At 42.8% G+C, this 143,435-nt stretch overlaps 5 protein-coding genes and 1 long non-coding RNA gene across 6 annotated transcripts in view; 4 read left to right on the top strand and 2 right to left on the bottom strand.

Moving 5' to 3' along the window:
- GHITM (growth hormone inducible transmembrane protein) overlaps positions 1–3,377 on the top strand; it is a 10,346-nt gene extending 6,969 nt beyond the window's left edge. Inside the window, exons 6-8 of the mRNA XM_010224797.2 lie at positions 485–673; positions 1,193–1,364; positions 2,120–3,377. Coding sequence (XP_010223099.1) covers positions 485–673; positions 1,193–1,364; positions 2,120–2,207 — 449 coding nt within the window. The 3' untranslated portion in view covers positions 2,208–3,377. The remainder of the gene's footprint in view (positions 1–484; positions 674–1,192; positions 1,365–2,119) is intronic.
- A 10,595-nt stretch (positions 3,378–13,972) lies between these two features.
- Positions 13,973–18,746, top strand: LOC148594442 (uncharacterized). Its single transcript, XR_015913494.1, has 3 exons — positions 13,973–14,061; positions 15,696–15,758; positions 18,692–18,746. It is a non-coding gene; the product is annotated as an uncharacterized LOC148594442 (long non-coding RNA).
- Positions 18,747–32,081: 13,335 nt separating this feature from the next.
- Positions 32,082–71,324, top strand: CDHR1 (cadherin related family member 1). The gene is made up of 16 exons (XM_088526366.1): positions 32,082–32,250; positions 39,675–39,820; positions 40,338–40,388; positions 41,697–41,786; positions 42,306–42,392; positions 43,873–43,989; positions 45,673–45,816; positions 48,309–48,387; positions 51,229–51,329; positions 52,801–53,004; positions 55,649–55,801; positions 58,369–58,533; positions 60,580–60,647; positions 63,715–63,943; positions 64,834–65,088; positions 70,766–71,324. Exons 1-16 carry the CDS (start codon positions 32,118–32,120, stop codon positions 71,297–71,299), a joined length of 2,556 nt encoding a protein of 851 aa, XP_088382492.1. The 5' UTR covers positions 32,082–32,117; the 3' UTR covers positions 71,300–71,324.
- Positions 71,325–75,450: 4,126 nt separating this feature from the next.
- Positions 75,451–84,853, bottom strand: LRIT2 (leucine rich repeat, Ig-like and transmembrane domains 2). The gene is made up of 3 exons (XM_088526462.1): positions 84,747–84,853; positions 83,610–84,391; positions 75,451–76,259 (listed from the first exon to the last, which is right to left on the bottom strand). The coding sequence occupies exons 1-3, from the start codon at positions 84,851–84,853 to the stop codon at positions 75,451–75,453; spliced, it is 1,698 nt and encodes a 565-aa protein (XP_088382588.1).
- A 6,727-nt stretch (positions 84,854–91,580) lies between these two features.
- On the bottom strand, positions 91,581–100,810 carry LRIT1 (leucine rich repeat, Ig-like and transmembrane domains 1). The gene is made up of 4 exons (XM_010213770.2): positions 100,668–100,810; positions 97,703–98,169; positions 94,829–95,134; positions 91,581–92,621 (listed from the first exon to the last, which is right to left on the bottom strand). The coding sequence occupies exons 1-4, from the start codon at positions 100,793–100,795 to the stop codon at positions 91,636–91,638; spliced, it is 1,887 nt and encodes a 628-aa protein (XP_010212072.2). The 5' UTR covers positions 100,796–100,810; the 3' UTR covers positions 91,581–91,635.
- An 11,479-nt stretch (positions 100,811–112,289) lies between these two features.
- On the top strand, positions 112,290–128,587 carry RGR (retinal G protein coupled receptor). Its single transcript, XM_010213771.2, has 7 exons — positions 112,290–112,776; positions 116,017–116,173; positions 118,184–118,305; positions 125,973–126,126; positions 126,315–126,432; positions 127,409–127,522; positions 128,443–128,587. Exons 1-7 carry the CDS (start codon positions 112,698–112,700, stop codon positions 128,584–128,586), a joined length of 888 nt encoding a protein of 295 aa, XP_010212073.1. The 5' UTR covers positions 112,290–112,697; the 3' UTR covers position 128,587.
- Positions 128,588–143,435: the final 14,848 nt, after the last annotated feature.

The following is a 143,435-nucleotide window of genomic DNA, read 5'->3' as shown; positions in this document are numbered from 1 at the left end:
GTTGTTGTTATCATATGTTATTATTACAATCTGACATTAAGAGAACAGATGGAGGCTTCATACAAGACTCCAGTGAGAAATCCAGCTTCACTTAACTATTTCTTGCAGCACAAATTTGTCCTGCCTTTCAGCTTTGAGTGTTCTTGTTGCTAGTAGGTAGTTGGCAGTTCTGTGCAAAGTATCTGCTGACCAGCTGTGTTTTGAATAGATCAATATGCTGGCTAGTCCTAAAGCTTTCTTCCACAACCACTTTTCCTGGAATATTCTTTAGAACTAGGTGAAAGTAGGTCACTTATTTTAAGATTGCCAGTCTGTCATGCTTTCATGCCTTCCAGATAGTTACATAGACAAGCACAACGGCATTTTTGTCCCGTAAATGGCATAGTTTGAGCTATACTGTCTGGCTGCAAAAACATGATTTTAGCAGGTGGAGTCTTGAGCAGATCTGTTGCTAACAGGCTTTGTTTTTGTTTTCTTTAACCAGGTGTGATGGGTGCAGTGGTGGCTCCTCTAACTTTCTTGGGAGGTCCCCTGCTGGTGAGAGCTGCCTGGTACACAGCTGGCATCGTTGGAGGGCTCTCCACTGTGGCCATGTGTGCGCCGAGCGAAAAATTCCTGAATATGGGAGGACCCCTTGGAATAGGCTTAGGCTTTGTTCTTGCTTCCTCAATTGGTAAAACACTGTTTACATACTGTCCCCAGTTAAGATTTGCCTTCACTAGTACAGCAGAAGATGCTATGTTTTGTGTTGGAAACAAAGTATATAGTGAAATTACAATTCTGGCCAGTGTTAATCTGACAAATGTCTGATAGTGATGGCTTCTGTTTCTGACTGCTGCCAGTGGATGACTAGGGAGGATCGTAAGCATCAGCAAACCTTCTCATCCGCTCCTTCTCCTTTCTTTGTTTCTGTACATTGCTATGTAAAAGCCACAGGGACAGAACCACTTTCACGTAAAGAAAAGTATGGGTTTCCCTAGCGTGCTTAAAATTCCCGTGGCAACTTGTATATGCATTATTTCCAGCTGTTGTATGCGGGTGTAGGAAAGTAGCTGGTATGCAAGTACACTACAAGCACATGACAATTTTTGAGTACTCCTTGAAAAATATTTGCTGTAGTAACTGAAATGTGAGTTTATCCAGAATAAGAAACTTGCAGTAGTTTTAACACTCTTGTATTGTTTCTTCCCAGGCTCCATGTTCTTGCCTCCTACATCTGCTTTTGGTGCTGGTTTGTATTCCGTAGCCGTTTATGGTGGGCTGGTGCTCTTTGGCATGTTCCTGCTCTATGATACCCAGCATGTTATCAAGCGTGCAGAGACCCTGCCCTACTACGGAGTAGTTAAATATGATCCGATCAATGCGTAAGTGTTCCGCGTTAGCAGTCTGTGTTACATTGCAGTGTCCACATCAGAATTTGCTTCAGATGGAAGTATGCTTTGAGGAAAAAAAAAAAAAGCCTTTTGTTTACTGTCAAAGTGTATTGCTCTAAAATGTGAAGAGCCATGGGGTTCTTGAGATAGAAGCTAGAGAATATTTTATGTGCTTCCAACAATATGAAAATGTTTTCTAAAAAAGTTAACTCAGAAGGGAAAGGTTTTTTTGTATCTGCTCTCTGAAAATATCAGTCAATATCACCTCAGACAAGGCATGTTAACTCTCTTGTAGTTACCTTATATTTGTTACTTTAAAAAAATAAAAAAAGCTTTATCAGCATAATAGGTAAAGAAAGAAGGATTAATTAACACTCATCAAGTACAAGTTTAATTAAGCAAGTAGCTTCCTTGCTACAAGGGTTGTCTTTCTGATCTTAGGTGAATTGCTTACTTCCTTCCTTGGATTCCTGATCATTAAAGTAAAATAATTGGTAAAGAGTACCAATCTTTAAAAATCCTTGGAGGTAAGCAAATAGAAGTTCAGCATAAAAACTGAGGACTGCTGTCCAGTGAGACCTACCAAGAAGGTATAGGTTTTATACATCACATTTTCAGAGGACACTATAGTTGATTTTTGTCACAGGCCCTTAGAAATTGTTTTTAAAAATGAATTATAATGGTATGAGACACAACCAAATACTACTTCTGTTCAACTAGATTTCCTTTGCTTTCCTGTTTCCTAGGTGCCTGGGCATCTACACGGATACACTGAACATCTTCATTCGGGTGGCCACCATGCTCGCCACTGGTGGGAGTGGCAGGAGGAAGTAAACCAAGGCTCCTCTGCAACTGTCTGGTGGATCAAACTTCTTGGTTGTCTGCCTAGTGCATATGCTCAATAAAAACTTGTGGCTGCAAGCAGTTTTGCTGCAGGAGTCAGGAAGTTTAAAGTATTTCAGCAAATTACTCTTGGTTCAGTGCAATGTTCAGACTTAATAGTTTTTCCTTGAACACTTTCTAGTTTTCTGTTTAAAATGGTGTGAACTGCTTCTAGTTGTACATTATTTGGGGAAAGTAAATTATTTTTAATATATTGAGTAAAATAATTTGTCATCTTCTTAATAGATTTGAAAGCAGTTCCTGTTTCCTTTTTACTGCAATTTCACAGTAAAAGGAAGTAATCTGTAAAGTGGTCTCCCTTAGGCAAATAGGGATAAAGCTACTTAAGGAAATGCTGTTGAGATAAAGAATTTTCAGTTAAGATGGTGTAAAATGATCTTTCAGTGATATGTGAAGAACTGTAGAAATTGGATACAGCACTAACTGCAGTAGAAACTTCAGAAATGCTTAAGTAACCATTAAAAATGTTGGCCTGGTTGGATGAGGTGACCAAAAACAGAAAGGGACAGGAAGACAAAGCTATGTAGCATCTATTCTATATGAAAACTTCAGTCTTTTTCTGGAGCACATATTAAGGCACTGGAAACTAAGACAAGAGTTTTCATATTAACTGAGTATAATAGTAACTAGGCTCTTATGATGAAAAAAAACTGTCAATTGCTGGAGAGCAATAGAGGTGTGTGGTTTTTTCCAGTGATGAAATGGCAGTATTGCAGGTAAAGGACAATCTTTGGGAAGAATTCCCAGTGCTCAGCTTCTCTTACCAACTTGGACAGTTGGCACTGACGGAGGCAGTTAAGGATGTTCTGGTGTAAACCCAAGTAGAAGATTACCATACTCTTGCATCTTTACCTCTTTCCTTAACTCTTCTCCACATTGCTATGATTAGCTCTGTCTAAAATGCTCCTTATCAGTGAGGTTGACTTGACATTAGCAAATGTAAACTTGCCAAGCTCTGTTGCTCTGTCTTGGAATAAGAGGTGTGAGTTCTTGGGCACAAGAAATTTTTAAGCAAACGTCAACAACTCGGACTTTCATTTTCTGATAAGCATGCTATGCTCATGTATTGACTTGTGGAACAATAAAATTCTAGCCTCACAAGCTTACTGTTCACTTCTGTGTTAATGGAAATATTTTGCTACCTTGCATTAATGTGGTTAAGTGCACTGTAAATATTTTGCTGACTAATTCTTCTATTGTGAGAACGCTAATGCATACATCCCTAAGGAATCCATGAAGATGGCTTCCAGTTTCAGTGGCTCTTAAGGATGTTTCCCAGAAAGAGATGCTGATCAACACTTGTGGTGGCCCAGTAAAGTGTCCCAGTAAGTGTGACTTGGCTCTTGACCACAGCCAGTGCTGCTTTGTGTCTGTAGCATGTTGCAATATTTGTCTGTAGTGTAGTCTTAATTTCCCACACTTTTACAGCTGAAGGAATTTCTGTAGTACTTTGGAGCAAGACGTTTCTGGATCATGTCAAGTGTAAGTGAACAATTTAAAGAGTTACCTCTAAGGAATTTCTTAGTAGTTAATCAGTTTCTGTATACTGTTGTGTTAACTTAATAAAACACCCTGCGCTTTCTCAAATCCTATCTTGGAACAAGATTTCTATAGCTGTGTAGATAAAAATGGGAAAGTGCTCTCTTCAGTGTTCCTCCCGACCACTGGTTACTTTCATAAGGAAATTGTATGTTTAAGATACTAAGCATCTGGTATGCTTTTTTTAAAAAAAAAAAAATCCTCTAATGTACTCCTATACATGAGAACTTTGGATATTTTCATGGCATCTTTTTTCAAGTAAGTAACTGTGGCTGTAACTAAAATGATTTTTATGTTTGAGATTTAAGCTTAGTATAGTTTAGGGAAGAAAGATTTAAAGTAAAATTTTGAAAGTGTAAGCTTAACTGTCAACAAATACAGGAAGAAAATGTATGTACTTTTGTATAAGAATAGCAAAAACATGATTTGGCAGAAGTAGCTTAATTAGATTCACAGTTAAACAGGGCAGAAACTGGGAGCCTTGCTTAGGGGGCATGGGACCCTCAACTGTTACATCTTAACAGGAAGAACATGAAGTACCTAAGACTCATTACTGGAAGTCTTTTAAGTCAAGTTTGGACCTCACAGTAAAGTGGCAGGTACAGTGGTTATGGGACGGTTTGTGGTGGTGGTGTTTTTTTGTTTCTTAATTTTCTTTCTTCAGGAGTTTGGTGTTTGGTTGTGGGTGTTGCCTGGCTGGACAGCAGGTTGCAGGTGTTGAGGAGCCTCTTCCTTGTGAGGTTCCATTTATGTTTGGGGAATTGGCGGGGATTGAAAGTCAATCATAAATCCCGTCTTAATATGAGAAAAGCAGAAAATGTCGAGCAAATGGAATGGAAGATTAGGTAGACCTGGCACCTCCAGACTCACTATGTAGGAAAAGTGTAACAGGGTCAAAACTCTAAAAATGCATCAGGAGAGAGGGATTGGAGGCAGGAGATTGAATGAAAACAGATTCCTATAAACCTGACTTCAGTCTGTTACCTAGAAGGTGTAGATGCAATATCCTTTTTGTTGAAACCTTTTATACAGAAGGAGTAGCAAATGCTTTATGACTCCTGTGCAGTTGCAGAGGTGGTTACTGTTTTCAAGGTATGTGCCTGGAAAGTACAAAGGGAGATACTACTCGGTCATCCAGGGAGATAAAGCAATCAGCAACATGAATTTATCCCTTTGGTTTAGAAGATAAATGTCTCGTGAAAAACCTTGAGCAGAGTTAAGGTGTGTTCAAGGTTGGTGGGTTTTTTTTGTGTGTGGGTATTTCTGGATATAATACACAAATATTACAAGATTATTGGACCTTGTATGGTGGCGTATTTCTAATGGTGTAAGCTCATGCCAGTATAAGGAAAACCTGTGCTTCGTGTGTGAGAACTCCCTCTAACCAGATTGAAGCCGCCAGAAGGAAAATAGTTGGAACAAAAGGTCTAATTTGACTTGGCAGTAAATGAAAACTCACTTTGGAGTGGTGGGAAGGAAGGAAGCATTGATAAGTTCCGGGATACAACTCCATTTAATTCAACTTTGATTAATTACAAATCTCTGTGGTTCTGTAGGAACATATGCTGGCCTTCCTCTTCAAAGAAGAGCTGAAATTGCTCAAGTTGTAGACTGTAGCTTTATTGCAGTTGTTTGCTCTTTCTATTAGAGGTAATAATGAAAGTGCTGGGTTATAATAACTAGCAAAAACAGGAATAAAGAGCAAAATTGAAGTAATTTCTCTTACAGTAAGTTGAGAATAATTTGGGAGACTGTCTTGGAGCAGGATGTAAAACCCTCTGTCTCTTTTCCAGAGCTTTTACAGTAAATCTCTAGTAATTCCTCCATTTGTGCCTTGCCAGTAATCCTGCTATAAAACTGTCATCCAGCCTGCCTGTGAGACTCGTATACTTTGTTTGTTCTTGCAAGTCATGTGTATTCACTCTTGTCATAGAGCTGGCCACTCTTTTGCATGGCTTTCAACTGTTAGGTGAGGTTTGTAGATGCATTTATTTTGCATATTTATAATTTTCCTCCTATGGACAAGCTGGGAAAAATATAGTAACAGCTTTGTCCTCACTGTCCCGTGTGTTTTGGTGTGTGATTGGTGTTACAGGGCCTTGAGTTTGTCGTGGTGGCTACTGGCCTCTGAGGAAATGAGGCAAAGCCTCTGTCCAGAAATACTGTTGTTGATGTGTTAATTTAAGAAAATGCCTCCCCCCTACTGCCCTTCAGAAAGATGGTCGGAGAATACAAGACTCTTCATCAGGTACAAAATAGTCTGGTTACCTAATACTTAATTCCAGAAAACTTATGAGAAAGTGAAGTGGTAGAAAGGCACATGTCCTGGCAGACATCACACTCTTCCTGAGCAGATAAGCTATTAAATCAGCTGGCAAGCCTCTAAAAGAGAAACTGCTGCACAGCTGTCAGCCTCCAGGGCTTCCCGGAAGATTTTGTGATTAATGTGCATATTGATCTTTTTCTTACAAACGTGGGTAAACTGTGCTGATCAGACGAGCTGGCAGCAGCGCCTTGAGGCAGGCTTGGCAGAGGCAGTTTGTCCTGAACTGACATAAATGCTGCTGCTCGCAGCTATGGGGCTCTTCCCGCTTCTGTAAGCGGTGGGTTTGCTGATCATTCCACACAGCCAAAACGCATTTGAACTAAGACCTTTAGAAGCAAAGGCTAAGGCTGTCTACACTTGTAGAGCGGTGTGAATTTTAACTCCTCCTCCACTTCCTCATGGCTCCTACAGCACAACAGTTGCCTGAGAGTAATGTTCTATCCTTTGATTTAGTGGTAATTAGCTGTGTTAGCTTGCGGGAGCTAAAAATGCAGTGATCCAGTTCACCGGGCACCATTTCAATGCGATGAACACAGTCTGTTCCCCAAAGCATTTATGGTCATCTCACTTGTATTTATGTGGCTGCATAGGAATAAAAGAACCTGCACAGTCATGAAAAATGGTCTTACTCTTAGCCAGAAATTTGATGGGCTAGCAAAACTGCAGCAAAGCTTTTATTGGGAGCTGAAATTTTCTCTGAATCAATCTCAATAAGAGACATAAGTCATGGGGTAGTGGGTTTTTGCATTTCTATTCAGCTTGTTTCTCATTCCTTTGGGGCACAAATAAAACTAGCTAACATACCTGGAATTTTGTTTCATTAAATTGTCTTGGGGGGTTGAAAAATGGTAAATTAACTTTTATTCAAAAATCCCGAAGGAAGCAGTGTTCTAAGAAATACGATTGTCCTTTTTTGTTTGTTGGTTGGTTATTTTACCACTTGTGGTTTTTATTTTAGGAAAAAAAAAATGGTGGTGGGAGAGGATGTGTTGTATTACCCAGGAGAGAAAGCAGGACATCATGGTGTCCGGCCCATCAGTGAAGTGAGGTGAATTAGTAGTGATGGCAGACTGGTGCCGTCCTGTGTCTGGTCGAAGCAGGGTGGTGGGGTGTTTTTTACGCTTACTGTATGAGGACCTACAATTCAGCAGCCATTAATTAATGCAAATAAATTATTATGCCTCTGCTGTCTCATCATTGCAGTGCTGATGAGTTAGCATCTAGGAAGGAATTCAGGACTTCTGCAGATACCTACAGCACTAAAATTTGCAAAATGAAGATGTAGTTTGTTTCATGTGGCTGAGTTCCATCTTAAAGATTTCACAGTTAAATATTTAGCTTTTTGTTGCAGGTAATGCTCATAAGCTCCAGTATTTTTTTGCTCCTGGCATATTCTCTTGCCCAGCTCTTCTTTCCAGGAAGACAGTGTTGTCATGCTATTTCTTTAAACAGTAGTCGGTATATTTGCAGTAACTTTTATTGGTGTCAGGACCACTATCGGGAAGTGGCAACACATAATAGATTAACAATTTGCTCTTTCATACAAAGCTTCTCTGTCTTTCAGTTGAAGTTAAATTCGTGTGTGAGACTTAATAAAGAAGAAATGATTTACAGTAAGCTGAAAGAATTGTTCAGAAACTTAACACAGGCATGCAACAGCTAGATTGCATTTGCTAGTGAAGTGCTACTAATGTTGACCGTCATGTTTACGTGAACAACAACAACAAAAGAGTAATTCATGCCTTTGTAAGCATTAGTAATACTGTTTCTGGGCTTAAAATCAAGGGATGAAGGGAATTGATGAAGACAGTGTGTCTTTTTGAACACATTTCCGCTCGTCTTTGGCTCTAGAAGCAGTGTGGCAAAAGATCTAAACGTCAGACATAGTGGGTGAGAACACATAAATCAGACGCCTGCTTTCCTGGAAAATGTCAGCTCTACGTTATAATCCGGCTCGGAGAGCGCGTTCCAAGTGCTGCAGGGGGTGGCGGTGGCCGGGGGCGCCGCGGGCCGCGCGCGGGCAGGTTGTTGGCCGCGGCCCCTGGCGCCGCTGTGCACGGGTCTGCGCGCCGCCTCCTGCGCTGTGGGAGCTGCTCCCCGTTGTGACGGCTCCCAGGTAGTGGAGCATTGAAATAAACCCCCGTTTCTCACTGAAATGAGTGGAAGAGATATTTGATTTTATTATTATTTTTTCTTCAAAGCAATGTCCTTTCAAAATTACAATCAAAGCCATGCAACTATTTTTAAATTCTCAGTTTGCTACAACTGAAGATGATTTATATATATAAAAAAACTGCTTATCAAACTCTTCAAATATTAGTTAATTTTCCTTTTTTAATGTAAGCAGAAGCAGGAAGGAACTGTCTTTGTCTTTTGTCTTTTTAGAGAGCAATTCGAGTTTTATAAAGGCAGCAGGTGTGCTAAGTATTATTGTTTTATAGATGGATTATTTTATAGGTTTGAAGGCCAGAGCATATTACCTCATGGCTTAAAGGTGCGTTTGGGGCAAAAGCCAAGTTGGATGAAAGGCACAGTGCTTATTACGCCGGACCTTACCTTACAAAAATGCTCAAATGTTAGACCTCTCTGCAGTGCAGACTGAAAATGTGTTTGAGGCAGGTCTGGCCTTCTTGCTTATGCCAGCCAGCTCTAAAGATCATTTGGTTATGAAAACTGCACATGGTTGCAGAAAAAGCAAAAATCAATTTTTAATAGTGTTTTCCAACTGCTTTTTTAGATCACGACTTAAAGTAGAATTATGTAAAACAACATGGGAATCCTTAGAAAAATCAATTGCAGTTAGTTGTTAAGTTCAGATCTTAATTTAGTTGTAAGGTAAGCATGTGCTCTGTTTGTTCTTTGGCATACCTGGCGAAATAAAAATTCCCCACCTTTTATAGGAATTTCTTAGTGGACTTCTGTATGTGTTTGAGTCATGCCTGGAGCAGCATATACTGCCCCCAAGCTTTAAGGCCAATACTGGGTGTGCCAGTTGGCCTATTTAATGCACGTATGTAACACTAACCAAGAACTGGATGAAGTGCTGTATTATCAGTTAAAAAGGAAAATTAGCAGGGTGGGAAATGAGCTGAACCTATGTTTTAAAAAATTATGAATTCAAAAGCCAGGAAATGGTGAGGCTTCTGGCTATAAAAGAAGGAATTAAAAGAACAGTCTGCAAAAATCATAAATGAAAGATTTAGTACATTAATTGGCATATTAAATGCAAACATAGAAAAGCCGAATAAGCATATACTAAGCTCAAATGTTAAAAATAATTGTTTGTACCTTTTCTGGTTTTGCAAAAAGTAGTGGGTTTTGGCCAGGCATGTTTTTGTGAAAAACGACTTGGCAATTATGGTTATATTCATCAATTGTGGTGAACCTTTCTCCAGAAAAATACCCGTGTACAGATCAAAGCAAGATACACGGCAGGTATTAACATGTGCTGTGGTTTTAACGTGCGTTTTTCACAGCGGCAGGGCAGCAGGGGTTTCCTGGGGGAAGGTGAGTGCTGTGCTGGAGAGCGGGTCCAGCCGGGTGGCAGGGCTATAGATGGTAAGAGCCAACATTTCGTACTCGCAGTGGGAAGTTTGTGCTTATAAAAATGCAAAAGCTGAGTTCAGCTCCAAGCCAGACATGTTCACCTAGTCTCAAGTTAGAAAATTGTCTCCCTTAGTTTGGGAACACCAGTGCTTTGCCCCATAGCGGCCTCCTTGCTGAGCTGTTACATGTATCAGTAGGGTTTTCAACCCTCGTGTATCGTGAGACAGTTTGGGGGCTTCCGTGCCGAAGTCCTTTGCACTCTTGGGGACTAAGTTTTAGACGGGTGTTTGACTGGCTTCTCTGAAGCCAGAACAAGAGATGCAAGAGCAGGCTTCAAGGACAGAAAAGGTGCAAACAGCTTAAAATCTGCCCTCCTGGGCTCAGTGTCCCCCCACTGTGGATGGGAAGCGTAAGGGAAGGAAGCAGGTTCAGTCCCTGTAGCTGGAAGGCCTTGATTGCTGCAGGAGAGGAGACCTAGCAGCAGCTCTGCCTTCTGCTCAGAAAGCCAAGGGGTCTCTCAGGTAGCCCTTGCTTCTTGCTCAAGGCCGGTGGTAAAGTTGTGGTCTAGTCATTTCTGTTTAGGAAAGCAAACCCATAAACACTCCAATGATCAATATTCTGTTGTAAATATTTCAGAAGAAAAATATTTCTTTGAGATAGATATTGGCAGCAGCTGTAATGCATTCAACATTCCAGCAGTCTTCCAATTCCATTAAATGAGCATAGCTGGAAATGTCAATCACCATCACGTGATGAGATTCTCTTCCGTAACTGGTAGCCAATGTTACCTGCTTAACCTCTTTTTATATACACACACACACACATATATATATGGTGGTAATTTTTTGTATGCAGGAAAAGGCTGTTCAGTGTTAAAGACCGGCGTTCTTTGGGATTAAGTTTTGGTAGGCTTGAGTTAATATGTGCCCTCTGTGAGATTTTTCACGTGTACTTCCCTTTCATGTTTGGGTGAGGCAGCCACTATTTTAAGAGGCAGAGCTGAGATGTGACTTGAATTTTCTCTTTTTTGGTTGTCATCTTGATGCAAACTAAATTCTTAAGGAAAAAGAATGATATTGCTTATCAGAAGAGTGAGGAGACTTGAGTGTCAGTGAGTTTCAGGAATAAATTGAAGTTATTTTTGAGAGTTTAAAAATGGTGAGGGCTTTAATATGATTGGAGTAAGTAGCAAGTTTTGATGGGAGAATATTGACCGTTTGTCACTGCAGAGGCTACAGTTTGATTTTCAGTAATACTTCTGTGAGTTAACCCTGCGAACAGAACGCTTTAACATTATTACCTACATATGGTTATGCTAAGTAACAGAGTTAACTTTTTTGCCAGTAAATGAGAAGTTTGCCTTTTACTTCTAGCAGACTAAAACAATACAGTTCCTGAAAAATACCTTCAGTCTTCAGCTCAGTGTACAGTTTTATCCCTAGCAGGTAAAGCGGAGATAATTGAGCAACAAGTATATCTAGTGATGTGTCATGAAAGACAGGAATCAACTATTGTTCCTTTTCTAGCTTTTAGGTTCCATGCGCTATCCCTGCTACTCATCTTTCCCAGACATTTTGGGAGGATCTCAGTTTCTTCAAAAAATATGAATATTTTCTTATATAATGTATGTATGCACACAATGGTATACAGAAAGAATTTGACCTGAGACCACTAATTAGGAAAGTCTTCAATGCCTTAAGAGAAAAATTTCACTAAGACATTGTGATTTCTTAAGTTTTTACAGGGATAAGAATTGCATATCGTAATTAAACACTTCCAAATTTATGAGATTTAATTCAAATTCACAGGGCAGTAGACTGAACCCTTCAGAAGTTGTGTGTGTGTGTGTGTTTTTTTTTTTTTTTTTGTGCTTTAGCTCTCAGATGTATTGAAAATGTCTTATTACTAACAACTACTCCCTTTGCAGTGTTAATCATCTCCTGTATTGTGCAGTGTTCTCATACGTTTGCCTTGAATTTTCCCAGTGAGATGGAGATAAAATATTGTAGTTTTAGGTACTTAACTGACACTTTTCAAGCAACCTCGCTGAGTATCGTGGGGAAATGACTCTCCCATCTACCTTTTCTCCTGCTTTTTTGATGTGTGCATGTGCTGCTGATGTTAACAAGTAGGCTGCGTAGCCCATGATGTTTCCCAGCGTTCTCTACGTGCTTAGTTTAGGTTGAAATTTTGTTTTCTCTTTTCCTGGAAAAAGATCATTTCTCGTTGTTCTGCTCTGTCTGTGCAGTTATCTTACCCAGCGAACAAACTTTTGCATGCTGGTGATTCTGAGGGAAAAGGAGAAACAAATCAAATGGGAGAGAAACCACCTGTCTCCATCCTCCCCTAGTCACTAGTGAGGAGATGAGTGCAAGGGCCATGGGCTGACCCAGCAGCACAGCTTGGCTACCTACCTGTGCTATCCTTGTGATCCTGGCGGCTTTGCTGGCAGTGAATACTGCCGAGCCTGCTCTTCCTTTCAATAAAGACTTGACCTGGAAGAATTTTTAAATGTTTTGGCGGGTGACATATCCTCTTTAAAGTTTGATGTTCTTTTCCTTACCCTCTCTACAGCTTTGCTATCAAGTGGTACAGGAGGAAGGAAAAGGGAGCTATCATTTAGCTTAGAAAACAGAATTTCAATCTTGATTTTGTGTGATAGTTTTCCACCTTGTTGAAATCAGGTGAGTCATTTGCTGAACAGGAATGGACAGTAAAAGGCACTCAAGGGTTTTTCTGATTTGAAGTGGGAAGGACTGTGCCACAACTTCTACAAATGCATGTTTGAAAGGCTTTAACCACAAATCAAGCTGTCTGCTAAAATAGAAGTTAAAGTTTCAACCAAAAAGATTATTCTAGGAAACCAATTTGGAAAATACTCAGCTGCTCACAGCTTAGATTTCATCCTATATTGTAAGTTTATGGCTCAAATATTATTCCCAGTTCAGAGTATACCTAAAGCAGTTTAATGTTTCTGTTAGTGCACTGATGTCCTAAATCTTATTTGATTAATAAAATGGATTGTGTGGATGTTTCCAGATCAAAAATACTTCTTAGAGTACTCCTAATTTACATATAGCTATTTATAGTTGTAAAATCTGCCCCCACATCCACCCCCCCAAAAATCAAATTTGGTTTTAGTAATAACTGTTCTTCTATTTCTGCATTTTGCAGATTGTTTCTCTATTAACTGGCAAAAAAGATGGCTGTTTGTTTTTAAGTTCACATGCTGTTACTGATTTTCATCTTGCAGACTTGGTAGTGTCAGCTCTTGGGGGAAAAAAAATATGGCCTTAGCAAATCTCATAATATTCAAAAATCATAATGTAGCAATGTAAAAATACAAGGGCGATTTCAGCTAAGACTGGTGGATAAAAGGGTGTCCTGTTTAGGAGGGTTGGCAATCCAGCACAAGAAGGAAGCAAAATGTAGAAGCTCAGATATGAAATCTCTGCATTTCAGTCGGTGTGCGGTGGGGATGTGTGTGCATGCCGGGTGCCAGAGTGAAGCTTCCTCTTCCTCTGCAGCATCAAGCCGATGCCACTTGTGCCTCTAAACCAGGCTGACCCTCACAGCATATCCTCCTGGTTGGGGACTGTGTCTTTTTCAGAATATGCAGGTGCTGCCAAACCTGAATATCTACCTGATGTCGGAGATGGCCAGATCTGTCGTTCACCTCTGTTTGAAAGAGTTTTCTTTTTTTTTAATACATTCTCTCTGAACCTTGGTACTGTGTTGAATTTGATGGACTTTATCTTGACTGTGAAAAGGACTCTCTAAGAGACTTAATTATCCAGGTATAATAGATAGTGAGAAGTTAATAATAAACTCAGATATGCTGCTTAGCCAGGTGTCTTGCTGATTGCATTAACACCACATTGAAATCTGCTCCAATGTAAACCCAATGGGTTTGTTTTACCTTTTCCAGTCGCCACGCAGCTTCGTTTTTAGTAGTGCTTTCCATCTTTGCCAGCACCCAGAGCACATGAGGTGGCCTCAGGAAGCTGTTGTAGAGCCGCAGGGCCCAGCTGCGAGGTGAGGCTGCGCCTCAGAGCATCCCTTTCCTCTGGTACGTGAAGCCAGGCTCCTCGCACCAACTGGAAGGACCCTCTCTGAAGTGAGTCAATTGCTGCTTGATTTCTGGTAGTGGAGAGGGCTGTTTCTGTCCTTTCCATCTCTTGAAGTACAATACAAAGGCCAAATCCCCACCCATCCCGAACGCAGCGTTCCTTCTGATCTACCTATAAAAAGGAAGGCTGTGCTGGAGGCAGACCAGAACGCTGCTCTCCTGACTAGCTGCAAGGATGAAGCTGCTGGCGCTGTGTGGCTTCTTGCTTATCTTGCTCCTGTGCTTCAACGCCTTCACAGGGGAAGGTACGAACATTCTGCTACCACAAGTGCCTTGTTTCTTTTCCTCTTCTTTCCTCTTGTAATATAAAAATGCTTATTCTCTACTTGTATGCTGATTTAACTCTAGAAAACAAAACCGAGCTTGGCGGTAGAGATAGAAGGGCAAAATGAAATCTAAAGCTGCTGAATGTGGTTGTGTATTAATGCTCATTTGCCTTTCACAGCAATGTTCCATCTGCCTTGCAGAGGTTTCTGTTACTACCTGTTGCATGTAGTTCAGCATGATTAATTTCCCTGAAGTTAATCTCTCCCCTGAAAAGAAACTATGCCATTTTTTGTTAGATATCCATCTGACAATATAATAGTCTGGCTGATCAGGAAACACAATCATGGATGAAGTTGATAGCTTGGTATTCCCTTGTTCCACACCGATAAGTCAGATACCCTGAACTGGAGTAAATAAGAAATTCCTTACTCAAGGGTGTGTGGGAATAGCTCTTCTGACTCCTTCAGAAAAACTGGGGTTTGTTCTCTCCCACCTGCACCCAAGCTACATATTTTAATTAGCGCATTACTTTGTTCTTCAATGTTTTGCAGTATTTCAAAGCACAGAGCTTCACAAAGCAGTTTAAATCTTAAAAATGGGGCTCTGTCTTTACCATAGCACATCTGAAAGTGCCATTTGGGATTTGCAGTGAGGCAGGATTTTTAATCTGAAAGGTATTTTAATTTCTTCAGCTATCTGTTCAGCTTTTTGATGTCTGGTGTTGTAAATCTCAGTATGATTATTCCCTGGTGTTTAACTTTTACATAGATGTAGAGAATGAATGAGATAAGGAAAGGCAAATAAACTAAATGTTCAAAGGTCATGGTTTCTAGAAAATATGAAGCACTGTAACTTTGTAGGAAGTATTTTAAGTTACGTTAAGCCTCAGTGAGGAGAAGCGTGTAGAGGCCGTCTTTAAGTCTGGGCAGATGAGCAGTCCAGAATTTCATCTTCCTCCCTGATAGAGCTATTGACTAGAGCTGTAGTGAGGATGAATGAACACCAGGAAATTTTAATATGTATATAAGTATTTCTGCCCCCTTTCTGTGTTTTACTTGGGCTTCTCTGGAGAAGGATCTCTAGATGAGTCTGTAGGAACACAGCAGGAAAGACGGGAGAAATAGACCTGATGATAAAAACCCATCAAAACAGGCAGGTTCCTGCATTCTTGTCTGTGTGCAAAGTCTCACTTAGGGAGTAGTAATCTTTTTTACATGTGGCTGCATACTCTCAATTTTATACTTTCATTGAATAATTAACTAAAAACAATGCCAAGTCTGTTTATTGTGTTAAGGCAATTGAAATTCACTGGCTGTATTCTCCGTCAATATGTGACATGTAAATGGGTGAAAAACCCTATTATGTGTTTAATGTACTGTATCCAGCAGCAGTGACTGGGAGGGGAGTCATTCTTGCTCCTTGTTTAGGGATAAGGCTATATGCACTGATGAAAAAATCAGTCATGATGATCCTTTGTTTTGCAGAACTCTGAAGGATTTCAAAGGTAAAGTAATAGCCAAAATGTCTAAGGATTCCAGCCTACTTGGTAAATGCACACACACAACTGTCCTCTGCCTCCACTGGTAATGTATTATTTTTTTTTTCTCCTTAGGTCGGAAGGTTAAAAAAATGTGCTGCTCAAAACTACCCAAACTCAACAAAAAATCGCAGAAAGGTAACGTCCACGTTTTTGATTCATCTATAATGATAACAATTTGATGTTACTTAGTTTTTTCATCTGTAAACGTCCCAATTTTTCACATTGGTGAGGATTACTTTCACTGTGCCAAAAAAAAAACTTTTTTATCAATTGTCTGATGCATCAGGGTTTGGATGGGGAAGAAATGAGAGTAGGGAAACAGTTTAATGCTCAGTGTGAAACAATTGGAGAAGGCAGATAGTCTAATGAAAACATACTGTTCCTATCAGTTTCTGTGTTGTGGAAGGTATTGCTTTTGTTCTGAGGGCAGGGAGAATAATATCATACCATGGTTCCTTATTGAAAAGAATAAAGAGGACCTGTAAAAGCAAAGAGCTTTATGATGGATTTCTTTGCTCCCTTATCTCAGAATCTATTTGTGATTGTGTCCATCTCCATATTTTATGAGAGACCAACCAAGGTATGATTCTGTAAATTCAAAAGAAAAAAGATTATTGTTTTTTTCTAGGTTCAAGAAGTGCCTGCTTAGGACAGACTAAGGACTACACAAATAAGAGTACACTTGCATTCAAGTACTTCAGAGCTATTTTTACTCAGAGTTCCCTGGCTTGAGTGAGTGGAAGGCAGGGGCTGTTCTGTAGTCTTTCAAGACGGCCTTAGTGGAAAATGTAGAAAAAGAATAATCTTTAAAGTGTGGGCAAACTATTTTGTTTTCCAAGTAACCTCACTCTTGGTAGGAACTTCAGGTGGTGCGTTTATACTTTTGTAAAACCTTGATCGTATTTCACTTTTTTCTCTTGTTCCCTAATTGACTGGTGCCTCACTGAGAGCCGGGATCTGATGTAAACACTTCCAGCCGCAAGCTCAGTCTTCACTCTGTGTACCTTGTTATTTACATTAAGCATGCATACCTGTACGAGCCTGCAAACATCCCCCTTTACTTGGCCCTGTTGAAAGCAAAAGCAAGGAATTGAGCAAGTCGGCTGGGACTTAGCTTGCTGCTCAGAGGAACAGCAAGCAAGAACTGCTAGATCTACTAGCCCAGTTTCTAGTTAGCAAAATAAATACTTCCTGAAGAAAATCACATACATTTTTAAATAGCTGTTAAACTCTTGTCATTACATCAGTGCTTCCACTGAACAGTTGACAACTGCTTCTCTTAGCAGTAGTGTTGAATCTGTATGTCCTTACTAAGGTCATTCAACATCTGCTGTAGCCTGAAAACTCCAATTGCTTCTTTCTGTGTGTTCATAGTTTCCCTGGCTTCAGTGAGACCCTAGCTTTGTTTTTTTTATTATTATTTAAAAAAGCTAATGAGTAAGCCTAATAAAATTTCTAATATTTAGATACCACTAAATATTGCTGTAGCATTTATACATGGATACCAGGTATGTTTTGCAGAGTAAAAATACTTTAAATTTTTGGAAAGCTTCTAATATAGTAAGTTAGCTGGTAACTTGCAGTATTCTTAAAAATATGATTGAAAATAGCTAATTTCCCATTGACTTCTTTACCCACTTTCTGTCCTTTAATCATGAAACTTAATTTTGAAACTTCTAGTGAAATTTCAACTGTTAAAATACCCTTAGCTCTTTATTCCTTTTTGTATTTGCCCAACTCGGGTGAAATCCACATTTTTTTTTTTTTTTTTACAGGAGAATCCCTTACATGTGTTCCTTAGCTGGAGACTGATCACTGCCTTGTGGCCTCCCAAGGCCCCCCTCTTTGGGCTTTGTTTTATGAAATACATTATCGGGGCAGTGAGCACCCCATGGGACTATGCCTGTGATCAGAGCTATATAGTTCTGGCCTCTTCATTTGGAGATGAAATTGAGAGCTTATTCAGCTATAAGTTAGGTCTTAAAGCAAGAGCAGTTTGTTTTCAACATGTTAAAACCTGTAAATTTGCCACAAAGATCTCTAAGAGGGAACTGTAAATGCTGTCCTTGGCTGCAGTAACACCTGATGGCCTCGGTACCTTGTTCGACTGTTCCCCAATTGCCTGTGAGCACCTGAGCCACCTCCTGCAGCTGTCTCTTGTCTCCAGCTGTAACCAGGTCCCCTCTAAACTGGGTATTATCTTTTTCTGCTTCTGTACAGTACTTAGTGGTCTGTTGCATGCTACTACTCATCCTTCAGTTATCTATCAGTTTCTATGAAAATGCTTGTTCTGAATCTATTTGATTACTACTGAAACAAACTTTTTTTAAAAAAAAAAAAAAAAAAGTCAAAAGCTGAACGCAGCAGTGTTTTGTTCCGTATTTGTTTCTGGATGGGAACTGAACACCATAGGCTTGCATTCATGTTGTTACTAGAATGCTGGGTGATGCTTATTTCCATGTTGCTTTTCTGGAGCAATGAGTGTTAGTTGCTTCCTATGCTCAGTGGGCAAGCACAGTGTTCAAGTGCTCCTCTGCTCTCTTCTTCCTGCTCGACCTATGCAGAAGTGCTTGTAAAGCTGCTTAAGGGTTATCTCAGTGTGGCTTTGAGAGGGATAATCAAATTGCACTGGCTACTGCTTTAGAAACAAAAGCCCATTTTTCCTCAGACGTAGTTCTTTCTCCAAAGCAAAATCAATTGCCACCCCAGAAGGCAAATGTTTGGTGGGGATGTCAGCCTGTGATTGCTTTTCAGGAAAGCTGGTGAGTGTGGTGATACGAAGAGGGATGATGTTGTGTAGTATAATACAATTAGCTGTGTAAAGCCTTGACTGTAGAACTTGAACTTAGGAGAGGGTAGTTCTGCTGCTGACCTGTCTGGACACCTCCAATGGCAGCAGCAAGTGCGGTGATTCCTTCAGTAACTGTGCGCCATATCCCTTGTGTTTTCAGTCATCAGCACCCAAGCCTGCCCATACAAATGACCGTATAGTGACATTTTGTGTCATTCTAAGCACTCCTCATTAAACATTTTTTGTTTTTTCTCTCCTTTCCACCCTTGTTTTCCAGGTACGAATCCCAAAATGACTCTGATGCAAAAAAGGAAATATTGCAAGCCTTGCCCTCAGGGAGCCCCTCCAGTGATTCCCGGACCTCTTCCACAACTGAAATGAACAGGCTCAGAGCAGGGTGAAGGGCATCTGCTGCCAGCGTGTCTCACAGTGCTTCACTTGGTTGAGGGTTCTCCTTTCACAGATTGGGCATGAGTGTATATTATTTTGCTTGGGAAAAGCTTCAGTTGGTGTAATATTTCCCCTTTCCCTCAGGCTCCTCCACATTGTTGACATCAGCCCTGGCAGCTAACGGGTCAGGCAACGCTGCCCCTGGACCATGGGTCTGTTGCACATGGTTCACTTGCTCTGCTCGGGTGTTTCCTTCCTCAAACAAGGGAGAGGAGAGCTGAAGAGCTTTCCTGAGAATATCTCTGTTCTGCACTTGCAGGTTGTTCAGTGGTTGGAAAGGACTGATGTTACTGTTTCCAGTTAGGTTAGGTACACATATATACTGTATATATTCATTTTTAATGTGTTTTCAACCTTTTTAATGATTTTATATTAACAAAAGGGTTATAGTTGTAGGTCGGTGCATGATGAGCTTGTTCCCAAATCTTTTACTCTCAGCACTTGGAATCCACTTGGAAGTGGATTTTTAGGAAGTGGGAAGGAACTCGTGCTTTAGAGAAAGAGCTGAAAAATTGGATTAGCAGGTAGGTAACTCTGGTGGTGGAGGGCCAAGATTCAAGTATGGCAGTGGTATTATTTTTATTTCATTTTTTCAGTATCTGCCCTGCAGTTTAAATCAAGCCCTGAAAAGCAAAGGTGTCTGTCCTTCTCAGAAGGATGTTATCAGGTGGTTATTAAACAGCCTTCTGAGAAGGTGTCAGGCCTTTATTAGATTCAATATTTTCTCTTCCTGAAGCCAGGGGGCAGCTGTTCTAAGGCTGCTAAATTACTATCATGTCACCTCAAAATAAACAAAGCTGAAGCTGGAGCATGAAATAAAACAAGTGCTAAGACTACGGTCTGAGTAAGAGCACCAGAAGATCCTTTTGCCAACCTCATAAGCAGTCACTGGTGTCCCAGTCGCATAAGCAGTCACATTTGTGTCCTGCCCTTTCCTCTGTACATGCGTGGGGTGAGTTCCTGAACCAGACTTGCTTGCCTGTCAATACCCCTGGCTTTCCTTTAGCGGCTGAGGTGTGTGCAAAGCCCTTTGCATGCCCAGTGCTTGAGTACTGCTGCTTCCACAAGAGAACTTCCTGTGTGACAGAAGTGGTCTCAGTGCCCCTCAGTAATTTCAGGAAGTTAAATGTGGAAAGCCACGTGCTTATTATAGCCCATGGGTAAATGCAATTCCCAGAACGAAAGTTAATGGACATTTATGCGAGATTATGCTTTTTTTATTAACAGTGTTTCTATTTTAGTGAGCAATTGCACCACTTTTCTGGCTCTGTTATTGCTTTGTTACTGTTTCTGTTGTTTTAGAAATTAGATCTGACCATCAGTTTCCTCATTTTGAAGAGCAGTCTTTGCACAGCATTTTTATATTAAAGAAAAAGGAGCTGCAAATCCTTGTAAGATTTGAGTCAGGAGGTTGGTAAGAGCAGTGTTTGCAAGCACATTTATTTTTGTTTTGGCTTATGTAGTTCACAGAAGAAATCTATAGAATATAGACGACAAATGACAAGAAAATGTAGAATGTATTTTTATAGTAAATGGATTTGGAGCAGGGTTTTACTTTATAAGATATGGACATGTGTGTTTACAGATTTGTGTAAAGAATTGCTAAGAGGTATGGGGTTTATTTTCTCTAATGTGAACTTAAGCACATTTGTTTTACATCTGAAAAATAAAACATGATTTGGTTCCTGCCCTACAAACACCAGTTTCTTTGGGCAAGATGTTTTTTGGGGGGCTTATGCTGTTGCTGAGAGAGAATATCAGTAATACTACAGAAATGCTCTGGGCCTCTGAGGTTTCGAGGACATCACTTGATGCAATTATTTACCCAGACATAAGGTAAGACAACATAAGGCAAAAGGGCCATTCAAATTAAAGTTTACTTGTGTGAGGCCATAGTTCTGACTGAACAAACTAAAACAGGAATTATCAAGCTATTTTAGCAGGGATGTGACTGCTGGTGAAACGGGGTTTTTGCCTGGCCTTGAGAAACCTGGAGCTTGTGTGTCAGCATGTGAAGGTGATTCCTCAACCACAGTTTGGCTGCCCTTCCTGAGACATTTTCCCCCTGTGGTAGAGCAGAGCTACAGTCTGATCATGGCCTCACTTGTTCTTCCTTTTGCTTTCATTTCACTTCTACGCGTATGTCTGGCACTATCTGAGAAGAAAGTATTATTTACTCTGTGACTTTTCCAAGAACAAAGCTGTATGCTTATATAAAGAAGTAAATCAAGCTTGTCCCAGCTGACAGATGCATTTTTCTGTATTTGGTGGTGTTGTGTGTGTGAGAACAGCATAGCTTTCAACTTCCAATAAAGATATTTTTGGAGCATCCTTGTGCCCAGCAGCATAGATGATGGATCCTGATCTGCCTTTTTCAACTGAGCTATGTGACTCTCATTGCACTAACTGGTATCAGTCTGTCTGATACAGCCTGATGACTGGGAGTTGTCAGGAGCCCAGGAAGAACAGTACAGGTATTTTTGAGACTTTTCATTTTTTCAAAGTCTATTTTAGAAATAACTGTCCATTCTTTTATACAAAATAAGCCCAATTATCTATTCAACTCTGCTGTTTAGCCCACAACTGCTGTTTAAGGGCTATTTTGAGTTGAAGAATGCGAGATTTTCTCTGGAGAGTTTCTGCCGAGTCCAACTGGGGACTTGATGACCATCTTTTTGTCAGTGTATTAGTTAAGGAAAACAAAATCGAATTTCAAATAGACTTGTTTATGTGAAACAAAAGGAAGGGCTAGCCCTATGCTTGTATTGTGGAAGTACTCTTAGAGGGTAACTTGTTCTCCAAGCTCCTCAAGACTTAAGTGGTTGGATCAAGTTTGGAGACCTCTTGTCGATACCATCCCATCTGTCATTATAGCAAATGGCCACTTCACAGTAAAGTATTGCCAGATGGTGAATGCAGATTACATTTCCTATCCACATTTGCATGAAGTTTATTCCAATAATTTGTTCAAAGCTTAGCAAAGACTTTCTCTCATCCCTTGCAGGTGAGGTGAAAATCCTATTAGGGGACAGTCTTTTGCTGTGAAGCACCCAGTTCTTCCTTTTATATCTAAGCAGTTGTCTCCACCACACCTCATTCATCTGCAAAGTTCCATGGTTTAAGTTCTAGTGAAAAGCAGAGAGCTCTACACAAGAAAGAGTATTAATTCTAATCCCCATGTCACTGGTTTTCAGTGACCATTTGCTATTATAGGTGAGCAGGCATCACTTGATTGACCAGCGATGCTGACTTCGAAAATGCCAGAATCATCTCATCATGCTTTGGCCTGTGATCCTGGAACCAGGCTCTGGGCATAGAAGGAGCAACTTCGGCATTTTTGGTGTGGTGCTGGTGGGAGAGGGCTGCTGAAAGAGCAGTTCATCTTTTATGTCAGTATGTGTCTGTGCTTCAGAGCCCCTGCCTCTGAATACTATCAAGTGTGTGGGGATGGCGGGGGGAATGGTAAATTCCACGTTTTCAGGCTGATACCCCTTCCATGAGGAAATGGATAAGGACAGGGCTTGGCTATAGGATAAGCACTTTACTCTCATAATGCCATCTGGACCGCATCTGAAAGCATAATTGGAGTAAGCAAGTCACTCCATGTCTGAGATGCTAAACTAAACATGGTTTGTCCATCTTTTGCTGCTTGACACACTCAGAAATCTCTGTGATAACAAGAAATTGTCAAAAAAATAAATAAAAAAAACACTTTCTGTCAGATACTTGAGCTGTTCCTGGCTTGTTAGTTGAAGAGCTACTTAGCCTCAGCTGGTGATACTGCAGGAGACATCCAAACCCACCCTGTCAGGAGTTGAGTCCATGTAAAGATGCCTGCCCAGGGGCTGGTTGTGATCAGCTGTGCAGTAGGCACAAGAACAGTCAGCAAGCAACATCAGGCATTTGTGGTAAATGTAGTGCAGTCAAATTAATATTTCCTGAAGTAGTAGAACCTCCAAGTCCAGCGGTTAAATAGCAGCCAGGCTTCCCTGACCTGACAGGCAAGGTGACACTAGGAGATCCTCTGTGAAGCGAGGCTGCATTCAGGGATGTCATTTGGTCATCACTGATGATACCAACTGCAGTAGGGGGAATTCATATTCTTTAGGTGTTACTGTGTTAGTCTTCATCTCACATAGCTTGCCCTGTTCTCTGAAAATCAAACATTTATGATGTGCTTTCTGCTCCCAAGACTGGAGCATACTGGAAAATACCATGTTTGCTACATGGGTTCCTGAGCCAAAAGTTCTCGTTTGTGTCATTGCAGAGCCTTGTGTGGTGATCACATAACGATGAGTTAACCCCATTAACTTACAAATGTTCTCAAAGAAGCAGGGACGTGATTCGAAACAAAACAAAAGCTCTGAATGAGATGAAAAACACTGCAGTTGCAAGTCCCTCTATAAAAAGCCTTTAAATTCAGTTAACTTTACTTGGGAGACAACAGATTATGTCAATGTTACTGGGCTATTATCTTGGAAGGTGTTTGAATTTACCAAGGATAACAAGCCCCATTCTTTGACTTAGTTAAACATGTACAAGTTCTTCTTATTTCTTCTATAAAAATCTCTGAATTAGTATAAGATGAAAGATAAAATATCTGAGAGGAAGTTCTACCAAAACAATATGTAGCTGACTCTAGCCTTGTAAACTCACTCCTTGATGATCTTAGTAACTCCCCTAGATTTTCACAGAGATAAGTCCAGAGTGATGAGTTTTGAAAACAGATCCTGAAGTCTGAAAAATGCAATAAATTGTATTGTTGTAATTTTATTTTAAAGTATTTTACTTTTTTTTTTCCTTTCTGTTGCACAAAACTGCTTTTTCTCTGCTCCTTTCCCCAACTTTCTTCCCATACTTGTTTATGTTTCTTGACATGTTATTAGAGTTTCTGGTCAAGATCTTCATTCTGTTCTCCCTTTACTGGAAAAATCATCCTAAATTTCTTGGCTTCACTGTTCCCCCACCTATTCCCTATCTAAGCAGGATCTCATCTAAGAGGAATTCCTCAACTGTCTCTATTTCCTCAATTTTTTTCTTTTTGTATTGAAATATTTTATTTTGACTCCAGGAGTTTCAATCCATAAGACAGACCAGACTCTAGACTGCTAGTCTAGAATGTGAGAAGCTCTGTTTAAAAATACCATATAAACATCTCAAATTCACAGTGCGAATGGCATTTTTCTGTTGTTTAATTTGATTTTAATATTTGTTGTGATCACTTCTGGGTCTGCTAAATCATACGGTTAAGAACTAAACACTGTAATTATCACATGTGGAAGGCTGTTCCCTGGTATTTTATCTATTCCTCAGATTAATGCATTTTGTTTGGATTCTTTCTATATAGCTCTATTGATTTATTTTATTAAGAGGTTGTAAAAACTTTTATAACAGTGCCTCAAAATGAGTCCTTAAAGGGGGTGAGAGGAGAAGGTAATGGCACACTGCTTGTAGGAAGAGCTAGCAGGCGTGAAGTTGGCTTTGGGCTCTAGCCAGGTTAAACTATTTGTTTTGACAACTCTGAGAACCAATAGACTATCAATCTTACAAAGGATAGATAGTGGCTGGAAACTGTATGGGGTCATAGGCCAATGTGTTTCTAATGATTACTTCAAAATTGGGTATTTATTCCTCCTCTTATAAACCGTGATTTGTTGAAATGTACTTTGTTTCTGAGGCTCTCTGGTTAATCAGATTTCCTCTCGTTACTGAGTTCCTAAGTGAAGATGGAGGGTGACCTCAGTAGTTGGCCCTCCTGTTCCTCACAAGGTACCTACTTTGGTAAGTTCCCTAGGGCCCAGTGTGGGGGCTGTTGAGCAGTGGGGCTGTTCTCTGTTTATTATCCTTGGAAAAAAAAACGAGTGCAGACATCTTTGTCAATGATACATAACTTCCGAAGGACCAAGGTTACTGAATTGTAAATGTTTTTTTTCAGTGGTCTTCAGTATTCTGTAAGGATATTGAAGTGGTTTAGCAGGACATTTCATTAGCCGTCTGCTATAGAAATGCTCTCCCTTTGCCCATTGCCCACAGAGTCTTTTTTGCAGACTCTTTGCAGCAAAAGCTGCAACTAGGAGGAGGCATATCTGAAATGAAGCATTGGGAACGTTACTTCTCCTTCCCGGGGATTACCCAAACCTCTTGTGGCTGCCTGCAGCGAGTGACTGTGTAATTCACAATAAATCATGCAGGAACAGTGATCTGAGATTTTGTTTTGCAGATTAGCATTTTTTCCAAGGAAAAGAGTACAGTATCTCTCTTTGCCCAAATTCACCTTGGAAAAAAATCTGGTTGGTTGGGAAGTAGCACACTGACACTTGTACCTGCTCGAAAGTCGCTAGGGTGATGCTGGGACTGCTGGGCGTTTGCCGTCTGCTCTCTCTGTTTTCCTGCCCTTGACGTTTCCTAGTTTCCTTGGAGATGGGGACACGACGTCTGTGCTCCGCTCGTGGCCTCCAGCAGCTCTGTGTGGCACGTGGGGCAGCCTGTGAAGAGCAGGGCTCCCTGACCATGCAGGACAGGGCTGCTGGGTGTTCACGCCACAGGCCGCTGGCCCCACGGAGCCTCGGGTACCTCCTGTTCCCACACTGTTACCTGGGCATGTTTGCTTTGCTACCCGGGTAACTTTTGTTGGTTCTTGGTGTGGTACTGTGAGTCATTTCTCTCAGTTTGTGCCAAGTAGAAATGCTATCAAAAGTCTAGTAAATTTCTTCCTGCAGAGAAGGAAGATAAATGGGCTTTATATTGAAGTATATGTGTAGAGTTTGGCCTTGGAAATATTCCCCTAGCAGGGGAAGATTCTGTTCTGACTCAGCTATATGATACAATTTGAAAACTAGCTTCCTTCTGTGCCCTCTGAAGGTCAGACCTTGTGTGCCTCCATAGCCTGGCCTCGGTCTGCCTGTGTTTAACCAATAAATGGCATATTTCCTCCTTCAGACTCTGTCTTTTAAGCTCCTGAGAACAGTTCACTGTCTGTTTTGGGAATAGGACTTCTGACTTCTTCATTCCTTCTCGTGGCAGTGGCAGCCAGCAGAGGTGAATGTGTTTACTGCAGGTAGACTTCCAGTTTGGGTTCCTTTTTTGTTTGCATTTCAAACCTGCTGCCCTGTAATTTGTCATGATCTAAATAACATTTTCTCTACGTGTGAGAGGAGCTATAGAGGCAGAATTGATCAAAAGTGGAAACCTGGTCTAAAACAGGATGCAATCCTCAAATACAAAGACAACAAAATAACTTCTGACACCAAGAATTAAGCAGCTTCCAGAAAACATGGTTTTTGTGAGGAAATTAAGCCTTCTCATGCTGTGATAAGTTACTAATTTTTCTTCAGGAAATGTGTTTTATCCAGGCTTTTATCTTTTTCCTGTATACTACAGAGGTTTAGCATTGTTGCCCAGTGGAACCATAATACAAAACAGGTTTGTAAACTTTATGGTTTTTGCAAACAGTTATGACTGCTGTTGTTCTGCTTTTCAACCTAAAGTGTGCACTATTGCTTTCTGTGGATTGCTATGTTCTTAATTTTTCCTTCTGTTTTTATTACCGTGCTGAAGGAGGTTTACAAATTTGGCCATGATCAGTCATGACAGACTGTCACTGTCTTTTCTGATGTCTTTAATGTGAATTTGATGGTCTTGGGCTGATTATTTATAAATTGCTGGGAGTAGAGATGAAAATTGAACTTAGGCCTCATGAGTCAAACTAACTAAGAGATGATTTTACTTTTCAGATACAAAAATGTTAAACTCATTCAATTAGTACCAAGAGAAATGATATAGTCAGAGAGAGAGGTCTTTAGTGGCTTATGTTTCTTATCTTATCAGGCTATGAAAAATCCCAAGTCATCTTAACCATGTGGCCCATTCACGTCTACCCACTCACCACAACCTCACAAGAGCTCTGCGAGCACCGCGGTGGACAAAGGCGTCCATGACGCTTACGTGTTCTGCTGTGTGGGTCGAGGGACCCGGCTCCCTATCAGACATAAGTCATGGACCTTCCTCTGTGCCTCATGCTGTAGAGAGCAGGCACAGCCTGAGTGCCACGAGATGCAGGCAGTGCACACACATCCTCCACAAGGGCCTGCCAAACAAAACCAAGAGCTGCCGCCTGTTTCTAAATTGCTTGCATGCCAGGTAGGACCTAATTTAATTTAGTAGATAATAATCCTCTTAAAAGGTCTGTCTAGATCACTTTGTCCTAAGTGGAAAAGCTAATGGATACTACAAATGGGATGGGAGACTGTGGAGAAATGCATACAATTTTGTATAGGAAGTGGCATTTTTGTTCTGGCAGCAGGAAAGATTCAGACTTTGGTGATCATGGGCCAGGTCTCAAACTGTCAGGGTCTCAGCATGTGTCTGGTCAGATTTAACCATTATAAATATAGGGGTATTTCTTTTTTGCTGTTCGTACTGTCAAATGGTATTGTGAGTCTGCCTCCCTTCTATAGGTATTATTTCAAAACCTATAGACTGAGAAAAGGTGAAGATATGTAAGGGACTTCAGACTCTCCTGTCATCAAACTGTCTCAGTGCCCGGCTCTCAGAAGCCAGGGACAAACTGTGTTTCTGTTGTGCTGTGTTAGGAAAATGCCAAGAGTGCATTGCGTGAAATTCTTCACAGTTAAAATGTGAAAGCAGTCATGTTTGTGCAATGCTGTGGGGCCTGCTGGTAACCTGACTTTCCAGAGGGCAGAGAACAGCTCAGCTGCGGCTGTAGCTCCATCACATTTGGGTCGTACGGGGTGTACATCTGCCTTATGTGTTATGCTTGTCTTGGGCCCACCCTTCTAGCCTTCCTTTGCCTGCCACCCGCAATAAGTTAGCTCCTACTTACTATGGTCGAAGTTACTACGTTCCAAGTTCTTGCGTAAGAGCTTCCCTATCATATTTGAAGGAGAAGGGTCTTAAGAATGGCTCTGACTCCTCTTCTCCCCTTTGTGGCTCTTGCATCTAGCACTGCTGAGTGGGTTGCTCTGTGCAGATTGCCTGTGGGTATCACTGCTCCCTCCTGCTGCTCCCTTTAGTCGGTATGTAATTTAGAGAGGGAAAACCAGTGTGATTTGGACTCTTTCTGAACATGCTGGTTTCTACAAAGTGTAGAACACTTTTTATGTTGACTTTATTTACACACATAAATGCCCACAAGAAATGCCGAATATTCTTTTCCAGGGTAATCTTTTATGCCATGTGTACCCAGCAAAGGAGGAGGAGCAAAGGAAGGAGAAGGGCTTGAGTTGTTACCACATGAATGTAAGCTTGGTTATTTACCAAAACTGTCCAGAGTCTAATACAGAGGGATTTTACCTCACACACAAGATCTGAAGGGCATACCTGGTTAATGCAAAGCAGAGCAGGAGAATGAAAGATAATTTAATCTGTTTTTATTCCCTTAATTTTCTTTTGCTCTCTATTTTTAAATTGCTTGTGTATGAAAGTGTAAGAAAACTAATTGAAATGCAACACAGTCCACACCTCACATTTGTATGCCAGGCAGGCAGCGCTAACGGGGTTGCTCTGAGGTAGAGGGGCCGCCCACAACGTGGAAAGCTCAGTTTATTGCTGTGCCTGCTCCGTCTCTGCCCTGCCTGCTCCGACCGAGGTGGGAATTAGTGCCAGCTGAGACCTGGTGCCTGGATAAGGGCATCTGCAAACTGCACCCATGGCTGTTCGCACGTTGGCATTTCATTCAAGCTGGGTAGCCTGAGTGGTGTAGATACATGGCTCAAGGCCACGTGGTTGGTTCTAGTGTTAGCTTCTGTTGCCAATTCTGGTTTGGGACAGATTTTAGTTTGGGCATTGAGAGTGGTTTTGAGAAATCGTGGAGGGGCCTGGGATTCCCATATTCCACCAAGGAAGCTGAAGCAGGAAAAGGGCAACTGGCAGTACTGGTGGAAGCCCATTTTTTGTCAGTTGTACTTGATTAATGGAGACTATTCCTAGGCTGGGTTTTGGATTATGAAACATAAGCAGGCTTGGGCCCAGGTTCCTGCAAGATTCTTGGAGCCACAGGGAAGAGAGGAGGGCTGGAGCTGGTAGGGAAAAATCATGAAAATCAGTTGGGTTTTGTCAGTCAACATTATTAGCTTTGATAAAGGATTTTTTTTTTTACTGTGAGAAAAAGAAAAATCTGTCAGAATACTGACAGCTGCAGCTTAGGAATACACCTAGCTGCATGCACTAGGTGTATTCCTAAGTGCATAAAAATGTGCTAGCTGGATTTTCATACTCTAGGGGGATTAAAAGCTCAAAATCGTTGAAATTCAGGAGGTGTCATGCATATTGCGTCCTTGGAGATACAGACCAGAAATTTAGATCCCTTGGGGCTACAGAAAGGGAAACAGGCAGGTGTTAACTTTTACCTTTGACTTTGGCTCCCTACCACTTTTAAGAAGATACCCTGTCGAGAGGTGTGTTAGCAGCTCTGGCTTGGGGAGGCACGTGGGAGCAGGCTTGGGTGCTGCGTATGGTTTTTCTCCAAGGGTAGGTGTTGCACACACCTCGTGCTTCCCAAGGGACTGATGTTTCCACTGCCCCCTCCGGCTGACAGTAAAGCAGCGTGGCTTCCTGGGCACTGTGCAGGTGTATTTCTATGCTTTTACCAGGTGTGCACTTATGTTTATGTCTGTTTTCTATTTAATAATCTCTCCTGTGCAGTTTTCTGCTTTACATCCCTATATCCTGAATTTAAAGGCATTAAGTTTGGGTTTGATTGTTAGCTGTCTCCTGCAGGTTCCCATGAGGTTTACAGGTCACTGCTGAAGCCACCGTGCTGTTCTGACATGGAGTCTTTTCAATGCTACTATATAAAAATTAGTCATATTTTTATGTGTCATATTTAAAGTCTGGTCTTGTAAGAGATGCTTGGTAAAAGCGAGAAAGAGGGCAAGAGCAGTATGATCCTTCCCCTGGTATAACTTCCCAGCTTCCAGCAGGTGATAATGTAGTGCCTTCCTGGGCGCATCAGTATCATCATGTTTGATAGTCACTCACGGACATAATCCTCATGAATCAGTTTAATCCCTTTTGAAGCATTTTTAAGTTTTTGCTGCCTATAACATCCTTTGACAAGTTGCATTCTGGGTGATGAAGTTTTTAATATTTTGCACAAATCTTTTGCATTTTCCTCCTCCGGAGGCCTTATATTTAACTTATTCTGCAGGTAGATGCATCCACACAGGAGCACCGCTGGTCCTCGGGGCTTACAGAGATGGGGAACGCGAGGGAGCATCGCCGCAGCGTGTCTGCTGCAAAGACTTCTCTCCGCGTGGTCTGCCCCGTCGTCCCTTCACGCCGCGGTGTCAGTGACTGGGGATAAGGCAGGCTCTAAACACGGACCAGCTCTTGCTGCTGGGCCTGGAGCTGGGCCGTGGGGACAGGGCTGCCAGGCAGCTGCACCCGTCTCGCCCGCGTATCCCCATGTGCACGTTCAGCACCGGGCTGGGTAGATCTGACCTGCCAGGAAGAAAGTGCAACTTCGATTTAAAAGCATTGCAGCAGAGAACTCACTCTGTTTCTTGAATGTTTCTTCCAGTTAAAACCAGAAGTGCAAACTCCCTTAGCACACCTTTAAAGGCTACTTTAAGTAGCACTACTTTGCCTCAGATCAAGTTTAAACAGCTAAAACATTATGTATACATCGCCCTTACAGAGTCTAGTTATTACCAGTGATCAAGTTCCTTTTAAGCAGCCGAAAGCTTTGTATGTGAATGTTATCCTTGAGTGGCTTTTTATCCTTAAAAATTATTTTTCTTATCTGTGTGTGTAAATATATTTATTATTATTAGTGTAGGCACCATATGCGTGCAGGAAAACAAAACAAAGCAAAAAAGAAAAGATGCTTTTTTTCATGGAATACTTTGTACTGGTTAAAATTACAGGCTGATGTAAAAGATGCTTTGGAAACTGATGAGAAATCCACTTATTTTTAAATCAGCTCTTGCTGGTCAAAAAGTATTTTGATTTCTGTATTTTTGTTACGCAACTTTGTGTATTTTCTGCTATCATTAATGTGATAGCTTCCTTGAAAACGCTCATGTTGATGCTTACTGTTACTTGTGTTAGAGTTTCTCTTTCTTAAGATCACCAAAACCAAAATTTTTAGCCACTCTTTTAGCTCAAAAAAAAAATAGAGGATTGAGCGAATTAGAGTTGAGAAGGAAAACAACTCTCAGCTTTACCTTCTCTCTGGCTTGCACATTTAGGCAACACAAATACAGTACTAACAACAGAACCGCTGAGAGTTACGCTGCTTCCTCCAAACCTCGTCTCAGAAATGAGTCCCACAGCTCTCTGCAAAGTAATTGGTCTAATTAGGTGGTAGGAAGGAGCTTCTTTAAATTCCTCAGAAATAAAGACGTGTCATCCGCTTAACATCTTAGCATCTGTTACTGCCTCTTACACATTTCTCCACTGCAGCAGCCTGACGGGCACTTTCCTAGTGCCTTCAGAGAAAACAAAATAAAACCCTTGCAATAGAAGCTTTGGCCCCTTCTCCAGTGGGATGAAGCATTTGTGGCATTGCACCTCCTCCTTATTTCTGAGTTTTGTGCACGTTTGCCTGGGTAAGTACAATAATCATTTTGTTAATTAAAATATAGGAGGATACAAGCATAACCTTAAATCCTGTAGTAATCCTTACTGATGTGGTAATGTGGTCCTGAAATATTTTCCTCGCAGAGTGATCCCTGTGCAAATGTCACCCGCTGTGCTTATATATTTACAGTTTTGTTTCAAATGGGCTAATTTGAATCTCTAACAGTTAGTCAGTAGAATAACAACTAATTTGTTGTTTTTTGTTTCTTTTTTTAACTTTGTTTGCTGTTGTCTGGCAGCAAGTAAGTAACGATTTAATTATGGCTAATTGCTCGTGCACTAGGCATAATGTTATGACAGGGTATGTTTAGAACGTCGGGCAGGTTGGCACTGGGAAAGTTTCAGACTCGAGGGATAGCGTAGGGGAGAAGCGTGCACGCCGAGAAGGTTAATTCTGCAGTGAAGCTGCCTGGAGCTGGATGGGAGTTCTTAGAGACATCCTGTTTGATGACGATTCCTTGTTTTTTACTTATTGCTGCCCTGTGAATAGCAGAACAGCAGCATGTGCAAGTAATTTAATACAAATATCTGCACCTATGTGATTCGGAAAGTCTCTTAGAGCGACTGGTTGTGTTACGCGCTCGTGCTATTCCCAGAAGAGCTTACGTTTACTGAGAGCTAGGCAGCAAAGCCAAGTAACTGCTGTCTGTGAAATGCATTTCTTTGGCTTCTGTTTTGTTTTCATTGCAGTTCAGGCAAATTATGCCCCCTATTTCTTCGATAACGGAGACAGAAGCACGAATGGGAACATGGCACTTCTTAGCCTTTCGGAGGATACATCCATTGGTTAGTATTAAAAATAGTATGTTTAACTGCATAGAGAAACTGAAGCCACTTGCTCTTTTGATTAGCGAAGTATACTTTGATGTGGGTGTTATTGCATACTGTGGTCTTGCTCTTTTTTTCCCTCTCAAACTCAATTGAAATTTCCCTCCCTCAGTGTAAAACGACATGTTTAAATTGTAGCTGTAATGTAAAACACGTATTTTAGCTTTCCCATTCTTGGTCCCATAATTTATTTGCAGTACCAAAGTACAGAACTTTGGGATTAAAAATAAATTCATAGTGGGAAGGGATTTCTTACAAATTTCTGCAAATGTTTATGTGAAGAAAGCAGAGTTCCTAATAATTTTATCAGACTTTGTATCCCCAAAAGCAAGCTATACATGGAAAAATAAGAGTCAGGTTTTTCTTCATAAAGTTGTTATATTTCTAGTGTTTGCAGTATAAATGGTAGAAAATGTTTCTACTTGGAGTGAAAAATGCTTTCTCTAAATATCTGACTCCTTTAAAAAAGGTTTGGCTGCGTTATTGAAAATTCAAGAGTGGATACATTTTTTCAATTTTCAAGCGTCAAAAAGTGTAGCTTTGGAAGGAGTCTCTTTATTTCACTCTTTTTTTTTTAATTTAGTTGCACTAAGAAAAGTTTAAATGAAGTCAAAAAAAGGTGGTTTGTAGTCATTATCCTCCATGGGGGGGGCAATGAGTGGAAACTATTTCTATACCAATTTTCATGTAAAATATATTTCAGTGTTAAACACCACCGTTGTGCGCACAAGTGCAGAGCTGAGGTCTTGTTTTGGGGTTTGCTCCGCTGAGGTGGCAGAGGGCAGGAAGGGGCTGGTTTGGAAGCGGGGCCGTAACGAACAAGGCGGCAGCCGTGGAGGCTGGGGCGGCGCAGACGCGGTGCCGTGGCTGGCAGCGCGCGGGCCGAGAGCTCGCAATGCGTGCGGTCGGCCCAAGCGGAGAGCTCAGCTGAAGGCCAAGGGCAATGCGGAGGCGCCGGCGGCAGCCAGCGGCCGATGGGGGAGCTGTGATTTGCGCCGTTGCTCTGCCCGCGTTCGCGTGGAAGTCACTCGCGCTTTTGCAGTCAGGACAGCTGTGCTGATTGCCACAGTAATATTGGCCACTGGAATCACTGGTCTGCTGGCGTAGATGAGGCTTGTGATGCCGGGCAGTCACTGACACGAAATGGGGCCCTTGTGCAGTTCATCCGAGGTGACGCTTGCCGCCTCCAGCTCAGAGCGAGGAAACTCGCTTGTCATCTGTCCCGCTCCCTGCTGTGGCGCCGGCTCCCTGGCACTCAGGGAGCATCAGCCCCTCTGCCGCGGCCTGGGCTGCGAACCGCGGCCGCCTGCGTGGCGCGGGGAGCCCGAGGTGCTGGGGAGCAGGCCGGGGCGGCCCTCCTGCCAGGCTGAGCTCCGTGGGGCCTCCCGGCTGGCAGCGCCCAGCGCAGCAGTGAAGCGCAGCGGGCAGCTTCCTGGCACCAGGACTCAGCGTGTCCGGCCTGGGGCTGCGGGCAGGCGAAGACCGAGTGTGTGTGTCCCTACGAAGCAAGGTGATGGCGTGGTGGAGCGTGTGTTAGTGCCCCTGTAAGCAGCCCCAGCAGGAATAGTGATCACTGTGTGATAGCACGGGCTTTTGTACTATTAACAACGAGGCTGAGTATGTAGCGGTCCCTGAAGAGTTCATGCTTTGGTTGCTATCGTGATGCAGCTCAAGCTGCTCAGCCTTTGGTGTTGTTGTTTCTCATGGGTGCTGGCTTCAGCCAGAATGTGTGTTTACCTGCCTGGTCTGTACTCCCAGTTTGCTGTATACATCTGCTTTGAAAGAGAAGTAACTTCTGGCCTAACTCCGCAGAGGTGCTGCCAGAAAGGCTTCTCTGAGGTTTAGGAGGTTTTGAGTTTAGGCTGGAACTTCACAAAGGGCCTAGAGAAACCCTTGGAGAGCTTTTGTTTTGGGAAATCTCGATGTGGTGGCCTTGCCACGCAACTGCCAATTTTTCCTTGGTCTATAATTCTTAGGCCAGCCTGAATAAAATCTGGGAGCACTGCAAAGACCTCTTCTCTGAAAGCGCTTTGGGCAGGTCCCTCACAGCTGCTGCTAGTGGCAGAGTGAGAACTCGCCTGCAGCCCGAGCCAGCACAGCAAGGTGCCCGGGATGCCCCGAGGAGGGCACGCAGGACACAGCAGCCTCGGTGGAAATGAAAACTTCCATATGTTTGATTCTGGATGCCCTCACTCAGCATTGGTTTAAGCATTGCACGAAATGAGCATGTAACCATTAGCTCTTCTCTGTGCTTAGATAAAAGTGGGAATCATAGTCGGATACTTTTCTTGGATACGCTGCAGCAGCAGTCAGGGTCTCATCTGAGCAGTGCCCTTAACAGCACCTTTAATAAATCTTCAGGAATTTATAGTCTTTGGTCCTGCTGAGGTTATAAGCAATTGGCAGTGTGGTGTGATAGGTTCCCAGTCATCTGTAGACAGGGAACATTCACTGTTTGGAGCACAGAGAGGAGAGGATGGGCAATGGGATTGCAGAAGGAGCAGTTATAGTGGTGCACCGGGAAGAATGCAGCAAATTTAGGAAGAGTCTTGTGTACATTACTTTGTTAATCTTCTTTTCACTTGCAGTATGCTGCCTTCTAAAGTAGTGATGATCTGTCATGGGCACATACCTAGTGACTGACATAAGTTATCATAAGGATGGCAAGTGCCATTTCTGTGCAATGTTTGAAGTTGTCTGCCCATTTCCACATCCCATTTAGATCCCAGAGCATGAGACCCCTTGAGACGAGAAGGGTCAGCAGAGCAGGAGTCCATTCCAGCCAGATTTAAGAAGAATGGAAAAGGTTGTGGGCTGAAACACTAGCTGCAGTTTGTGGCTGTTGGGCAGGGCAGGTGGGGATATTTGGTGATTAGCTCCTTGCTGAGATCTGCTTGTGTACATACAAAACATACATGTGCCCCTAATCAAGGTCTTAGAGCATGTGCAGGATGCTATTTCAGGTTGTTTGCTTCATCCTACCTCATTAATCTCTGTAAGCCGTCACAGTGGGGCACTGAGAACAGATGCAAAGCAAGAGACTGAAGCACACTTGTAAGGCTGAGGTTCATTACTTTTTAAAAGTATCATCTGAGCTCTGGAGATCTTTGCATGTCTCATCCTTGCATTTTCTGTTCTATTTCGTTTCATGCCAGCAAGTCTGCCCTCTCTCCCCAATTGCTCTCAGTGGTCAAAGCTGCAACTCACAGCTACCTACCAGGCTTCTTATTTACCGCTTGAGATCGCTCCAGCCTTCAAGCTTCCCTTTTTGTTCCTACGTGCTCCTGGTCTGGTTCTATCCCACTGTTCTCTCCTGGCTGTGAAGAGTTGCCTCATGCTGTTTGGTATTTGTTGCTCCTTCTTTGTTACCCAAACCCAACCAATCGTCTCCAAAACAGTAGAAGTCCCTGCTGTCATGTTTCCTGCTCCTTCTTTTGGTGCTCAGAAACCCCATCCTGGCACTCTGCTGTCTCTCCGCATGTTTTAGTGCATCTCCTTCCATCACAGGCATAGCTGAACCTGATTTTTTTTCTGCACACAATTAATTTCCAGACCTCCTCATCACAGATAGTTTGAGTGAAAGAATTAGTATGCTTTTCTTTCCTATTACACTTCTTAGCTGACTAGACACACCATGCATGGAAATTTTAGCCCAAACTTTGCCTCGAAACCTGGAGAACCCACCAAGACCTCACACTGAGGTAACTCCCAAAAAGCTAAATTGTTATAAGGGAAGTGCTGCAAAAATATTCACCTCCTTGCAGAACCAGAGGTCTGTACCCTAGGAAAGCTGGGAGCAACCAGAACTGAGCTCTTAAATATAGCCTGTCTTCTGCATCGCAATGGCTGAGCTTGCACTAGGTGAGGTGGAGCATGTGCTGCAGAGCAGTGTTTGACAGATCCACACTGACAACTCCCAGGTCATATGGCCTTTTCCTCTGTTTTTATGCTTTTAACAGAAACTGCAGATATATCAGGAAATCACCCTCAAATTGCTTCTCCTTGGAGTCGGTTACGTTGGGCCCCACGGTGGGTGTTTTGGGCCCAGCACTGAGCACTTGCGGGTGTCCCCGGGCCCAGCCACACAGGGTCGCGGCCCCGCGGAGAGATCCAGCTCGTGCCGTAGACACTCCAGGCTTTCTTGCTGTTTTGTGGCCACTTCTCTGCTTCACGAGCCAACGCGATGCGGTGGCAGCCGCCCAGCGACGCGGGGAGGGGGCTGAAGCAGTCTGGACATGCTCTGGAAGCAGCATTAGCTGGTAGTGGGAAGGAAAGGGGAAGTGTTTGAGGTAGTCATAGCACATGATTCCCCTTCTCCAGAAGCTTGGGATCCCCTTTGCTCGAGGAGAGCTTGCAGCGCGAAGCAGCCTCCGTCGGCTTTGTGCATGCAACTGTTCCTTGCCCTTCCATGGGAGGAAACCAGCAGGCTAACAACCCCCGGCGAGCTGGTGTGGCTGTGGCTTTGGGAACGGCGATGCTGGCGCTGGGAGCTGTGCAAGTCCCCCCAGCATCTCACTAGCAGGTTTCATCTGCGGTGGCAGAGGAGGAGCGCGGGGGCTGAGCGCGAGTCCAAAATTTATGTGGTCTGTTGAACTTTGCAGTGAGGGGGCGATTCCTGAGTGTCGGGCAAGCAAGAGGGCAGTGCTGTCTCCGAGCACCTGGGTGGATGCTGGCCATGACTAAATGAATTTATGCTAGCCATGAATAAATCTAGGCTGGAAATGCAGTAAGATGGTGCAATGCCATCACGGGACAGCCATGCAACCTAAGCAGTTGAGCAAAGAGCAAGTGACTTTCAAGCTGGAATAGAAAAACAGAGTGAAAGTCTAATATGGGTCCTGGAGCAAGCAGTAGCAGGGAACAATGTGCTGCTCCCAGGAGTTTCCCAGCTCCCATCCTGCTGAGCCATCGCAAAGGTGCTCAGGGAACCAAGATCTGGACCTGTGCATGTTTCCCATATCCCCATTAAAGACTGCTTTACTTCCTTATCTTTCTGACAGGAAGAGGCTGTTTGCTGGGCACCCTCTGATAAGATTTTGGCTGGATTTTCATTTATTTTCTTTTCAGCAAGTGGAGGCAGCATACTGAGCGGAGATTTTTAATTGGCATTAACACTGTGCTGAGAAGTGTTCCCATGGTGTTAATAATATGGGGAGTATTTTGCACTGAAATTACAATTCCATCAAAATTAGGAACTCTGATAGCACTAGGAGAGAGATTTTGATCAACAATCTGATTTAATAGACACAAAAATGTGTGTTACAAAAAAATGGGGCAGTGCCAGCTGTATCTAGAAAGCAAGGAGTACGGTATAAAGATCAGTGATGCCCTCTATTATTTCCTCAGAAATCTCAGTAAACTCAGTATGTGCCAATATCAGTGTTTCCTATCATTTTTAGAAAAGAAAATTACTGTTTTCCTTATAGGCGAACTCCTAGAAAATGTGGGAGAGAAAGCTGTAAGAATAAGATTAGAGTAAGTCCAGGTTCAAATATATTTACCTGAACTTTTGTAACCCGGTCTGCTCTAGCACATGCCTCCTGATTTCTGAGAGCTGTTTCATCATTCTTGGAATATCAGAAATTGTTAGTGTTGCGGATAGCCCCTGTCACAGGGCCAGAGCGTGGGACTCGTTGTCACTGACATTCTGTGAAAACCTCAGATACGGGATCGTAGTGCCCGTCCCATCCCCCTGGATGGACAGAGCAGCTCCCTCCAGCAGCTGCCCGTGCTGGAAACACACGGCCAGGCCTTCCAGGGGGACCGGGAGAGCAATGGTTCCACACTCGTAGAGATGGACAGGACAGCCAACGTGAGAAGTGGAAGGGACAGGAAAAGCCATCGAGAAAAGGGCAGAGATGCAAGAGAAGCAGGAAAGAATGAGGACGCGCTGTGTCCTCAGGCAGCTATGAGCTGACACCCGAGTTCTCCATTTGGTCCTAGCTAGGGCAGGTACTAAGACCAAAACTTCTGAGAAACAAGAATAAATGCAGTCAGTGCTGCAGGAATTTCAACAGCCCTGTGTGTAAATATATATCAAACAGCTATATCTGGAAGGGAACATCTCCTTAGGACAATATATTTTGGAAAAGTCCTTGTTTATTCCTCCTCTTGCTTTTATTTGTGTTTACATGGTTCTGTTATTACAGTTGGAGGAATGTCTCATCATTCTGCTCGTTGCCTTTCCTTAATATTTTTTGGATTCTTGATTTTAGATTTATTGTTATTTTCTACTCTGCTTTGTGGGAAAAGCCTAAGAAAAATGTCCAATTTGTTTTGCAGTTTTGTAAAACTGTTCTGAAATTTTTAAATGCTCATTGGCTGGCTGAGCCAGCTCATAGGAGGGTCTGATTTTTGTGCTCCTTTGGACCTATTGTTCTTTGTAATGTGAACTTTTTTTCTCTACAAAGTTGCCCCATTTTTGTCAATGGACCACAAGCCAAAACGGTAAACAGAAACTTGGGGTCTAGTAAGTGAAAAAATTCCATTATCACTGCAGAGATTATATGCGAAAAAAGATCATGACTTTTGGTCATAGAGTTAAAATGGCCAAACTCAGTGTGTCAGAGCAGTTTAAAACTGGAGTCTTTTGGGTTCCCTTTGACAATGCTATGCCATAACTTTGTTAATTTTCTCAGAAATGGCTCTGCCGTGGTTTCCTTGTGTCCTATGTAAGAGCAAAGTTCAATACCGGCTAGTTGGTAGCTTATTTGCAGTGATGTGCTGTGGGTGAGTTACCTGCAGTTTTGGACCTTGGATATCTCGGGTAACTTACTGAAGGCACACCAGATTGCTGTGCTTTAACAGAAAACACAAACAGCACTGTTTTATATCTCAGACCCAGTTAACTGATTCTTGTAAAGTGCTTGAGATTATTTGGATAAAGATATTAATGCACAGTAAAATGATAGACATGTGAGTCAAAAAAAATAAATAAACCCTCACCACGTTCTCCCCCAGGACATATCACTTCTGATGAACAAAAACATTCTACTTCAGAAACTGGCACCAACTTCTCAAATGTTTAAAAATAGAAATAGCAATCTCTCTCTTTTGCCAGCTTGTGAAAGAAATACATTGATGAGCTTAGAGAATTTATTCAGTGGTATGTGCATGAGTGGGTGTGTTAAGTAGGGAATTTAATGAGGGGGAGCTAAGTACGAAGACAGACTCTTGCATCTGTTTAGTTTGCAAGTGGAAAAGTCTGCAGATGTCTCTGTATCTTCTGATCTTCCAAGCTGGGACTCAGGCCTGTGGGAGTTTGATGCACAGAAGCCTCGTCTGCCTCACAGGGGCTAAATTACCAAGGAACAGATCAGTGAAAAAAAATCACCGATTGAAGCGACCGCAAGGAAATGTTGTTGATTGCCCCAATTTTTCAGGCACCCACGTGTACACTCTGAACGGCACTGACCCCGAAGGAGATCCCGTGACGTACGGCCTGACCTATGAAGCTGGATCAAGGCGCTACTTCTCTGTTGACAAGCACCTTGGAAACGTTACCCTGGTTGAGGAGCTTGACAGAGAGGTAGAGTACAAGGGAATGAAATGTCCTTGAGTCCTTAATTTGAGCCATGATTTTGAGGAACAGTCAGCTTTTTTTTTTTCCCCCCTCAAACATACAATTTAATTTGCAGTTGGAGACATTATATTTCACCCATCACATTCTTTTCCAGTTCACTTGCACCACTGACTTTACTACTGAATTTTGAGCATCTGTATGTTCAGCATTTGCCAAAAGAGAAATTTACTCTGTATTTTTCCTCCCCACATACCACACTTCCCCCAGTCAAGAGCTTGTGGGCAATTGCAGTTCTCTAAGAGGATTAAGTTGCTTTCGGAGCAACTATCTCTTGCCAATAGGGAGTCCAAGAAGCTCTGTAAAAGCCTGGTGTGGAGCCTGTGAAGGGGCTTCTTCACCTCTGCTGTGATGGTTTTGTGGTATTACCTTGTTGCATCCACTGAGACCTGTTTAAATCTGCAGATGCTGTTTGAATCAGCACAAATAACCAACTCTTTAACAAGGAAATTTTCTTGGTTTGCAGAAGGAAGATGAGATTGAAGTTATAGTCAGTATTTCAGATGGCCTGAGCACAGTAAGTATTTTCTGATGCCACAGCTTGTGGAATTGTCACCCCCTGCACCTCTCCCCCCATTAAACTTCTTTTTAGGGAATATCTCATTTTATCAGAACACATAGTCTCATTAGAGTCCCACCTTCTGCTTCAAGAGCCACTGAACTCCCAGTATTGCAGGTCTCATTCCAGCTCCCGGCTCATCTATTTGAGGATAATTAGAACTGCAGGGTGAGCTGAGAGCCTGGCTCAGTGGCCTACAAAATAACAACAGCTGCCTGTGACATTTCACTGTCCGCTCGGTAGGGTTCACACCTAAGAAAGAGCTGGAGGCTTTTTGAAGACATTATAGGGGCTGATGTTGGACACCCAAGCGCTGACGTCCTTCCCTGCCCTCCCGCAGTGTTTCTGCAGCACGGCATTAAGATGTGCTTATGCTAAGGTGGGGAGGTGGTGGGATTTTTCTTATCTGCTGTTGTATAAAGCTTTCATCACTCCTAATCATTCAGAGCTTATCTGGGGCACCACATTAGTGTCTGATCCGAGTTCTACATTTTTTTCCCCTGGCATTTGCCATTTACAAACAGATACAGTCAGGATATTAGTCTGCCATGGGTACCTGGGCTTCATCTCTAGAGATGCCACAAAAGTGGAACCCACTTACTAGCCACGAGACTGGATTAACTACAAAGCACTTCCTCGTGTCAAACAAATATAGTGAGATTACTACATTGAATGTTTGGGAAGTGGCCAGGTCTTACAGACCCAGCTGCCCTGGCAATCTCTGTAAATAAAAGAATTAATGAGATCACATCCACATCTCCACCTTGTAAACAGCTGTGAAGTTTTGCTGGTCAAAGACATTTGCTTCTGTATCTTTTTAGAGAACATACTTTATGTTGTTGTTGAATATTAATAGTGTGTGTTTGTACATCCGAATTATGCACACTATCAACATTGTGATATCAAATGAGGCATTAATGAACGCTTTTGGCAGTCAGTTATCAACCTGTACACAGTCATTTATGTACTCCCATAAAATATATCATGGTATCTTGACTGCCATAAAGAAAGCCACTTCTGAAAATCACCCCCTAATCTGTAATTTATAAAGTACTCTGAGAGTCCTTGTTTCGTTTAGAGACATCCCTGTGTTCTCCTTGAAATTGGCTCTTGCGGATGATAAGATTTTCTGCATTTTCTTTCTCACGCTCAATTTTGGTAGTGCACAATTTTCTATTGCCTTTGAATACACTTCAGTAAGCAAATGGATGTTTGTATGTTGTAAATCACCTTGATTTTTAATGTGGTCTTCATATTCCACTTCAGGTTTCTGAAAAAGTCAGGATCCTTGTAACAGATGCTAATGATGAGAGCCCAGAGTTCATCAATACACCTTACATAGTCCAAGTCCCAGAGGTTGGTTATTTTTTTTTCGTATTCTAAAAGTGTATCTCAGTAGAGTTGTAAAGAGGAGAACTTGATGTTTTCAATAAAGCCACAAGATTTGCAGGATTACTTGCAGTCTTTCGTTGCAGAGTTTGGGGTAGGTATTGAACATGCAGTGAGCAGTTAGAGACCAAGTCTGGTGGGAAAGGGGTATTTTCTCTAGGTGTGCTGTTTCGTGGGTAAGCTCCAAGACATGATGCAGTGGAGTCTTTAGAATTGACTTTGGTGGGAATAGCATGCACTTTGTCCTCTTATTTGCATTCCAGCCAGTTTGGGTGTTTTCTTCCATCTTGTTGTTGTTCTCCAGTTTACTCCATTTTAAGTCTTTCTCTTCTCTATTTTCTCTCTGCTTTTTGGTTCCCTCACTCATTTGTATTCTTTCTATCCTTACTCTCCTTTTCTTCCCACTTGCACATCCATTTTTCATTTCTTTCAACTCGCATTGCATTCCTGGTTCTTTCTGACTCTGGTAACTCTTTCTGGTTGCAGAACACCCCCTCAGGCAGCAGCATATTTAAGATCGAGGCAGTAGACAGAGACACAGGTTCTGGAGGAAGTATCACCTACTTCTTGCAGGTAAGACATTACCTGTGCATTCAGGAGTAATCAAAACACCAGATTTTGAGGATTAAGCCTGCTAGCAGTGTCTGTAGATTTTGCATGGTGCATGAGGGAACACGCTCTGGCCTCAATGACATTGACTGCAGTAGCTGAGCACAGTCCAGAAGGGAGAGGCTGGAATAACCACCAAGGTTCTGCATCACAGTGTGATACTGGGAATACCAATTCTTCTCACCTCAGGACAAAGCTGTGCCTGCTTGGAACCAGCCTTTCAGGTGTAGCCTACTGGTGACAGGAGAGCTCTGCATCTTTAAAACTGAATTTTATCCTTATTTCAGACCTTCTGTATGCCAGAGTGCAGTGTTTTGCATCATGCCTTTTAAATTCCTCTTAAATTCCTCCTTCTTACAACCAGCTTCTCCAGATTTGCTGCAGTTTCTCTCATTGAAGAGGCAATAGAAAAAAAATGCTAAACAAATTTGTTGTAATATTTACTTTGGTACAAAAATGGAAAAAAGCGACAAAATATTTATATAGCACTAAAACTAATCCTGTTATGAGCTTAGGCATACTATGAAAAACATCTTGAGTGCCTTGATGAAATTTAGTTTGTATTTGACCAATTATCCTTTCAAAATACAATGTGTACAATGTGTACAAAGTTCAGTTTTGCACAGATTTTTTTTTCCCGGTAAGCCTCCAGAATATGAAGCTAGGGAACAGTTATTTCCAATATCTATGTTAAGCTGATATGTTTGTGTAGCCAAAATGTTGCTTAATATGTGCATGTGTTGAAGAGATGTTGCCACATTTTTGGCACAGTCTCAGAGAATTTTTAAGGTGTACAGAAGAGTCTTGTGTGGGCAGGTAGTGGTGTCTACTCAAAAAGGCCAAGATTATCTGACAGAAACTATTGCATATACCTGCCCACGCTCAGATGAGTAAACAGATATCTCCAGTCAGGAAGAATGGAGATAAATATTTTTTGCCTCTTTCGGAAATAAGATATCTTTTAGGTCCTTCATCATAGACACCCAGAAAAGCCACTAAAATATCACTGTAAAAGTCTTTGACAATAATCTATGCAGGCAACACTACTGTGTTTTTAAAGCCAGTAGAACTCGGAAGCGCTTAAGGATAACACCTTTTATCTTCTTCCTTTTTCTCCCATCATCTTTTTTCTGTTAAGTTGCACAATTTAATTCTATGCAATGACCTGTCTTGACCAAATTTTAAGATTTCACAATGAAATACTAAAAGATTAAAAAAATCTATATTGGAAGTTGGTGATTTATTTGAATAATGAGACACTTGTGATTGGTTCATGAATTGTTCATAAACACACAGAGGTGAAATTCATCAAATGCATTATTCACCCAAACCGAATCATTATTCCAGTCTTTTGCCTGAGCAGATGAACTAAAAGATGAATCCCTACAGCAATCTTATTTCCATACTTATAATCTTTCATTGCTTCTCCTCTCGTTTCTTCTAGAACATCCATGCTAATAAGTTTACAATAGACCGTCACAGTGGTGTTCTGCGCATCAAAACAGGGGTCACCCTGGACTATGAAAAATCAAGAACCCATTTTGTTGTCGTCGTAGCCAAGGTATCAAGCTTCTCTTTTGAAATGTGAGGAGAGGAAGGGTTGTATTCGAGTAGGACAGCATAGGTCAAATAGAAGGAGGGTGACCCACAGTGTTACTGAAATGAAGCCTGACTTCGGAGCAGGAGCAGCCTCTATCACGCACGGAGATACAGCAGGAAACACAGAAAAATAAGTGAGAAGAGGTAACCTGTGTCTCTCAGGAGAAAAAATGCTGCTGCTGTGTAATGTCTGGACATGTTCAGGGGCAGGTTTCCTACTTTTAGCCAGGCCTGGTGCTGGGATGTTGAGTCCCTCTGCAGAAATTCTCGTGCGTGTGGTGAAAAGGGGAAGGATGGTTTATGCAGCCTCACCTTTTGGAAGCATCAGTCTCAAAACACGAATGCAGGAGCCCAGGGCTCCCCACGCTGTTGCAGGGTGGCCGGGTCAGTCATGGCAAACGGCTGGCGGCAGCTTGGGTCGATGGCAGCGGTCAGCAGCAGCCACACGGCCAGGGCTGTAGCACCCATTTTCTGGATACGTCTGTGGGTGTTTCTTTCCTTCACTTCTCTGCCTGCCTTGTGGCAGGAACTTACTCAAATCGTTTGAATATTGCTGAACATTGCTCCTTGCCACTGTCACCCTCAGCAGTGCTGAGGATTCGTAACAGGCTTTAAAAGTTTATGGATTCTGGAATAAAGTCTCTCGGGATGCTCTGGGGGCCTGTCACACAGGCAGACACATGCAATGGAAAGAGGACGATTTTGCTGATCTTTATGCTGCCTTTCTGGGTTTCTTGTGTTTTAGGAAAAGTGTGTAGATCATTTTATGTATTTATTTAGCCAGGTTTCATCTGAGAAGGAGCAGCAAAATGTGAATTAGTGCTGTTTGCTACAGTAAGGATGAAAAACCCGAGCATGTCTCTTCAAAAAGATGGTTTTTTTTTTTAGAACTGCTACAGTAGACACGCTAAACAATTCATGTTCTCTCATATAGCAGCATAACTACTGACCTTCAGCCAGAAACTGATGATGTTAAAAGCTTCTGAAATTGTGAATCATCTCTCCAACTGGCCCTGCTGTATCAGTAGCATGAACAGATTTGATTGTCGTAAAGTCCCAAGAGACTGTTTATACACTGTGATTACCTAACAGCTTCTGGCTTTGTGCTCCTCCTTGCTTTCACTTACATCATGGAAGAGTCCCTAGGAGACTCTGATAACATGCACTGTATAATTTTCCCCTGGAAATGCATTGCCTTGTTGCTGCATATCATCCTGATGTCCTTGTGGCAGGCAAGACTGTATGGGGCATGGAGGGAAACTCGTGGGACTTTGTAGCTAACTTTTTGCATCTGCTTCTAGCAATCTTTCCTGAAAAAAAAAAAAAAAAAAAAAAACTTGAATCCCCTGTCCCGTATGTCATTGATACGTGCAGTTATATATAAACCTATATCAGTACAGCCAGTTTTAATGTAAGAAATGACTCTTGAGATATTGAGGGCCTTCTGCTTAATCAGAAAGGGATTAATGGTAATAGAAGGACTAATGGAAAAGAGAAGGAATAGGACAGTAGAGATTAATATGTGTTGAGAGAGATAAGTAATTCCTGGATGGTGGCTGCGAAGGCTTAAGAAATGTGTTCAAGGCTGGTAAGAGATTTGGACACTTGCTTCAGCAGAGGTATCTGATGATGACTTCTCTTCTAGGACGGTGGTGGGAAGCTCAGGGGAGACAACAAAGTGTTTTCAGCCACAACAACAATTACTGTCAATGTGGAGGATGTTCAGGACACTCCTCCCATGTTCATCGGGACTCCCTACTATGGATATGTTTATGAAGATACCCTCGCAGTAAGTGCTGGTTTTCACCTGTGGGAGAACATGTGCAGTCTTTCATATGTTGGTCACAAGCCACAGTTTATGGCGACAGCCTTATTAATAAAGGAATGGGACCAAAACTCTGACTGCTAGGAGAAATGAACTAGGCAAATTCTTACTTATGTCCTTTGCAAATTCACAATGGAAGTCTTGCTGCTGCTGTCATTAAAGACAAAAAAAAAATCGTTTTGCCCCTCCATATTACTTTAGACCCAGACAATGACTAAGAGCTCTTAGTTGCTGACACCTGGGAGCTTAAACAGATTACCAGCTACCTCACCTGAACACATCTTGTTATAAGACTGTGTGTATGCCTGTAGTATGTGGACTGATAGTACTTTAGTTTCCTTGCTTATGAGTTATGCAAGGTATGAGTCAAAGAAGAGTTCCTGGTTTCTGTCCTGTTGCTCAAATGCTGTAGACTCCATGTGTCGTCCCCTTGGAAGCATTTGGGGAGTTGCAGTCCTGCCATCCCCATAACAAAGGATGTGTTCTGCTCCGTGATGGCTAGATAGGCCAAAGGGGCCAACAAGTCCTCCCAGGCCAAAAACTCAACAGGGTGTCAAGCCACACATGTGTGAGTGGGGACAGTGAATCTGTCTGCATGTGTCTGCTGCTGAAGCTTGAACATTTCTGTCACAGACAAAGAATCCAAATAGGACACTGAGGTCCTGGCTTTGCCACTCTCTAGAAGCTCCTAATGGGAGATTTGTTCCAAGAGCTTAGCAAACAGTTTATCATGTGGCTTCCAGCAACATAGAATTTGTGATGCTGCAAAGCAAAGAATTTCCCATATATCCAACCAGCATTCACCCTATTACATAAGATTTAACTAAGAATTTCTTCATAGGTAGGATAAGCATTAATACCTATTTATAAAACTATCCAACCTTAAAATATTGATCTTTCTGCACATGTAACTGCATGCTGGTTACCTGAACTCTCAAGTTTCAGGAAAGATTGTGGCTTTACTTTCTGTTCATAATCCCCATGTATTCTGCAGCTCTTGCCTAACAGTACATTGCAGTTCCATGCATAGATGGCTACTTTTCAGCATGGCAGAGCAGTGATGCTTCATTACTCTGCAGATGTTTGCAATTAACATTATTATGTGTATTGATTTACTCTGCGTAGTTACGTATAGATCTCAGAATAACCATCCAGTGTGCATAGGACTTAGTATTTGCCAAGAAAATCAGGAGTCAGTAAATACTTGTACTGTTAGGATATTATAGTGGTGGGAGCACAAGCCAAGGTCTGGTTCAGAGACTTCGCTGCTGCTGGCAAGAGAGAAGAGGTCTTGCAAGACAAGCCTGAAGAAAAGGGGTTTGTCTGTTTCTTTCCTGAGAAAAGAGAAATCCCACTGTTAAGTGAACAAAACACCTATCTGAAGATAGGAGAAATAGTAGTGGCATTTTTAGATAGGATTTAGAGAGGTCCTTGACCCAGACTGCTGGGCTTTGGGTGGAAATCTCTGTTCACCTCCGCGTATTGTAAATGCTTTTGTCTTGGCAGCAAACCAAGCTAAACCTCAGGTCACAGATTAGTTTCTCTCAATCCTCTCTCCACATCCCCGGCTCGCGCTGCGTTTCTGGCCGTCCTCAGGAAGGGACAAACTGCAGAGCAGCGGCTGTGCTAGCAGGCAAAGGCTGTGCCTGGTGCATGTGGCAGCAGCAACATTCTTGCTTTGGAAGGAGTTACAGCACGTGGGCTGCAGCATTGCCGAGAGCAACCAAAGCTAGCAGTGTAGGGAAGGCGCAGCATGGACCCAAGGAGCAGCCGCGAGTGATTCGTGAGCACAGCACCCTGCTGTGTGCCAGCTCCTTGTTAGGACACCTCCTGCGTTGGTCAGGCCAGGGTCTGACTTGGTGCTGCGGGGCCACTGCGTAAAGCCAGGAAAAAATCACTGAGGAATGTTAGAAAAAAAACTCCAGCAAGGCCAGGAGAGCCCCATTCCTGTCTCCCAAGGTGGCCATGGGCAACAGGGACTTGTCTGATTTAATTGCCAGGTAAACAGCCTGTTTCCCTGGCAGGAATTGTCAAATCATCAATTCTGTGTCCCAGTGAGATGTAACAGAGCATATAGGTACAGACAGCTTCTGTGTACATAGTATGATGCTGTTAGCCTGAGCCCCCTGCCACAGCTGCAGAAAATAGCACCAGAACAGAAGTCTGACGGAGAGAAAGAGGAAAGCGGAGGCCAGAAGGCACCAGACCCTCCTTGCTTGGAGTGTGTCCAGCTTCAGCAGCCAAACCACCTGCCTCGCAAAGCCCAGCACTGATTTTTCTGGCTGAGAGTCAAGGACTTTTGCAGTGTTTCCCCTTCAGCCAGAACAGAGGTACCCACTCTTCCCCCCATACCTCGCCAAGGAAAGACTTTCTGAAGCTAAATTTATTAATACGCAGTGGCAATTTCATTGCTCTTTGATCTTACTCACGGACTGTAATTCCCTATTTCTCCCCAGGGCTCCGAGGTACTTACTGTTGTTGCTCTTGATGGAGACAGAGGAAAGCCTAACAGCATTCATTACAGCATCGTGAATGGTGAGTAGACTTGGCTTGCCTGAAATCTGAGGGGTAGTCAAAAGTAGATGTGACATTAAATTAGGATGGAATATACTAGAGTTTAATAAAGCTGAGGCAAACTCTCATGAAATAGTGTCAGGTGCCTGAAACAACTCCAGGGCCCTGTCTACCAGAAAACAGTCAAGATACGATTCACTGCGTTTTAGTATCTGCTTCATAGAGGTATGCTATTCATCTTGGAATTGTTAATGTTGCTTATTTGTTAAGCATCAGTAGCCTGCTTGTCATTTTAGAAAATGTAAAAGGAGATGAATTCACTGTCACCAAGTGTCTCTATCATTTAATTTAAAAACGAGACTGCATTTAGAGACCAGACACGGTATTTAGAGGGATATTTTTATTAATATTGTGGCTAAAGTGACTAAATGGTCAAACTTTCGGTTTCTTGGAAGTAATGATATTTATCAGTGAAGAGAAACTGCTTGTCCACTGCACTAGGAGAAAATAATTGTTTAACAATAAGAAGATTAATATTTTCCATCAGCTATTCTGATGCTGTCTTTAGCACATCTTTTAATAGCATAAACGTGAGGCTTAAATTGATGTGTCATAAACCAGTGAAGTGAACAACTTAGTTCAAGCTGTAACTTTGAGTTTGGCACTTTCATGTGGTTCTCCCTTTTTCCAAAACAAATTCTAGAGGCAACCCTAACTCCCAAATAAGAGAGTCTAAAATTCAGTAAGAGAAAACTGAGGTTTAGTTGCAGAGCTTTGCAGGAAGTTCTTCACTGCTACCTCGTCTAAACAGCAAGGTCTGGAGAGGATGGAGGAGGTTATCGCTCGGGTTTTTCCTTTGGTTGGGATGGGATGCGTGCTAAGGTTCCTTCTCCCCTGCTGCAGGGAAGGTAGAGGGTAAAAGAAAGAAGAAGGTAAAAAGAAGGCAGAAACATTGAGGAAGAAAAGGTTGCAGAAGAGTAAATGGAAAAAAGAACAGATCGAAGAATGATGGAGAATGAAAAGTAGAAACTAAAATGTGGGGGTAGAAGATGGTAGATAAGGAAGGAAATTGAGGAAGAGAATAAGTGGAGGAAAATGAAATAGGGACAATGTCAAAGATAACTAGAATTAATGAGAAAGAGGGTAAATTTCCAAAGAAAATGGAGGTGGAACAGAAAAGGGCTATGGGGAAGGGGTTTGAGAAGAGCGAGGTAAGGAAAGGGATGATAGAATGGTATAAAATGTGACTTCTTGGGAGTGGGTTTTCTGTGTGCGCATTAACGCGGATCCTGGTAGCAGGAAACGGAAGTGAAAAGAAGAGAAGGTGAATGTGCTTTAGTAAACAGTGTTGAAGAAAGAGGGAAGAATCAAATCAAGAAGAGACGACTGTGGCAGATTTCTGCCCCGGCTCTGCAGACCCTTACTCATGTCAAACGCTTATGTCAATACCTGCAGGCTGGGCAGCAAAGGGCAAGAAAATGCTAATAACAAATAGGGAAGTACTTACTCTTTATAAGCAGTTTTGATGCTGGGAAGTACGGGATTGTTTGAGAAAATACTCTGATCCTCTGAACATGCTGTCCTAGGGAAGACGTATAATGCTACATACTCCAATTACCAATTTCCGATTGTGAGTTACCAGTTTCCAATTGTGAGTTACCAATTACCAATTCCAATTGTGAGTTACCAATTTCTGTGTGGTAATTAGACAAAAACATGAAGCATTGTTGCTTGAAACCACTATTGACTTCAGCTTTTTCCTTAGTCAGGAGGTACTTTCCAGGCCAATGTATCTTAATAATTGACTACCACATGAGTCAATACCTATTCCACATTGTGTCTAGTGTCCTTTAATGAAGTTGCAGTTAGTGCAGATATTAGCAAAAGGGGTCAATGCTGGGCGGTTTAATAATAAGCACTGAAGTTGAGATAGAGGAAAAAGTGTCAGGGCTTTCATGCCATCACATTTTATTTCTGACAGACCGTTCTCCTGCGTTTTAGGGGCTCCCCATCCTTTCTCCCACTTCAGCAGCAGGCCGTGCAGCACGCGTAGGCCGTGGGGGTCTCCGAGCCAAGGCCTTGTGCCCGTGCAGATCCCGGTGCTCCCAGGGCACCGTCGGCTGCTGCAGCCCATGGCAGGAGGATCCGGCATCGTGCTGGGACACTGCTGGCCGTCGCTGCATCCCGCATGGATTCTGGCAGTTGGGCAGGGGGACACGTGTCAGCAGACAGCCCTGCCATGCATGAGGCAGGGCTCTCACCCCAGATCCTCCAAAGCCCCTTCCCACTCAGGGCAGCCTAGCAGGAGGCCAAGAGTTTATTAACAACTGAACTTCCAAGGCCTCCAGAGGGGCTGCCTGCAGAAAGAGTGATTATGTTTCTTTTAAGTAGACGTCAGGCTTCTCACCTTAGCTGTTATTAGTGAGAAAAATGTTCCTGTTTTCTCAGAGACTTAATTAGGCATTTGCTAATTAAAATGAAGAGTGACTGTTTTTACCTGAAACAGTGCATAAAGAAGACAGCATAATGGAAATGAGTACCAAGTTTGCACGCCCAGCCTCAAAAGTATAAGGGCATGGGGCTGTGGTGGGGAAGAGGAAAACAAGGGCAGCTCTCAGCAGGTCAGGGCTCCCCCAAACCACAACCTGGGGAGGAAATTCCACTTTCCCTTCCTTTGCACGTTCAGCATACCATGACGAAGCAGGGAAGCACCTCGTTCTTGAAAAACGGCTGCAGATCTGCATGTGGATATGGAGATGTATATAGACATAGATGTGTGTAATGAAGTGTATGTCTGATTGCTCGTGCCTTTTCAGGACACGGGGAAAGGCATGTAATGGGAGCATCTTGGTTTTATTGCAGGAAGTGAAGGTTCGTTTGAAATCAGCAACACAACTGGAGCTGTTTCTGTTATAAAAAGCCCAAATCAGCTTAAGAAAGAAGTCTATGAACTAAAAGTTCAGGTATGTTTTATGGCCACTTGAAAGCTGATGTTCTTAAATACCATGAGTAGTCATTATTGTCTAAAATAACTTAATCTATGGCACCCTTTTTTAAAGAGTTACCTCATATATTTGATCAGCCTGCCAACCAGTATAAGTTTGATCAGGATGCCAACTAGTGTAAGTCAGAGCAAGCTGCTTTTGTTTTCTTGGATATTTGTAATGTCTCAATTTTCTTCTTACAAATGAAGTTGTCTTGTCATAATTTGATCCCTGAGTCTAGAGAATTATTATCCTGTCCATCTCTGAATGTGCTCTGTATTTTAAAATGCTGTTGATAGACGAGGAATCAATGATTCCTAGTTTCTACATACTGAGATAGGTGATTATTAAATTTGAGTCCCAACAAGCTTGGGGTAGATCATGCTATTGTATTAACATCCACCCTGAAAACATAGATCAACCACATAAAAAGACATGCTTACACTTTGATGAGTTAATAGTGCTACATTATTTTAAGAAGGTTCTAAAGGCCAAGAGTTCAAAAAGAAAAGTTAAATAGTGAAAATTATATTTGTTTTCCTCAGGCAAAAGCACATTACAACCATGCCAATTTGCCCAGGAAAGCCTCAGTAGTCCAAAGACAGTTTTGTGGCCTGGCCCACTGCTAGAGGCAGTGTAGCATCCCCAGGGCACTTATTTGCTGGTGTGCTTGAGTAGGATGTTGAACTGGAGGATCATAAGGTCTGACTTGGGCGCTGTTTCTTTCTCTAATCTCTCAGGTTTCCAACAGCCTGCTAGTGCTTCACGGGTACAGGATTAATTGGGCTCTGCTGACATCTGAGTACAGCTGCGGCAACCCAACACTCAGTTCAGGCTACCAAACCTGCCCGAGGAATCAAGTGGGTGTTGTACCACCCAGCATGGGTCCCAACAGGTGCCGCAGCTGCAGGGCCGAGTTTGGCACTGCTGAAAAAAAAAAGGGGGGCTCATCCAGAGATATTTAGGTGTCAGTTGTCTTTGGTTTTGAGCACTTCGAGCACAAAGGCTTCGGTTATGAACACCTGCTACAAACACAAATCAGAGTTTCTGTCCTGATAGAAAAAGGATCTTAGGTTCAATCCAGAGAACCAGGTTGTATGTTGGGATGGTTGAAAATCAGGCAGATTTAATTGTTATTTTACAGTATTGGAATTATGTGGAGAGAACTGTTTTCACGCTCAGGTTGAAGTACTGAGCTCGTAAAAATCAGGAGAGCTTTCTTATCAGAGCTCTTTGTTGGAACTTTTTATTACCATAATCTTCTAATCATCGTAAACACAGAGGGTAAATGGACTGAGTTTTCTAGACCGGTGTAAGACTGTGTGTCTTTGTGTACAAAGTTGGTGGGTTAGGTTGATTAGAACAATACCTGGACATGGAATTGAAGGAAGAGCAAAGTAAGAATAGAAATTCTTTCATTGTTTTTCTCTCTCTCTTCTTTCCTCCACAGGCATCAGAAGTCAGTCAAGAAGGTGACATCTCAGAGTATGCTTTTGCCACTGTGACTATACGGGTGGTCGACCTCAACAACCATCCACCGACGTTCTATGGAGAAAATGGTCTCCAGAACCGATTTGAACTGACCATGTATGAGCATCCCCCAGAGGGAGAAATCTTGAGGGGACTGAAGATTACAGTCAATGATTCAGATCAGGTAAGTGAAAACTATGGGGGGACTTTCAGTTTTCTGACCTATTTTCTCCAAAGACAGGAAGCAGCTGCCAGATTGGCAAATGGCATTTTAGGAGTCCAACCATTTCACCTGCTCTCCTGAACGGCCAACAGAGTAGGTAGGTGTGAGGTCCATTACCATGGATAGTATGAACTCAGAAGCATAGTTAGCCTGGCACATGCTATTGTTGCATTGTGGCATGATTGCCACAAGAAGAGTGGTCTTAAACCTGCAGTTCAGGTCTTGTGGCCACTAAAGTTCAGGAATCCTTATCTACCTCTGCTTTCTGTTGGCTCTGTTCAATAGTTGTCAATGTAGTGACTGAAAACTTACTGTCTTTGAACATTTATTTAGGTCTTCCAAATACTTTAGTAACGTAAAGTGCAGTTGCTGTCTGTATCTCCTTGGACCCCTCTGGAAAAAATATAGTTTGTACCCTAACATTGTCTTTATTACAAGATACTATCCTTCTGGCCCTTATTTTAGAACCAGAGTATGCAGTGCATGCTTTGATAAATAATTCCCTCAGGAGTGATATTTTTAAGTAATCTTAAAATTATACTGGAGGAGAACTAACTATAACCAGATAAAAGAATAGAGGACTCTATTCATCTCAGCTTGCTACCTAACTGACCTGTGATGCCCGTAGATACTATGGTGATGGTTGCTATAGGGATCCCTAGGCTAAATACTGTATGAATGGCATCCATCTGAGTTAGCCTGAGGTTAGGGAGCGACAAGAGAAAGCTTAATGCATCTGAGAACTGTATTACTATTGGGAAGAGTGCTCTTATATAACCATGCTCAACATTGTGCTGTTTTGACGGTATTGTATTCTATCAAACCCACCAGCTTCTTCCCCCTCCCTCCTGCCGCTCTGCAGCAAGCAGATAGATGACTGCTTTCAAAGCAGGGCTCTGTCTATCCCACTGTTGTCACAGAGGCTGTTGCTGCAAAAGGAAAGAAACAAAACCCATCTTTCCTGGCTTGTCTTCCATTTAGAGACAAAATGTATGTTTAATATATAGGCTGACAAAATATTCAGGCTGCAAATTAGGCAGTGAAATAAGCAGAAAACACAGCTGAATATTCTGCATAGATTTCTAAAGAAGCTGCCTAATACAGCAGCACTCATCACTGTGGGGGAACTGGGTTGGTTAAGGTATAGAAAGCTGTGGTTCCATCAGCAGTGTGTGCTGATTGCCCGCGTGGAGCCATGTGCGTGGCTTGCTCTGCACGGCTCTGCGTTGGGCCGCGTCCCCGGCAGCCTTGGGCTGGGGGGCTCTGCCCACAGCAGTGCCACTGTCCTGGCAGCCACGCACAGGGCCCAGGAGGGGTCTGCTCAGAGGGTCTTCCCCATCAGCACTGTCCTCCACAGGCCAGCAGCGCTGGCGACACTTGTGTGCTCGGCTTTACTGCCTTGCAAAGGGAGCCTGTCGTCCTCTCTTTAGCTGTGAGGTTTCTCTTTCCAAGCAGCCTAAACCTCTGAGCATCCCAGATCATTCGGGTTCCCCTGGGTGACTGCAGCTGAATGCTTTTCCTTTTGACGTGGGCTAGGGTAGAACAAGAATTGCACATTACAAGGCCTGCAGGGATGTAGCTGAAAGCAAAAGTTACCCTGTCTGAAATTCTAGAAATTCTTCATAAATTCTTCATTCCTCCAAGAGGAGGACGGGGCATCGACCAGTCAGTGAATGGGGCTGGTTGTCACAGTGCAACTGTGACACTGGGAATGGGTGAATGGAGAGAGCTGATCAGGAGGGATCAGCACATGTTCCCTCCTCCCTTGTAAGAGAACCCCCATTTTGCCCTTTCCCTTCCAGCTCCACTATGGTTTAAAAAAAAATTGCCTGGCCTTCTGGCTGTAGCTTGCTATTTCTGGCTCACACACAGACAGTGTTAACTTTCCAGGTACAGCTGTTTCCTGCTCTGCCATCACTGGAAGGTTTGTCTGTATGATGGGATCTGGCTTCCCAGAGCTCTCTGATGTGTGCATGTCTCATTATAATTTGCACGGGCGAAGCTCTGCTCTCCTCCCGGGTTTATGAACTTCCATAGGTTTTAGTGGCTGTAACTGTGGGCTAACGAATCCGGTCAGTGCAAACCATCGAGGATCATCTCAGCACTGACCCTGCACCTCGTGTTGGCTCCAGGCCAACAGCTGCAGGCCCCGGCTGCGCTTCCGAGCGGGCCGTCATCTTGGCTGTGGCAATTCCGCCATCTTTGCTTGGCGGGGATGAGGAGGAGGCCGGTGGGAGGCGTGTGCTGAGGTGCGTGTTGTGGGTGTTCTGCTGCCACCAGCCCTGCAGCGTGAGGCGGGAAGCCCAAGCCCCTTGCCACAGCGGTCGGTCTGTTAGCCAGAGCTGCTGCAGGCCTCTTCGTTATGACTGAAAGAATAACCAAGCTTGTCGGCCTATTTTAAGAAAAGCCATGTCTGTCTTGTGACCAGAGCCGGAGAGATTATATAACTAAGCTTCTTAGCACTCTCTTAGTCAGGGGGTGGAGAATGGAGGGCTTTCAGCAGAAAGACTCACATTTTATGCAGCCTGAAGAAATAGAGCCTGTGTAAGCTGTAAGCAATGCAATGGTCACTTTTAAACAAGACAGTATCTGCTTTTCCTTGCAGGGAGCCAATGCTAAATTCAACCTCCGTCTTGTTGGACCTGGTGGCATCTTCCGAGTTGTTCCCCAAACTGTCCTGAACGAAGCTCAGGTTACAGTAATAGTGGAAAATTCTGCTGCTATTGACTATGAAAAATTCAAGGTGTTAACCTTCAAGGTACTTCTGCTTTCCATTTCCTCTATGGCTATGTATATAATATGTGTATGATGGCTTATGTATACGATGGCGTGTGGCTTCGCAGTGCACCTGGAGCTGTCTCATATATTGTTAGTGACATTATATTCCATGTAAGTGAAACTCATTTCTCCCCCTGCTTCAGCAACTTCCAAAAGGTTTAATGGATGCATCTGTGGGCTGATTTAGTCCAGTCAGTGCAAACTGTTGAGTATTATCTCTGTGTGGAAATTGCATATCTTGGTGGCTCTGAATCATTTTATACTAAACCCTAGGGATGTTATTTCTGCTCTATGATGATAAATTCATGGGATGAAATCCTAACTTCTCTGGAGCCACGAATGTAGCTGCTTAGTCCTAAGTAATTTGGTCCACGATCACGCATTTGAATTTTAGTTGGCTGAAGACACTAGCTGACCTGGGAGATAATTTCCCAAAATTGTTCACTGCATTTGTCAGGTGTGTCTCTCTGACCCTTTCCAGACTGATCGGAGGCCACTTTACCCATGCCGCAAGCCAGCTATACAAAAAACAGCTTTTGTCCAAAATCTGGGAACTTGCATTAGCAGCTTCCCTGATGGCTTCATTGGCTCATCAACATGGTAACATAATTACGTAGTTTCTGGTTTGTGTCAGCCTCTGAATATGAGAAGAGAAAGCTCCATTCTGACTGCAAAGAATAGTGTAGACAATGCCTGTGGTCATGGAAAAGACTGTCAAAACTATATAGCTAAGTACTAACATGTGCTAATTTTGATTTTGTACAAAAAGTGGTTTTTCTCTAGAATACAAAAACCAGACTTCCTGAGTTTTGTTGTCACTCTTGCCAAATGGTTTGCTTTGTGTCCTTAGCAAGTCACTTCACTGCGATATGCCTGGTGTCTCCTCTTGCAATGTTTATCAGTCAGGTTGAGCTTCACAGGTTATAGATGCTACAAAAATATAACGCATCATTATTGTATTAAAATGGAAGATTCAGAAAGGGCTATAAAGTGCTACCAAAACTAATTATAATAAGTGCACATTTACTCAGCTTGAACTATCAAAAGGCCACTAAAGAAGTTACACATGGCCTCCTCATGAATACTAATAGAAATCAAGGTGGTTAATGTCATTGCCAGGAACACTGAAAGAATTAATTACCACACAAAAAAAGAATTTTTTTTTAACTTTAAGCAGTTACTCTTTTTTAATGAAATTATTTCTACAGAAGAAAGACTATAAAGACTTTGCTAGAAATGCAGAGACTTTGTCTACATTTAAAATGCAGAAGGTGCAGTTAGGTGATAGGGCACTAATATATGGCAGAAAATACTTTATAAAGACCTAATTTCCTTCTCCATTTCCCTGCTAAGTTCATCCCACTTACTGCCATGTTTTAGTTGCCCAAGTAATCCTTCTAGCTGGAATTTTGGGTGAAATATGTTCTTGTTTCTATTTAACACACATCCCACAGCAGCTGTGAGGAGCTCTCTGTTTCTGTAAGCAGTGCTCCTTCCTCTCTGCCTTCTTATGGACCAGTGACAAGGCCAGGGAGGAATTAAGCCACTGAGAAGAGGTCGAGATGATGGCTAACTGAGAAAACCTGTCCTCCAGTTACAGCTTGCCTTTAAATGCAGCTGATAGCCAGGGCCACCTCCTTCTGAGCCAGCCAGGAGCTTGAGCTGCTGTTCCTGGGTGAGGCCTCCTGGAGCAAAAACAGTGGTCAAGGCTCTGCCATGGGGGCCACCTGTTGCTGTCCTGGGGACCAAACCTCTCCTCTCCTTGTGTCGTCTCTCCTTGGCCGTGGCTGCTGGCAGCTCTTACCAACCAGACCCAAATGATGACCACCCTCTAGGATAGCCAAAGGTGGGGGCTGATTCCATCAGCAAAGCATTGTTTCACCATAGGCACTGTAATTTATTTTTAAATGCACATACATGTTAAGCAATCAAGATTTTATCTGTGTGCTGCTTTAGGAGCTGAGATTGCTCATGAGGGGTTTTTTTGGTGATGCGGGTATGACTGAACCTTTAAAAATTTATTTTGGTGCAACACCCTTATAGACTCCCAAGCACAGTAGTTACCGAAGGGATATAATAACTAAACTCCCCCTTTAGGACAGATACACTCTATGTAATCCCAAACAATCCTTACAACTGAATTTCCCCAAGATCCTTTCACAGTTTATTTCCAATGTTTTTAAATGTTTACATGACTTCCGTGGTAAATTATCAAACATGCTCAGGCCAGTTTCCAGGCAAGCTGCCTGCAGGGAGTGGGTCTTTGCAGGATTTGTCATATCCTCTCTGAGCTGTGCTGGTTACTTGTGACTGGTCACAGCTGTCGTGTAAAGCCTGAGATGTCTGCACAGGTTTGAAAGCTTCTTTAACAGATTGATTGCCACTTGCAAGCATGCACAAACAGGCCTGTGTTGCTCACACATGTAGCTCGTGTGCTCCCAGTTTCTGGCTTCTGTGATCGAACCAGGCTAAAATGCATTGAAGCTTCTTTAAGAGGTAGCAGTAGCTACTTTGTAATAATAAATTCTCTCTATATTCTCCTTGTAGCTCCTGGCGATAGAGGTGAACACACCTGAGAAATTCAGCTCAACAGCTGACGTAGCAATACGCTTGCTGGACACCAATGACAACGTGCCCAAGTTCTCCTCTGACTACTACATCGCCAGGATCCCGGAGAACTCCCCCGGGGGCTCCAACGTGGTCGCTGTAACAGTAAGTTTTACTTAACTCTTAAGAGATTCATCTGTCTTGACCAACTATTTGTTGAGGCAGTCAAATAGGAATACTAACAAGTACCTTAAAAATAGCTGACAGGGGCAACTGGCAAATCCTATTTCCGGTTCAACTTTTGGACTAAGCTCCAACTTCCAGAATCAACACCACCACCAAAGAGTTCTAATAAAGTCTTATTTAAATATTTTTCAGAAAAACAATTTTATATCAGTTTTTTAATCAAACGACATCTGCTTTTAAGACAAATCACATGGTCAGTGAGTACTAGGAAAGCCCCAGTCAAATTAGCATCTAGCAGGAGGATCAGCTGTGACTAAGTGGAAGTAGATTTACTGGATTTGCTTGCTTAAGTATGGGTAAAAAGAAAACAAAATGGCTGCTTAGTAGCATATAAGCCATCTCCTCCTGGGAGGAACCAGGCTGCTAAATGCATGATTAGACAGTAAATGAAGGCAAGAATATAACATTAAAAGTCTCTGTGTAAAGATCTTCTCACAGTTGGGAGAATATGCTTATATATTTCTAGTGTCTCCTAGTCCTTGTCCTAAGAAGAAAGTGAGGGCACTATGCAGGCTGTGGAAGCATTTCTGGTCATTATACCCAAGCTGGGCCTGTTTAATACAGCAGTTGGGCCTGGACACTGATCTCATATCCCAAAGTCAAGAAATCTCCAAGCCAGGTGGGAATCGGCGGGGACACAAGTCACCTTGCCAAGGCCACAGCTACAGGTGAGGGAGGCCAGCACAAAGAAAAGGAAATGACCAGAAATAAGGGCAAGTTGTAAGAACAGAAGAATGAATGAAGAAGGGAAGCAAAAACAAGACAAAGAAAAAGGAATATCAGAGGAAACCAAAAGGAAGGCTGTAGAAAACAGACTCCCAAATACCACTATCTGTGCAGGAAGGGGAAGAAAAAATGTAGAAGGTGGCCAGCAAAAGTAATAGAAATTTTTAAAGGTTACTGAAGCTGCAAAACTTAGCCAAGATGAAGAGTTCATGTAGAAGTCATCATGTGGTACTGACTCACTGCTTGACCCCTATTCCCAAAGAGGGGTACTCCAGGATCACTATTCTGGCAGGAGGCCCAGATGAGCAAGATGTTTTAGGCAAAGTTAGGCATTTTAAGAAAAACAGACTGCAGTCAAAATCAGGGGGTGAGGGAAGCTGCTCAGCTCGTATTGAAGAATGGAAAGCACATGTCAGCAGGACTGCAGGTGTTACATTAGCCATGATTTGCAAATCAAAAATACTGCTCTCCTTTTCAAAAGAAGCACCAAATATTCAAATGGGAAGAGGAATGGGCTGCTGTGAGTTTTGATGGCTGAGTACAAAGCAATAATATAACGTTGTTTCAGACATATATAACACCTCCGAGAAGAAGGGACTTACAGAAATAGCTGTCACCAAATCAGTAGTTTTGCTAATCCCAAGGTAAGGGAGGAAACCAAGAAGAGTTCAGAACAAAGATAACAGCCAAGATAATAATGCAGATACTAAAAGTCCCACAGGCACAGGAGAGATTAAACATAAGCACTGCTAAAATATTATGAATATAATGAAATAATTGCCATGCATTAATTTCAATTAGATCAATTAAACAAGTAGAGACTTAGAAAAAAATCTCCTATTTAAAGTAAATAATTTTGACCAGGGAGTATACATTAATATTAAACTAATAACAAGGGAGACTAGAGTAAACGGGTAGTTTGCATCATTGAAATGGGCTTGGTTTCTAGTAAAAGATCTGTTAAATGTCAATATATGGAGCCATCTAGTGGCTTTTTTCTTGCTTCAGCCTCCAGCCTGGCAGTGAGACAGGAATCTTAGTAGCTTTCTTGGGACACCCAGTGGCATTTGTGTTAGATTTTGCAGTTTCATATGTGCATGTATGTTTGTGTGATTTCCTCCTAAAAACATTATGGTAAAAGGAGGGAAAGCGTTTGGATTTTGAAGTAGCCTGTTGAAAGAAATATGAATATACTTCTTTTTGCAATTTATTGAATAATGACCCTATTACTTTCTTAAGGCTACAGATCCAGATTCAGGACTCTGGGGAGAAGTCAAGTATTCTATCTATGGAACAGGAGCAGATTTGTAAGTAATTTTTTTTTAAAAAAAAACACACACACACACACACACCCCACCACCAAAAAATCCCCGATAACTATATTAGAAAAGAGTTTTAAAAGTGGAAAAGAAAAAAAAAGAGAAAGAGAGAACAGGCAGAATAGAACAGATGATGTCTTGACCTGCTCATTTCCAAGGACATTTATGCCAGGTCCTTTATGAGTTCTGTGAAAGCAACAACAGAAGAACTAGTGCAATCATTAAACATCTGCTTCATGAATCCATGGAGTTTTACCCACAGACTATTACCCCCCCACAAAGAGACATAAGGCAGATGAAGTACCACTGCACTGTTCAAATTGCCATTTGAAAAATGCTTGTAATAAGAAGAGGAGTTTTTGGTCTGGTTGTTTTGAAAAGTCAATTCTGAGAAAAAGAAAATCCTTTACTCTTTCCCCCTCCCTTTCCATATTGCTGTACAAATAGTTCAATTTCAACTCTTGTCAAAATAAATCAAAGACAACAAGACTTTCAAGGCTATAACCTTTAGCTTTGGAGGGCAGCTGCAGTGGGTGTTTAAAGCATTTCTTGTATTTAAGCCTAGTAGCTCTAGGTCAGAGAGGAAGAGATTCTCATGCTTATTTGATATCATAATGATGCTTAGCTCCCCCTCTCTGCCTTTGAGCAAAGCCTTGGGGAACAGGAACATGATGCTCTCGCCTTGCTTTCATACCAGCAGCTCCTGACCAGTTGGTTGGGGCACCTCTAGCTTCACCAGCCACTAAGATTTTGCTGCTAGAAGCTGCAGCTCCTGGGACTGGGGGGAAGCTGCCGGGAAGAACTGACAACCGAACGAGCTGCTCAGGCACTCACCCCCAAGTCTGTTCTTCGCTGTGTTATCTGTTTGTGCTTAAAGATGAACTCCTCTTGTTAAGGTGAATGCTATTTAGGAAGCACAATCAAAGTCCAAAATCCAAGATATTAAGGGTGAACCTCTTCTGTAGCCAGAGGGATGTACACATGGGAGCATTTCCAGGATGGATTATTTTGAGCTTCTCACTAAGTCCTTAAGCTAGCTGCTAACTGGGTAGAGGCAAGTAGGCAAAGGTCATGTCATACAGTCAGACCTCTCAGGTTTAAAATGTAACAGCTGGTGCAAAGAAGCTTGTGAAGGTTGTTGACAAAGGATTTAGAAAAAATGCAAGTGCAAGTTTATTTTGCTTGGTGTTATAGGGTGTTCTGACTCACTGTTCTTGTGCTTTTAAATGAGGAAATTAAGTTTTGCAGGCACTCTTTAAAAAAAAAAAGAGAGAGAGAGAGGAAAAAAAGACTTCTTAAGCCTGATTTCTTTTCTCCCTTTTGCTTGTGCCAGGCTGGCATGGCTTTCCAAAGCTGGATGGGTTTCCTGGCTCTTGTAGCTCTGGATCTGCCAACAGATAATTCATACACAGATTTAAGAGTTTCAGTTAGGAGCACGATTTTTGTGTCTCTGGGGCTACATCAGTGCAATGACAAAGAGATGAGTGGTACTAGAATAAGAGAAATAGTGCTATCTTTTGAAGATACAGCCCTTCCATCATAATCCTGTGTCCAAGCTGCCAGCAGGAATGGAGTACTTTGCTGTAATCTCCTTAGAGCTCAGTACCTCTGTCCATCTGTAAAATGAGGATGAAGAGTGTCCTCTCTGCATGATTAGGCTGGGTTGGGCAGTAAGGAGGCACTCAGCATAGGTCTTCTACCCTGAGCTGGACAGCACTTCCCTCCGGTTCCTCCTGGACCTCAGCATCTCAGCTTTCATCAGGAGTGTAGTTGTATTTAACAGGCTAATGCAAACAACTGATGAATCTGGATTATTAGGGACCTTTTCATAATTGTTTTCCATTGAGCTCTCAGAACACAAACATTTTTCTTTTTTTATATTAGTTACAGAATATATAAAACCTTCCATTTGTTAAAATGGAAGGTCCACTGTTTGGACCACTGCTGGCAATTCAGTTAAAATTATACACTGTTGTTATCTTCTCTATAAGTGCAGACTTTTGCTTGTCACTTTTGATAATGTCTCATTAATTAGATGTGTAGAATTGAACTTGCTACAGTGACATCTGAACATCCACTCCATCACTTCTGCAGAGAAGTGATTGTTCTGGGGGGAGATCCTTTGCCCTGCTTTTTCTGGGATTTGAGAGCAGCCATTTTTCTTACCTGTTCTGAGATGCTAAGAGCTTAAATATGACATGCAGCACACTTCCCTCAGCTACTGAGGGCATATCAGTCAATCTTCATTTATTAGGACATGATCTAATACATTGTCCTTATAAACTGAACAAATAGGCAGTTCTTTAATGTTTTAACACAGAGAAGTCACTGTGGGAGAAGGCCCTCACACTGAACATTTCATGAGGACAAAGGCTTTAACAAAAAAAACTCATCTAAAGTGGCTAATGTGCAATGAATAGAAAAGCTTCACTGATCATTCTCTAGTTTCCAAGCCTAAAGGAACAAGCAAAAATAGACAGAATGATTTGTGAACTGGCAACTTTTCAGGTGTGTTTTCACCGTGATGCACAAAGATCTCAGTTACTTCCCAGCCCAGGTCCTCAGTACAGCACATCTACATGAAACCATCTGGGCTCAGTTCAGCTCCCAGCACAGCCTGAGGGGGTAGCGAGAGGAAGGCACCTCTTGGTACTTTTCCTCTACCCCAGCTTTTTGTTACTACGTAGAGGAGAGACCAAAGGTCCAGTGACCTGCATCCTTCCTGTCCTGGATGTGCAGCTGCTCCTGAGCACCCCCATTTCCCTGCCACTTCAGTAGGGGGGCAAAGTCCACCATGGAAACAACAGAGGCTGCTACAGGCCTGAGGAATTTCAGTTTGCACAGGCTGTTTTTGCAGGGGCAGCATATGGCTGTTTTGGTGTGCAGCAATAGTCACAGACCACCACTAACCATAGGTCAGACAGCCCCGAGCTAGGTTTAGAGTATTAACCTGGAGGCAAATCCAAGGTTTAGAACCCACCTACACTGCAGCTTCTAAACACATGCTAAGTGACAAAAAAAAAAAATCTCAAATCTTACCATGCTTCTTTTCCAGGTTCTTAATCCACCCATCAACAGGTATAATTTACACCCAGCCCTGGGCTACGTTAGATGCCGAAGTGAACTCCAAGTACAATTTCTATGTGAAGGCAGAGGACACGGATGGGAAGTACAGCTTGGCTGAAGTGTTCATTACAGTCCTGGATGTCAATGACCACTCTCCAGAGTTCAACGAGAACATCCAGGAAAAGACCATGATCATCGGGTCACCAGTGAAGATAGAGGTGAGACACAGCACCATGTGTCACAGCAAAGTGCTTGGAGAACCTCCAGCTCTGCCTTTTATTGCTCTAGGATCATAAGGAGGGCCTGAAAGTTGGCTTTTTTCTGGAGCTTTATTTGCACATGTGTAACATATGGATTAAAACAGAGTGATGGTGTTGACAAAACTGAAGGAAGAGAAATACAGTTCTATAAGCAAAGAAAGTTCACTTACAGTATTTGAACAATCTGCTGGATTATAGAGTCTCATCAGAGAAAGTCCAAGATAGACAACTGAAAGTACAGTTTTAAATACTTGGCTTTCCTGACATGCCCTTGTGCTCAGCCTCACAAGTTATCTTTGCAGAAGGGTTTGTAATGATCATTACAGTGATCTGTAGAACAAGAGGTTAAAAAAACACACACAATTCATAGGCAAAGGAGCAAGCCACTCTACCCTACACATGTGGATGCATATAATCAAGCTCTATTACACAACACGAGAAGCTGGATAAAATAACTACCAGAGCATAAAGATTAAGCAGCTCTGCTTTGGGGAGCATGGAGCTGATCACATTGTTCTCTATTTGCTTAATATTTGTCCCCATTCTGTGTAGGCAGCTCCCCTGTAATGGAGCATTTGCATTCTACAGATAGATCATGATTTGTTTTTTCCACTGCTTTAATCTCCAGTAGAAAACATTTATAAAAGAGCTCTAATCCTGCCCTTTTTCACGAGAAAATGTAGCACAGCTGACGGGAAAGGCAAAATAGTTTCCAGAACTGCACAATAACAGCCCAGTACTCTCAAAGCAGAAATATTATGTGAAGTGAATGCTCAAACCTTTGAATTTTGTCTTTGGTCTGGCTACAAACACAATAACATCTTTGTTCTGTACTCTTCCTCTACCAGGCCATAGATCAAGATGCAGAGGAACCCAACAACATTGTTGATTATTCCATCATGCAAGCAGATCCAGCCAACGTGTTTGATATAGACCAGAGCACCGGGGAAATCAAGCTGAAATCCTACATCCGTTCTCTGGACATCATCCACAACATCACCAGGAACAAGGACTGCATCTGGTCGCTGGTGGTGCAGGCCAAAGACCGGGGCTCCCCTTCCTTCAGTACCACTGCAGTTCTGAAGATCGATATCACGGAGGAGGTAAGCAAGTATCTTAGAAAAAGCCTCATGGGGGGTGTTCCTTGAGTGGCATCAAAGAGAAATCATTTTTTGTTCTATTTCTGAGAGCATTTTTTAAATGCTTCAGGAATTAAAATCAGACAAAAAGTTGCCACCCCTCACTTGCCCTTTTTTGGTAGCTCTGTAACATGCAATATTTCTAGATCCTTGTAGTGAAACTGGATTCTATGGCCACAAACATGAAAGACATTTTGGTGAGAGATGGCAAAAATAAAAGCATAATGTAGTTTGAAGATGACTTCTTTGCATCTGTTAGATGCAAAGATGTTAGCTTGTTAGAGCTAGATGAAAACTAGGGTCTGTGGGCTCCTGGGAGTAAATCCCAACTGCTGAATTTCTGATCTTTATTTCAGCTGAGAGGAGAAGGGGGAAACAATTTTTCCTTCCTACAAAAAGGAAGTGGAAAATCACTGTGGACAGCATGAAATATACCAGACCAGTTTTGCAATCAGCATAGGTGTAATGGGAGAAGACACACATTATAGAAATGCTTTAAAGTGCATAGAAATTTAGCTGCAAGTTTAATAACTGCAGTATTATCAGCACACAACACAAGATGACTTAAAAGATTGAATAACAAAACTCTCAATCCACGGGGACAATTTTGGTAAAACCAAAGAGTAGCAGTTTATGGCGAGCAGAGCAAGCAGGATTTCTATTTATTGCAACTGCCTTGCTGTGCCTTTAAGTGGGTACAGGCAAGAAGAAATGGGCTTTAGCATGAGTGAGGAGCATCACTAGCCTGAGAGTCTGTAGACACACACAGTGGGCAAAAATACAAATCTCTTCCCACAGGCCATCCCTTAGTCTTCCCTTTGGTTGGCCAAAATAAGCCCAGTGCTTCTTTATATATTATCATCTCTCTCTCTCTCTCTCCATTTTCTCTGCCTCCTCATATCCTACTGACACTCCTTATGGGGGCCTTTATGCTTCTATTCAAGAAGAAAGCAGGTTCCTCAGAGTGCCCTTCTTCCCTCTGCAGAGGTGCAGATTTGGCACAGGGTGCAGAAGGGAAGCAGCCAGGCCCCAAGCACACGGGCTGCTCTCAGACACGGCTATTCCCAACTGCCCATTCTCTTCTCCTTGCCAAGTGCAACCACTGAGGTAGCAGCAGCATCTTCCTTCTCCACCTGCATAGGTGTCTTCAGCAGCATCTGTGATATTGATCTCATCCCTGTGTCCTCCTTTAGTTTCTGTACTATTTTTCTCTATTGCTTCTTTCACTGCTTGTAGCTATTTACTCTTTTTTTGATCTAAGAGCAACACAACCAAAAAACACTGTGCTCTGTCTGCAGCGTCTTTAGATGAGCATTTTGGGGGACATTTTTATACTACTCATTTTGGATAAGGAAGACTTTTTTTTTGAAGGCATCCTCTAGATGTTTCCTGCAGTGTTAATCACATCAAGTAATTAACAGGCATATTTCTGATTAACATTTACCATTGCAATTAGCACAAGGCCATGCCCTTCGAGATAGAATCCTTGCAGCTGAGTTCAGCAGTACTGCACATCAAAAGCACCTTTTGCTCTTAGAATAATACAGCTGTAAAAGGTTCCAGGGGCCATTTAACTGAGTGTTTTTATGGAAATTTGTATCGAGTGGTGCATCTGTTAATCTCCCATCTTTTCTTGATAGAATAAGAAACATGCTGAAAAGCTTTTTACCATTATGTCTTATTAAAAAAGAAAAAATCTATTCCTTCTGTCTGAGACTTTTCAGTGATATCTGTCCCTGCTCTTTTGATCCTGGAGCTTGGTCTGATTGAGGGGGATCCCTGTCTCTTCTGAGGCTCTATAAGCATGTGGGGGCATTTATTCACAGCTCTTCACTGAGGTTTAAGTACATGTTTAGATAGCATAAACTGTGATATTTTTGGTTCTTTATAGATTTGGCCGCTACTTTAGACTTCTCAATATAGCTGGTGAATCTTAATGTGAGATCCCCCTGACTGTAACATACCAGCAGTACCTTCTGTGGGTTAATTTGGTTGTTTCCTCCTCTCCCTTACCAGCACCACAACCCCAAAGGGGATTGTGCCTTTGCTGGGTTTGCAGCCTGCTCTTTCCACAGCTGCATGGACCTTAGACTGAACTGGGCAGAGCAGGTTTATGCAATTTGTCCTGCTCTCTGCTCATTTTCATGTTGAAAAGTGATGTAAAATGCGACACCACCTGTGTGGTCTGTAACCAGCACTAGGTTGGCACTTCAGCTGCTTCGCCCACTCACTCAGACATCTAAACATAGCTGAGAGGCAGCTTGAGGCACTGGGACTTGAACAGCTCAACCAACATCTGCCAGGGGCTCGTTCAGGATGTGCCACCCACTGACCTGCCCAGAGAAGCCCACGCACCCTAGGGCCCTCGGGGTGGGTGTCTGCATGCAGCAAACTGCTGGGGCAGCAGAGAAGAGCGACAGCAACCATCAGCATCTGGGGAGCTGGAGAGAGCCCTGGGAGCCCTGCTGGGTAAACCCAGGGCCTGAGGGGCAGCCGCAATGGGGAAGATGTCCCATGTGTCACAGAGGTGTCTCCCTGGCCTGCCCTTCAGATATGCAGCCCAAACGTGCCCTGGCAGCACTGAAACCAGCCCCAAGATCACTGTTGGTGTTGTTGATCACTGGTGGTAACTCTGTAATTTAGTTTTTTTAATTGCAGACTTGGTCCAACTTGGACTTTTCCTTTCTCAAAGTTCATACAAACAGTTTAGCTATATCCAAACTTCTGCCACCGTTCTTTAAACCCTCTGGTCATTCCCAATTCTTCTCTGGGCCAGTTGTCATTATAGTTAGAATTCACAGCAAAAAACCCCATCTTTTTTCAGTAGGGGTATCTCCCCTGATATCTATTAAAACAGAGACTTTTTCTTCCAGTTTCTGCCCCTCAGAGAGATGACAGCTGTTCCCATATCAGCTTTTACTTCTCTGTGTATCTGCCCTTCTTTAGTGTTTACAAAAAAAAAATCAGCAGTCTTCAAAATGCAACATGCCTCTTAGCAAAAAAGAGTAACAGCCAAATAAATTGCAGAGGGCTTCTACTTGGTGATGTGCTTCTGGAGTGTTGTCACTGATCACTACAAAGACTTGCAGCTGTGCTGACAGTACAAAACCAAAGTGCCTAAATCTAGATGTCCATCTGCGCCCACTTTTGCTGTAGCAGGATGCTCAGACTGCTCCCAAACCCCTGTTAATCAGATGGCCACCACAAAGATACACACAAGCTTGTTGGTGACAAAGGCACTTACCGTAAGCCTCCCTGCAGGCCAGCTGAGATGCTGCTGCTCCCAGGTTTCCTGTAGATATCAGGCCTTTGGTAAACATCAGGCTTACCACTATAAGCTTGTAAAATGCCTAATAGTCCACACAAACATCAGAAGAGAGGCATCATCCAAGGATGGGGCAATACTACCCTTTTATAGTGCTGACCCGCTAACCAGCACGATGGCTGAAGCAGCATTAATGGCTTTTGGCTTTGATGTTGGTCACCTGTGTGTAACTAGAAACTGCAAACAGGTGCTGAGCCCAGGGAGACTGGGCTGCCCAATGGAGCTGAGCTCTGAAACTCCCCCTGTGATTCCCCATCAAGACATCCCTGGAACTGTTTCACTCTGACAACATAGTTATATCTAATCCCATTTATTCATGGTTTTCAAACATCTAGTCAAATAATTGCTACTGATACATACCACCTTCTTAAGTATATGTCATTTCTCTCCTTGGGTTGTTCCTATACTATTTAGCCTTCAATGCCATGCTGCAGAATAGATCTTGACAACAGGTATAATAAATGGACTCATCTCAGGTCATGTACTACTTAGCAGGGCTTATCTGACACTTAATTCATCAGACTTTCACATAGAATTAAGTGAGCAAGGGTAGAATTTTTGTCATGTGATGGGATCTAAGTGCACAAAATCCATCTAATGCAGAACAGCAAAGCTGATCCAAATGCAGTCTCCCCCAAAGTTGTGGACTGCCCTGCTTTGGGCTTCTGGCTCAGGTCTGTTGCTAATTAAGTAATGGAAAATCTCTTTTCACAGCAGAATGGCAAAGATTGGTGTTTATCAGTAAGGTAAAGTCATCCAGGAATTTCAGTGACATCTCTTGGCCTATTTCTCTTTTGTCTCTCTCTCATCTCGCTTTAAATATCTGAAAACTAGATGTTCAAGTGCAAGCTTGTCTCAAGGGTCCACGAATAGCTGCTGTCTTTGACACCTCATTTCTCCTCACCAACCAAAGGGTGGGCGCCTGCACCACCTACTGAGAGGCAGACGACCTCGTTACACACGCAGAGCCGGGGAGATGCTTCCCTCCCGGAGGGTGCCCCTCTCTGAAGGAGCTTGAGGCCTTTCCTGAATCTCGTGTCCATCAAGATAGCATTGCCTGTGTGTGCAGTCATTGCAAACTCCTTTGGAAACATAGTCTGTGCAAGTGTCTGCATTAGGGATACTCCACATGTCTTGCTGCTTCCCCTCAGTCTCTGATCAGCCAGGTGTTTGTAAGCTTTCCTATAATCTTCTCTTTTTTTAGTGTTTCTAGATTTAGTTCTACATCATTACAAATGTCTCATCTCCTGTGGCTAATTTAAGCACTTAGCTCCCCTTATTTTGCATACTGGCTAGTCCATACATGTTCTACTCTGGTTCTCTGGTTAGATTTATAACAAATACCAACCTCTTTCAAATGTAATCATGTCTGGGTTGACCATTTCTCTTATTTTTGACATTTCCAGATCAAGTCCAGGGTAAAATCCTATATTTTAGGCCTCAAGAAGCGTCCGTGGACAATATTTGGAATTTGCACGAGTGGCGTCCTTTCCGCCATTTCGGTGACAATGGTGATCTCCACCGTCACGTACTGGAAAAGTGTGAAAAGATCCAGGCTCCACCCGCAGGGAAAATTCCGCAAAATAATACGGGGACCTCCGAGACGCACAGTGTGCTCAGCTGCAAAGTGAACTGGTCATTCATTTGTCCTCAATATGCCATACGTAGCTTATGCTAGTGCTTATTTATTATACAAACAAAGCTCTTCAGCTCTACTCACATCCCCTACCTCACAGAGATTGTTACGTCTGTAAAAGAGTACTTGAAAACAGAAGGCAGCACACACCTGCTAACTCCTCGTGTGTACAATGTAATTTAAAAAGCAAAGTTTCTTCCAAATGCTTTCAGTGCTATATTCAATAGCAGTCCTATACACTGCATAGCTGTATCACCCGCAGCTGGTTTTGAAGGATCATTTTCTATTCATAAGATTCTGTTTCAACCCAATGGTTCAGCACTATTGTTCTTTGAAAATTATTTCTGAAATGTATTATAACAATGCAGCTGGAGATCCTAGCACCAATTATTTCCTTGCTCGGGCAAGTTAAGCAAATTCTGTGGTGATACACAGCATTTTGGCAGTAAGTCGCCTGTAGGTTGCCGTGTTTGACAGTCATCTGACAGTGCTGTGATGTTTGCCTAGGCTGCTGCTATATCTAAATTATCCAAACCCAAATTGGTGATGAGACTCTCACTTTTTTTTATAGGCAACTTCTATTAGCCAACCCTGCTTGTTACATATTTTGGACAAATGAAATTTCTGGGTCACTGTCTGTCCCATAGGTTGTCACGTGTTTTCTTTGTACTCTTTTACAGACTCTTCACAAAGGGCCTATGGCCGCCTTTTTGATGCAAACTAAAGATAACCCCATGAAAGCCTTAGGGGTGCTAGCTGGCGTCATGGGCATCATGGTGATGATAACGGTCATGATCTCCACCGCCATGTTCTGGCGCAATAAGCGGTCCAACAAAGTCATGCCGGTGAGGAGGATCATTAAAAAGAGGCAGGTGCACCCGCCCCGGACGGTCCGCATGGAGTGGCTGAAGCTCAGGAGGTCCAGCAACACCGCCGAGAAGTTCATGGTCGAGGAGGACGCCCGGAACGAGAACAGCAACAACAACGTGCAGGCCGGGGCGCCGCCGCCGCCCGCCCCCCACCCGCCGCCGCCGCCCGTGCCGGCGGCCGCCCCCGTGTGGCGCGTGCCCACGGTCTCCGGCTCCCTCACCCCCACCTTCATCAACAAGCAGCTGAGGAGGAAGGGCCCCGGCGGCGCGCACAGCGCCCTGGTCTCCGAGCTCAAGCTCAAGTTTGAGAAGAGGAACGCGGCCCTCGGGGACCAGCACATCTAGGAGACGTGGCCAGCAGTGGCTGCGTGGGAGTGTGTGTGTACTGTGGTCTTCCCCATTTCGTCCAACACCCAACGAGCAGCGAGTGGCTCCTCGCCGTGATGACCGCCCTTCACCTTGTGCATGTACTGCGTGTCATGGTCCCACCATGGCCGATGCTACAGCCTGCGCCCTGTCGTGACTGCAGTTCCTGCAGGTTGTGTGTCCTCCCCGTGTCTGTCACTGGGGCCCTAACTACTGGGGTTTCACACAGAGCATCCCAAAGTGACCGGTGGTTTAGGTTGCCTCTGTTTAGCAGCCCTGGTTTTTGGACAGTGGTGCCCTGCAGCCAGGATGCTTCCTGGTGACAGATTTCACCTGGTCCAGCCCAGGGATTTGAGGTGCCTGAAAACCGATCACTTCCAGTGACCACCCTGCTGGCCTGACAGTGGCGAGAGAATCAGGGCCATGCAGGGGTTCCCCTCAGAATGGACACGCTTCTTTGTGCATTAATAGCTCGTTGGCGGGTTGCTCGTATCAGTTGTCCTAGATGCACTGGGTTCTACGCAACAGCCAGCAGGGCCACATGCTCGCGACTGCAGCCCCCACAATCCTGGAGGTGAGATGGCGCTGAGAAATCTCTTGTTCCCTGCAGCTTTAGCTGGATTTTTGTTTTGTATGTTGACATGATGCTCTCCGCTTTGACACCAGACATTCCTGCTAATAAGGGAGTAGAAGGGCCACCCCGGTCCTTTACAGCCCAACTGGGGCAGGATGAAAGCGTGGAAATTCAGCAACGGCGCTTGTGTGATGCTGCCTCCTTCCCACACCGCAGCCCTAACGAGGGGGAGGCCAGCGGGAGAGAGGCATGATTAAAGCAGCAGGGAAGGCGAGGTAAAGCTGCGAGAAAAAGTGGTAAGTGAAAAATACAGACAAGTGCTGCAGACTCGCATATGTTGGTTGGGGAAGTGTCTGGGAGGATTATTTGTTTTTGAACACTCCTGGCAGGAGATGCTGGGAAGGTATTTCATCACCTCTCCTGCCTTGCTCCAGGGACTGGCGAGTACAAGATGAGATTTCCTTAAAATATTCTAGCTTGTCTTCTCAACATTTCTGGCTGAATGACACAAGAGTTAAGAAGGGGGTGGATTCTCACAGACCAGTTTTTCCCTGTTATGTGACAGTAAGAAGGTGCTGGAGGCAGAGTGTCCTTCTTGCAGGGTCTGCTCCACAGTCGTGCACAGTCGCGTTCATTTCTGGGGACATCTCCCGGGCTGGGAGGGCCTTCTAGACACTTGGGCATGCTGCAGAAGGGAGGGGGGCTAAAACATCAGCTTGTTTTTTGGCTGGAAAGTGGAAGCAAGCAGGGGCTTGCCTTGGCGGCAGCACCGCCTGGGCAGCGCCCACAGGCCGGCCCCGCGCGGTGGCAGAGCTGGCGGCCCGCCGGGCTCTGCGGGGAGCTGGGTTAATCCAAGGGGCCACCAGGGCTCTTCTTGAGCTGCCTCTCGCTGTCGTCTCAGCCAGAGCAGCAGCTCCCCGCAGGCCTCTGGCCTTGCAGCCAGGCCACGCGCACCCTGCCCCTGCCCGCGCCCGGCGGCCGTCGGAGCAGCCTCCTCCCGGCCTGTCCCGCGCTGCTCGCCTGGAGGCTCGTGGCGCTGCCGGTGCCCTCGCACCATCCCTGCGCGGCGCAGTTGCCTCCGGCAGATGCAGGAGTTAGGAACAGGCCGTGGCACACCAGCCGATGTCATCCTTTCCCCTTAAGGTGTATATTACATATGTGCTTATCAAGCCTGGCCTCCCTTCATTTGCACTGTGACTTCATCAGCTTAGGGGGCAGCTGGTTGCGCTGTGGAGCTATGATTTTTGGAGGGTGTCCTGGACCAGCTTCCTTCAGTTTACGACTGCACAGGGGGACTTCTGTGTGCGAGGACGCAGGCACCTATAAAATTCGTCCTTACAGACATTTTGAACAGCGCATGGTGCCCTCATGGGGCTGAAGGGGAGCAGTTCCCTGCCCGCGGTGAGGGCGTCGCGGCGCGCGAGGCCTCGCTGGATGTTCCTGGTCGCGCGGCCGCAGCTGGTGGAGCGCTGGTCTGCGCCGACGAGCAGCTCCTGCTGCTGCCCCGTCCCTCCTCTCTGCTGGGAGTTGGCAGCTGTCCCTGGCAGCCCAGCACCGAGTCCCCCTCCTCGGACCGACCAGTGCAGGCACCTGCGGTGACGCTGCCCGTCCTTCGCCCAAGCACCTTCCCGCCGCTGGTTGTGTCCAAACCGTTTTGTACCATGTTCCCTGAGGAACCGAAAGGTTGTTGTTAATCTGTGCTACTGTTTTCCTGGTGTTGTATCAAAGCCAGTATTTAATGTTCACTCTCAAGTGAGGAAAGCCTATAAGGACTGGTCAATTAGGTGAGATTTAGGAGGAATTATAGGCTTAGAGTCTTAGAGATATATTTAAGAGGGAATAAAGATGTTTTATTCCTATGTTGTCAGACCTTTTTCCAGTTACTCTGTGTTTCAACTTTGCTTTATTTTTTAAATAAATAATAATTTAAAAATCTGTAAAAGTTGCTTGTGCTCATAGTGTGTTTCTGCTGTCAGTGATGACCTTCTGGTTGCTTTAAACAGGCGGGAGCCCTAGGCAGCCCCAGGGCGGGAAAGAAGGGAACAAAAACCTTATCTTGAGATGGCGATTTACATTTGCATGTACAAATTACAATTATATGTGTGATACGGATCTATTTTTTGCACTGCTAATGCTCTCCGGGCCTGTCGTTTACCATCTCCTGCCTTTCAGCGCACGATCGTTGTCGTGGGGATGCGACGGCCGAGGCGTGACCAGGTCGGCGGCTGCAGGCCGGGGTGTGGGGCTCGCCCTGCCCCTGTGCTCGCCCTGCCTGCGAGGAGGCCTGACCCGGCTTCCTCATTGAAACTGTCAACTCTGAAATCGGGGTCTGCAGTGTAAGGGGGCCACTGAATTTTTTACATTTTTCTAAGTTGTTCTGTTGCAACTGGAGAGGCTAACCTGCTTAAAGTGGGCTTACTTTTTTTTAAGAAGGTTTTATTTAATTGACTTTATTAAAATTTACCCAGCAATACAGTTTCTAATGAGTCAGCTTTATGATTTTTTTAAAAATTTTTTAGCTTGCGTTTGTGCCTACAGAGGCAAGGAGGTGCTATGTGGTGGGGTTGCAGCAGCGCAGACGCCCGGCGCTGGCTCCTCTGCAGCCCCCGGGAGCCGACGCGGACGGTGATGCAGTTGGGGCACCTGGAGCCCGTCCGTGCTGCGCCGAGCGGCGGCCGGGGATGCCCCTGCTGAGCCCTGCCAGGCCAGCGCACACAAACCGCTATGGTCGGGCTGCTGGGCACTTCTGAACTGCACAAGGCGAGAAATAAAGGAGCAGCTGCATATTCTGAAAATCAGTCGTTTATTATTTTAGCACTAAGAATAACAAGACTGCAGATTCCTGCAGAGAGCAGCAGTGAAGGTCAGCACTGACAAAACACGTGGCTTGGTGAGAGCTGTGCAGAAAGGTCGGGACACAGGGTGCGTGGGGAAGGAGACGCAGGCCTCGAGAGACAGCAAAAAATAAATAAGGACATCTAATGTCACCAAACACACCTAGCAAGCCAGACTGCCACAAAGCAAAACCTCGTGTTAGGCTTCATCTCTTCCTAAAGCTGAGGCGTCACCTACTCAGGCTACTTGTCGGTGCCTGCAGCAGCACCCGGTGCCCAGGATGTGCGGCCCTCGGCCTCCTGCTTTGGTCACGCTGCAACGCGAGAGGCCGAGAGCGCGAGCTGCCCGGGGAGCAGGGCGGCTGCTTGCACAGGGGTTAGCTTTTAATTCCTGTTTTTGTTTTTTCTAGAGAGAAAGAGATTCTTTTACTCAGTGACCATGAGTTTAAAAAAAAAAAAAACATGCACACACACACACACACACGAACACACGCACACATATGTATGGAGCAGTCACTGTGAAACTGTGCACGCCACAAAATGTGCTTTGAAATATTCTTACCTACTGCAAAATATTTTTTATGATCTGCATAACCTTGAAAAATATTTTGCAGCCGTAAATGGTAGGGGACTGCTTAAACATGACACAAAGGAGCCCTGTCGCTGTCCCGCTGAGGACGTGAGCCGGAGGGACAGGCGCTGTGGTGCCGTGGCCGGCCGGGCTAGTAGAGGTCAGCGCTGTTCCTGGCGCCCGGCCGGGCCTTGCCAGGGCGCTCGGTCTCCTCTCGGGGCCGCTTGCCGGAGCCGGGGCGGCAGAGCCCCTCCTCGCTGCCGCCGGGGAGGCTGTCGAGGCTGCTGTCGGGGCCGCCACGCGGCGCCCGGTCCCCGCGGCGGCCGCGGCGGCAGGGCGCCAGCCCGCGGGCCAGGCAGCCGGGCCGGGCCTCGGCGGTGCAGGCGTACATGCCGGCGGGCACCGCCAGCACCATGGCGCAGATGATCACCACGATGTGGATGAGCTTCTCCCGCTGCTCCAGCTGGCTGACGTCGCTGCCGGTGACGAAGACGACGCACTGGCCCTTGCGGGGTGCCTGGTCACGCACAGCCACGCACACCTCGTACTTGGTGGCGGGCAGCAGGTCGCCCACGCTGTAGGTGTGCACCCCAGGGCCCACGGAGACTGTGTCCTTGCGGGCGGCGTCGTAGCGGCCCAGGTGCAGGGTGTACCAGGTGTCTCCGGCCTCGGCGGCGGCCGCGCGCCACTCCAGCGTGATGCCGTACACCGTCTGCTTGGCGATGCGCACCTCCACGTGGGCAGCGCTCTCGGCGCTGCCGGGCGCCGCGGGCCCCGCCGTGGCGGCCGGGACGGCGGTCGGCGCGGCCAGCGGCTCCCCGACGCGCAGCGCGATGGCCGCCGAGGCGTTGCCCAGGAAGTTGGCGGCCGTGCAGGTGTAGCTGCCGGCGTCGGCGGGCCGTGCGGCCGGGATGCGCAGCTCCGAGCGCAGCGTCTCCTCACCCACTGGCTGCGTGGACACTGCAGCAGAGCAGGCAGGGAGCGTCAGCGCCACCAAGACCCACCCGCCGCCCCAGCTCCCCAAAGCACTGCGCTGTGGCCCAGTGTGCCCACCCAAAAGCAGCAGCACCCTGTTTAACACCAAATAACTTAACCAGCACAAGGGCCACACTTCACGTAGGCACAGACAAGTAAGCACACACATGCACACCAAAAAAACCCCACACGAACAGCCATACCCACCTATGTACATGTGAACACAGGCAACTGGGGGGAGGGGGGGCGGCGCTACCTGTGTACATTTATGTGCATATGTTTGTGCATATGTGTGTGTGTGTGTGTGTGTGTGTGTATATATGGGTGGCTATAAGTGTGTGGTAACATTTGTGTGTTTATGAGTGTAAATGTGTGTGTGGGTGTGTACATGTGTGAGTGTATGTGATTATATGAATGTGTGCGTATGAGTGTGCGTTTTTGTGTGCAGATAGTGTATGTGTGTGTGTGTATATATACAAGCGTATGTCGCTGGGTGTGCATACATATGCGTGTGGGATTATGAGTGTGCATATATGATGTGTGTATGTGGCCATCTGTATATGTGTGTGTATATACAATATGCATACATAGAGACATACACACTGACAGCTACACACAGAGGCACATAGACACGCTTACATATACATATAATACACACGCATTAATGCACAAACAACATATACACATAGTCCTACACAGATATATGCCCCCCCACACATATACACAAATACACTCAAAGATATGCACACACATATAATACGTACACATGCATCTATGCACAAAAACATAGCTACAAACACACATACACCCTCTACTCACATCCACACCCACATATTCACATATGCATGCACATATACAGTGACATCTACACACAAAACATGCACACTTACCTATACGCAAACACAAATGCACGCTCATACACTCCACAAACATGCACATATAGAGCTCTCTCTACACATGCACACATACACATCCTAATCTATATAAAAGACACATGCATTATGTACATATATACACACAAATGCACACACATACATAATGTATGCTTATGCACACGCGCATATACACTGACATCTGCACACGTGTATACATACAAGCACAGTCATACATGCACAGATATGCACACATTCAGCCACATATATATACACACAGTCTCATCAGTATGCATTTGGGCATGCATTTATGTATGTGCAAATGTTTGAGGGTGTGTGTTTTTAATGTCTGCATTTGTGTGTGAGTGTATATGTGCTTGTGGTTTTTTTTTTTTTTTTTTTTTTTTTGGGGGGGTGTATATATGTTTGTGTTTATGGTTTTAGGTGTGTATACTGTGTGTGTGCGTGCGCATGCACAGGAGTATGTGCGTGTATATGGCTCGGTGTGCATATTTTTGGGTGTAAACATATGTGTGCATGTGACATATACATGTGGATTTATATGTGGCTGTGTGTGTATATATCTGTGCATATGTGTATGTCTCCATGTATGTGTAGCATCTGCATGTAGATGTGTGCGTAGGCCTGTGTGTGCTTGTAGCTGTGTTTTTGTGTGTATGGATGCGTGTCTGTGCATTAATGCATGTGTACTATATGTGTGCACAGGAGTGTACATTTGTGTGCGCTGAATGTGTTCAGGTGTGTAGCTGTCTGTATATCTACGTGTGTGTGTATATATGTTTGTATCTGTGTGTGTGTATAAGCATGGTGTGCATATGTATGCATGTTTCTGTGTGTCAGTGTGGATTTATATGTGCATGGGTGTCTATGCATAGGTATATGAATGTTTTTTTTTTTTAATGTGTGTATGTGTTCATAGGAGTGTGTGCATGCACTTATGTGTGTATGTAGAGATGCATGGCTGTTCATTAATGTGTATTATAGGTGTGCACATGTGCGTACGAGTGTGCATGTGCCTGTCTATGCCTGTGTGTGTTTTTAGGGGACCCAGTGTGTGTATATGTATGTTTGTGGGTGTATGTTTGTATGCATTTTTGTGTGTGTATATGCAGCTGTGGTGAGGCTGCACCTGGGGTACCTTGTGCAGTTTCGGGCTCCTGGTACAGGAGGGATGTGGAGCTTTTAGAGAGGGTCCAGCTTAGAGTCTCGAAGCTGATAAAGGGACTGGACATCTATCTTATGAAGAAAGACTAAGAAGTGAGCTGGGCCTGTTTAGCCTGGAAAAGAGACGATCTGATCAATATGTATATGTACCTGAGGGGTGAATGTTGGGAGGATGGGGCCAGGCTCTTTTCCATGATGACCAGTGATAGGACAAGGGGTAACGGGTGTGAGTTGAAACAAAGGAAGCTCCACCTCCATGTGAGGAAGAACTTCTGCTTTACCATGAGCGTGACAGAGCCCTGGAACAGGCTGCCCAGAGAGGCTGTGGAGTCTCCTTCTCTGGAGATCTTCAAAACCCTCCTGGCTGTGATCCTGTGCCACGTGCTCTAGGTGTCCCTGCTGGAGCAGGGGTGGTAGAACTAGATGATCTCTAGAGATCCCTTCCGACCATTCTGTGATTCTGCGTGTGCGTAGGAGTGTGTAAATGTCCGTGTGTGTGTGTGTGTATACATATATATCTGTTTTCTTGTGCGCGCGTGTGTGTGTGTGTGTGTGCAGGAGTGCGTGTATATGTGTATGAATGTGCATGTTTGTGGGTGTGCATGTGCATGTATCTGTTTTTTGTGTAGGTATGTGAATGTGTGTGTATTATATGTGTGTCTGTATGTGTGTGGATGTTTGTGGGGGGGGGTGTGCATGTATGTATATGTGTATGACTGTGTTTTTATGTGTGTGCATAGGAGTGTGCATGTGTGAGTATGTGTTGCATGTGTGCGTGCATGTGTTTGTGTGTGTAGATGTGTATCAATGTGCTTTTCTGGGTATGTTTGTGGGTGTGCTTGTAAATGTGCATGTGTATTTTTTTTTTGTATGGATGTGTATGTGTGGGGTTTTTTGGGGGGGATGTTTATGAGGATGTGTTTGTGTGTATATTTGTATACACATATCATAGAATACTTAAGGTTGGAAGGGACCCTTAGAGCTCATCCAGTCCAACCCCCCCTGCACACGCAGGGTCACCTAGAGCACGTGGCACAGGACTGCGTCCAAGCGGGTTTTGAAGATCTCCAGAGAAGGAGACTCCACAACCTCTCTGGGCAGCCTGTTCCAGGGCTCTGTCACCCTCACTGTTAAGAAACTTTTCCTTAAGTTCCTGTGGAACTTTTGGTGCTTCAGTTTGTGGCCATTACCTCTAGTTCTGCCAGTGGCCACCACTGAAAAGAGGGCAGCACCATCCTCTGCACTCCCTCCCTTGAGGTATTTATATACACTGATTAGATCCCCTCTCAGCCTTCTCTTCTCCAGGCTGAACCGGTCCAGCTCCCTCAGCCTCTCCTCATAGGGCAGATGTTCCAGGCCCCTGATCATCCTTGTAGCCCTGCGCTGGACTCTCTCCAGCAGCTCCACATCCCTCTTGTACTGTGGAGCCCAGAACTGGACACAGTACTCCAGATGTGGCCTCACCAGGGCTGAGTAGAGGGGCAGGATCACCTCCCTCGACCTGCTGGAGACGCTCTTCTTACTGCATCCCAGGATTCCATTGGCCTTCTTGGCCACGAGGGCACACTGCTGCCTCATGGTCAACTTGTCGTCCACCATGACACCCAGGCCCCGCTCTGCAGAGCTGCTCTCCAGAAGGTCAGTCCCCAGCCTGTACTGGTGTCTGGGGTTATTCCTCCCCAGGTGCAGGACCTTGCACTTGGCCTTGTTGAATTTCATGAGGTTTTTCACCACCCAGTTGTCCAGTCTGTCAAGGTCCTTCTGGATGGCAGTGCAGCCCTCTGGGGTATCGGCTACTCCTCCCTGTTTGGTATCATCAGCAAACTTGCTGAGGGAGCACTCTGTACCTTCATGCAGGTCATTGAGGAATACGTTGAACAGGACTGGGTCAAGGACTGACCCCTGGGGGACCCCGCTAGCTACAGGCCTCCAGCTAGAGGAGCATACACAACATGTGTTTGTGGGTGTGTGTATATGTAGGCATGCATGTGTTTGTGTTTCTGTGTGTAGATATCAGTTTATGAGACTATGTGCATATGTATATGGCTATGTGTGCATATTTGTATGTATGTGTATCATATGCGTGTGTGTGTGGATGTTTGTGGTTGTTTGAATATATGTGACCATGTGGCTGTGTTTTTGTGTGTGCTTGTGCGTATATGTGTATGTTTGCGGATATACATGTAAATATATGTGTGCATATGTTTGTGGGGTTTTTTTGTATAGATGTGGGTATATATATGTATGAATAGGTGTATGTGTGCATTGGTGTGTATATGTATGTGTGTGTGTAAATGTAGTTTTCTGTGTAAATGTGTGTCTATATGTGTATGTCTGCATTTTTTTGTGTGTGGTAAATGTGCGTGTATGTTTGTGGGTAGGCATGTATATGTGCATTTGCTTGTGTTTTTGTGTGTGCATGTTCATGTGTATTTTTTTAGGTGCGTGTATTTTGTGTGTGTGTGTGTGTGTGTGTGTGTGTGTATGTCTCTGTGTATGCATATGTGTGTGTATGAATGTAGGTTCATGTGTGTATGTGGGTGTGCATCTAAATGTATGTGTGCATATGTCTGTTTTTTGTATAGATGTGGGTGTATAGATGCATGAATATGTGTGTGGTTTTGTGTGCATATAGGTGTGTATATATCTGTGTGAATGTGTGTGTGCAGATATCAGTGTATATGTGAATATGTGTGTGTATATGTCTATGTCTCCATGTATGTGCATCATGTGTGAGTAGGAGAGTTTGTGTGTGTGTGCATGTCTGTGTGGGTGCATTTGTGTGCCTGTAGGTGTATATGTGTGTGCATTTGTGTATATATTTGTGTGTATTTTTCTGGATGGATGTGTATATATGCATGTGTTTGGGTTTTTGTGTGTAGACATGTGCATATGCATGTGCGTATGTTTGTGGGTGTGTGGACATGTGTCTGTGTGTGGATATATGTCTGTGCATTATGTGTGCATAAGAGTGTGTATATGCCTGTGTATGTGCATTTGTGTGTAATTTGAGTATATGTAGGTGTGTATGTTTGTGGGTGTGTGTACATGATTTTTGTGAATATTTGTATTTCCATGCATTAATGTGTGTATGTGTGCGTAGGAGTGTGTATGTGTGTGCCCGTGCCTCTGTGTGTTTGTGTGCATTTTGAGTATGCATATATTTTTGGGTGTGCATGTGCATGTTTTTATATGTTGATGTGTGTGCACATCTACATGTGTACAGATGTATGTGTGTCTGTGTTTTTATATGTATGCATTATATGTGTATATGTGTGAATAGGAGTGTGTGTGTTTATGAGTGTGATTTCGTGTGTGTATGTGAATGTGTGCGTGCATGGATTTTTAAGTGTGTATTATATGTATGTGTAGGAGTGTGTGTGTGTGCATATGTACGTGTGTGTATTAACGTGCATGTGTATATGTATGCATGTATTTATGTGTGTGTATGTGATTGTGCATGGAATATGAGTGTGCATGTGGGCATGTATTTGTGTGCATATTTGTATGTATGTGTGCATGGATGTTTTTACTTGTAAATGTGGGGGGGGGGTATATGTGCATGTGTATGGATATGTATATTACATGTGTGTGCATAGGAGTGTGTGTGCATATATTTTTGAGGTGTGTGGGCATGTGCTTGTGTGTGTATTTGCTTATGTCTGTGCATTTATGTGTGTGTAGGTTATGTGTGTATTTTGTGCGTGTGTGTGTGTGTGTATGTCTGTGGTTTTAGGTGTGTGTACTATATGTGTGTGCATGCGTGTGTAGGAGCACGTGTGTGTTTATGGCTCTGTGCGTGTGTGTGTATGAATGTGCCTTTGGGTGTATATGTGTATATTTTGGGGTGTGCGTGTAAATGTATGTGTGCATATGTCGGTTTTCTTGTATAGATGTGGTTGCATATGTGAATATGTGTGTATATAATAGTATATATAATGCATGTTTGTGGTGTGTTTAAGGGTGTTCAAATGTATATGTGCATGTGTGTAGACGTCTGTGTATGTGTAATATTTGTGTGAGTAGGAGTGTGCCTGTAGGTGTATATGTGTGTGCATTTGTGTATATATTTGTGTGTATTTTTCTGGATGGATGTGTATATATGCATGTGTTTGGGTTTTTGTGTGTAGACATATGTGTGTACATGTATGTGTTTTCTGGTGTGTGTGCGGAGCAGTATGTGTGTGTACATGTCGCTGTGTGCATGTGTGTACATGAATGTGCATTCATGTGTATGTGTGCATGTTTGTGGGTGTGCATGTAAATGTATGTGTGCATGTGTCTTTTTTGTATAGATGTGTGTGTATGGGAATATGTGTGGGTGTATGTGTGTGTATGTGTATGGGTGTGCATGTGTGTAGAGGTCAGTGTATATGTGAATGCGTGTGTGTATGTCTATGTGTACCATGTGTGTATGTGTGCGTAGGAGTGTATGTGTATGAGTGTGCATCTGTGTATGGGTGGATGTTTGTGGCAGTGTGTGTAAATGTATGTGAACTTGTGTCTGTGTAGATGTGGGTGATGTGTGTATGTGTTTTTTATGTGTGTATATGCGTGTAAGTGTGCAAAGGCATGTATGTGTATATATGTGTGTATGAGTGTATATTTTGCGTATACGTATGTATCCTTGTGGTTGTGAATGCGTGTTTTTGTGTGCCAATGTGGGGGTGAATGTGTGTTTTATGTGTGTGTACATGTGAATAGGAGTGTGTGTATATGTCTGTGCATGTGGTGCATATGAGTGTGTGTATATGTTTTCATGTGTATGTGTATTTCTGTGTTTAATTTTGTGTATGTGTGTGAATATGTGAATGTATTGTATAAATATATGCATGTATATATGTTTATACACATATATGCATGTATGTATTTGCACATAATCATTTGTATTTATGCAAGACATAACTACAGCCGGATACACATAGCAATGTACCCCCACACAGAAATATATAACTATATATTTATTATAGCACACAGACACACACATATATGATTGAGGTGTTCTGATAGTTCTCACATCAAGTAGCATCCCGGAAGATCTATGAATAAAATAAATCTCCTCGCAGCTGTATGAAAATGAGGCCCTGCTCTTTTTCTCCTTTGCCTGAGCTCCTCGAGGAGCTCCAGTCAGGGAGCTGCCCAGAGGGCAGTGAGGTAACCGTTGTTTGGGATGTTGTCACACTCAAACCTGCCATTCAACACACAGGCTGACCAGCTGGCCTGAAGGCCGCATATTCTCAACAGCAAAGCCTAAATGAAAAAAAATGTCTGTGCTTACCATTAAATGCCCTTAGAAGTTTGTGTGCATAGGTCCACCAGACGGCTGGGGAAGGGCTGGCTTGCACATAGCAGGTCAAGGTGACGTTCAGACCCACTGGGACTGTCAGGTTGGTGTCAAGGGCTGAGGTGAGTGGCTTCATGCAGCTGTTGAGCTCCACTTCATGGAAAAACTTGCCCTCCCTGAATTTTGGACTTGAACAAGTTAAGTAAGAATTCATCAGAATAATAGGTGGACCAACGGATTTGATAAACTGGACAAATCCCCTCAGGCGACAGTCACAAATCCACGGGTTGCCGTGAAGGGCCAGGACAGCATTGGCAGTATGGTCCAGGCTCCCTTCTGCCCGCTGGCTCCTCTGGTAGACCGGCCAGCTGGAGAAGACATCCCTGGAAATAACAGTAAGCTGATTTGATGATAGATCTAAATAGGTCAGGTTGGGCAGATACCTGAGCGCATGTTCAGGAAGGACATCCAGCCGGTTGTGCTTTAGATCCAGGATTTTCAGAGCCGGGGTGTCTTGAAATGCTGTCCATGGCACTGAGCTTAATTTGTTCCCTTGCAACCGCAGCTCCTTCAAGGCCTGCAGATCTTCTAGGCTCTTCAGGTGCATAACCGTGATGTTGTTAAAATTGAGCCAAAGGTACTCCAAGGCACTGACATTTGAAAACGAACCGCGAGGCAATTCTGTTAGGTGAGAGTTTTCTATCCTAATTTTTCTGATGTCTTGAGGGATATTTTCAGGGATCTTTGTCAGCAGCGCAGACATGCAGAGTAAACTCCTGAAGAGGAAACAAGAAAATTCACCAGGTCACACACTGTGTTTGTGACTAACAAACCAGTGCTCTGTACAGTTCAACCGGCTACATATAGGGCATTCATAACCAGTACAACCGTTGGCTTGATTTTACACCCATTTTCCTACAAAGAATGCAATTATTGCATAAGAATTGGTACATATGCAACTCCATATCTGAGAAATCTTAGTATACGCTCAAGCTTATAATACGCAGGTATTAGAGGCAGCATACTATGCAGCCATCTGCTTGGCTTTAGTTCTCATAACAGCAGTGCAGCTATATGGGGAATTTCCGAGGGGCTTCATTGATGCTAGGTTTAGGTATCTAGCTTTCTTACCTTCCAAAACTGTCTGCAGAACAAGAGCATCCTGTGACGCAAGACGATAGCGATGGGTTTATCTTGAGAAAGGACAGAAGAAGAAGGATGTGAAGAAAAGGGTCCATATTCTCCTTTAAGAAAGCACTGTGCAGGGTTTGCACCAAACATGCCCACAGCCTCCAAGGAACAAATCCTATTAGCTGTAATCTTCCTTGACACAGAAATAAATCCTGCCAGGGACCAGACCCTAAAGAAGACATGTAATATGGTTCATAGCCTGTGCCAGAGTGCTAAAAATCACCTCTGGGACCACTCTTAGCATTTGTTCTCTAGCCATGGAGGTTTTGATGACAGTATTCATTTGGATGGTAATACTGAAAGGAAATCTCACCAGGCCTCTGGAGCCAAATGCGCTTCTGTTCCCAAGCATACACAAGTAGTTAGCACTATTACATGCTATTTTTTTTAAAGCTTCAATGTTTTCATGGCATTCATAAAAGCAGCAAAACACACTAAGGGCCAGAATTCATCGCTGTAATTTGACTTTTCACCATGCCCTATTTCATTGTCAGTCCCCAAAACACGACCACAGCAGTGGTGTATGGTGAGCAAGAAATCTACTCCTGAATCTTAGTCAACACAGTTGAGAAGACATTTCTCCTAAAACAAATCCCTGATAGCTATCCCCAGTCTCACACAGTGGTACAAAAAACACAACAAGAAAAACAAAACCGGCACAGTTGTATCCAGTTCTGTGTTTGGACTTCTCTAGGAAATGAAATATGTTCATATCTATGGTTTAAATACCAAATAGGGAGGGGTATGTCATTCTTTTCAGTTCTCTGGATTCTGCTGTAAAATGTGTGCCTAATGCCCTTTAGCCACTTGAAAAACTCAGTTTAAACCTCTAGTTTCATTAGGAGGACTTGGAAATACCCTTTTTGCTTTTTTCCTCCTTAGAAATACCAATTTTCATTTACAATTTCTGGTGACAGAGTGTTCTCCTGCGGCCATCTAGTGTGCATGGGCTTTATTACAGCTTGCCGAAGGCATCACACCATCGGAAAATGGGCTTAACCTCACTGCCAATAAGTGTGAAGCTGGGTCACAAATCAAGATTAGCTTGAACCTACTTAACCTCTAACCTACAGGACCAGGATAGAAAAATATTTATAGCATCCCAGTGACAGCTTAGCTCTAACCATGGCTTCCAGGCACGGGGCAATAACACGGCCAGTGTAATTACCGAAGACGTAGGCGGGTGCCTGGGGCTCCTAAATCAGCGAGTGCTTCTATTTCAGCAGCAGCAGGGTCATCAGCAACGTGAGCTGGTGGGGCCGCCACTGGGGACATTTCTTGATTGCCTCCAGGGCACAAGCAGTAGGCCAGGATTTGTAGGACAGGTCTCCAGCCATTCGCATCCCTCCTACAAGACCTGGAGTGAGACTCCAAAAAGCGTTCAAGAGTGTTCAAAAAGTCTTTCTTGGAAAAGAGCAGAGTATCACTACGTACTAATGGATTTATTGACAGAATGCAAACTAATGGAAGGCTTTCTTTTTGAGGGGATTTGCCGGTTTATCGGATGTTCGTTCACAGGCCATTTTTCAAAATGTTCCAAAATCCCATATGTATTCAGAAGATTCAGTGTTAACCCGAGAAATTAATGCTGAATTACATATCTAAATCAGATGAATTTGTGGGTAGAGAGTCTGAAAAGAAAGAGAAACTTAGTCCCCCAAACAGCACTAGCTACAGCGTTGCTAGTTACACTCCACACCTATAGGACTGGGGTTTGTTGTCTCTTTAATTCAGTCCAGTTTATGTCTGCTTGTAAATTTAACGGTCACTTTGTGACAGCAGATGTCCACTCACTTCAGCTGCTTTTTAATGTCATGTGGCATGCTGGTGGAAGCCAAAATGCAGAACAAGCTGTCTAAAACCCAAGCTGACAAAATAAATTTCCATTGAGATATTGTCCACTAATGTACTAGAAGTGGAATTTAAAAGACCTCACTTACTGCCAAAGCAGACGCCGAGAGAGAGCAGGACACCGCGTGCGCCCAGCAATGGCAAGCGATGCAAGTGACAAGCACACAGGGCTCTAGGAAATCAGATTCAGGCTGGTAATTGAGATTAAAAGCCCACACACCAGGGCTATCACCATCTGAAATCCCTGCTCTGGAGGCTAAATGAGGTGAAACCTGGAGTAGGGCCTGATAGTTGAGACACCAATCAGTGCAGGACTCAAAAAGCAGCTTTGATGAAGAACAGGCTGAAGTGAAAAGGAAAGAATAGCTGCGGAGGCCATAACTTATCCAGGAAACACCGCAGGGAATGACAGTGGGTGATGCAAAACGCTGTCACCACCAAGACTTGAAGCATGACAATGCGCTTGGAAGTTGCTCACAAAGCCAACACTCGGAAAAGCGTGACGTGAAGGGAACCCAAGCTTTCCCCACAAAGGCCCACGCACAGATGTCTTCCGAGCGCTCAGCTCTGCGGGCGCTGGCGCCCAAGGGCCCGCGCGTTTGCCGTGGTTGGAGCCCGGCCGCACGGGGCAGGGCTGCCACGAGTGAGGCGCCGCCACGTGAGGCCGCGACGCGCAGCCCTGGCTCCATCCGCAGCTCCTGCAGACGCGGGGCCGGGAGCAGGCGCCGTCTCCGATGCTCTGGCAAGGGCCGCTGCTCCCGGCCTCCCGCCCAGGCTGGAGCAAGGCCCGCAGGACTCTCCTCTCACCGCTGCTCTCGGGGCCCTGGGCCCAGCTCTGGACCACGCAATCGGCCACGTCAAGGCCAGGGGACACCCACCAGTAACGCTAACCTGGATGGGGCACAACAGCCTCCTGCTCAGCACGCAGCTGTCTCCCACCCCTGCGCCCCATGCACTTAGCTCTCAACAGTTTGACTTTTGTTAATAATTTATTTTTTTTCCTTTGAGTTAAAATAAATCAAGTGCAATTCTTTTCCTCTCTTCTGGGCAACAATCTGCATTTTGTTCTCATAGACTTTGAAGCTGGTGCAGCTCCCACTGAGGAAAGTTATTTTAGCACTGAATGATGTTTAATGACATCCTGAAGCTTCCTAGCTATTCCCTGTTGATACTGAGGCACTTTGATGTCAAGGTTTCAGGGGCTTTTTAACCTTTAGGTTTTACTTTACTATTTGAATACTTTTAAAAACCTTCTTTAATATCAATTCATTTTTGAAAATATATTGAAAAATGTTTTAATCTCATTTCTCGACATTTTTCAGTTCCTCTGATTTTTTTTCATGGGTTTTTATACATACGCATATGGACACTTTTGTGTCCTGCATTTTCCAGTAATTTAAAGACCTTTTAGACCAGTCTCTCTGTAGAAAGAAATAAATATTACAGTAACCATATTTAACAACATTACAGCCCCTCCAACACATTTAAATCATGTTTGGTCATGAAGTGTTTATCAGTCTAGACAACAGTTTGCATCTATGGCATTTGTTTTATACACATAACTTTAAAACGAGATCAGCACAGTTCAGAAGGCTGTTTGGATGCATTTTTAAAACACTACTACCTTCTTTTTTAACAACGGAGCCTTAATTTTTCCATTTCAGACTGATCTGGCTTTCCCAGTAGCAGAAGCCCCTGTGGCAGGAGGCGTTTTCCCCAGCCCTTCCCCTCTCCATGAGCGGCCACGGAGGTGGCCCTGGTCCTGCTCACAGTCCTGCTCACAAGCTCCTGCTCACGGGCTGACAGCACCTACATTCCGGAGTGTATTTAAAGGGGTTCAAACCTTGCGTGAGAAGATCTGGAAAAGTGGTTTTTAAAGTGAGAAAGTAAGGAATAGTGTGCCCCCAACACCTTCAAAAACATGTATTTTTTAAGTAGTGCAACACATTTGAAATAAACCTGATAAGGCAATAAATTGCTCAAAATCTTACAAAAAAGGGCTTATTAACAGATAAAATATTATACAAGCAGAAAGAAAAACTAAGGTAACCAAGTATCAAACGAGAAAGAGAAACAAAAATAGGGCTGCAAATACAGTAATTTCAAAAGATGTTCAAGATTTCAAAAATTTGATTTTGGTTCCTAGAGCACATTGGTGTGCAGAATTGACTTTAAATGAGTAAGAAAATATTTTTTCCTGCCTGAACTCTAAAGCCTGATTCATTCAAATGTCTTATGCAAAGCTTGCCTAACCCTGTTGAAGTAGGTGCCTAACTTTCCTAAGGTAAAAAAGGATGAAAGGGAAAAAAAAGAAAGAGGAAAAAAAAGAAAAAAAAAAGGAGAAAAAAGAGAGAAAAAAAGGAAAAAGAGAAAAGAGGAAAAAAAAGAGAAAAAAGAAAAAAAGAGGGAAAAAAAGGAGAGTCAAGTAAATTAAGAAAGAAGTCAAATATAGGGGAAAAGAGAAAAGAGAAAAAAAGAAAGAAGAATAAGTGAAAAGAAAAAGAAAAAACACCCAAAAAGGAATAGTAAAAAAGAAGCGAATAAAAGGGACAGAAAAAGAAAAGGGACTGAAAAAGGAGAAAATAGAAAAAAAAAGAAAGAAAAAAGAAGAAAAAGAAAAAAGGAAAGGAAAAGAGAAAAGAAGGAAGAAAAAAGAGAAGAGAAAGGACAAAAGACAAAAGCAAAAAGAAGAAAGAAGGAAAAAGAAAAACAAGAGAAGGAAGAAAAGAAAGAAAGATAAGGAAGATTAAAAAAGCATAAAAGAAAAAAGTATTTATCTTCCTTTTTAAATCTAACCCAGAGCCTCACATTTCCCATCCCATTACTCCAGCAGAGAAGTTGCTTTTAAGCAGTAGCGGCAGTTCAGATGCTACAACTTTTTGCTTCTTCTGTGAGTGCATGAGTGTCACAACAGGAAATTAAAAAAAATGCATGCATTTTATTTGGGAACACTATTTATTCAAAGTGCAAAAGTATTCCGTAAAGTTTGTAAGACTTTGCCCACTCGTGAGCGTGACAGGGAGGCGCGTTCCTCTCCCCTCCTCAGAAGCACCGAGCAGCGCCCGGCCGCTACTGGGGGGAACAAACACCAAATATCACCACAGGAAATGCAATTGTATAAATAAATAAAAGAGCTATCACATGTTATATACATCATCAGGTAATCTATTGGGTTAAAACACAGCATACAGCAAAATGTTATTTGTACACCTAGCAATCTATGCAGTCCACTGAGGGAAGCAGGATTGAATTATTATATACAGGCATTGACAAATTATTCCAGCACAGGAGAATTCCCTTATCATTAACGTAAGGAACACAGGGAATGCAGACAGAAACTATTATTATGTACCCCAGGTAGCTGGTAGCTAGGCTGAGATGGAATGATTTTTTTTTTCCATCAGACCAAGTAACCTGACATAACTGAAATCTTTCCGGACAAGGAGGACTTGGAAAATCTGTGCAGGGATCCATTCCAGATGGCATATTTTCTTAACTCACATTGTACATACACATCCAGAATATGCATGTAGATCCTATGCATATAGACACATTTACAAATACACATTTCAAAATAGTTCAAAAGGACCTCATCAGTTATCATTACAATGTGGCTGGATTCTCCTGTTCAACGTTTGGCAGAATATGTCTATTTTCTTCCTGAACATATTTATTACAAAGAGAAAATGATCAAATACAGCATTCCTACATAGAAGATGGAGTGGAAATTTACACAACTGAGAAGTGCTTCATGACAAGCACTCACATCCAAATTTCAGTAGATGTGCAGGACTTTAAACTGATCAGGTTATCCTGGTTATGAAAGTACTTTTAGCTCAATATAGGACAGATTTTTAGGGTTCTTGAACTTGCAAAATGCTTGATATCCATCCTTGAGCACTGAGACTATGCCACCAGTGGCTGCTGTAGGCTGAAGTCTAATCAGGTAAAGGCCTTACCGCTGCATCACCAGCATCAGCTCTGCACGGAGCACAGGCATTTTGGTGTCCAGAGCACAAGCAGCCAAAGGGCTCTTTTGTCTTCACTACTGGTTTCATCAGGAGGGCTGGCAGCCATGATGGGGCTGCTCTGGGAATTTGTTTCTGAGCGGTCTAATGCAACTTGTCCAATGTGGTTACAACCATTGTAACACCCACACACTCAGAACAGGCTACTGGGTGGTTTTAACTAGCACAACCAAAACGAAACATGCTCTACCGGTTACAGCACTGCAGCAAATGACAGCTAGGCCTGACATTGGAGGAGCTGGGGATACAGCCATTCAAGTCACAACAAAAAGAAAGCCTGGTTAGGGCCAAAGTGTCCTCACAAACACTCCCTGGTATGTATTCTAAGGAGGGGATGGGGGTTTTTTTGTCTCTTGATTTGTATCTTTGCACATTTCTCTGAACTCAGAGCATAAAGCTGTTATTTTGTTGGACATAATATAAAGGCTTGCTGTATATCTGCATTTAGTGATCTATTAGGCATCAAGCTGCATGTATCATGTAAAGATGGTGGGTGTACCAGATAGGACTATCAATCTTCACATTTGTAGATACACTTATATTAAAATTATGAAATGCTCTCCAGGCTGTCAACCTAAAGAACTTCAAAAAGTCTGAGAATAAAATACTTAGCATACTGCAGAGCAGATAGTAAACAACACTAGATATCATGCACTCAAAAATGTTGCTTATTGTTCTCACACTCAGTGTGCACACCTTATTTTGCAAAATGAAGAGTCATCCAGGAGAACGCGGATGTTATCACAGAAGGTTTTGATCAGGTACAAAACAGCAAATCCCAATATGTTCCTGTAAGCTTGGGTGCCATCAGCTTCTTGCACCCTCCTCCAGAGCATGTCAGGAGACATTAGCACTGACATGAGAGCCTGCAACGTTAGGTCTGTAGAACAGTCACATATAGAGCCACATGTGTTTCACATCTAACAAGCTGAAAACTACTCTTGCTACAGTCAGCAAAAATATTCATTAGGTTGCCCCTCTATCTTTGGTATTGCTTCTGAGTCCACACTGGAGCGGGCAGACAGCAGCCTGTTAGACTCATCTGGGGTATGTCTAGTCAAGTATTCTCCTTCGACCCCTTTCGCCTTGGCCCCGGGTGACAGGCTTTCAAAGGTGACATAGGAGTCCTGAATTTCCTTGGGTTTCCGCACGAGGCACTTTTTGAAGCGCCTTTTCAGTGCTCCGCAGCAGACCACCAGAGTGAGAGGAAGAGCGATGACGCAGGCCACGCTGATCACAACCACATTGATGAGCTTCTGGGTTCCCCCTGCGCTGGCAACTTCGTCTGTGGAAAATATGATGCATTGCTCCTTCCTGGGGATCAGCCCTTTCACACAGACACACATGATGTACTTGGTCTTTGGCAGCAGCCCGTAAATGGTGACCTTGGTCTTCCCTGGTTCCACGTTGATCCGCCGCATGTCTCTCTCTCCAAAAATAGCATAGAGGACACTGAATACTGTCGTGTTCTTTGCCAGAGGCGCCTTCCAGGCCAGGGTAACACTTTGGTCGGTGTCCCCTATCACCCTCACCGACCTCACAATTCGCTCTGGCTCCTGCTGACCGGTAGGTGGACTCACCAGGAGGCTTTGTGAGTTGTCGTTCTGTACCACATTTTGGAGGACAAGATTCTCTTCGGAGCCTGCTCTGGCTCCCAGGGTAGGTACAGTGGAGGTGGTGATAACGTACCTAGCCACTAGCTTGTCATTGTAGGCAGCCGCCTCCATCCCGTTCGCCTTTGCACTCCAAACACCTTTGCCGTTAGAGCTGGGGTCATCCGTGCTCTCCGAATCCGTGATGATGAGGGAGATGAACGCCTCTGTGGCCCCCAGGAAATTCTTTGCTTTACAGATGTACTCGCCAGAATCAAGATAGGAGACCACAGGCAAGCCCAGAATAGACCAACTCATCCCATCACTAGAAATTTCTTGGTGAACTGCGAGTAAGGAAAAGTGCAAAATAAAAAGACAATCAACAATTAATAGCATTCTTCTTTAAATATTAAGATTCAATCAGCCAGGTATCTGCCTGATATAGCACAATCACTATTTCCTTTTTATCAGTAAGTAGGTTACAAAATCAAAGTAAACCCAAGGAAAGGACATCAACCCTGAAATCAAGGTATGCTGCAATTTACACTGCTTTGAAGCCAATGGTTGTGAAGTATCTCATACTTTTTCATCCTTCAAACAGACATACAGACTGAAAACAAACAGAAGACTTCCTTCTATTTTCAAGGAAAAAAAAAGTTCATAAACTTTTATATAACTACAATATGTAAAACAGTGAAGAGAATGAGAGGTAACGCAGCCTAGGTGAACCATAAATGCACTTTATCACAGAAGAAAAAAAAAACAGTGGAGAATGTGAATCATATGCGGAAAAGCCCCTAAAAATCACATGTGGAATATAAGGAGAAAAGTGGCTGAAAAACAGTTCCTTTTTAATCCGAAAGTATGGCTGGTGTTTATATCAAGCCAAATACATGGAAGTGTGACCTCTTACAAAATTAGATAGCTCCATTGAGCAATATGCACACAGTTGAATGTTGATTTTTCTCTCCTGGTTGCCAGGAGACTAAAGCAAGCTTTATTTTTGCCTTTTTCTATTTTCTATTTGTGTGTGTGTGTGCGGAGGGAAAGTTTTAAAGAGATGGGATTATGCAGAAGAGAATGTCTTCTTTATTTAACCAGCCTCCTTTGGATGAGCACATACCACCTCTGCCCTTTCCTATTGAAAGGTAAACCAGGGAGAAGCCTGAAAGGCAAAGATAAAATAGGATGCAAACTTCCCCAGAACCTGAGTGAGGTCAAGTTCAAGTTATGAATCAGGACTCGTTTTAATGGAAGTGAGATACAAGAGCAGAAAATGTTATCTTTTGAGTACAATTATTATTTGAACAGGAATATTAAAAAAAAAAAAGTCTCTCAGTCTTCCTGTGGTACTATCCTTTTATATGCAGACTGTGCACTGTTTCTCACTTCTTTCTACCCAGAACAGCACCATTTCAAAGAGTTGCATTAGAGCACCTGTACAGAAGCTGCTGTTGCTGAGAAAACATGTATATTTTCAAGCAACTTTTTACTGACTTTTTACTGAAAAGTACTAAAGCCAGATTTAATGGGGCACAAAATACATCAATCCTGACTGTAGCTCAAAGTAAACTCAACAAATGCTTTGAGGAAAGCTTTCTCTGATTTATTTTCTGTGTCTCACTTTCAAGTCTAGAAGATATCATTGCAGAAAATGGGATACATTTTCATTAGAAGGAGATGCTCCACTGCATCCACGCGTCATGCCCCCAAAATGTTTATTACAAGTGGTTCCACTGCTGTGAAAGAAAAACCCTCTCTCCTCTGTTTTTGCTGTACCGAGGAACCCAGCAGCCCTTTGAAGACCCAACCATCTATGAGGTGGGTTTACACCTTCTGTGAAAGTCAGGATTGGACCTATGGGACTGTAACATTTCGGGACTGAGATATCATATCCTGAGCTAAGATCTCTAGGGCAAAAAGTCAACTCAGGTGGCTGACTTGAATAGAGCAAAGATTTCTTCCCTAAGCAACTCATGTACTGAAGGACTAACTAACTTTGCAATTTTGTTCTTTGTCAGTCTTGTGAGCGGAAATGAAAATACAACCGGTCACAAAGACAGTAGTATTTGAAGGCTTCCACCACAAGAGCGGAAAGCACAAGATAGGGAGCTGGTCAGCACTTTTTTCTTCCAGAATATTTCCCAAAAGAGTTTGTCAGTCTAACAAAAATGATTCATTTAATGGACTCATAGCATTTTCCACTCGTGTTGTATCCTTTGGCAGTTCAGTGGCTTTTTTCTCTTTTAATATGTCTGTGCCTTTGTGAGACAAAACTAAAACAACTCTTCCATGTGACAGTTCAACTATATTTATCTGATGACATTTAGGTCAATATATGAGTAATTTCATAGACTGGAAAAAAATCACAATACTATAGTGAATTACAATCTTATTTTCGCACCATGTTTTTGGTCTCTTTTCAGTGAGAAGGATCTATTATCCTTTTTTTAATTATTTTTGGAAGCTCCCATGTGCTGTACAGTGAACAGGAAATACATGTACAGGTCTCACTCGGTCAACATGACAGCAGAAGTTAAGGCAAACCTACCTGTGCCATTGAGCTGAGCTCCGTCAGCCCGTCTCCAGCTGAGCTCGGGAATGGGCACTCCTGTTGTTCCACATCGCAGCAAGACGGTGCTGCCCAGGATGGTCTTCACTTTGGCTACAGACGTATGTACAACCGGGCTTTGACACTTCCTCAGCTCCACCTGGCTGAAGGCGATGCCTGCAAGACTCCGGGGCGTGGAGCACTTCAGCCTGGGCTCTATAAACGCTATGTTAGGCGACTGGAAATTTAAGAAATGGACCATCTCGTATAGACTGCAGTCACACACCCAAGGATTGTCTTGCAAACCTGCCAAATGAAAACAGAGCATTAAATCACTCCAACAGTGCAGCATGGCAAAATCAACTAGCTGTGCAGGAGGACTGGGTTGATCAATGGATGCTTGCATTTGCTAGAGTCAACAGAAATATAGAGGAGATCAAAAGTCACTGATGCCTCTAGTAAACTTGTCTAGAGGCTGCTAATAAAACCTTCTGGCTTATATCCTTCCATCTATCCTCCCTGGCCTTGCAAGGGGGTCAAAAGTGGCAGGCTTGGTAGCAGGGCCCTTCTTATAAATTAATATGTTATCTTAAGGAGACTAAATAAAGACTGAAAGTTTAGAGCTTGGCTTTGTTGTTTTATGGCATTTTTGTTCACTGCATATTTCTGACTTCACAGGCTAGATAACACTGTAAATTATTCCAGATATGCTGGTGAAATAATTGCTTTTTCTTTGCTGAAATCATCATGGATTAAATAACCAGCCAGGCTATTCCCTGTGGCACTTTATTATCTCTGAGATTTGCTTTTTCCTCTGCAGTTTGAATGAGAATCTTGGGCAGGTTGGAGGAAACCCTTTGACTTCCCACCAGCGTCCTGACACATCCTCTTTTGCTACGATGTCTGAAAAAAGGCTACTTTCTGCTTTTCCTGCACCCCTTGCCCTGTCATTTCCCATTCTGGTAAGCTCTGTCCTCCCCGCTGCCTCTTTGTAGGGGAATAAATGGAGCCTTTAGCCAGGCAGGACTGGAAGCGCCGGGGTGGAGAGGGGCCGGCTGTGCCGGGCTCGCTCCCTGCCCATTCCCCCGCCTGGCGCTGGGAGGCTGCAGCTCCCGCGCTGGGAGCCCCTGCCCGCCCGCGCCGGGGGTGACCTGGCCGCACGGCTCCGTGCGGAGGAGCTTCCTCGGGCTGGCCGCGGACCCTGCTGCCTCCGACCCGCCACAGAGCTTTGCCCTGAAGACACAGAGCTGCAAGTGCTGCTGTGGTCCCCCAAAGTGTGGGAGCCAACCCACTGCTGAAACTACATTTTTTGGTAGTAAACTGAAAACAAGGGCTGTGAAGAGGGTTCATGCCAATGCGCCTTGGAGAAAGAAAGGGACTGGGCTGACTCTACAGTTAATACAATTTATATAATCATGAGAAACAGTCATGAGCCAAAAGAAACAGAAACATGCAGCTGTTCTCCAGTTCTGCCCCTCCAAGGGATGTGCATGTCATGCCCTTGGGCACCTAGCAGTGTCAGCAGGATAGGACTTAGGCATGGGATTCTCTCTATCTTATAATGCAAATCTTAGCATTATACTTATTTGCCTATTTTTTTTTTTTTAACATCCTGGTGCAAGCAACCAATGTGCAGCTGACTACAAAAACACTCAGGTTGGCTAGAGCACCAACACATGATCTATCCTTCCTGATAAAACACCTTCATAATCCATATTGAATGTAGTAATTTTTACATGTAACTTGGCATGTATGACCTATGGTAATGTCTTGTCATGCCACAAACAAAATGGGTAATCTTTAAGCTTTGGCTTAAAGAGCCTGATGCTGCACCTGGCACCAGCTCATCTTCTAATGCTAAGCAAGCCTTAGAAACATCTGCTAAGGACCTGAGTAGCTTTATAGGCAGCAGTTTCTTTCTTTTCAAAGTACTGGATCTCTCTCTACTGCAATCTGCTTTAAAAAACTTTGTCTCCACTAAGTTTATGCAGAGAACAAGAGCAGCAGCAGCATTTCTCTGAGCTATGGATGGCTTTCCCGGCCTAAGGCAGCCTTGTGCTGAGATAATCAGCAAGGGCATGAACTCACCTCCAGCCTGCGGTACCTGAGGATGCGACACACAGACACGCACAGCCCATGGGTAAAACACAATTGACAAAGCCAGGTCAGTTTATATCAAATGAGGACAGCAGATGGCAACTACTCTGGACCATCAGCGGTCTGACATGAATTTGATCCAGCGTACTGTGGCTAAAAGGCTCAATAGTAATCCCCCAAACTACTAAACGTGCTCAAAACTTCATTTGGGGATACTGCAACTCAGAGGATTCAAGACAGCCATCTGTGCCATACTCCGACACAAAAAAAAAATGACATTCCTCTACAGTCACACTTCTGAAGAGCCCAGAACTCTCAGCACAAAGAAGATTCATGTATCTTTATACCTGGATTTGGATGTAACAAGTGTCCATCTTTTTTATTTAATAACACTTAAAAGTGATCAGCTCTACAGTAGTTATTGTTAGAAAACAACACCATAATGATTTGTGTTTCTGTCAAAAATGACAGTGTCAGTAAATAAATAAGCATCTCTAGTTTTATGTTACAAAGATTCAGCAAGTGACCAAATTCTTGGTGTAATAAATTGGGTGTGGGATGCCTGAGGTGAGACTGTCAAGATCAAAATGGATTTCCACTAAAATATGCTTTACTCTGAGCAAGAAGGAGTTCCAAGGCACTGCTAATGCACACTTTTCATGGGATATTAACTTAGCCCAGAATGTGGTACAGTAACCAGTGTCAGTAAAAACGCTATAATAACATTTGGATCTCTCATCATTTCTGCCCCCAGGCAAAATCAACTATTTCTCTTACCTAAGATGATCTTGGAGTTATCATTGGGAAAGTAAGGAACTGCCTGCAGGTTGGCCCAGCTGGAAATAAGGGCTTGAGGGAGAGTCATCAGTTTATTGCTGGACAGGTCCAAATAGGTGATGTTCTTGACATAACGAGCAGCCTCTGGGGGGACTGAGGTGAGTTCATTGTTGTGCAGATCCAGAAGCCTCAGCTGGGGCATGTCAGCAAGGGCTTCCCACGGGAATGATATTAAGTCATTTCCATCCAGCCTCAGCTCCTGTAGGCGACGGAGGCCCTTGAAGGTGATCACACTGAGGCTGGCCAAGGAGTTATAGGGCATCCAGAGGTATTCCAGGTTGTGGAGTGAATGCAAGGCTTCCCCTGGCACCCTCCTGATGGCTGTCTTCTCTATCCGAAGCTTGGATGTGTCTACAGGAATATTTACAGGCGTGAGAGTCATCTCCGGATCATTACACAGCACAGTCCTGGTGGGGAAATGCAAACATAGACCTTTCATGAGTTCCTTATATTTAGAAACATTTTTATTTTAATAAAAGATTTAGATCTGCCTTTTTCATGAGTCTTATTTGCTTTTCTATCTTACTTACCACCTATATAATCTATATATCACTCCTGCGATTTCATTAACTTGCAGTAATTTGCAGACACACATGGACCTTTGGGAAATGACTGCAGTGTTCTGCCTCTGTTGGAGTGGCATGAGGCTGAATCCAGCCTCTACAGCATTCCTTTTTCTTTCATTTTTTTTTAGGGCATTTATAGCAGACAGCAATAACAACATTCATATAGAACACAGGATGTTAGCTCATGTTAAAACAAAATGCTCCATAAAGTGTGCAATAAAAGGCATATTAAAAGAAGCCTCACTGAAGTGTGGGAAGTAATGCAGATTAAATGCAGCACAAGACCTCTGGCTCATGAAACAAGGATAAGAAAATAACTAACCCCCCACTGGAAATACATTGCATCAACTGCTGCTTTACTATGAAATAGTCTAAGTTTTTCAGAGATGGGGCAGTTCATTTCACTGTGGTCATGTACAATTAAGAGAGTGAAAGCACAGAAAATTAACTCTGCAAAATGCTATGTTAAAGCAGGGTATATTTGTGTGACAAAATTGTTCCTTCCCATTTTAAATCCTGAAAAATCACATGCTGTATTTTTTCAAGCCTTCGTACACAAAAATATGAATTTGACTTTGCCAAGACGTGAAATTGCAGATCACCACGGGGAGTGAAAGGAGCCAAAACAGGCCTCTCACACTGCACTTCAATTTGCCTATCAGCAAAGACAGAAAGGCAAATTCTTAACAAAATACAAAGTTAAAATACAAATAATACCTTGCAAAAGGTACCAGGGTCAGATAGGCATGTTCAACTCCACATGCTAAAAAAGGTACCGCAGGAAATGTAACGTGATCAGTCAACTACCATTTTCTTATCATATTGCTTTGCTGACAGAATACTGCAAAGCTGCCAAAACCAGACTGGTTTTGGTGGAAAGCAATCATTCTACTACTATCAGCAAAAATAAACAACATCACTCAACTGCTCATGCAAGTTTGCAGGATTTAAATGCTTTTTGAGCCTTCAGTTAAAATTGTTAATTTATAATCAAAACACAGTACATTACTTTCATCCAGCACTTTTACTGCGGCTTTAAGTCCTGCCCACCCTCAGCTGAAGGCTGAAATGTTGACAAAGAACAAAAGGGTATAAAATATGAAAATCCCAGAAATCTTCTTTCAATATAATATTTTTTTGTGTAGACATGACACAAATTTCAATAGAGACACTATTGCAGAAAGGCAGCTTGCTCTAATGCTTCTCATCATGTCCCTAAACTATGTCAGTGAGCACTAAACAATTAATCTATGAGATAATCTCCCTCTCCTAGTGAGAAATATGAATCATAATGCAGAAAAAACAGTGACATTATGTTCCTTAGGAGACCTATGGGTATGAGCTTTTTTATGTATCTTATAAAATGCACTGCAGCTTTTTTTCTGGTCACTGAAAGGAAATTTCACCACGAACTATGACATTTATGGAGGAATAATAGGCTGTCTCGCGATTGCACTCATTTCAACAATTACAGACTACCTGTGCCTCTACCACACTTCTGCATGCGGTATTAAATCCATAGCACTGCAGAAAAGATAAGAAAGAAGATTATTCATGAGGATCCAAAATGGAGCGGACAGTCTTTCATTCCTATACTGTGGTCTTGCCGGAAAAAGTATTTCTTGCAAAGGAGTTTGCAAATACTCTCTGTCACAAAACCTGTTCCACTATGAACTGTGCATGATAAAAAAAAATAGCCTACATTTGATTAAATCATATCATTACTTTGTAATTACACTTCAAAAAGATATTTCATTAAAGTCTTACACAGCCCTCTCTATCTGATGGTGCTGCATTCCAAAACCGAGGCCCTCTGGTCTTGTTTCCAAGTTTCCAGTCTGTGAATTATCTTACTTTCTTATTATTATCTGTCTTTTTGTTTCATTCTCATCTAGCATCTATTTCTAGCACTGTAAATACTCCCACTGAAGGATTTTTTATGCAAACAGAATGGATTGCAGTTTTCATACCACAATATAAGTCAAATCTAGCTACTTTTAGAAACAAACCAGCAGAGCAGAATAAAGTTTTAAGCAGCATTTTCAGCATGGACATAAAAAAAATGTTTAAATTGAATTCCTTTTTGTCTTTGCACCACTGGTATTATGGTGGTTCTGTTCTTGCAGAGGAGATGCCCAAATGCTTTCCCTGAAATCAGCTTACTGTGTTTTCAGAAGCTAATCCTCTGCAAATAAAGCTAGAGTGCAAAGTGACTGGAAAAATAATGAACATGAAGTCCAGCCACAATATTTTCTCCTCCAAGCATCCTCACAGAGCCAAACAAATAAAAATCCAGCAATAAAGGAAACAATCAACACCCCCGGAGAATATCAGCGTACCTGGTTTTTGTCCCTTCGCTGGGACTATGGAAGGTGCAGCTACACTGAGACGGACAAGAAGCACCGGCCCGAGGCAGCCCTCCAAAGACTAAGCAGCAGAGCAAACCCACCGGGATCCACATCCTCATCACCCGTGCATGAGAAGGACACCTAGATACTAGACAAAGTAAATGCTTTTGCCTTTTGTTTTATCCATTGACCGGTCACATCTTGTTAACTGCCTTTCGTTTTCAGCCGCGCAGTGATCTTCCAGCCCGCGCTGAGTCCATCAGATAAAAAAGGATAGGCAGGGATTAAGGATGGGGACTTGAGTTATTTTCATGAAGGTGCTTATTGCTTCCTGGAATCATACTGACAGTGTTTCTTCCCTTCGGGAGCCACATGAAAATCGGGCTCCTCAGGAAATCTGTGGCTCTTCCATGAGACAAAAACAAACATGCTTTTTGGAGACCTGCATTAGAGGCAAGATAAACATAATCTGACCAGGAAATAGAAACAAATTACTCTCTTACAGTGACTTTGGGAATACTTAAAAAGAGTTTCTTGCATTACAGGAACTTAAGCCTCCTACATAAGGATATTGAAAACATATAGCAATATTATTCAAAGATTCTTTTTCCCCACAGCTTCTGGTTTAGTCAAGTGATTATTTAACTGCTGACAACATGCCTATATTAATAAATGAAAAGTTACAGAAAATATGCATATACTCCAGTTTATATCAGGCCTAGCACATCCCTGAAGCACTGACCATTTTCTGTCTTTGCTGTCACTGATTGTTACTGCCTCATTTGCTGATACATCAGATCCCAGAGGTGGGACCACTTTCCGGGATCCCCACCTTATCTGTGGCACACAAGAGCTTCAGGAGCATTGGGCAACACTTCCTTCTGTCTTTATCACAATTCAGTTCTAGGTGTCAAAATATTTTTATCCAAACTTCTTTGAGATAATTGTTTCCTAATTAGCAAAGAGCCATAACAAAAAAGCTGACTCAGAAGACATGTATTTTCAACAGTCTTCTGCTAGCTCCAAAGAACACAATACATGTCAGAAGAGTAGAGCCTAAATATGCACAAATATAACACTTGAAAGGTTGCTGTGTTAGATGGGAGCAGAATCAAGTTCATACTAATAAGGCTATCACATGCTTATAAAAGCTACCATTTCTATTGAGTGGGAATGTATATAAACCACTGTCAGCAGTTGTGCAATACTTCTCTAAAAGTCAAAGCCTTTGGATAAGTTACTAGCTGATTACTTTCAACCTTATCAGACTGCTTCTCCCACGCTTCATAGCTATATTACATTAGAGCTTTGGCAGGAAAAAAAATGACCCCAACACCGGACATGAAGCAGAGAGGCAAAAGGTAATGGCAATGAGGAATGATTGAATGGACCTGAACAAGAGCAACCTAGCAATAAAACACTAACTAGAAATTACTCCTTCAGAGATACTTTATGAAAATGTTTCTCTTGTGGTTCTGTAACCCTGGAAAGCCTCAATGCCTGGCAGAGTCACAAGAGCTAGCCCAAGATGCCTTATTATGTTTTAGAACAGGAACAATTCTAGTAAACTTCTGGATGCCCTTAACTCGGTAGGAATTTTGCCATCGACTTCAGCCAGAGAAATGGGATGTAGGATAAGAAGTAGCAGAAAACACCTGGCATTCCTGTGCTGAGCTCCCATTTGCCTGTTTGTCCACCACATCCATCTCATTTCCCATCGTCCTTTTCTTTGACAAAGGTCAAAGAAGATGGGAAAAAACACCAAGTACAATAACAACCACACAGTACAACAACAAAGATTTTCCCTAAAAATAGGTTTTATTTGATCTTAATTTATAGTCACATTGGTCAAGTGTCCTCACAGTTTTTCTGACAATGCTCTAAAGCAGCCAAGGCTGCTCTTCTCACCTCTTGTGGCCAACCATCCAAATTCAGATTTTCCTGAGGGACTTTTTTGGATGCTTGGTTGTATACTTAAGGAAGATACAGGAATGAGCCACGCCAAAAAGCATCTGAAGTTTAGAAAAAAAAAATAGAGAGATTTCAACATCCAAAGCTTCCACCTGAGAAAGGTATGAGGCAGATGCGTTTTGAAGAGCTGCTATAGATATCACTCTTTAAAACTCAAATATTTTCTATGCTTCCCTGCACATGCAGAAAGCATGAAAGCCCAGTGCCAACCCTGAGGATGCCTGGATGTCTGTTCAGCTTTAAGGTTACTTCTAGTCCTCAATCTTTGCAGATCCCATGAAGACAAAGCAGGGCATTCATGCCATCCAACCACAGACAGCCAACTCGGATCCCTAACAAAGGATAGTCTCTGTAGACTTCCTAGATGGTTGTAGAGACAGAGTACAGCTTCCAGGGTAAGTGTAAAATGGACAAGCAGAGTTTCCTGTTGCTAAAGATTGTCTGTCTTCCCATTGACAATAGAATTTAGGGAGCCCAGTTTGACAACAGAATTTTAGGGAGCCCAGTTGGGTACAAAAAGTAAACTGGTGTGAATAGCCTAAATCCATGTTTTCCCACTCTCACCTGCTTTCCTGCCAAGGCTGAGGATCAGCATGTGCAAGGAGGATTCCCAGCAGGCTAAATTGCTAGCTGAAGTAATTCAATGTTGGAATATATCTGCCACATCATCTTTCCTAGCGCTCTCTGTTGTGGATTTGTTGCTTTTCGTTTTCAAACAAAAAAAATCAGAAGTGTCAAATGAGAAGTGCATGAATAGTATAATAGTCCTATGTACAAATGATCTGAAGGTTAATTAGTATGCTACAGGAACAGTATAGGTGCTGTTTCTAATAAAGAAGGCTTACCAGGTTTTTGGTGTATAACCGTTTTCACACAGAATCCATCCAGAAGAACAAAATCTGAGTGGCAATTTTTCTGTAATTCTTAGTAACTCTTAGAATATCAAGGTAATTTAGATGTGGCTTGGGGCTAACTATTAAACAGATATTTTATGGTGCCATAGTTTTGCATAATATTGTTTCACTAGTAACTCTGGTAATTAATTAAGGCTCGTAGAAATCACTTACTGAAAGGACAGCCCAAAGGACTATTTTTCCCCATGCTATTTTCACATCCTACATTTATTGTCGTTCAAAGAGAAATTCCAGTATCTCATTATTTATTTCTGAAGAGATGAGAACATGATGCAATGCTGCTCATTAAATGCCCATAGTTGTTTTCTCTTTGACTTCCACTAGATCCCATTTCTGGTTTTAATGATTTCTCAGTTGCCTTAATGATCTCCAAGCTAAGGCCAAGATCAATGTTCTGTTTAGTACACTGAGCAGTGGCTCAAGGTGCCTGGCTGTCCAGGTGCTCTTCCTTAGCTCCGTATTTGCAGCATTGACTGAAACACCTCACTCCCCACTGATGTTAAATTCTACTCAAAAGAGCCATTCAATATGATTAACTTTGCTTTGCTTTCTTCAATGCATCTGATAAAGTGGTTTCCCTCACCTAGAGCTCCAGAATAACAGACTTGTAGAAAGCAGGCAGTTACTATATAGTAGGATTTGCTTTCACAAATCTCATTTTGCCTAGCAAATGAAACATCTAGGTTACAGCTAAATGCCAGAAGCAGAGAAACAGGGGCGAGCAACAAGGCATTCCTTAGCAGCTGTTAATCCTACACGCTTTGTCATTAAAGGTTGTTAGTTTGCATGACAGATTCACCCTGAACAAGAGAGAAAAAAGACCGGATGGCAGGCTGACAACAGCAGGATAAATGTAAGTGTAACTTCTACATGTTTTTCCCTTTGGATTATATGCTTAAGCAGGTCAGGCCAAAGATCACTAGAGAGTGTGTTACATGGCCAAGAGAGGGGGAGTGCCTGAAGAAACTCCCCCAAAGGGTTTCTCCTCCTAGGTACAGCCACGCTCTGCCCTAATCCAGTGAGATGGCAGCGGCAAAACAGAACTGAAGGCCTGGCTGCTGTTTTCAGTCAGCCCCACTGCCCTGCACTCACTTCTGCCCCACAGCTCTGCTTGGTTGCACAGTGTTTCTTTGCAGTGTGAGAACGTTCTAAGCCATCGTGATATTTCTAACGGGGAAATGTATTATATTTTCCATAATATTTTACAGTTATTCACACATTATCCTACATAATTTAAAATGAATATTCACTGGCTAATTCCCTTCAGGTTGCAGGTGATATTTATATGAGACTTTTGAAAATCAATGTGACATTAGATTTAAAACTATATTCAATTTTAACGAATGTGAAATTTTCCAAGCACCAAAAGTAGCTCTGAAGAATAAAAACATGTATGTCCAGAACACCAAATTCTGCTTCAATATAAAACCAGTGGGACTGAGGACCTTAATTTCCACAGGCAAAGTTCTGGGCTCCAAATCACAAAAGCTATGCTCTTGTTGCTACTTATAAAGTAAAGTGTTTCTTCTCTGCATTAAACTAAAAATATTAAACTAAGAAGCAATAATAAGCAGCAGTCTCCCTCAGTAGAAGTGTACGAAGTTGTTTTGCATTCTCTGAGAAGAGCACGCAAAGCAAATGAGGACATATTCTACTGTCGGTGACAAAGTTAATGGCATTCAGCACGTGGCAATCTTTCCTACAGCTTAACAGTTTTAGGCAGGATACAATTTAAAGAAAAGTTAATAAGATTAAGTTAATTATTTGACATTACAGTTCTCACACTTTTTTTTTTCAGATAGACTTTTTGAACCCAGAAATGTTATTTTATTTTAATAGACTGCTCACTCACAGATTCAAAAGCAAGACTCAAGCAATAAATTCAAAGCATGTTCTACTGAGTCACTTTTTTTTTTTTTAATATGGCCATTGGACAGGATTTATTTTTACTTCTAATCCCCATATACTTAGATAAAGATGGCATAGAGCAAATAAAGGACCATATTTTATCATAAATGAAAGTCATAAAATGCCTTATTATCACGATTTTGTCTGAAAGGTTTTATTAGTGGGTAACGTAAGCCAGACACTAAATCAATTTCATTAGGTAAATGCATCTTCAAGAAGCTTCTGGCAGGGCACATCTCATAAAGTGGAAAATCCTTCCCACTGATGCAAGTTGAGAGCACGTTAATGCATTACGTCGCTCTAAATTAGATCTTGCACTTAATACCGATGAAGCAAGCTCCTCTAGACATACAGGACTTAACTCATTAAGCAAACCTCTAGGTGTGTTGAAGAAATAAAAGAAACTTAAATGGTTTTTGCCATGGGATATTAGAAGCCTATCAGCAGTATTTCTTTCACGTATGTTTACTGCGGTTCCTATAGCCAGTATTGAGCAGCTGAAGTCAGGGCAGACCGCTGTCCTGGGGGAAAGACAGGCAGCTCCCTTATGAAAGCAGCATTAGCCCCGTTTCCGCTGGACCCGCAGTGGCGGCGGCTTCGCAAGCCAGCGTGCCAGTGCGCGGCCTCAGCGAGGACCGAGGAGCTGCCCGCACCGCCCCACGCAGGCCTCCTCCTGACTGAGGGATTGAGGTGCTGGTGGCCTTGGCATCACCGAACTCCAGGAGCACCAGGCTCCTGATGCACGGATTTATTCTCCTTAAGCCTTTGGGTCACCATCTTTGGTCCCAGGTGACAGATTCCTGTCCTCCTATCCCGGAAATCTAAGGAAGGAGAGGGTAGCCGCCATTGCCATGACAGTACTACTTTTATTCCTCTTCCAAGTCCCCCTGCAGTGGCAGCTAAACAGCTACTAGAGGCCAGAAGTACAAGATTACAGAACAAAATTCTCCAGAACGAACTATCTGTTAACTCCCCTGCACAGGGAAACCGCCAGATGAACCAACCTCTTCCTTCTTGGAGGGTGTCTGCAGCCTTTCTTCAGGGTTATTACACTTCAGTACTCATATAAAAGTGAACACATTGTCCACTAGATGGAAATTCAAAGATGTTTCTAACCACAACCTATAAACACTCATAATATGTCTATAATACCTTGTCAATAAACGCCTTATCATAATATCATCCATCATGGTAATATGGAAAAAAAATCACAAAAATGTGGGGAAAAAAATACAACTAAGGTGCACAAGGTAGAATTTTTTGAAAGATCATGATGTTTCTGATTATTTTTGTTAACCACATGGAAAGATCTATCAAACTCTAAACAAGCATCTCTCACATGTGACAACCACCTATTACCTTTCTGCTTTACCATTATAGCCTGAGAGTAAGGGAGAAAGAAAAGGATGAAAGAAAAAGGACCGCGGTAAATTTTTAACATCATTATACTTCTATTTTAATAGGACTTTGCATTCTGCAATGTGTACCTCATGAAGTGCTTACTGTTTCACACTTACACTGGTAATGCCCAGAAGCTCTAGTACGGTGTGGGCATATGGTTGGTCTTTATGGAAGACCAACATCCATAGCTCTCAGAGTACGATCAAGATGACATTACATATAAATAATATAAAATAAATAAATATAAATAGTATAAATAAATCAGATGTGTAATTTCCTTGTTGTACATCTGCATATTTTTTCATATATATATTAGATATAATGAATATATCTTCTTTTAAGTTATTTTATCCAGAAGAAAATATATGCTCTATTGACCATCAGTTGTTGACTGATTTCTGATCAGAACAGTATCTAAAGTTTATTTTACAAGTCTCTGAAAGAGCAAAACCAAAAAAGTGGCTAGGAGCAGAGAATTATTTACATGTGCATATGCAGACACCTATACTGTTACCAAAACCCACCGTTAGAACAGTATAAATGCAATGCTTAGTGACATCTCTCACAGAAAGAATTGGAGTTCTTTGAAGTGCCACAACCACTTACCACTCCACATTAGCCTGCTTTGGCTACAGGACATACCATAATCATATCTGGCTGATACATGTAAGAAAAATAAAATGTGTTAAAAAAATTGGGTTTATATTCCTGGCCCCTCATCTCTTGCTTGTGCCTTCATTCCCTAAAATCCACTAAGGGTCCTGCAATTTAACAAAAGCAGCTGAATTTGGGCTTAGCACCCTCTGCTGCTCGACAGAGAGGCTCGTGCAACAGTTCGCTGACTGCAACAGCCTTTTCTGATTTGGACTTTAATAGCATTACCCTAAGCCCTGCAGAGTCACCTCTGCTTAGGGAACAGTGCTTGTTTTATTTTGCTTCCTCAGGCATGCAAAAAGAATTAAACTTTCTGCACAGTTTATCCGGCTTTTGGATGTAGATGGAGCATAATATATTTTACCCAGCAACCCTCTACCCACTCTGATAATCTTCTGCTTTCCTTTTATACCTTACCTACCTTCAGCCTTGAGATTTCATAAATACACAGGCTTGTGGCAGTTCAAATAAATCTCTTGAAACCTGCAACTAAGTCTTACACACAGAGACCAAGAAAAATAGAAAAAAAATGAAGAAGAAAACAAAAGAAGGGGGAAAGGTAGGAGGAAAGGGAAAAGGAATGTTTTTGCTCTGGTATATTTTATTTTTTTATGTTATTTTTCTCAGAACAATACATTCTTCTCAGTCTATTATCTTCAGTGATGCAATGCATGCATATATATGCATGTGGTGGGGTCATAATAGTGCCTGTGTAATTACACTACTGTAATAATTCTTTGACTAATCCTTGATTATATATATAGATTTTTTTTTCAAGTATTATCATTTGACTGCTTAGCACAGTTATAAGATAAAAGAGAGGGGAGTCTTCCAGGGCAATATCAGAGTAGAGGACATGTCTCAGGTAGCCCCTCAACACCAGAACAGTTCTACAGAACTGGGTAAGATTCCCATAGTGAGATACAATTCCCAACTTGGGCTCTAAAAACTTTGCTGTAAAAAGCAACATCTTTTTATGGGTCATTTTTCCACCCTTACTACTCATTTGTTAAAGCCTCTAAGATATATAACCGGCCTAATTGTGATGACTTTTCCTTAACAAAATAATAGAAAGAAACCTGAGGTGAGGAGGCAAGCATACGATGGTTTGGACCTTCCTCTCGGTACTAACTTTCCTTGCCCAATGCTGGCTGCAGCCTGGGAAAGGCAGAAAGATTACACCAGCACAGAGACATCCTCAGAGAAACTCCATTTACTCTGCAGAATCTTTACTAGAGCAAAGTGGTTCCTACAGTCCCACTCAAGCCAAAAGAAACATTAGTAAAGCTGATGCTCCGAGGACGGTATTTGGAAGTAGTTCTAGTTCTGCAGTCTGCATGAAATGTATCAGGAAACGAAGACGCGATTAAGGCTTTCAGGAAGGAACTCAGACAGGAACAGAGATTTGAGTGAGGTCTTGTTCAGATTCCAGCTGTTGTGAGCTCTCTCTCTATATAAGTAAAGTCTCCTTTGAAAGCAGCCCTATTCACTGTCTAAAGAAAAACTCCCAATTACTGCTACCAATTCAAAACAGGCTTAAGCAACTTAAACCAGGTTTAAGACCAGCACAGGTCTCCAGACAGCGTACCTTCCTGTTTCCATTCCCTCATAAGAAGGATTTCCAATGAAATCCAAGGTTACCACTCACCTACATGATATTGAACTCAAGCCCTGTGTGTCTGTATTGCCAGGCTGCCTCTGCTGAAATGCTGCCATTTGTCATTTAAAGACATTTTTATATATAGAAAGTCAAAAACAATTTGGGTAAACCTGCATCAGAAGAAAGGATTAATAAGACAGAGGAATAACACCACATCGATTTAGCAAAGTTCTTGCTGTGAATATAAAAAAGCACATCAGCAATCTGCATTGATTGCTTGGATAAAATTCAGAAAGGTATGAGTATTCTGTTATCTCTGTACTGCACCTTTTTTACTGTGCTTGTACCAATGCATATTTCACAAAGATTAATCTGTTCTCACCAAATCCATTCTGTCTTATGAGATCCATGGGGGAATCTGGCAACAACGCATCAGATCTGTTTCCTACATGTTCTTTGAAACAGATTAGTAACCAGGGAAGCATCCTTAAGTGAGAGCGTAAATTGAAATGGATGTTTTATTGATGCAGTGAGGAGATCATAGAGAGTGCAAAATGCCAGGTTGTAAGGTAACATCAGATCAAGCAAAGAACCTTTCCTCCTGAATTTTGAAACCACAAATAGCTATTGAAAAAATTGCATAAAGTAAAAACCATCACTAAGAGGTTTCCTAAATTAGGACGTTAAATACCTTTGGTAAATCCGTTATCCTTCACATGGTTTCACTGACTTCACATGAATACCTAACATAATGTTGTTTCTCACAGGGAAAGCAAACAAAGTAATACAGCTTTGTTTTACCAAGTGGAAAAATAAATTAATATCATTATTAGATTCCTTCAAACTCATTAATTTATTCCACATTTACACATCCTCTTTGCTGCAGAAAACCCTTTATATCCAACTGAATATAGCAGCTGTGTTAGAACATACATCACCACATACCACACCAATGAACTCTACCAGTCACCTTAACACATCACCAGAAGTAGATACTGGGAGCCTGATGCTTAACTATTCTACTGATATAAATTGCACCTGAATCAGAGGCTGAATAAGCAAATGAAAGGTTGCCTATAACTGATTTGCATTATTTTACTCAGCACTGATATATAAATAAGTTTTAGATATGATAATTATTTAAGACTCTTAAAGGAGAAATAGCCAAAAAATCCACAATATTCTAAATTATGCCCGTTAAACTAAAAGAATTGCATTTGTAGACCACTTTTTTTAAAAAAAAAAAAAAACATTTAGGGATGAGCAAAGTGTGCAGTGAGCTTTATTTAACATGAGCTAAAGAAGGTACCAGCAGCGTCATGCACTTGGGTGTTTCCTTGGGAGAGATGGTGAGTGAGATTGGCAGGCAACGGTAAGTGCCCAACAGTGCTCATGAGGGCAGTTCACACATATCTGTGGCCTCTATCTCCGATCTACAATAACTGTCTAACTTTACATTGATAAGCATCACAGTAAATCATATATTCTCAAAAGCACTACACTAAAGATTTGTAAGACATTCACAAGATCTAGTACTAACTTTTTGCAAGAAAACACAATGGATCACTATTAAAAACACAGGCTTGGATGACTCATTGGGCCTATTATGAGTCAGGGCTATCACCTTCTTGATCGAGATACACGAGTGAGTGAAAGGCGAGACAAAGACAGATTTATACAGCGTAATGTAATTTTGCTTTGCTTAAACCAAACACCTGGGTAGCCCAACAAATACCATGCCTTCCTGAATCCCACTTCCAAGTCCAAGAGCATATCCATCACAGCAGTTACCCAAAGGATGATGGCTGTAGGTTGAGTATAAGCAGCCTCACTTACTAACACAAGACAGCAAGGTGACTCAACCAAGAGGCACAGCAGTGTGACCACGCAGACCTGGGGCGAGAACACTTCACTGGGGGAAGTCAATATTCCTTATGCTTCAACTCCCTCTTTGTTTGAGAAGGACGGTGCTGGCCTCTTTTCATTGGTGGCCACTGACAGAACTAGAGGTAATGGCCACAAACTGAAACACCAAAAGTTCCACAGGAACTTAAGGAAAAATTTCTTCACAGTGAGGGTGACAGAGCACTGGAACAGGCTGCCCAGAGAGGTTGTGGAGTCTCCTTCTCTGGAGATCTTCCAAACCCGCTTGGACGCAGTCCTGTGCCACGTGCTCTAGGTGACCCTGCGTGTGCAGGGGAGTTGGACTGGATGATCCCTAGAGGTCCCTTCCAACCTTAAGCATTCTATGATTCATTGCACAGGATTCTCAGGATGAAGTTGAGGAAATAGGAACTATCCTGCTAGCAAGATACTACTGTATCTTCTTATTGGTTAGTACGATGGGAAGGTTTACAGAACAGTAGTCTTTACTGTACAATAAACAGGGAGAAGGGGAGAAAAAGAAAATGAACTTAGAAAGTACAGTGAAATACCATACAAAGGAAAAAAAAAGCTATATCCTGTATTGGATATGGTATTGGATATATGCAGTTATATCTATTTAACCATGTACAAAAGTATTGGCATTCTAGTTATTGCTACTCTAAAGGTAGACAAAATTGAGAAGTACGACTGTATCCCTTTTCACGGACAAGAATTAAAAGTGACATGAAAAACAGTTTCATAGCTAAATAGCACCCTTTGTTTCACTCAGGCTCTGAAAGCCATCAGCTTCTATTCTGCAGGATTCAAATGTTCAAATTCCCAGAGCTTTAATCGGTCAACAGCACCACAAAGGAAGCAAAGAGCAGTGCGCCTGCCAGGGCAGGCCAGAGGTGCGTGGTGACACTGGGACCCCGTGGGTTTGCTCGGGGCAGGTGCCCAGGGCCGCCCCCTGCCCGCAGCCCGGGCCTGCAGAGGACAGCAGGGGAGCGAGTCCCTCGAGCACTCGCCAACAGGCTACTCACACATGTCCCTCTGGTGTCCAAAATCAGTCACTAGCGCAGGCTTGCCTTTGGTCAAGCTCTGCTAATGTGCATCTTAAATTAAGTCCAAGTTACTAAAGAGTGGTGCTATTTATTATACAGAATATATACATCATACAGTTATTGCCATAAAAAGACACTGGCCAGCTTCTAAAAAATGAGAAAGGAGAAAACTTGTACGCTGTAGAAATTCTTAGTTTCCCCTAATTATCAAATCAGTGAGGGCCTCTGTTTTTTCAGGTCACTCCCCAGTTACATATTACATGTGTTTCCTTCATTCCAAAAGCTTCTTTTTCAGTGTTGCAGAATTAACTGGACAGAGTTCTTAATCTTATCTCTACAAAGAACTTGTTGTAATTGCAATGAATGCTTTCATTTTGCTGCTGTCTGAAATACGATTTGCAGAAGGGGGAGTGCGGGTTGATGCTAGTCCTATCATTAATGACATTCTCACAGGGATTGGAGTGGTAGGAGTAAAAACCCCAAAGCTTTTATATAATAGCAAGCATGTGTTTGCACGTGAGCTGGTCCTTTAAGAAGGAAGCTGCCTTGGACTAGTAGAAGAAAGGGAATCCAGGAAAAAGGCAGCCCCAAGGCTATAACAGGCTGCAGAGGTGGAGGTTTTTTGGGCATTTTGATTGCAAGTATGGTCACTTCATACCCTCTCCCTGAAGGCTTCACTGAATTAGAGGTGTTTGCCATTGGCACTGCCTTGCTGGTAGAAGGTAAGTTCCGTGCGGGACTTCAGCAGAAAGAGGATTCTTTTCCCCTTATTATTCAGGGGGAGGTGTTGAGAAGCAAAGAAAACTGGAGAAAATAGCAGTGTCTGGGACAGTGACCCAGACATGGTGCAGCTGCTATGGCCACATCAGCAGTACTTCTGTCGAGTAAAACAGGGTGGCCTGAAAGTCGCTCGCAACAAAGACCTGCTCTGCACACAGTGCTGCATGGTGAAGGGGCAATGCTTGCTACTTAAGTTTTTTAGCAAGTAAGATTCTGTTATCAACTTCTAAATGCAGTTTTATTTTCTTCAGAGGAAGGATGCTGCATTATCTGATGATCCCTTAATATGTGGCTGCTTATTTTGTTGGCTGTGATGGCTACCTTATAATCAAAGATGATAGGTCCAAAATAGCCTGTTAACTGTTAGCATACACGTAGATTGCTTTGGTAGAGTTGTAATTAATGGCTGCTTGGTAACGGTAGGGAACAGAAATATGCTTGGATGAGATTTGAAAGCTTTCAGAGTGCTAAGCAGCGAAATTACAAGTAGGAGACAAAATTAATTTAAGCAGTATGGGCTGTTTAATGCACATGCCACTTCATTGTGACACTGTAACACAATTGTGCATTGTATCCACCTGACAGCTTGCAAAGGATATGCCTGTAGCCACGAACACCTCAGGGTCAGGCCCTGGCCTCCCTTCTGGTCCCCTTCATGGTCTGGGGCTCCATCCCTGCGCTCCAGCACTCAGGCGGGGACGTTGGTGTCACAGGGCTTCACGGCAGAAGAGAAGCCAGAAGCGCTGTCTGGATGGAAACGATGCCTGTTAGCTCACCAGGGCTTCCCTGAGCATGAGGGAAAAGGAGCCCTCTCCTTGCAGGTGACTCCACCTGGGCCAGCCGGGACTACCACAGAAACACGGTACCGAGTACCAGCCCTGAGTACATGGGCACAGGCCAGCTGCTTTTTGCTCTGGCTGGGCAATAACAAACCTTACTTTTCACTCACGCTTCAGTCCCACTCACCGGGTTTATCTGCCTTCTAACTACTGCTAAACAAAACACACATTCCTTGCTCTTGTCTTTTCAGGGTTTGTTTTTCCCAACCTAGCTTAATACCTGCTTAGAGATGACAAGGATGCATAAAACACATTTTATAAACTTTTCAGCTGAATTTTCCAAATCTCAGAGCTGTTTTAGGCATTAGCTTTTATAGAAACTTGAGTTGGCTAATGTTATTTCAACTTGTTTTTCTATATTTACTGCATAGATACTTAACACCCTTACATTACTGTTAAATTTGCCAGGTGGACATGTGAATGTTTAGAGATACCTTAATCCTGAAGTCCAGTCTCTACTTCTTTGATGTCTTAGATGCAAGTTTGTCACTCTTGCCTTTACCATAGCAGATACTGAGGCAACAGCAGAGTTTTTTGCTGCAACTGTTAAGACAAATTCCTGTCCAGCAGCCTGCAGGGTATAGTTGCAGAAGTCCATGAGGAAACCTTTGCACACAAATATACACAGTAGGTTGTTCAAGCTGTGAAAAGACAAAAGGATTCAGTAATTGATACCGAAACACATTACCTACTGATAACAGACCTTCACCTAAAACTACATAAGGTCTAACCTATTTATGTTTTATTAAACAAAGCTAACAGTATGATTGTACAGTATTTTCTGTAGGGTTTTACCCACAACATACTTGGTGTTTGACAGTAATACATTGTCTCTGTTATCTGACTAGAGAGAAGATCAAACTAAATAATTAAAGATCAATTCACCTTCTCAGAGACTCTAAGACAAAGGCAATGACCCCTTTGTTTTTGCTGCAGTTTGTAAGCACAGCTTTCAAGAACACGCTAGGGAGGAAGAAAACCTTTTAGCATGCACTTCAATAGGGGGACATATTTGCTGTTTTAGAAATGGAAGCGTAAAGCTTTCTCTCTTTAATAATTTGTCCATATACACACTCATGCTGGCCTTTACTCAACCTTTCAAAAGCAGTGAAAAGCCAGAAAAAAAAGAGTTGATATAGTAATAGTGCTTCAGCTCTGCTCTATATATGGTCACTCTCCCAGAGGGCTTGACTGGATTTGGGAGCCAGCAGGAACAGATGGGAGTTAAGCTGGCACGGAAGAAACAAGAAGAGCACATCTCAAATGGCTCCAAATACTTCTCCTGGAAACATTTTGTTATTTGTTGTGTAATGAAAGGAGCACATCAGCTGTTACTATGGTTATGCCATCAGCCATTAATGCAATTAAGGTGGGAGCAGGATTTCTTACTATACAAAATCATCCATCTTATGTAACTGCAGAATTAAGACAATGACCATAAGTAACTATGCTATTTTACAGAATTAGGGAATATGGATTTTCTTCTCTGCTACATAATTTCCATTTCCAAGAAGAACACAATGAAGAAGCTGCACTGCCTCTCATCTAAGTTAGATTTAGAGAGGTGATGTTGAGTCAGAGCCTCATCAGAGCTAAAATAATTCAGGTCATCTAGAAAAGAACATTAAAGGAGAAAGCTCGAGTTTAGCCCTGTGAAGAATAAGGGTAGCACAGCTCCATGTGGGGGTTATTTGAATGCTCCCCTCTAAACTAACATTAACTGACTTTATAAAAATCTATCAGTGCCTGCTTTTATAATTAGATTATTCCTTTCCATGTATAGTCTATTGACGATGAGCAGTAATAAGATTGGGCTGCTGTGATTCAAGCGCTGTCTAGGTCAGCCTTAGGCAGCAGCCCGAAGGGAGGCGGCTGGCTGAAACGCGCCGAGGAGCTCCTCTGCTGACACACAAGCAGCGTGGGACAACTGGCTGCAAATACGGCCCGTTTCCCTGCCAAAGACCAGGCACAAGAGATGTATGCTGGCAGTGCCTGCTGGTTGCTGGCCCCTCTCAAACCTCCAACTTGTGGCTCCTTCAATGGAACCTGAAAAACTGGTTTCTGTTGAGTAAAATACTGAATTAAAAATAAAATTAAGCCATTTCTGTTCAGCATGTGTGGCAACATCCCTAAGCTCTGGTGCAGCTAAAAGCTTTGGCTTCAGCTGCCACCCAGGACTTTTCTCCTGAAAGCCTTTTAGCTACTCGGGTGCAGATGGTAACCACTACACAGTAACTTTAAGTTTCCATGGTAATTATTGCTAATTCATTAAAGAAAACAGCAGAGCTATTATAGATATTTCCCATTTCCAGTTAATTCATGTCGAACAATTCTGTTTTTCAGCCCTGCTTGGGTTCTGTCTGAATGGCTTGACAATTATTTCCTTCCGAAAAATCAAAGAACTCCGAACACCCAGTAATCTGCTGGTTTTCAGCATTGCACTGGCTGACTGTGGGATTTGCATCAACGCGTTCGTTGCTGCCTTTTCCAGCTTCTTAAGGTATATCTTTTTTCCTAAAGGATGCTCAGAAGAACCACATAAAATGAACAAGTAAAGCCTTAAAAGGTCAAAATTAATTGACTCTTTAGCACTGACTCTAACCAGCTTTCTCATTCTTTCAAAATTAAAAAGCAAAATAAAGCTCTAAAAATGCAATTCTATCAGGGAGATTAAAAAAGTAAACTTTACTACCATTGTCTAGAAGATTAATTATAGGAAATATTTAACCACAGTTTCACCAGGGAATACAGTAAAGTTAGTTGAATAATAACCATGTACTTGCATTCAACTAAACCTCCAAGACTGACCCTGAAGTTATTTGGGAGCCTTCCTGTTGTTTGTGAACTCTTCCATTAGAGAATTTATTTCAGAAATTTGTAGAAAATGAAATGCAGACCTACGGTTTTCGGGAGATTCACAACAGTGATGACACATTTAATTCTCCACATTTTCCCAGATTTCAGTCATTTAAGGAGAGGACAGAAACAATACAAAGCATTTAAGTGCATAATTGCCACACAACTCAAAAGCAAACCATTCCAAAAAGACATGCTCTTTAAGACAGCTGATGAATAATTCTACCTAAGTAGCATATTTTTAAACCTTGAGAATACCCTTACCAGAACAGAGAGAAACATTTCAACTTGGAAAGTGACAATTTGCTTCTCTCTTAATGGATATAAAAACATTTTAGCAAATTAACAAGTCAATAGTCAGCTGCAATGAGGCCCTATTCAAGAATTGCTTTACTACTGCTGCTTTCAGGAGACTCATGTCTTGCTGAAGTCAATAAAGATGTCTTTTCTGAAGTGCTGCTAAGAAGTTAAGGTCACTACATCAAAAATGACCTCAACTCTAATCTTTCAAAGATTACAGTTTAGCTTCACAGTGTATCAGCACCATAACTGCAAAGGAAGTGCAGTAATAATTGTTGAGAATCTTGAACTACCACTTTCTATTTTGTATCCTAATACGCTGCAGTAAGATCCTAGTTCATGAGTGGGAGCCTCAGGGGCAGTAGCAATACAGAAAGTCTGTGAGACCATGAAAAGACTTCATATACCTACCCAAAAGGTCATGTCTCTCCTTCCTGCCACTAGCTGCTAACATAAATAGCTGCAAATTGTTGGATATCTGCAATATTGTGGCCATTCATGTGATTGATTTGGTGGACTCCAATGGTACCACAATAGAAATGGACTCCAAAATGAGGAATCCCTGCAGGCCCTTTTCTTTTAAATGGGAGCCGAAGTTACACAGCCTCCCAGGAACTGGCTGCCTTCTGTCCAATGGGACTTCCAGAGACAATCTCGTGACGTATGACACTGGTATAAATGCATAAAAAAGGAGATTAATGAAGACTTCCATTTCAAAGACAGTCAGCAACAGTTTACAAGCAGAGTCACATTAGATAAAGGCAAAGAGAATGAAAAGGCCAAAACACTTTACCGTGGGTGACCACGATACTGAATGTGCACGTCAGCACATGCCTCCTGTATGAGATCTCATGTTTCTTTACATTCTTAGTCTGCAAATGCATTTGGAGGCATCAGTTTTGCTATTTGAAGCAATTTTGATTTACTGGGAGCTTCTGTACTCTTGCCCATCGTGCACAAAGACCTACGCTCCCCTGACTATGCAAAAGCTTATTATATATTTGCTACTTTCACAGGTTGACAAATCGGCAGGTAAAAACTTTGACGGTATAGGTACCTGGAACAAATATAGATTTCAATGTAAACAGACAGCCTTCCCAAGCAGATAAGTACAGGATTGTTTCCTTCTCTCAGCAAAAATAGAGCTGTTTTACCATATCAGACACCTTAGCAAGCTAAATACTGCCAAATACCTGACAGTGACCACAATAACATCTGTCACAAAGGAAATGTTTCTCAGATTAGCAAAGCATATGCACAGACTATCATTTTTCCACCCCTCCATTAACAGCTCTCCAAATGAATCTTCACCCACTTCTAACACCTTGTTGATGTACTGCTCCACCATTGACAGGTACTGGCCTTATGGCTCCGACGGCTGCCAAATCCACGGCTTCCAGGGCTTCCTGACAGCACTGGCCAGCATCGGCTCCAGCGCCGCAGTTGCCTGGGACCGGTATCACCACTACTGCACGAGTAAGTGCCATCGCTTACCTCTTGGCCTTGCCCCGATCCTGCTAATGGGCAGCAAGTTCAGATTTCCAAGAATCCCTGCAGACGCATGCTTCTTACCTGCATATCTCATCCCTCTGCCTGTACCTGTTGCGTCTCTAGTTTGTGAAATACACTGCCTCTTCAAGGGACCCCTTCCGGTGCCGGGAGCACAATCAGCCTCCCTCAGAATGTTTCCTATTCTCCCTCCACGTCCCAATCCCCTTGCCACGCTTCTGCCGTCCACATAGGCAATCAGTGTCTCAAACAACATCCAATACCTGACATTAAAGAAAAACCTATGGTCCCAGGCTTCCATTAAACACCCTGCCTCATACCAACTAGATCTTCCTGCCCATGCAGTTTACAGATTCCAGATAAATCCTCCATGGGAGCAGCGTGTGCCTCTACGGACAGTGCAGCTGGATGGGAGCCAAGCAGTTTTGGGGCTGAGTTACACCCCAAGCTCCCTTTGCGGACTGGGGGTTAGTTCAGTTGCTCCAAAGCAAGGAAGAGGTTCTGTGGTAGAGGCAAGAGCAGCAGTGGAGCTCTCTTCAAGCCCTGATAGAGGAAGATGGTATCTTCATTCTCTTTGGGAAGGCAGGCTTTGGTTTTTCTCACAATTGATTTTAAGTAGCTCTGACACCCTAGCTGGATTTAATGAAAATTTAGTGTTTGAAAGAGAAGGAGATAAACCAGGGAAAACAAATTGCCCTTTTTTATGGCCTTCTGAAAATGGATTTTTGAATCAGGTAAAAAAATAAGGATTTATAGGAATGTGATGGTATATGGGTTGGTAGAGATAGATATGTATTGTCTTTTGCCACTATGTCCCAGACTTTGGCAGCACTGGATTTGTACAATGACTCGATGCAAGTAGAAACTTCCATCAGATTAGTCTTCTGAGCTGGATTCAGTGTTTGCTGGGACAGAGCTATCCTGAAGCTGTTATTTGCAGACCCAAACTGCACACCAACCAGTGCTGTAGCTGGAGAGGATGGGAAAAAAAACACTGTATCCCATTACAGGGGAAGTCAGGAAGTGCAAAATGAGGTGCTAGTAGTAGTCATAAAACAAGCTAGTAGTCCTGTAAGTACTGGCAAAACCTGCCTTTCTAAATTTCATGCACAGGGATGAAGCCTCTTGTATCTAATTAGATAGGTCCATACTGCCTGAATGCATTGAAGAGTGAGTTCATTCATGTCTCACCTCTCCCCAAACCCTTTTTCTGCCCCAGCCTCACTGTAAACACAGCTATTTCATACCTGCAAGCCCCCACTTCCCTTTCAAGTTTAATTCAAAATGGCCAATATATTCAAAAGTTTTTAGGAAAGTACCAAGTGGCAACCACATCATCTGGGCCACTCATGGTCCTCATTAGGAATAGAGAAAGAGGCAAAACAAGAAACACGAACTTGTTTTACCTCACTTCCTAGCAGGAAATCTCAGGCAGTAAGTGGACACACCATAATCTGAACTATATGGCCACTTTCGGCAGTCATGCTGGAGATCTCCCAGTTAGAGGCTGTCAAAGTCCATGTTCCCATAAGGATCTGCATCTTTCCTGTTTCCTGCTAGGCCAGCCAGCCAGGCCCTTTCCAGGGACCTGGAAACCTTGTGAGACAGCACCACTCCCCAAATTATTTTTTCTCTCTGATAGATGTTGACAGATTAAAGTAGCCTTCCTTTTCTTGTGCTAAAGTACAAAATGCTCAAACCACTTTACACGATACTCTCTAAGAAAAATCATAAAACTCAGCTGGGGAAGAAACTGCTGAGCTGCAGTGTTTTGATTCCATCCTTCCTCAGCATTCACACACACAGCCTTTTAGGCTTGGCTTCGTGTGATTAAAGCAGCAAGGGGTAAATCGCACCCAGAGCACACAGAGAACATGTTCAGTCTGATAATCTCATCAAGCGTAGAAGACTGCCAACATTTTGTTCTGAACATTTTATCAAGAAATCAGCTCAGGCAAGAAAGTGCTTTTTTTTCATGTCCAGACAAGGACTCCAAACAAAGCAGCCTGTAAGCAGCAGCCACATCAACCCCTCTTGGGCACTAAAGTATGTTTACAGACAGCAGAGGAACATGCTTGTTTTGCAAGCCTGAGAATAGGCATATCTTTGGCAATACATTTTGCTCTCTGCAACATTGACTTTAATGTTTGTGTCATGTACTTCTCCAGTCAAGAATTATTACATTAAAGTCATGGGCAGATGGGCTGTAAGGGCACAGAATTTTTTATTTTGAACAAATTTTTACTTGGTGACAACCAAACAGTACTGCCATTACCAAGCATTTCAAACAAAAAGTAAAACAAGAACAGAAGGTTTTAAAAGCTTAAGCTCCGTGGTTATTGCAGAAAGACCACAGAATTCCTCATCTCATCCTCCACATGCTGATAGCAATGAAGAATAAGTGGTATTTCATAGAGCTGATACACCAAGCCTGCAGGCTACAGGGTGTTCTCAATCCATACATTAAACTCCTGTTGACAAGAGTGAGAGCTGCGTGTCTATACAGAAGGTATGAAATTCCCTTCCCTATAGACAGAGATATCTTCATTCCTGGAACCTATACTCTTCCCGGACTCAATTGCATCATCTTCCATAATATTTTCATTATGTTCTAATAGTTTCTGAGAAAGTTTTTGGTGCGACACTCCTTAACCAGCATTTGACTATCATACTTTCGAAGCTGATAAGAATTAGAGGAATTGCTATGATAATTAGGAAAAAAAAATAGAGGGGGGGGTGGGAAAATGACCTTTTCAACCATTACAGATACTAACAACGAGTAATACACACAGAAGCATCTGAAATTTGGCCAAATTCTTGAATTTGGAAGTCAACACCACCCTTAGTGAACGAGCACTAGCCTGAAGTATATTGGTAACAAGAAAAGTCACTCATCAGAAAAAAGGCTGCTACTGACTCACATATATTAAAATATATATATATATACATACATATGACTGTCACACATGATAGAAGCTAGAGTTTTAAGATATTTTATTCTCTTCCCTCTACCTTTGTTAGTCCCAGTCAAGACTGCAGGACAATTCTCTTTTCATCCCCTCAATGTGTCTTTGACGTAAAACATATATGAGGTTAAAACATTACATAGATAGACAAAACATACTAAGAAGCTTTACTTCAAAACGCCACAAGTAAAGAAAGATTGGCGAAAAACCTGAAGCAACATCATGCTGGTCACCTCACACTGAAATGCTCAGACTGAGCACAGCAGCATCTACCCTATACAAGACAGCCCGAACACAGGACTGTCCGACTGCTGAGGACATTGTTTTTTTCCAAAAGGCCACAAGATCCTGCTTTTAGAGCAAGGAGAAAACAGCTACAAAATCCCATAGTGATTTACTAGAAGTAATAGAAGGAAAAAAAGCAGGGAAATGTGAGGAGCCGCCTAGGAGCAAGCAGCTCCAGAGGAAGGAGATGCCCTTGCTCAAGTCACTTGGATCCATCGAGTGGCTGGTTCTGGCCGAGGGGCAGCCTGGAGTGCACGCACTGGCTGTGGGGAAAGAGCCACGTCAGCTGTTTCCTTTCTTAACCAAGATACATGCAGTTGCAGTTTAAAAGGGAAAGAAAAAATTAGGAGCTTTTATACCTGCATTTAAGGATTAGGAGGGAATGGCAAATCTGAAGTGATTTGTGTCAGTACTCCTCAGTACGAGGACAGGACAGATGAACAAAATCAGCAGGGATTTTGTATGAGTAGTCAATTCCAAGAAGTAGAACTGCGGTGAGTTTTACATAATCCTTACCATTCAGAGAAATCTACGTTGTTTTATCAATATTCACTGACAGAAAACCACCATTTGCTCCAGTTGCAGCTGTCAGCTCTGTCAAATTAGGACTAAGCCTGTGCATCCCATCACCCTGCGTGCAGCGGCCCTGTCTGCCTTGCACTTGTATTGGTGCCTCCCTGCAGATATGCCAATGTTTATTAAGGTCTTGCATTTCCACTGAAGCAGGAGGTAATTGCCAAGAAGCTTTATGATTGTGGAGAACCACAGCAAAAAATTCATGGAATAATAATAAAAAAATCTCTTTTTGTGGGTATTTTAAAGGGCTGCTTTTAACAGCCTTCACACAGAAGCCATTATGCAGCTTTCCTAGTCATATAGATAAATATTTATTTATATTATATAATTTATATATATTACATATATATATAAACACACACACTTGTGAGAACCCATGACCACTGCTTTTAGCACTGCAGGTGAAGCAGGTACCAACAGCTATTTTACTTATGACTAATATTTCCCCTTATAAGACTGCTTCAAGTATTTCTGCCTTTACCAGAACCAGCCAATTTAAAGTGATATTTGCAGTGCATAACACCTGGCACAAGCTAGAACCTTCTGGAAAGTTTTGGCTATGAAAGTTGAACTACTCACAAGAATGAAAAGAAAGGATTTCTTCTGCATCTTAGATCTCCAAAATCCTATTGATCTTTTGTCAGCATCAGTCTGAAATGTAGTTGAAAGGTAGCCACTGCATCAGAGGGGTTTTTTTTTGCTCTTCCCGTGAAAGACAGTTTAATGGTGGGCCAATCTGCAAGTCTTCAAAAAACAGGCTAAATTCAAATAAGTCTTCAAAGACTACAGATGGAAAAATAGTATATGACTATGTCACTAAAAACTGTCTAGCAGAATCAAAAGGATTAAGGTTTTTGTTTATGTGACCTCTTTCCATTACAAAGTAGTATTACAGAGGTGTTTAATACACCCAGTATTAGTATTTGACTGTGTGAGAAAAGAGAAACTTTCCTTTTGATTTTCAAGGAGAGAAAGCCAGAGCCCAGAAGTGATTAGACTTAATAGGGCCAGCAGTCAGATCACCAGCAGAGGGCCCTAATTAAGAATTATATCCTTAAGCATATGCAGAACTTCATATATTCACATTAACTAAAATTAACATGACTACTGTGATAAATTTTATCTGGTCAGAAAAGGCATTTAGAGTAAAGTAGCGATCTACTTTGCATGCAAAAAACCATTCCCTGCTTGTCCTGGCGCTGCCTTGCCCTCTTGGAGGGGGATGTTTTTGCCACATAATCTGAGCATGAGTCTTTCAACATTCTTGTACCTAAAGTATTTTATCAGGGTTCTCAACAAAACGTTCTCCAGAAAACTGAAATGATACTGAGCTTGTTGGGTTTAACATCTGCACTTTTTTTTTTTTTTTAAGCTCTCTCTTACTATTTCTGATTTGTCAAGAAATGTTTTCCGGAAGGCCAAAAGGCAGCAGATCTCACCGACATCAGCAAGATGAGCTTTAGCGGGTGCCGCAGGCAGCGAGCGAGCAGGGCGGCACGCGTTGCCGCTACGGCAGGGGCTGTCCCGAGAACGGGCAGAGGGTTTGTGTTGGATCCGCAGATAACCTGCCTGCTGACGCTGCAATGCTTCTTGCTGCAGTAAGAAGCCCCAGAACCAATTATTAGCACTAATCTAGTACCAAAGTATCTCAAAGCTTTCCCAGTGCTGAACACACCACTGTGCCTTGTGAAACTGTGCTTTGAGACCTTTGTGATACTGCAAAATTCCATGACATAAAAGAATGGAAGGAAAGTAAGGCTTTTGCCACAAAATACCACAGTAGATACTTGTTATCTATTTTATGCAACCCAACAACCTCTCAGACTCAAAACAAAACAAAAAAAGGACTTGGCTCATTTTTTTCCAGACTATCAGGAGGGCTTAGACCACTTACAAAATCCTATCCACAAAGCAACAAAGCTGCTTTTGTCACGAGGCTGGTTTAAAAGAAAAAAATTCCAGTTCTGGTTTCATTGTAGCTGCTTTTGATAATGCCTTTAAAAAGTTGCTAGAATATGTAACACACAAAATCCTGACAGCTTGTGTAATATGCTTTGTCCTGGCTGATTTTCAAGTTACGGTTGTGTAAAGCCAAGCTGCAAGAACTATTATGTAGAACACAAATGAAAATGGGAATTTGGGATACATACCAACACTAATGCTCTTATTTGGCCATAAACTTATATAGTCTGAAAGGAGACATAAATATACAGGGTTTCTTGCTATATAACTTACTTGGACTGGGAGATGAAGAATAACCACAAGTTCTTAAGTTTGGTACCATGTTCTCACCCCTTAAATGAGTTATTGCCAGGGAGGTCATTCTGCAGCTGTATTACGTCAGTATTACAAGCCATAATTTGAGCCTTGGCAACCTAAGTATATCTTCTATATAGGAATCATACAAAAGACTATTATTAATTGTTGTTCATAAATAGCAGTTATGACTTAAATTACTAAAAACATCATCAGATATTCAGAAGCCACCATAATAAAACATACAATATTTAACAGAAAGCATTTAGCTTTTTCCTTGGTGCTCAGATTGCAATGTATGCAGTACTCTTTCTTAAAACTAATTTTTGAACACGTGCACAAAACATCAGTTTTTCAAACTGATCTGTCTCGCTGTCAGCCAACTCCAATCCCTCAACTCACAAGGAACAGTCAGAATTGGACCTAATATTTCAGGCCTCCCATTCTGATGCTCCTGTCAAGGGCAGAGGACATGATTGCTTCCCAGCCTCAGACAAAATTACATCATCATTTCTCTCTAAGAGGAGATTTGATTAGAAAGCAGCAGTGGGCAAAGGCACCGCGCTCCTTGCGGGTGCAGCTGGTGACACGGGCTGCTCAGCACAAGGGTGGTGACGAACGTTAGCCTCAGTAACAGAATTAGCCAGGCCTTCTTCATGCAGTCTGCACAGCTAACACCATGTCCCGCTTCAGCGCAGAGAGCTGCCTGTCCACTCTGCTAAGAAATACTTCATGTACCTTCCAAGCTTTTCAGGGCTTCATTTCATTCATTAACCTATTCCAAGTGTATTTGATGAAAATGGATGAGAAGGGCACAAGTGATCATTTCTATTATAAAATTATATTAAAAAATACTAATGCTGAGATTCTTATATCCTAAAGGAGCCTTCCAGGCTAAACTATGATACTCAGGGCAAAATAATTTGACCAGATGCATTTTTAAAATAGGATCTCTGTGTGTTCAGATATATGTATATATTTATACACACATATATGTACAAATACACACTTCCAGAGGAGGATACAGGAGATGAACGCATGCTCCACAGCGGAGCAGGCAGTGGCTGGAAGTATGCGCAAAGTCACATTCCAGATCACACTCGCACTGTAGAGCAAAGCTCTTGTTCTTTAAATACTGTGGCTTTTCATCTCTTTGCCTGTTCTTTTTGCCTTTTTTTTGGCCTCATTCAAGTCCCCAAAACACAAGAATATGTTTGTAACACCAGCTTCGGCTGCATCTCCAGTACAGTACAAAGCCTACCAGTACTATAACATTTGTGCTAGTAAAGCACATAAAAGTGAAGTATAATTTGCTGCTTCCTCCATTTTAGACAAAGATGTCTACAATTTTTCCCTCAAGTTTTATGTGAGATTGATTCCACTGAACCCAGGTCAGCTTCAAGCTCTAAACCACAGAAACTGCTCGTTTCATACCTAGACCTAGAGGCTGCTTTTGCACCTAGGCTTTGGCAGCATTCAGCAGGACGACAACACCCCCATGCTAAGCTGCACTAGGTGTCTTTCGGGCACACCAACTTTCTCCTTTTGCAGGAAGCAAGCTGCAGTGGAGCACAGCAATCTCGATGATGGTGTTTGCGTGGCTCTTCGCTGCATTTTGGTCTGTGATGCCCTTGCTGGGCTGGGGTGAATATGACTATGAGCCCCTGCGCACCTGCTGCACGCTGGACTACAGCAAAGGAGACAGGTGAGGGCTGCGGGGGCGGCACGGCAGCTTTCCACCGAGCACAGCTTAGCCAACCTTCAGAACGCGCTGCGTCTGAAACACATGGACAGGACTCGTTTCAGCCATTCTAAAACTATAAGTTAGCCCTAAATCTACACAGGTGCACTGTACAGGAATTACAGTCCGTTCTTTTTGCTCACCCTTTCCAGGAACTACGTCACATTCCTTTTCGCTTTGTCCATTTTCAATTTCATGATCCCAGGCTTCATCATTCTGACAGCCTATCAATCCATACATCAGAAGTTCAAGAAAACTGGCCAGTATAAGGTAAGAAAACTTCTCCAACCCCTGCTACTGTCCTTCCAAACACAGGCTTGCACCTGAGCAAAAGCCCACAGAAATCCCCATCCCTTTTCCCAGTCTCTTTGAAGTGTGGCACACCTGCACTCTGCTGAGGAAATTCAGAAAGCTTTGTGAGGTAAAAACAAAGGATTTGTTCTGGTATAGCAGATCTGCAAGAATGCAGTTTGGTGATGACATAACTCATTTCCTTATGTGCCATATAAGCATGAATCTGCCTTCCTAATTCTACATACAGGCTGTAGCTGCTGCACTTGGCTGGCTGGCACAGCCAGACCCCTTAACTTTAGAAAGGCAGTTAATTCTTGAGGAGAATGTTATAGTGGCAAAGAGATAGTCAGGCAGGCTAATTTGTACCTGTCTGGAACACACACAAGTCTTCTACATACTTCATCAACACATTATTACAAATCTTCTACTTCCAGAGAGTTTGTACAATAGCTTGCTTTTTTCTTTGTCTATTATAGGATATTCTGTAGTTACGCAGACAAGCTGTAATGCAGAAAATGTGTAGGCACAAAATATCATCTCCCTCTTAATTAGTATTTGCAGACCCTCTATGAAGTCCACAAAATATTATTCCTTTTCAATCTGTTTTTACCTTATTGTCCTCCCATCTCAATGGCTATTAATGACCACGCTGCTTCGTCTAGCAGGCACTCTATGGCATAAGCTGCTTTGTCACCTTGCTCCTCATGCCAGCTCAGTGGGAACAGCTTCCTGGTTTACTGCATAGGAAGCCTTCAGAGAAGAGGAAAGGGCATAAACAATTGGGAAATACATTCCTACAGCTCTATTAACATCAAAGCAGGCGCAGTACAGCATATTCTTCTGGCCAGCCCTTTCCTGCTAAACAAGGAATATAATCTCACAGTATCTGTCCTACCTGCTTATTGCAATGTGCAGTTATGAAATAGAAAAAATTGTTGCTCCTGTTTTTCAGTTTAATACTGGTTTACCACTGAAGACACTGGTCATTTGCTGGGGTCCCTATTGCCTTCTATGCTTCTACGCAGCGGTTGAAAACGTGATGTTCATTTCACCAAAATACCGAATGGTAGGTCAAGGTCGCCCAAGGGAATCCAAAAAGCGACACTGTCCTCACTGCATCGCGGTAACCATGACCCACCAGGAGCTTGAAAGGAGAGGCATAGAGAACAAGCAGACTGGTTCCTCAAGGCATATAATTTACCTACCCCTTTTAAGGCAAGGCAGATAAGCATAGTAATACCATAGACATTAGTAAGTGCTTTTAACAAACAGAAAATCAGAAAATCAGTTTGATATGTGTGTGTGTGCACGCACGGTGGTGGTGATGTTCTTCATCAGTTTATTAGAAATCCATAGCCTCATCTGCTTCAGTCTGGGAAGGACACAAAAAGCTCCTGCAATTCAAGTGCTGACTCAAAATTTTCAACCTCAAACAGTTTGTTTCATCCCTTTTTCTAATATTTTTCTCCCTGGAAGTTGCAATTGATAAAGTTTCTCTAAAGATTATGCTCTTCCATCCCAACCCTCTTTTTTTTTTTAAGTCTTGGTTATGAGACTGACTGGGACTCAGTAACATCATACTGAACCCTTCAAGTTCTATTCAGTCCTCAAAAATAGCCCAGTTTCAGGTCACTAAATGCATCAATACCCACATAAATATTAGTCCCCTCACCCACCAAAAGGTGGCTATGGCACACCATTTGCATCTCATAAGCATGCACCTGCATCCAATCTCAATGAAAACATCTCGGTTTGAGCTCAAGTCAATCGACTTCTCTCCTGCAGACTCCCCTATCCTGGGTAAATGCCATTCACTGACCAAATCACTCCTAAGTCTCACCTCTTTGGGGGTAGCAAGTTACTGCCAGAAGAGAAGCATTTTGCTGAGTAAAGGGAAGTTGAACCTAGGCTGAGCTATGTCCCCAGGCTATGACCCCTGGCTCCTCCGGATGGCTTCCTGCTAACAACTCTTGTGTCTCACAACAGATTCCTGCTATTATTGCCAAGAGTGTGCCAACCGTGGATGCCTTTGTGTATGCCCTGGGGAACGAGAACTACCGAGGAGGAATATGGCAGTTCCTCACAGGACAGAAGATTGAGAAAGCAGAGGTTGATAACAAAACTAAATAACCCGTTAAGCCAAATTAATGCAGGTACATCAATGAAAGCAGAGCAATAGAAGAAACCATGTGCATTGTGATATGTACACACAAAGGCGGTTCCACATTGGAAAGGTTAGGCATTGCCTACAAGCAGTGAAAGGAAGCCCACAGGTAACTGCTCAAACCATCACGAGCTGCTTGTCAAACAAGCTGCCTTAAGCCAGCGTTGGTTGTTGTCAGTCTCATTTTATATGTTGCTGCAAATAAACTGTGTGCTACAAAGCCTGTGTTGTTTTACGTTTGTGTGTGTGCTTTTTTCTTTAGACTAACACAAAAGCTCAGCAAATTAACTGAAGTAGGGAATTTGTTTATCCAGCAAGGCCAACCCAAATTAATCCTTGCGTGGTTTGTCCATATGGTAATGTCTGGATTACTAAAAGATTAAAGGAGCATCCAGAATTACAACACATGTCTGTATAAATAGCTTGGTCATCCGAGCAATGCATCCTCAATGCACCCAAAATGGGAGTTTCCAATTTTTCAGGATGAATCTGCCTTCCTAATTCTATCAAAACATTTCAGTGGACATAAATAAGGAATACTAGCTTGGCTGCTATTCAATTGAGTTACTATGCAACATTCAGCTTAGTCACACATAAGCTGTATCCCATTTTGCAGCTGCTACTCACCAGGACAATCCAAAAGCTCACAGTGCATCATTAAAGCATTCATATTCTTAATCAAACACTAGGCAAAAACTAAAGGGAGGTACAGATCAAACTCTGTTCAGGAAGTGTTGTAAAAATAAAAATTACCTTCACATTTGCCATTAAATTCCCTTATGCTCTATACAGGTAAAAGCGGTCACTGACACAGCTGCAAATAAAGAAGGGTCTGAGCAATAAAAAAAAAGACTTCCTTTATTGTGATGGGAATTAATACATATTTAAACTTTAAGAAATGTCTGTTTTAAGCTTTTATATTTGATCATGTTGCTCACATAGTCTGAGAATACAAAACTGTCAGGTGGTCTTGTTTGTGTCTCAGAATAACCTATTTGCAAATAAAATAAAATAAAAATAAAAAAAACACACACTTATACATATGCACATAACAGTAACTGAGAAAATGTGTGCCCAGGCAACCAAAGCTAACTGATTCTTCCAGAGACCATACAGTCTATTTTGAAACACTGACAATGAGAGAGCTTTGGAAGGCAACTATGTCACCATTGTGTTTTTTTTAACTTGTAGTAGGTTGAAAAGCATTTCAACATCCTACAGAAGGGTAGACAATGCAATCCTGGAAGCTAAACTGTCAGGGGATAGAAGAGACATTGCTCTGGGGGCTTATAGATACGAAAAAAATGTCAGTTTGCCACAAGGTACCAGTAGGATCCCATACACATGGGTTTTAGGATTTGTGGTGTTCAGCATGGTTATAAACAAAGTAGCCAAAAACGAAGGAGCAAAGTTATTCAGAAGAGTCACAGCTGAGGCTGACAGCTAAGACTTACATCATAGGTTCTCATAACAGCAAGCAGATGATAAACTGTTGCACTGATAACTCCAAAGTAATGTGTATGGGCACAAAATTACCCCCAAGTAGATACCTAGTGACAAACTTTAAATCTGTGATCATCTCTTTCCCAGGAAAGAGACCTGGACAGATCTGGAAATCATCACTTCCCTTGTCAGCAGGGTCATACTCAGGCATTGAGGCAGAATACTAACAACTAGTAGGAAATGAATAGGAAGAGAAAACAGCCTTAGATCACTACTTAAAGCCACTTTCCTCAGACTTGCTGAGCACTGTGCTTAGTCTGAGCAATTATAACACACCAAGCATTTAGAAAAGGCTAGAAAAGGGCCATAGGGATGATCAAACAGGAATGAGCTTGAACATGATGAGGATTAAATGAATGATAAATCTGGCTCAGGGGAGATAGCAGTCTTATCAGCTCTACCAAACCAAGAGTGGCTCAGAAGATGTGAACGGGGAATAACTGTTTACTGCTTCTATGGCACAAGGATGATGGAACATGCAATCAAAACAAACCTGGGTACTTGCTCAAGTACATTGAGAAAAACATGGTTTATGCTTGCATACTGAAACACGTGGTGTATCTGCCAATAGAATAATAAATAATGGCTTATATTATTTGGTTAAAAACCCAAACGCCCTTTGCCTGGAGGGGAACATAACTCGGATAGGAACCCACATCAGACTTTGCTTCTTAGTTCATTTTCAGAGTATTTGAGTTCTTCCTCTTATCGTCAACTTTTATTGTGGAAGTAGAAATGGTTCTCCTAGCATTACATTCCTTTTAATTTGTAATTCATGAAAGCTACTAATAGGGAAAGATGAGTTACTGAACATAACTATTGGTGCTATTCAAGTCATGAGATGGACTGGACTTCTGCCCTCATCAGCAAACAAACTCTCCCTCCCCAGCTACACCAAAGAAATGTGAGGCAGCGAAACTACTCAGATCTTGCAGAGCAGGGGTGACTGATGCAAAACTTACAGATGAAGGAAAGAAGTCCTTGAAGAGCACAGTATAGGCTCATGTAGCTCAGTGCAATGCCAGGGGATTATATCACTATTATATCTGTTCTCGCTCCCTCTTACACAGCAGCAGTGCAATGCATTAAAATAACATGGGAACAGGGCTGCTGAGCCTGAACAGGACCTCGCACAGCTCTCCTGAAAGAGATTCCTCTTCAGCAGTGTCACCAGGTCACACTGTGTTATGGTGAGTAGTCATTAGAACTTAATTGCTCTCATCTAATTCTCATGTGTGTTCATGGGGCACTAACATTGCTCCAAATGTAGTGGTGTGGTAACACCTGAATTATTTCTGTTGTCACCCCCACTCTAAATGCCTCAAGCTTCTCAACCTTTCAAGCACATGATAGTCTGAGCTGAAGGCCTGCTTAATACAATAAAATACAAAAAGGTTTTTGTCCGAAATGAAACAAGAAAAGCATTGGAACAAACTTACTGGACTTAGTAAGTCCAGTACTAAGTGTCCTTAGCTCTAGTTCATAATTTCTTAGCTGCTGAATTCCTACTAAAGAAAAGAATAAATGAAGTCGCTTGCAGCTCTGGAGATGTTTGTTTACAGAGTCACAAATAATCTGAATTTCACAGAAATTGGAAGAGAAAAAAAAGGACAAAAATAAACGTAAAAGCTTTTAGGATCTTGGCACTAAGGCAAAACACCCTTGTAGCTATACGATGTTCTCCTCATTCATAGGATCATAGAATCTTTAGGGTTGGAAGGGACCTCTAGAGATCATCTAGTCCAACCCCCCTGCACACGCAGGGTCACCTAGAGCACGTGGCACAGGACTGCGTCCAAGCGGGTTTTGAAGATCTCCAGAGAAGGAGACTCCACAACCTCTCCACAGCCTCAGGTCATGCAAAACAATTCCCCAAGTAGCACGCAGCTTATCATAAATAAGTAAATAAACAAACAAAAACATGTAATCTTTGGCTGCATTCAGCAACTCATCTGAAGCTGGAACAACCAACTTGAACCTTAGTGATTAATGCCAACTCTACCATTAAAGATAAGATTGACTTCAAGTCATGCAGAAAATTCAATAACAACTTCAGGCTACTTCAAATTAGCTGTTTCAGCCCTTTGCTGGGGAGGGATTGGACACTTGGGCACAATCAAAATAAAAGAAAAGGTACCTCTACTTCACATTCAATGACCTGATTCAGCACCCAACTACTCCTAACACACTGATCTGCAGTATTATATGCAGTATTACCAAATCATGCTAGTGTCCCTATCACAGGGGGTCTAATTCCACTCATTATGCTCGAATCAGAGAAGTTTTGTTAATATTTTTGATGTTCGGATTAAAAATAGGCTTCCAAGCAGAGAGAAAGCAATTTCCCCTTCTTATCCCTAGATGCAAGGGGCATAATCTCAGGTTTTGTTTCAGTGGCAAGAAAGGCATCACGCTTTAAATAGCATTTCTTGGAGTCCTATTTTCAAGGCTATTAGGCACAACTCCAGATGAAGTTAGCATGTCCTCAATAACACTGAAATCAAGCTCTGACTCACTAAGTTTTTCTGTGCTGCCTATACTTATCATCCTAGGGCTGGATAAAAAAGACTGGAGTTTCTCTGCAGTGCATGTTCATATGCTCCATTCCTTTTCCACTGCATTTTTCCTAACATACTTTCCCATACTTCTGATCAGGATACTACTGAGTGATTTGGAAATTGTATTGGGAAAAGAATCTGTACTACTCCTGTCTGTCAGCATACTGTTTTGAACTGCATTACCACAGAACAGAGAAGTGGGCTGGTTTTGCAACCATGGAGGAAAAAGATGGTCAAAGTTCCTAAATATGGGCCAAAGTGCTAGCAACTGGTTTGGTTCAGCCACTTGGTATGTAAAGGCTAATAATATAATGTGGTGGAAGAAAGTGTTAGTCACAGTTACACACCTTATTTCTATTAGGTCTCACTTAAATTTCTTGGGGCATTTCACTTGCAGATGCCTGGGCAGAAACTCACACCTCAAGGTCTGGCACTGAGAGTTTGCCCTTTGGAGTTAAATGCAAAAAATATTTGGTACCATATGCACTATGCATACACATAATTACAGATTATTCAGAGAATTATGATCATTCATCTAAATTAGTGTAAGTGGTCTAATGAAGTCTTAGACAAGAAGGTTCCTTGTTAAAAAAGAGTAATAAAAAAATCACTATTTGAATTCTCCTTGATGCAATAGCAAACACTTTTTGCCCCCCTTCCTCCCCTAGTGTTCAAAGATCTATGTCCCTTGTCACAAGATTTGTTTTACTGAACTACACTGGGAAGTGCTAAGACATTCTTTGGTCCTTGCTCTAAAATCTGACCCTTTATTCAAATAATACGCTGTTTGACAGGCAAATTATGCCATATTAGATGAGAGATCATTAGCTGGAAAGCAGAAGTACAGGCAGAAGAAGATGCTGGAACTACCAATGAGAATGGAGATGGGAGGAAGCTCCAAGCTAGTTGGCAGGGTGCCATCACGCTCCTGGCCCAGCAATGCGGAACCGCACGGCTGGACACCGCACTGAACAGCACCTGTGAGGTACAGGTCAAGGGCAGCATTTCCTAGAGCCCCACTCCCTCCACACAGATGGTCCTCTCTCAAAGTAGTTAACAAAGAAAAAATCTTAGTGGAGACAAGCCAGTTAGTAGATTTACTGAGTTATCCCCCCATGTACAAAAAAACTGGTACAGAAACTCAGTATGCCCAGCTCCTGGAGTAGGGTCTGCCAGCCTAGCCAGTGCACTGGAAAGTGGGATTCAGACATTACATATGGAAGAAGCCACCTAAAACTGACAATAAAAACAAAGAGTTTTATCTCATATCCTGCCTGCTGGGCCTTTGGCATTGTATTTGCTCACTCCCCCCTTTTACCTTGTTTTCCAGAAAGATTCCAAACTTGGAATTTGGTACCTGAAGTCTTTCAAGAAAAATGAACAGAAAAACGATATTATGGCCATAAGAGATACTCTGATGTGACAGTACTTACCTAGTAGTGGAGGGACTCCAATTCATTTGTTCTCAGCCTGACACAAGCCGAACATAACCCGTCTTTCTCCTCAGAGGTGGCCTAGGACTGGTGCAAGGCTTGCATGCATGTGTGAAAACACATCCCTTACAGAAAAGGATCAATGTTTAACAAACTAGAGGGACAGAAAGAGCAAGCCCTTAGGGCTTGATTTGACTAGAAGGGAAGTAATCCAAATCATGATCTCTGCTTCCAGGACAAAATGGCAAAGGTACAAGTGTTGCTAACAAACTCTTGGATTTCTCCAGTGTCAGGATTTGTAAGACACAAGCTTCTACTCCAAACCATTAAATTACCACAGAACATACACTACAGATCTAAAACATTACCAATAACAGATCTCAAAATATAGCTGGTGGGAAGCCTGGGACAGCAGGATGTGTCTGCTGTGTGAACAGGGGAATTTTTGAGTCAGAAAGACCTGTTCTTGATCCACCATTACAGGATTCTCTATATTTGGTAGCCATGTATTCAGATGACATAAGTTTGTGGAGTAACAAATTAAGAGATAGATCATAATTGCAGGATGACTTGAACCACTGGGATAAAGGTTTCTAATCTGACAATACATATTTTGGCAAGCCTAAGTGTTTGAGATACAAGCAAGGCAGTCAGTTATATTTACACAATGGGAGACCTGGCTTTGAAAAACAGGGCCTCAGATGAGGATTTAGGGGTCATTATAGATAATCGCCTCAATGTAAGCTCTCTGCGCAATACTGGAGCAAAAAGGACTAATGAGATTCTTGCATATGGGGGGAAGACGGAGAAAGAGTACAAAGCAGAAATAAAGGATTCAGCATCTTCAAGCAACACTGCCAAGACCTCTAGTAGGTTACTGAATCATGCCCCAGTGTCTGCATTTTAAAGAGGATTTGGAAACACTGGATAGAGCTCAAGTAAGTGTCACAGATGAATTCCCTGCCTTTAATAAAAAAACCCAAGCCTTCTGACGTGAAGGGTAAGGAGCTCAGCATATTCAGGTCACTGAAGAGAAAGCAAAGACATCTTCATCACACTATGTAGGTACAAGCACTTGAGGGAAGATACATGTAAAGAGCTTTCCAAGCAGACTGACAAAGATCAAATGAGTAATAGTCAAAGCTAGATAAATTCCACCTTCAAATGAGGGAAATTTTCCCAGCAGTGAAGTAATAAAAGACAGGAACAGCTTATCAGGGAATCTAGTGAAACCACCACCACTTGCAGCATTTTAGACAGGCAGAGCTGAAGATACACCTTTAAGCATAGCTTCAGACTAAATGATTAAGGCTGTCCTTTCTCGTTCTGGAATACATGAATCTTAGCTCTTTCACACATACCTTCACTTCCTCAGCCCTGTGCATACGGAAACATTGCAAATATACTGAGTACATGTGTGTAGTGAAACAACAGCTTGATAATGCTTCATGGATACACTCAGCAAGGGTGCAAATCACCTTTTGAGGCCACATTAGCCCCATGTTCAGGGAGAAGGGGTGACGAAGGGCTTTCCTGTTCATTACCCTTTCCTGAAGATGTGACCACCACAGACAGGTGCCAGCTGAGACCATATTTCTTCCAAAAGGACAAATATCCATTTCTCTACAACTTTCTTACTCTTTTTCACAGGCAGGTTTATGCTGCAGGCATAAGAGCAGCTACAGGCAGTGAAAGAGATCCCAGAAGAAATTTAAATATATTACTCTGGAGTTTGGAGCCCTAGCTCACGGAGATCAACACAAGTTACCCACTTGGATCTTCTGTGACCTCAGTTCTTCACCCACCATATGTCATTTCCCTCTCACCTCCTCCCTCCCTGTCTTCTTTCTACCCAATGCCATTGCATGAGACACTTTTCTTTACAGTGCAAGATCTGTGGGACTTGTTACACTTCTCAACATTTCTCACCTAATTAAACCTACTGCAGAGACTCACAGCAATAGTAATAAGTTAGTGTCTTCTTGGAGCTCTCAGCAGTCCAGTCCCCTGAAGGACTAAATGCTTCACTTGAGCTCAAGTCCTACATTTAATAAATTACCATACACAGGAGATCATTCTAAACGATCTTATAGTCCCTGAAGTTGTTTTCCTTTTTTTTTTCATCCCAAATATGTTTTCTCTTTCTTTTCACAAGTCACTGGAGCAGAAGTATATGAAGAAGGAAAAAAAAAGTCGCCCAGTAGGAACAAGGTTTTAACCTGGTGTCACCTAGCATCCATCTCAGCAAACTCAGTGACTTCCAGCCTACACTGTGATAAGCAAGTCAAGATTGAGCCCTCTCAGCTGCGCAAAACTGCTTGTCTCTGAATACCATCTTATTCCCATCCTCATACAGCCTATTGCTGGCAGTTGACCCTGAAAAGTCACCTAGATTTTTATAGCAGCTGTTTGATAGAACATGATCCATTGCAAAGGCAGGGACTAGCTGCAGGATGGCTATCAGCAGTTCTGGTTGGGCAGATGAGCAGAAAGACTTCACATTACGGATTCTGTGACAAAAGCAAACAAAGAGACACACATCCATTCACACACCCACCACAACATACAGATGCACTCACACCCCCTCACATAATCATTAAGCATAAAGTTTTGTTCTAGTACATCAGCAGCTACTGCTCAATGTTTCTGAAGCTGAGGAAGCTTTCTGTCCACAAGCAGGCCCACAACTATCCTGAAATGTTCTATTATTACTTTCAAACCTATACAGAGAGGCACAAAGTCACCTACTATCCATGTGCATTCCTTCAGGGATGGGTCTCTTTTCAGGACTGTTGAACCCAATCTCAGCTCAGCATCTCAGGCTGATCACTAACACGCCTCCAAGAGCAGGACTGCCGGCCCTGTCTCCAGCTAGCCATGGTGGCCTGCACCAGAGTGTCCTGCGGCTACACTGCAGACTGTGACGAAGCACCTCACTACACACACGATGGCACCGTGTCCACACAGACCCAGCACCTGCCGTGCCTGCTCAGTTGCCTTCCCTGGTACAGTACAGGGCATCACTTAAGTGAAGCCTTTTGAAATTGGATGTATACAGCGGCTATATATAAGTGCAATACATCAAGTGCAATACAATGAGTTTAGAACAGAAACACTGGGGGGGGGGGGGGGGGGGGAACACACAGGGTTTTTGACTCCAGTGAAAATTCTACAAACATCTGACATTAGAAGCATCAGTTCCATAGCACTGCCCATAAGTGAAGGCTCCATTTACCAGCGAACAGCTCCATAACTAGGACTAGCTGAATCTCAGCAGCTCTGCAGATAAGGGTGAAACTACTGAACAAGGGAGCATGACAAGCAACAGTGGAACAAGCAGCACTATATATTGTTGTAAATTTTACTGACCAAATAATAATGAAACTAGTTTTAGTGCCTCTTTACAGTTCTAAGAGCTCACTACCAGCAAGGATGGGAGTATAACAAACAAAACATGAATACAGGACTAGAAAGGTATCAAGCATCCTTATCACTTGTGAATGTACATTTACATCCTGCCTTAAGCAAGCAGTAACTTCTTTTTCTTGTAACATTTAAGGAGCCCTGCACTTGTTAAAAAAGCCTATTCATTGTCGTTCCATGGCAAGAGACAGTTATGCCCCAGACAAGCTGTACAACTAATATAATATCCAGAGATAGTGATCTATCTTTGGGCATCTTTAAATACTGCATATGGTGCCTTTAAATGATGCACACAGCTCTTCTGGCTGAAAACTATAGGCAGATATAGGCAAGTGACAGAATAGGAACACAAAAGAGTTGTCCTGTGGGGAAAGTACCATATGGTATACAAATCCCATTAAGAGGGTTTAATCGTTATTTTAAAACATACAGACAAGCAGAAATAAAAGGAAGTCCAGTTCAGATACTCTTCAGATGCCTATTTTGCTTTTAATTTGGTCACACTAAGGATGCAAAATGCATTTGTCCATCTGCAGGCAGCTGCTGAGCATGGCTGCAAGAAGGTGGGCTAATGCCCCAGTACTGAGAGCAAACACGGGGCACTTGTAGCACCCAGTGACACTGGGGAGGCACAAGGCCACATGCGAGCGGCCCGGCCCCTTTAGCTTCAGACTGCTGCTGCAGCTGAATGGCACACAGGGGGTTGGTCAACCTTCAAGCAGGGTTTAAAAAAATAAAGCAAAAAAAGAAAGAAAAAAAACAAACCTCTCAGTGAATTCTGCTTATTCTAACAACAACATAGCAGAAGCATCTAGTTTGTGTGGCACCAGTTTCATATAGCAGTTTAATAAAACCAATCTCAGGCGTTGGTCAAAGCTCCGATTATGACGCTTTTAAGCAGCTCTGAAGCCTGTTTTAAAAAAAAATAGTCTACTGTGTTTACATCTAATCCATCTTTACCTTTTTGCTCCAATGTGACTCCCTTGTTATCTCCCTAGAATTAGATTTTTAATCTCAGATTGGCACCCCATTCTCTGCCACTCAAGTATAACAAACGGTGAGAAGATTATGGCCACTTAGGCAGTATCTATTTTCCTATAAGCCTTTTAGCACCATAAATGCTAAATATAGCACCCAGTTTAAATTAGCTTTAACCTCAGACTGACTCCTGTTAACTACATAGGAACAGTCATTTAGAAACAAAACAAAGATAGCACTTCAAACGATTATACTGTTTAATATAATAAACAAAAACAATGGCAAATTCTCTAACTGCCTTTTTTGACAAACTAGGATTTGTGAGCTTTTTGCCTGCAACACATGGGGAGATTCATTACAGTATTCACTACCAAAAATAGTCTTCCAAAATTGCTACAAACTGGGACAGCTCATGCAGCTATTTTAGCAAATGGTTAAAATGGGACACCATAGTCTTTTGGGGAGTTGAACTCCCACTAGTTTTTACAGGAGAGCTCCTGAGACCTTCACAAGGGAAAATAATATATCCCTTGACCAGCACTGGACCATCATTAAATGAGAAGTTACTTGTGAAAAGAATCAAACAGGCTAAACACCTAGAGCAGGAATGACTTCAACAAGACAATAAGGGGGTCCTGAACTGTGCTGGGTAGCTGCTTCAGAAAGAAATACGGTTCCAGCATCAAAGGAGCAGTTTCACAAAGTGCTGTTGAAGAGCATAGCAGCAAATGAGCCCCCAGAAGCAGGTGACCCAGTAAGCAAACATGAGGAGCAACACCCTCAGAGTTGTGAGTTCACCTCAAAAGCGCAGTACTGAACTTAGCAAGCCTGCAAGGCTCTCCGGGCTTCACTAAGCTCTTCTCCATCACCATGTGGTGACAAAAGTCTACCTCCAGCAAGACTGACATTTTCTTTTCCTCCAAGGAGGAAAAAAATGGTCAAACCCTATCATGGCAAAGGAAATAGCACAGAAACACAAAAGGAAATATATCTGATTGTGTCTGCCTCTCAATTTTGCTTCAGCTTTTCGTGAGCAATTAAACAGATGCCTAATGCTGAGCAGTAAAATGAGTACTCCGGAGCTCTTCCCACAGTTTCTCTCCTTGCTTGGAAGGCTGCCACACACACACAGATTGCGATATTCTCAAACATTCATTACTCAGATATACTCATCTGTTAAATACAGATTAGAAAGGGAGAATAGATAGGGTCGGTCAAAAGCAAAATATTAAGTCAGAAAACGTTCTTGTGAACTGCCACGACAACTACATAGATGCTTTGAGCACTGCTATCTAAAAAACTATGAAATCTGAGCAAAATAAACACATGGAAAAAAGATATTACAGTTCCATTTTGAAGCAGATTCAAACTGGCTGTGAACAAAGAGCTCATCTCTCCATAAGCACAACCCTCTATGCTGCTTCCAGATTTCCCCTCCACCTCCCCAATAGAAGTATCAATAGCTTTCAGACTCCTGAACAAACTTTATAACAGGATAATAAGCAAAACATTTCCAACATTTCCAAACATCTATATCCTCATTTCCTCATTAAAGTCAGATTAGTACAGCTTGAAATACCACCTCATACTAAATGAAAGATGTTCCAAAGGTTTTACTTGAACTTTTTTTTTTTTTTTGAAGACAGATTTCTTCATAGTTATGGTTTCTATAATTTGCTTCAGGGACATCTAGCAGCAATTCCACTTATAGAAAAGGAAAGAAAAAAAAACAGATTTGAAAATACACAAGAGATTTATGCTCTAATGTAAATGTCAAAATCCTCAAGTACTAAGGGCATCACTTATCAGGTGTATTATTTTCATAACCTAGAAAAATACCATGTGACAGCTGCAAGAATCACTTGCTGTGACTGTCCTGTTGAGGGGTAGAAGTCAGCTGGGATGACTGAGACATAGTAGCGATATACCATAAACTATATGTATTTCTATGCAAGGGAATCCTAACCTGTGAAGGAGTAATAATACATACCGCTTCATACTGGCTCCATCCTGTACTCTTTAGATTGCAGACTTGGGGTCACTAAGAAAAAAAATGTGTTACTATCAAAGCTCTATTCACACACTATCTGCTCAGACATTTGCTGGGCAATGGACTTAATCAACACTAAGCAGAATTTGCACTCAAGTGAAAACCTTTCCTTTCAACTCATTTTCAATCATCTCCCATCCCTTGGCTTTGTTTCTTCTGAGAAGCCAACACTTGTGCAGTGTTATTGTATCTCTCTCACTGCCCTAAGGAAAAGCACAGCCCACAACTTCCTTTCGTTCAGCAGACACATGCTAGGAGTGCACATTCACACATAACCTGCCAGGACATTGAAAACACCTCTTCCACACCCTACAGGGAAAGGTTTGTCATGGGTAGCAGAAGGATTTAAGACCCGTATTCACAAAACACAGTAGAAAGACGTTATTCCCCTAAGAACTCCAGGGCATGCAATTGCCCACATGCTTTTGTGAGTACCATGACCTAGCACAGCCAGCTGAGCAGCATTGCCTAAGTACAGCAGGACAAAGGCCCTTCTCTCCTGCCAGTGTCCTTCTCGGGTGAGCAGCTATCTGCCCCTTCTCTCACTACTAGTTTTACAGGCTGCTTACTCCAAGAAACATGTTCATGCAGGAATTTAAACCTTGTCCAGTAATGCACAGCCCCACATAGAGCACTGGCTGTCCTGCCCATCCTCTTACAGAGCTGCTATAGGAAACTCTCCTCCTGGCTGGGGTTTCATTCTCTTCTACTCAGTCCTGCAGAAATTACTTCTGCAAAAGGCTCATTTCTCCCTAACCAGGGGATCTACTTCTGTGCAGCAGTAAAATAAAGCGACTTCCCTGTTTCGAGAGCTCCCAGATTGGCAGATTTTTCTTCTGGTAAGTGTAAAGTGCTCTTGAGAGGGCAGCCCCTGGCTTGTTTGCCGACAGGAAGGATCCCCTGTCCTGAATGCTCCTAAGTGCATTTAACATAGACAGTGACCCAACTCCATTTACTGAATTGATTTGGGATATGAATGTTTCCTCTACTGAGTGTATTTAAATTAATGGCTGCTAAAGCAGCTTATGTGACTTTTTAATCTAGCTTTTTCATCTAATCATCTGTGGAACGGCTGTTTGAAAGGGAAACAAAGAAGAAATTGGGGCAAAACCTTCAGCAACAGACACTGAAAACGGTATCATGTAGCCATAGTGCTGCAGCTAAACAGATGGATTTGTTGCTCATTCATTACTGCTTGACTACTTTCCCAAAAACATGAGCATTTCTGAAGGCCATCTGAGCAGACAGACATCCACATGCTCTGCAAACCGATCTCAGGCAAGCTCTGAACAGGCAGCACTTTACAAGATTAATTTCATCCATTAAAGCATAAAATACCAACAGCCCTGAGAATTCCCCTCCCTAGTGCCTTCCTTCAGGGAAGAAAGGACATGCCCAACCACCAGGAGAGGCCCGGTCCTTGGTTAATTCCCTGCTGTGTTTCTAAGGTTTGAGTTATGGCTGACTACCATTAAGTGAAACTAGAGAAGCAGGGATGTTCACAGGGATTTTTAAAGGTCCACTGCAACATGGAAAGACTGGCTCTGCTCAGGCATGATCCAAGTTAATATGCAGGAATTATATTCTTTCTCATTTTACAGTGGAAGTCTCTGTGCCATTTCCTCATAGATACATGAGAAAGTGATGCTCCTCTCTCATAAAGCACTAAGAGCCATTAAATATACCCACACCCTGCTATTCTCCTATGCCCTATAGCAATAGGGCAGATTTCTCCAAAAGTTAGAACAGTGCAGTATTATTCCCCCCAACATGTCAGACAACTTACTGTTTCAGTGCAGAAAAAGTAATCAAAACCACTATTTGTAACAGGAATCACTAGATTTACTGCTTCTAATACCTAACGCACAACCTTCTGATGATTTCTCCAGCTTGTGCACTGCAAGCTCACCACGCTGTAAAACCAAACTCATCCAAGTGCCACATGTAACCTGCACTTCCTCTTCTGGACACCACTGCTGCTGCGTTTTGAATATTGATAAATTTACGTAGGGTTCATTTTTAAAATAAGTATTAAGCCTTTTGCTCGGATACTGTTGCATCCTTATCACCGGTTGTACAAGATGGTGCTTCAAGACACAAAAAGTCAGTCTAAAAATCTCTCCTCTGAGGGGATGTGATGCTGCCTATGCAGCATGCATAGGATGCTCCCCTCCTGGCACCTGCTCCAGCTCAGGAGCAAGGCCTGACTGCTGCCACTGTCACAGCTCCACAAAGCAATTTTCACTCTGTGCTCACACTAGCCAAGCAAACCAAATTTAAGAACAACTTCTTGGAGCTGAGAATTTGTAATCCAAAATATAATTGAAAAAGGAGGAACACGTAACATAATTGCATTTCCTAGCCGATTAACACTATCCACACTTTTCCCAGTGACAGCCCTGCTCCGGGGTGCACCTCCAAAGGTGAAGAGTCACTTCCTCTTGCCCATCAGGGCAGGCAGGGGGAAGTCACCTCTGCGTAATCTCATCCTGAGGATAATGGAGTCAGCTCAGCCAGCAGCAAGGAGGCAGGAGGGAACAGCTTCCCTCTGACATGGGCTGGCTGCCTCCCTAGCTCCTCAGTGACTGAGGCCACTTCCTGGGCAGGGGAGGGCATCTCTGCTTTCCAGGCATCCCACCTTCTCTGCATGCTGATGCCCGTGGTTATGGGAGCACCTGACCATACACAGCTTGTGACACTGCCAAAGAAAATAGCATGATCTACTTAAACAATTAGACCCAAGACGCAGTGGATTTCTGTGTGATTACTGCATACCTCAGATTGCCTCAGGACTTCAGTCACCTGAGAAGTGCAATAATCTCACAAAGTACTTGCCTTGTCACACTTTATCACGCATAGAAGACACTGAT

This window comes from Tinamus guttatus, unplaced genomic scaffold (genome assembly GCF_059628265.1).
Source record: "Tinamus guttatus ecotype Peru unplaced genomic scaffold, ASM5962826v1 Tinamus_guttatus_pri_ptg000246l, whole genome shotgun sequence".
In the NCBI taxonomy this organism is placed as follows: Eukaryota; Metazoa; Chordata; class Aves; order Tinamiformes; family Tinamidae; genus Tinamus; species Tinamus guttatus.
Note: the sequence above shows the minus strand (reverse complement) of the source record. Positions and strands in the feature narration are given on the sequence as shown.

Bases quoted from the DNA above. Each gene is read 5' to 3' on its own strand.
- CDHR1 (XM_088526366.1), top strand. From the start codon at position 32,118: ATGCATTTCTTTGGCTTCTGTTTTGTTTTCATTGCAGTTCAGGCAAAT. The intron at 53,005-55,648 runs GTAAGTGAAAAC...TTTTCCTTGCAG, and splicing joins CAGTCAATGATTCAGATCAG to GGAGCCAATGCTAAATTCAA. The intron at 58,534-60,579 runs GTAAGTTTTACT...TACTTTCTTAAG, and splicing joins CCAACGTGGTCGCTGTAACA to GCTACAGATCCAGATTCAGG.
- LRIT2 (XM_088526462.1), bottom strand. From the start codon at position 84,853: ATGGACCCTTTTCTTCACATCCTTCTTCTTCTGTCCTTTCTCAAGATA. The intron at 84,392-84,746 runs GTAAGAAAGCTA...TTTCCTCTTCAG, and splicing joins TCTGCAGACAGTTTTGGAAG to GAGTTTACTCTGCATGTCTG. The intron at 76,260-83,609 runs GTAAGCACAGAC...GCTCTGCTGCAG, and splicing joins ACTTCTAAGGGCATTTAATG to TGTCCACGCAGCCAGTGGGT.
- LRIT1 (XM_010213770.2), bottom strand. From the start codon at position 100,795: ATGAGGATGTGGATCCCGGTGGGTTTGCTCTGCTGCTTAGTCTTTGGA. The intron at 98,170-100,667 runs GTACGCTGATAT...TTTCCCCACCAG, and splicing joins AGCGAAGGGACAAAAACCAG to GACTGTGCTGTGTAATGATC. The intron at 95,135-97,702 runs GTAAGAGAAATA...TTCATTTGGCAG, and splicing joins TAACTCCAAGATCATCTTAG to GTTTGCAAGACAATCCTTGG.
- RGR (XM_010213771.2), top strand. From the start codon at position 112,698: ATGGTCACTTCATACCCTCTCCCTGAAGGCTTCACTGAATTAGAGGTG. The intron at 116,174-118,183 runs GTATATCTTTTT...CACCATTGACAG, and splicing joins GCCTTTTCCAGCTTCTTAAG to GTACTGGCCTTATGGCTCCG. The intron at 127,523-128,442 runs GTAGGTCAAGGT...GTCTCACAACAG, and splicing joins TTTCACCAAAATACCGAATG to ATTCCTGCTATTATTGCCAA.